General features: G+C 37.2%; 1 pseudogene; it reads right to left on the bottom strand.

The window, feature by feature from the left end:
• Positions 1-31,374: 31,374 nt before the first annotated feature.
• LOC103349131 (pre-mRNA 3'-end-processing factor FIP1 pseudogene) lies at positions 31,375-116,752 on the bottom strand (annotated as a pseudogene).
• Between the last annotated feature and the right edge of the window lie 27,427 nt (positions 116,753-144,179).

Below are 144,179 nucleotides of genomic sequence, written 5' to 3' on the forward strand. Positions count from 1 at the left end.
CAATTCAGTGATTTCATTGTTTAGGGCACCGTAATTCATTTACTATTTTGTAATCACAATGGTCTTTCATGATTCCTGAATAAATATGCCATACTCTTGACTGATTTCACAAGATTTGAATTTATTCACTTTTGGCCAAATGTTCTCCAATGCCCTCTGATATTGGTTGCCCCTAGCATCCTAAATTCTCAGTGGGAGACCATTTTTATTAATTTTTTTATTAGAAAGATTTAGTTTATTTATTTGAAAGGGGAAGTTACACAGAGAGGATGATACAGCAAGAGAGATTTTTCCATCTGCTGGTTCTACCTCCAAATGGCCTCAACACCTGGGGCTGAGCTAGGCCAAAGTCAGAAGCCAAGAGTTTCTTCCAGGTCTCTCATGTGATTCAGGGAACCAAGCACGTGGGACAAATTCCACTGTTTTCCCAGGTGCATTAGTAGGGAGCTGGGTCAGAAGTGGAGCAGCTGGGTCTCAACCTAGTGTCCGTATGTGAAGCTTACATTGCAGCTGGAGGCTTAACCTAGTATGCCACAACCCTGGTACCAGAGAGGCAATTTTTGTTATTCTCTGTCACAGAACCAGAGAATTTTTCTCATATCACTTAAATAATCTATATTTATTTGGTAATTTATTTTATTTTCCATGTTTTTATAGCAAATTGTAATTCCACTATGGTAGATATCTTGTTTGTCTCATTTCATTATTAAAAATATTGAGTGGTGAGTCCAGTATATGCACAATTTTGGAGAAATAAATGAAGAATAAAAGGATGTTAAATATTTTCTTGAACTTTACACTGTATTTATGTTATGAAATATATGTCTTTTTGTATATAAAAGAGAGATGAATCATTAGGAAAACAATTTTAAATATTAGAAAGCAATTTTAAAATATTGTGGATCTGGGGCAAAGCTCCAGAGGTAGAGAAACAAAATTAGACAAAGCTAAAGAGCAAATAAACATATTTCTCTTTTCCTATTTGGTTACAATAAATCTATTCTATTGGCAAATATGTGCTAGCACTGGTAGAAAATGATAATGTATTTTTGCAATATCATAAGCTTTAATAAAACTCTTTTAACTAGCATATTTGTGAAGAGGTTAGAAATGAATTAAATTACAAAGGTCCCTAGAAGATTTATTACTATTAAGTAAGTCTTAAGCACATTCTTTCTTGTGCTTTCGCCTTAGCTGTTCATATAGCTTCATAGTGCTTTGAATATTACTTGTCAATTGAAGAATATTAGCAACAAACAGTGAATTTATTACATGCAGTCACTAAACATAAGCCTGATTTCATTATTCCACAACTTAATACTTTCCAGTAAATTGACATTGAGTAATACCCATGCAATTATGATAGAATTGACCATTTTATAATATTTGAATTTATTATTACCAATACACCTGATACTGTTACATTTTCTCTTTTGTTTGCCGCATAAAGACACCTTTCATCTCAACCATTCTCCTCCATTGTGTCTATTCGCAGCTTTCCCGTCATGATTGAAGATTCAGCACATGTTTAACCTACTTTGTACAAACTTCCTGTAAGTCCTCTAGTGAGTTGGGTATTCCTTCTCCTGATCCCTCAATTGCATTTTGAATTCTACCCTATTCCTATCATCCTAGTGCTTTCTTATTTTTATATTTATCTTCCTTGCAATACTTTGAGCCTTTTGAAAAGAAAAAGCAATTTTTTTCTTATCCTTGTGTAATACCTAGAAAACTGTGTTTTGCAGAGTAGGTTTCAGTCTCAAAATATAGAAATGGCTTGAAGTAAAAATTAGCTTTCATGCTGACAGATGAGTTAGTTCAGCTACACAGTGGAAATTAAGAAGGTGGGATTCCCCAAATACACAACAATATTTCCTTAACTTCAAATTCAAATCAGTTTTAAAAAGACCTGGTTGTTTTTGGTATCTCCTGTCTCATGATTTTTAATATGGCTGTTATCTCAAGAAGAGTAACACAACAAACAGGTTTTCTATGGGTCCCCAGCTCACTGGCACTGTTATGGTAACTCTAACCCAGGGTTACAAACTTCTCTTTGTCAGACTAAACCTTCCATCCCTGACCAAAAGCTCCTCATGCTATCTGGAAGGTTCCAAATCCTTCTAGATTCACTATTTGGTTGTTATTTCAAAGGTTTACTGATTTAGTTGAAAATGCAAACTTGCTGATATGTTTTGTGTCATTTCTGCTTGCTTCATCATTTTTAATGTGTATCTTTAGATATAAGTAGTTAACAACTTAAATATGACATATTTACATATGCCAGTTTATACATGTGATATCAATATCACGGTATATTTGTTGCAAATACGAAAATCAATAAACATGAAAAATACTGGTGCAACCATGGAATATTGGAGATAATAATTACAAATTACTTAATGCAAAATCAAAGATTTATTACATGACGTAGATTGAAACTGCTTCTCAAATATTTTAATGTAGGGTCCAGCACTATAGCATAAAAGGTTAACCCTCTGCCTGTAGTGCCAGCATCCAATATGCACACTGGTTCGATTCCTGTCTGCTCTACTTCTGATGCATATCCTTGCCAATGTTCCTGGGAAAGCAATGGAAGATGGCCCAAGTGCTTGGGCTCTTGCACCCGATTGGGAGATCTGTGTATTACCTATCACCTGTGTATTACCTATTCCTAAAACAAATAAGCTTATAAAGTATGTTAGTAATAACATTTTTATTTATTTATCTGAGAGACAGTTACATACACAGAGGGAGAGACAGAGAGAAAAGCCTTCCATCTGCTGGTCCACTCTCCAAATGACCACTACACCTGGAGCTGGGCTGATATGAAGCCAGTATGCAGGAGCTTCTTCCTGGTGTCCCATGTGGGTGCAGGGGTCCAAGCACTTGTACCATCTTCCACTGCTTTCCCAGGCCATAAGCAGAGAGCTGGATTGGAACAGGAACTGGATTGGAACACCAGCTGGTACCCATATGTGATGCCAGTGCCATGGGCATACTTCTCTACTTTTAAAAAGTATTCTTTTTTTTAACTTTTATTTAATGAATATAAATTTCCAAAGTACGGCTTATGGATTACAATGGCTTCCCCCCCATAACGTCTCTCCCACCTGCATCCCTCCCCTTTCCCAATCCCTCTCCCCTTCCATTCACATGAGGATTCATTTTCGATTCTCTTTATATACAGAAAATCAGTTTAGCATACATTAAGTAAAGATTTCAACAGTTGCTCCCACGCAAACATAAAGTGAAAAATAATAGATGATTTTTTAAATGATGATGAAATCAGATCAGACCTATTGTCATGTTTAATCCCAGTGAGAGTCAAGTTGGGAATTGATAATTTCTTCTTCTTTTATTTTTTTTTTTTACAGAAGATCAGTTTAGTATACATAAGTAAAGATTTCAACAGTTTGCACCCCCATAGAAACACAAAGCGAAATATACTGTTTGAGTACTCATTATAGCATTAAGTCTCAATGTACAGCACATTAAGGACAGAGATCCTACATGAGGAGTAAGTGCACAGTGACTCCTGTTGTTGACTTTACAAATTGACACTCCTGTTTATGGCATCAGTAATCTCCCTATGCACCAGTCATGAGTTTCCAAGGCTATGGAAGCCTTTTGAGTTCACCGACTCTTATCTTGTTTAGACAAGGTCGTATACAAAGTGGAGGTTCTCTCCTCCCTTCAGAGAGCGGTACCTCCTTCTTTGAAGACCTGTTCTTTTAAAAAGTATTCTTGGAGGCATTCTATCATAATCTAATAATTTATTTCAGACTTACTCTAGGTGAGTTTTACTTCCAATATGATTAACATTATACACTCAGAAAACTATAAAGTATTTAATATTGTAAAAGCATTTTAAAATGAATGTAAAACAGGGGCTTAATTTTGACATTTAAATATGAATGATCCTAAGAGTAATATGCTAGCAACTCTTTGTGCTTTTCATTTTCCATTACCTATTCTGCATTTTAATGGGATGACTAGAAAATGGCACTAGTTATTTGTCAGGAACATATCTGAATTAAGGGGAAGACTTCTTCCTCTTAATAGAATAAATAAAGCATTTTGATTGTTTATAACATAGGACATATAAAATATCAAAGTAATCCTTTTGGATTCATATCTTGACTAGTTCTCACAACATTTGCTATGGTATGATTCTCTTTTTTTAGAATAATTTATTATTTTTCCAATTTAAAATAATTGATTCTCATATTATCATGATAAAAATGGCCTCCACACTGGTCCACTAAGTATCTTTATCATCAATGAAATTTCTATATAGTTCTCATTTCAAAAAGATTCTATGTATTAAATTTAGTTACATAACAGAGTGCTAATAATTAGATATTGACTTAAAGTCCTAATGTCAAAAATTTTTATCAGAGCAAATATGGTAAGAAATGTGATTATGTAAATTTAAATTTTTTTTTCTTTCTGCTTATACTTCACTGGTTCATAGAACTAATTTTGTATTTAAATAAAAGGTTTTTTTTTCCACTAAATAAAGGATTCAACAAGTGGTAAATAGATCACTCTTTCAGGAGTACAATGGATAGAATCAACAATCAAAACTCAAGATGTCAATCTGATCATATGCATTACAACTTTTGTACTCCATACATTAGTTACAACAAATCAGAAAACATGATATTTGTAATTATAAAATAAATGGAAAGTATGTCATTGCAAAATTAAAAGAAATCTAAGAAATAAAAGGTATTATGACTTTTGTTATGAGGTTTGTAAACTAAATATTATATGTGACAGTAAAAGGAAAAATATGTAGTAGCATATTAAAAGTTACAAAAGCAACTCCAATATTCCATTCATGTCTGAGGCATCCTATTTTTATGGAAGGAGAAGTTGTTACCTCAGACATCTCTGATTCAGACTTGGTTAAAATGAAAACCAAAAGATAACAATAATATTTGCTTAGTCTCTGCAGAAAGGAATCTTATTAAGAAAATCTGTTTATTTTAAAAGTACCACACTAATAACTTTTATAATGTCTTTTTTTTTCTTTCAAACTTTTATTTAATGAATATAAATTTCCAAAGTACAGCTTATGGATCACAATGGCTTCCCCCCCATAACGTCCCTCCAACCCACAACCCTCCCCTTTCCCACTCCCTCTCCCCTTCCATTCACATCAAGATTCATTTTCAATTCTCTTTATATACAGAAGATCAGTTTAGCATACATTAAGGAAAGATTTCAACAGTTTGCTCCCACACAGAAACATAAAGTGAAAAATACTGTTTGAGTACTAGTTATAGCATTAAATCTCAATGTACAGCACACTAAGGCCAAAGATCCTACATGAGGAGTAAGTGCACAGTGACTCCTGTTGTTGACTTAACAAATTGACACTCTTGTTTATTGCATCAGTAATCACCCTAGGCTCTTGTCATGAGCTGCCAAGGCTATGGAAGCCCCCTGAGTTCACAGACTCTGATCATATTTAGACAAGGCCATGGTCAAAGTGGAAGTTCTCTCCTCCCTTCAGAGAAAGGTACCTCCTTCTTTGATGACCCGTTCTTTCCACGGGGATCTCACTCACAGAGATCTTTCATTTAGGGTTTTTTTTTTTTTTTTTTTTTTTTTTTTTTTTTTTTTTCCCCCCAGAGTGTCTTGGCTTTCCATGCCTGATATACTCTCATGGGCTTTTCAGCCAGATCCGAATGCCTTTTGGCTGATTCTGAGGCCAGAGCGCTGTTTAGGACATCTGCCATTCTATGGGTCTGCTGTGTATCTCACTTCCCATGTTGGATCATTCTCTCCCTTTTTGATTCTATCAGCTAGTATTTGCAGACACTATTCTTGTTTATGTGATCCCTTTGGTTCTTAGTCCTATCATTATGATCAGTTGTGAATAGAAATTGATCACTGGGACTAGTGAGATGGCATTGGTACATGTCACCTTGATGGGATTGAATTGGAATCCCCTGGTATGTTTCTAACTCTACCGTTTGAGGTAAGTCAGCTTGAGCATGTCCCAAATTGCACATCTCTTCCCTCTCTTATTCCCACTCTTACATTTAACAGCAGTCACTTTTCAGTTAAGTTCCAGCACTTAAGAATAATTGTGTATTGATTACAGTATTCAACCAAAGGTATTAAGTAGAACAAACAAAGAAAAAATACTAAGAGGGATAATATATCAAGTTGCTCATCAACAGTCAGGGTGAGGGCTGATCAAGTCACCATTTCTCATAGTGTTCATTTCACTTTAACAGGTTTCCTTTTTGGTGCTCAGTTAGTTGTCACCTATCAAGGAGAACAAGTGGTATTTGTCCCTTTGGGACTGGCTTATTTCACTCAGCATAATGTTTTCCAAATTCCTAACAGGGATCACTTTTCAGTTAAAATTTAAACACCTAAGAATAATTGTGTGTTAATTATAGAGTTCAACCAATGGTACTAGAACAAAAAAGAAATACTAAAATGGATAAAGTATTACGTTGTACATCAACTGTCAGGACAAGAGCTGATCAAGTCACTGTTTCTCATAGTGTCCATTTCATTTCAACAAGTTTCCCTCTTGGTGCTCAGTTAGTAGTCGCCGATCAGGGAGAACATATGATATTTGTCCCTTTGGGACTGGCTCAATTCACTCAGCATGATGTTTTCCAAATTCCTCCATCCTGTTGCAAATGACCGGATTTCATTGTTTTTGACTGCTGTATAGTATTCTATAGAGTACATGTCCCATAATTTCTTTATCCAGTCTGCTGTTGATGGGCATTTGGGTTGGTTCCAGTTCTTAGCTATTGTGAATTGAGCTGCAATAAACATTAATGTGCAGACAGCTTGTTTGTTTGCCAATTTCATTTCCAGGGAAAGAATTAATGTTATTCTTTTCATTTCTCATGATTTACAGTATCAAGTTTTGCAAAAACATATACAAGAGAGCACTCCACTGACTGCTAATGGAAAATTTTCATATACAAAATAATAAAAATGATGGTACATGACCCAAGATTTTGGGGCCCTGCATTCATGTGGGAGGCCTGGAAAAAGCTCTTGGCTCCTGGTTTCAGCTTTGCCCCATTCCAGCTGTTAAGACCAACCGGGTTAGTGAACCAGGGGATGGAAGATATGTCTCTGTCTCTGTTTCTGTCTCTCTCTCTCACTCTGCCTTTCAAATAAATAAATAAATCCTTTTAAAAAAGAAAAATATCGCTGAGCATTTTTAAAACATAGAACCTGATATAATAGAGGGGGATATTACACTATGTAAATTTTATAAATCAAACAAGATATTGTGGCATTCTCATTGAAAGGGGCTAAAGTTAAGGGACCTAAGTTAATTGACCTAAAAAGGAATGTTTTACCTATAAGGCAAAAAAGAAAGCACCAATATATAAAACCTATCTTTTAATTTGTTAGATTATTACTTGTAAAGTTAGATCCTTATCAATTCTAAAGCTATTTTACATGTAAACTAGAATTGAATGTATCGATAAACTGTGGAGATCCAGGATTTTCATTGTAAGAGAAAAAAAAGCTACAAATAATCCTCTGGGATTAAGAGTCAGTGGTATCAGTGTGACCTTATGTTTACTTTAAGAGAGACCCAAATAGAAAAAAGTAGATATAATTACAGATGCATGTGTATACACAGGATAAAATACACATATATCCCTTGCTTGATCTACTGAGATGGACAGTGAGTTCCAAAGCAAAAAGCAGAGTTAGAACTCATGTTAATTTCTGAAACAGTTCTCCAATTAATTTGAGATTCAGTGAAGAAATGCCAAGTAATGAAGGTGTGACTCAGAAACTAAGAATCAGTAGCATGCTGTAATGCCAGAAAAATAAGAATGCATTCACCAATTTAGAGGATATGGCCATATCAAAGGGACACCGGAACCAACCTGAAAGCTCCAAATCGCTAAATCTGGAAAAATTTAAGCAATCATAAAAGCAACAAAAGTATTAGATTATAACACAAATATTAAATACCTATCTGATATAAATAATTTATTAGAAAACAAGTAGTCTATTATATAAACATTTGAGAAAGAAGCAAGTCTTCCTTAGAAAAGAATTCGAAGTAATAAATTTTAAAGATAGGAGGGCAAAGAAAACTCACCATTAGAAGCAACTAGGACTAATTCTTACCTATAACATCTGCAGGTGCATGCTAATGTTAGTGATTAAAACTTTAAGTGGGATTTTGCATAGCCTCAAATTATTACTCCCCAAATAATTATTATTAAATACTATAGTGATTTTAAAATTCCAGAAATTTTTGAACATTCTCCATGTAGTATGTGGAACTGAATTTCATCTCCTTTGAGCATGGATAAGGTTTAGTGATAGTCTAATAACAATATGTGCAGAAAAAGTGAGTGGGGGAAGGATAAAGTTGGGATCAAGAGACGGCCCTGTGCTTATCTATATAATCAACTATCACAAGCAATGCCCATCTAATACTAGGACTTATTTCTCATATGATTCAATCAGATTGGCACTTCATATCTCTGATATTCTTCCCCCAAATCCATAATCCAAATGTAACCATGACAAATTATCAGACCAACCCAAATTGAGGAACAGTTTTAGAAGATGTCTCACCAGTCATGAATATCAAGCAAAGACTAAGAAATAAATTGTCACACACTGGAGGATTCTGAGAGAAACAGTGAAATAATGTCCTGAATTAGACACCTGACCAAACAATAATAAAGGGGGAAAGTGGGGAATGCTGATAGTCACTTAATTAATACTACTGTAATAATGTGTATTTCTCAGTTTTGTTGAATTTTACATGGTTATGAAAGTGAGGTTTTATTAGAATAAACTGGATGAAGTGTACATGAGAACTCTGAAACATCTATAACTTATCAGTACATCATTTACTATAAATAAACAAAATAATGATGGTAATAAAAACAATTTCATTACCATTACAATGTGTCCTGCACAAAGCCTACCACAGTTCCAAATAACACTCACAATGACTTTCAAACTTTATCTTAATCTTTCGGTGGCAGAACTATCTCTTGCTTTCTGTCTTCCTTACCCAAAAGCAGTTGCAAGAACCTTCTTGCTCTTTGTTCCTGACTGAAAGTTTCTAAAATTCTTATTCTTGGAGCATAAATTATCTGCTGAACACCTTGCCTTCTGGTAATATCTAAATATATCCTGCAGCCATTTCAACTTTTTTTTAAATGACAAAATTACAAAATAAATCAACTGAATTTTCAAAATCATTTGGATCCTTCATTGCGTTGCTATTATCTTTTCTAACTTCATTTATACAATAAAGTTTAGAATATTATCAATTTAATAAAGTATTATTTTCAGTTTGTAGGTATGCCTCAACTTATTTTGTTTTAATAAAACCATTGTAAGTTGAAAATATCATAAATCAAAAATGTATTTCATACAGCTATGTCACCAAACATCATAACTTCAGATTATTTGTTGTTCATGTTCCTGATCACTTGGCTGGCTGGGAGCTGCTTGCTGCATGCTGCCACTGCTAGGGAAACACACTGTAACATTACCCTGGGAAAATGGCAAAATTCAGTTTGAAGTATGGCTTCTACTGAATGAATATGGCTTTTTAACCCTGGTGAACAAAAACAACAGCAATGAAAATGCTATGTCAAATTGTTGTTAATGTTAAAATACACATAATGTTAAAAATAGTGTTTAGGGCTATATAACAAAACAAAATAGTTCAAAACACCCTATATGTATGGGGCTTAATATCTCTTAATAATATTTTAACTAGATAATTTAAATAGATACATTTTATGGATGAAAGTTGGCTCAATCTATCATGGCCTTCATTTTTGTAGATGAACAGAGGCTAAGAGAGAGTTTGTGGCAAGTATGTATAACACAAGCAACTTGGGGAATCCCAGGATTTATATTTAGCTTCTTCAAGTGTCACGTTACTTTGCTTTTCATATTCTCTCAATGTCATAGAAATATTGTTTACCTTATAAAGAAAGCATTTGATATGCACATTTCATGTTTTGAGGCTAGGAAACTGATCAGAAAGAAAAAGTCAAAGCATACTTAAATTATATGAACTAACTTATGCTAGCCACAACTTTATTGAGATAAATTGGTATAAATACTTCTCTTCTTAAATAGAGAATTTTTACTAAAATAAAATGTCCTTCCATGAAGAATATGTAAGAGTATATTCCTGAGTACTAGAAATGGAAGAGCTAATAACTAAGTATAGAGCAGAAACTTTGTAATTCGTATTGATTGAACACAGAAGCAATGGCTGCTTCTTTCAAACATTAATAACTTCTTAAATTGAGCATTAAAATCCTATCAAATAAATTTATTATTTAAAACTCCAGTAAATTTAATTTTATCTGTAAAGCAACTATTATAGAGACTTAATGGATTTCTTAATAGGATATCATATGAATGGGTATAGAGCACTAATTAAAATGGAGGGTTTGAGAAGCAGCCAAAGTGTGAAGAAATTATTCATGATTTGATTTTTAAAAGAGAAAGGGAGCTTTATTCAAAACACTGAATAGTACAAATTATATACTTTATTCCATCAATACAATCTTTTCCATGCATATTAGAATGTACTGTTCTCTTCTAAATATATATTGTGTTTTATTTTAATACCTTGAATGTTACCTAGTTCATTCTGTTGTATAATTGTATTGTATTAATTTTAAAGGGAAATGAAGCTGCATTTCTAACACATTGGCCAAATTCATTAGTATCTCTGGAATATATATATCATAACTTTACTTATTTGAATATATATTTTCATTATAAATACATCAATGCTATAAGATTTTATCTGAAAATTTTTATTTAGAAAATATTCTCATTTTTAAAGTGTTATTATTATTATTATTTAAGTAATGGTTTTGAAAATGATAGTACTAGCATAATATTGGACATCAAAAAATATAATTCTACTTAATGAAAACCTGTCCACGGATGTTTCTATTCCATTGTTATCCATGTTAATATATACTCATTATTCATAAGATTCCTTACTGGATAATAATTTCAAATTCCTTACTATTTCCTAGGTGCTTTGTTCTTTGAAACTGCAAATCACTGGAACATAAAAATAAGTTGAGCCTAGAGCAATAAGTGTATCTTACAGAACTGAAGACCAGGAACTTGTATAGGACTCCTTTCATTGTGAACAGAGAACATATAAAAAAGTTGGAGACCTTCTCTATCTGACTTGCTTTGGTTATATCTTAAGTAGATTAACATGTCTGCTTTTCTATATGGGTCTACTCTATTCCCATATTTCTGTGAACTAATTTTTACTTTTTCAATATTTCTGTGAAATCATGTCCACTTTACCATTTCAGATTTCCATCCCTTGATTCCAGTAACAGAAAATTGCAAACATGAATTATTTTCCTAATTGAAAATTCTTGCAAAAAAGAATCTTTTGCCTAAGCCTGTGTCAATGTTCACTCACAATCATAGTGTGGGTTTGGATTACATTATATAAATGCATGAGTCAGTGCCGAGTTCTGCAACAGAAAAAAGGATGTTAAAAAAAAATCAATAAGGTGAGAATCACATAAGGAAACATTCCTTAGATGGTGTAAAACACACAGATGATGCATTAACTATCTTTTATAAGTCAAAATGCTAATAATATACTTATGTTTATAATAACAACTTATTTATTTGCCAATGTTAATTACCATTATTGATTTAAAGAGTATAAAGAAAAAAGAATTTTGGTGATATAATGAATTAAAACATCAATTATATATTAATAATTCAATATTGGATTTCTTTAAATGGAGGCTAGAATTGTCTTAGATAGCCTATAATAAACTCTACAAATGTATTCTCATAATGGATGGAGTGTATGCTAATTCTTAAAAGAGTTACCAGTTTATATCTTATTTCTAAATATATATAATTATCATCTTGTGACATCCAATAGAATAAATTATTATTAAACCTTTTGTCCATTGACAATATACTTCATTTTATTTATTATTTTTATATATTTGCATACATTTCATGAATAAAACTTTAGAAACATAGTAATTCATTCCACCAAACCCACCTTCTCACCCACATTCTTACCCCTTTTCCTCTTCCCTCTCCTGTTCCCAGTCTTGTTTTTACTATGGCCTATTTTCATTTAAGTTTATACACAGAAGATTGACTCTATTCTAGGTAGTAAATTCAACACTTTGTAAGAGGAATAAAAAGAAAAACAGAGAAAAAAAAAAAAAAACGGAAAACCACAAAAAAAAAAAAAAAAAACTGTCCCAAAAGTCCAGGTAAGGGCTGTTCAAAGTCATTGCATCTTGAAGGCAATTTCGCTTTTATTTATTTATTTATTTATTTATTTTTAGAAACTTAGCTATCTTTAAAGAAGAACCCAAGAATGATACATCTTTTGCAAGCACTTGCACATAACTATAACTTATGAGACACAAGAATATATTCCACTTAATACACTAAAACAAAGTAATTCTTTGAGAACAAGTTTTACTATTAACTCTCATAATAGAACTCTTTAAGGACAGAGGTCCCGCATGGGACGTTAGCATAGAGTTGTTTATTGAACAACTAACACTCTTATGCATGACCTCAGTGATCACCTGAGGCTCTTGACATGAGTTGCCCCAGCTATAGAAGCCTTTTGGATTCACAAACTCCTTTAGTATTTCGACAAGACCCTTCGCAAAGTGGCAGCTCTCTCCTCCCTTCAGAGGAGAGAACATCCTACTTTTGTGGCTGCTTCTTTCCACTGGCTTCTCATCCACAGAGGTACTTCATGTAGAACATTTTTTTTCCACAATGTCTTGGCTTTCCATGCCTGAAACTCTCGCCTGGGCTTTTCAACCAGATCAGAACACCTTAAGGACAATATATTTTAAAGTCATCTTTAGTTAAACAGCTTTTGAATAGTGTCCACATGCTATGAAGACAATTCTAAGCTATATTTCTAAAATACAGATAGATTCATAGATAGATAAATTACAGAGAGATACATAAATAGATCCAATGCCCTTAGAATTTCAGTTAAAGTTGAAACAATAATGTAATCTCTGGATGATTTATTTAAATTCATATAAAAATATGAGGTTTTCATGATATATATTCTCTACTAGAATATCCTCCTTCACATTAAAAAACCAAGATAAAACAGCCCTGTAATGTTCTATTAAATATCAAACTATATTTTGGCATCCTGATGTTATAAATAGCTTATGTCTTGTCTCTCACCGGAATATTTAGAGTGATATACTATAAGAACTTTCACAATGAATAAATTGTCTGAATACCCCTACAGAAGCCTACCCATCTATATTTTCAAAGGATATTTCTGGCACACAGAAATTACTCAATAAATTTCATTGAATAAGTGTTTGAGTAAACGGATAGAGGAAGATAAGCTAAATTTTCACCAGAAAAGGGATTAAATAATTCATTAAAATAGACACTTAAGCCTCCATTTCATTAACAGGAATAATCACCTTTATAGAGCTGATCTGTGAGTAGAATCAAATCATAATTTGAACACTACATTTCTTCTTGGCCCAAGTTGGTTCAGGTACATTTCTACATTTACTGCCTAAGTCCAGGAATTAATCTTCTCTCTACAGAACAATAATTCATAATGGTGGAGAATGGAATTTACAAGACAGATATAATTGCTAGGTATACAATTATCAAAGTTGAATGCTTAGGGGAAAAAATCTATTAGCTTATAATGGAGTTCCCATAGAAAATTACACAGAATGAACTATACATGTTGGTAATTTTATTAATTTTTTAAAAAAGATTCTATTTATTTATTTGAAAGTCAGAGTTATAGAGAGACTGGGAAATACAGAAAGAGGTCTTTTATGAGTTGCTTCACTCCCCAAGTGGACACAATAGAAAGGACTAAGCCAGGCTGAAGTCAGGAGCTAGGAGACTGATCAGGTCTCCCACATGGGTGGCCCGGGTCCAAGCACTTGGTCAATTTGTTTTTTCCGTTGCTTTTTCCAGACCTTAAGCAGGCTGCTGGGTCAAAACAGGAGAAGCCAAGGCATGAACCAGCACCTATATTGAATGCCAATGTAAAGGTGACAGTTTTATCTGCTATAGTTCAAAGCTGGCCCCAATCAATTTTTATTTTTAATATATAATTGCATGCAATCTGTAATATTCCATTTGGACTCCCCTGTCTCATATCAAATTGAGTTTGAATTCCCACTCTGCTTCTGACCCAGCTTTCTAATAATGAGCCGCCTGTTGAGGTATTAGCATGTGGGAAACTCAGATGGCATTCCAGGTTCCTGGCTTCAGCCTGGCCTCCAGCCTTGACTGCTATGAGCATTTGGTGAGTGAACCAGATCTCTCTGTCTCTCTCTCTCTCTCGCTCTCTCTCTCCCTCTTTTCCAATTTGCTTATCAAACAAATAAATAAAGCAATATACAACTCATTTTGTATCTAGAATGTAGTAATTAAGTCTTCACAGTAAGTGGATGCAACAGCTGTTTGAAACCATCAAGGCACAATTAAGTCAACCATGGCTTGGTGGGGACAGTCTTCCAGAGAAAAAAGAAAGAGAAAGACATTGAGGCAGTTCTGCTTTTGATGTTTTCACTTTGACTCAGACACAGATCCTCAGCATTAGGCATACAGAGCAAGCAAAAAGCATGAACTCAGAAATGGTAACCATCACAACAACTTTTCTAGATGGCCATGACATGCAAGACTTGAGAAGCCGAGAGTCAACAGCAAAAGAAGCAAAGTTATGTGTGTGGAATTTCACATGCCACTTTCCCTTAGGAATGTTGCCAGTTGTCGAATTGAGATGAACAAAGTAAGAGGTATAGAAGTGTAAAACAAAACAAAACAAAACTTAAATAAATAAATAAATAATAAATAAAAGCAGCAGCTAAAATGATAAAAGGTGAAGTAGAAATTTTCAGAGGGGCGAGCATTGTGGTGTAGCAGTAGCTGCCTGTGACATTGGCATCCCATATTTGTGCTGATTCCTGCCCTTGCTGCTCCACTTTCCAGCCCCCCGCTGATGACCTGGGAAAAGCAATGGAGACAGCCCAAGTCCTTGGGCGCCTGCCACCCACATGTGAGACCCAGAAGAAGTTCCTGGCTCCTAGATTCTACTTGGTCCAGCCCTGGCTGTTGAGGCCATTTTGGGAGTGTAACAGCAGATGGAAGACCTCTCTCTCCTCTCTCTTTCTCTCTTCTCCTCATTTTGTAATTCTGATTTTTAAATAAATAACAACATATTTTTTAAAAAAAGAAATTTGCAGAAACTTCACAGTTTGACCAAACCAAAGAAAAGTTATACTAAACTGATTCATTTTCAGGAAGCTTGAATTCTAGCCTTAAAAAACAAAAATTAAAATGATAGTGTTACAGAATCATTGATGTTTAGATATCTTCTAATTTCCAGCCATGAAAAAAAAATCAAAATTTCGTTAGATGTCAAAAATGCCAGTAATTTATATTTCTGCATAAATAATATATTGTTCCAATTAGCAATTACCAGATATACAAGGATCCAGACATGATTCATATAATGGGATAATCAGACAAAATAGATGATTAGAAACACAAATAATGTCAAATAAACTCTTCCAGAGAATACCTTCTCTACTTTTAAAATTATCTCAACAAAACTTTGGATAATGGAACAAAATTTGTCTTACAAATTCTTTGTGACACACAAAGTTTTGATCAATCTTATCTGTAATCCTATTTGCTTTCTAGTTCATCTCTGACTAATCCTCTTCCAATCTAGCTCTCTCCTTCTGGCCTGGGAAAGCAGTGGAAGATGGTCCAAGTGCTTGGGCCCCTGCACCCATGTTGGAGACCTGGAAGAAGCTCCTGGCTCTTGGCATTGGATAGGCTCCGCTCTGGCCATTGCTGTCATTTGGGGAATAAACCAGATGATGGAAAACCTCTCTCTCTCTCTGTCTCTCCTTCTCTCTGTAACTCTGTCCCTGATATAAATAAATAAACATTAAAAAATAAATCCCTCAAGTTTAGTAGTAATCCCACATGAATTTGTCTTAACTGGTGTATCCTATACACGCTGATTATCGCTTTTTTCTGGTGAGCTTTTTACTTTTATTCTTACCGTGTTCCTTGGAATCATTGCCTCAAAATAGGCTTATGCTACCCCTGTGGGAGACTTGGAATAGGTTTTGGCTTCTCTATGAATTATGCATTGTGCTGATTTTGTTGTCTTAAAATGTTATTCCAAAATAAACTAATCTTTTAATTGCATTTATCCATGAACTTCATTTTTTAAGATTTATTTACATTTTTGAAAGAGCCACAGAAAGAGAGAAAGAGAGAATTCTATCTGTTGGTTTACTCTCCAGATGGCTACAATGATTGGGACTGTGCCTAGCAGAAGCCAGGGAGTCAGAAACTTCATTGAGGTCTCCCAAGTAGGTGGCAGGTGTCCAAACACTTGGGTGTCTTACACTGTTTTTCCCAGCAGGGAGTTGGATTTGAGGTGGAATAGATGGGACATGAACCAGCACCCATATGGGATGCCTGTGTAATAGGCAATGGCTTAACCTGCTATGTGAACTTCTTGTATTACACATATAATTAACATTTCTTGAATACATTTTCACACTTTAATAATTAGATAATTAAGTATAACTTTCATTATTAAATAAACTTTTAATATACTTTTCATATGACAAATTAATAATGAATATCTCCATTGCTCTTTGAGCAGTGTGAAACCAGTGGCTTTTGAGAGAGGAAATGAAATCAAACTTAAGGATTTATTTAATTTGAATTAACAGCATTGAGATGTACTGATTACCTGTATATTTTCAAAGATTGTGTGTAGAATTTGCCCATGGATTAAACATGAGGTAGGAAGAGGAGAACAGCAATGAATTACCTGCAGCATTTGTCCTAAGCAAAATGCATATGTAATAGAATATTGTAATCCTTTGAAATTGTTGTTAGTAAGTAATTTTAATAACATGAAGTCACAAACCCAACTTAATTTTAAAACAAAATATTTTACATAAAATTTATATAAAATATCACCACGTACATTAGTTTGTAACAAAATCCAAATGTAAATTAAAAATTATAAATCAGATTTATCTCTGGAGTATAAAATTGTAAAAAATGTTTTATTTATTTTTCATTTATCAAGTGCTACTCTGTAAGTGAAGGATATGAAAACTATATATGTGAATATATGCTTCCTCATACCTATATGTCAAGACAATTTGTGTGGGGAGTTGCGCTGTGGGCCATGAATTTGTTAATTTTTAATCCTGATTCTTTTTCCCTATTGCATACATAAAAAATATTAAGAGGAGACTGGTATTGTATGCAGATGAAAACACAGTTTATTTGGCAGTGGGAGAATAAACACACATTTACACACAAGTGTGTGTTGCACTACACAGAGAAAATACACAACATGAGTGGTCCAAAGAGTAGCCCATAAACTCGGGAGAAAAGAAAAGCCAAAAATGTACCTGTCTGTCCAAGAATAGGAGAGTAGGAGAAGAGAAAATCTCCATTAAAAAGACTGGTGCAATGCTTCCAGGCTAGGTCCAAGGCAGAAAAGCATGCTCTCACACCTTCCACCTCCCTACCTCTCCTTTGTGCTCAGGTCCCAGAAGCAACAGATGCATCATGGGAAGGAGAATGCTTTGATTGACAAGTGAGTAGATGAGGCTGCAGGGGGTGGGGAGGATGCAGGTAGGATGTGACTTCTAGCTCTGCAGTCCCAAGTACCTGCCTGCCTATTTATCCCACATCAGGTTGCATTTGGCCCAGCAGTTGACACCACTTAAGATTCCTACATCCTGTATTAGAGTGCCTGAGTTACAATTCTGGTCTCAGCTGTTGATTCCAGCTTCTGTTTAATGTACAACCTAGGAGGCAGCTGGTGGTGGCCCAAGTGAATAGGCTTCTGCCACCCCTGTGGGAGACTTGGAATAGGTTTTGGCTTCATTAGTCTGCCAACATCCTAGTCATCTAAGTTATGTTGGGGACTGAACCAGCTGGTGAGAATGCTCTCTGATTCTCTCTCTCAAATACATAGATAAAAAAAAAAAAAGTTTTTGAAAAGATCAAGATAAAGATGCCTTGCTGCTACCACATTCATTTAAATAATTTCCATATTTGTTTGATTGCTCAAGATGGTCTTAACATTCCCCTCAGCTACCACAGTTTCAGAAAGACTATTCCAGATTCTAGACCCTGAACTCCCTATTCTTAGAGCACTTACTTTAGACAATTTGGAATTGTAAATTCTCCACCTAACCCTCTAAAATGTAAATCTTCTCCAGCTCCTTGTCAGTAGTATGCTCAAGACCATGTCTCTCAAGTTTCTGGGAGTGACCTGCTTGAAATGTAATCACCAAGGAGGATCCTCTCACCCAGTCTCTGTAACACCTGTTAGCAAACAGATTCGGCTTAATTATAGCAACCATTCTAATATCCTGCAGTATTTTCCCACAAGTTCATTCCAGAACTAAATATTTGCCAGTCCATATATATGGTTGAGTTTAGCTCAGTCTCACTGCTACTGCAAAAGGTGGGACCATATTACAAATAGTCTTTTTTAAAAAATATTTATTGATTTATTTGAAAGTCAGAGTTATACACAGAGAGAAGGAGAGGCGGGGGGAGGGTGCCATCCACTGTTTCACTCCACAGTTGGCTGCAATGGCCAGAGTGGCACTGATCTGAAGCCAGGAACCAAGAACTTCTTCTGGGTCTCTCACGTGGGTGCAGGGGCTGAAGGACATGGGAGATCTACTGCTGCTTTCCCAGGCCATAACAGAGAGCTGATGGGAAGTGGAGCAGCCAAAACTCAAACCGGTGCCCATATGAGATGCTGGCACTTAGGCGACGGCTATACCTGCTATGCCACAGTGCTGACCCCGCAAATAGTCTTAAAGAGAGATTTCTTTGCCTATTTAACCCTGTCAGATGAAATTGTTCATTGACATAAATATGTTATAATTTGGTCAATCACTCATTTGTTATTAGATAATTTGTCAAAATTTTATTTTTATTATTATTTTTATTTAATTTTGTATAATTATGTCTTTGCAAAAACTGAAAAGAAGGGAGAGAGGAGACTGATTGGGGGAAGGGAGAACAGGGAAGTATGGTTGTCTTCTTGGAACTGTACCTATGAAATTTGTTCCCTTTATATTAATAACATTTTTAAAATATTATGAGAGTTCAAAATAAATAGTAACATAAAAATTTTGTGTGATATAAAACTGGAGATACAGATTAAAGTAGTACGTGCTTTCAGCCATCACCGAGGCTCACTAGGCTAATCCTCCGCCTAGCGGCGCCGGCACACCGGGTTCTAGTCCCGGTCGGGGCGCCAGATTCTGTCCTGGTTGCCCCTCTTCCAGGCCAGCTCTCTGCTGTGGCCCGGGGGTGCAGTGGAGGATGGCCCAAGTGCTTGGGCCCTGCACCCCATGGGAGACCAGGAGAAGCACCTGGCTCCTGCCTTCGGATCAGTGCGGTGCGCCGGCCGCGGTGGCCATTGGAGGGTGAACCAACGGCAAAAAAAGGAAGACCTTTCTCTCTGTCTTTCTCTCTCACTGTCCACTCTGCCTGTCAAAAAAAAAAAAAAAAAAAGTATGTGCTTTCTTTGTTTTTAAGATTTATTTATTCATTTATTTGAAAGGCAGAGTTACAGAGAGAGAGAGGGAGGGAGGGAGGGAAGCCTTCCATCCACTTGTTCACTCTTCAGTGGCCTGAATGGCCAGGGCTGGGCCAGATCAAAGGCAGGAGCCAGGAGCTTCTTTGTGGTCTCCCACCTGGGTGCAGCAGTCCAAAGACTTGGCCCATCTTCTGCTGCTTTTCCAGGCACATTGTCAGGGCGCTGGATCTGAAGTGGAGCAGCTGGGACTCCAACTGTTGCCCACATGGAGTGCTTGTGCCACAGGCCATGTCTTTAATCTACTGTTCCACAGCACCAGCCACAGAGTATGTGCATTCATATCAAAATAAATTATAAACAATAGCAATATGGTGGCTATTATGTTCGCAGAAAATATACATTCATTAATTTACAAACTACATACAAAATATATTCACTAATTATACTCTATACTATCCAATATATTAAATAGAAATGTCTATTTATGCACATTTTTATTGCAAAAATCATGTTTCTTTCCTTGTATTTCATCAATATATTATCAGAAGTATATTTTGATGCCATCAAATAACAAGAAAATATTTCAGTATTTTTGAAAGAAAGCCTTTTTGAATAGCACTGACAATAAATGTAGCCTCTGGGAAAAAAGAAAAATACAACAAAACTTTCTTTCCTTAACTACAAGGAAGATGACAAGTACAGCTTAAACTGCCTTGTGGCTATAAACCTTGAATTCATGTCTATTGAACTTGACAGAATCAGACTTTCTTTTATATTTTAAAACAAAATGCTAAGGTCTGGGAAACTGCATTCTGAACAAAGTATGTCACAACAAAATAAACCCAGAATTTCTAAATTAATTATGTACCTGTTCACCTGTGGCATTCACGTAGATGAAACAAATTTAGAGCATTACTGTTTTCTGCAATAATACACTGTTAAAGCATGATATTATTTCATAGTAGCATTACTTGTTCACAAAATCAGAAGCCCTGGTAAAAGAAATGCTAAGAGTGCAAAGCAAATTTTCTGGGCCAAGTACCACAAAGGGGCAAAATTTCAGGCAGTAGGAATTTCAACACAAGTAGCATCGATTAGATTATGGATTATCCGTATTAAGTGCTTAACATATGGTATTCTTTGTGAAGATTTCCCTTATGCAAGGGATACTTAATTGCTAAAACAAACTTGAGGAATTGGTACTAAGCATATATACTTTTTCAATGTTGATTTTTATTATGTCTTCATTATAGTTATGTTTACAAAATATTTTTGAAATAGCATAGAACAGTTTAGAATGGAGCAGTATAGGCAGTAAAAAAAAGGATCTATGGGTTTGAGATCAAAATTCTTGATGACAATTTCTTTTATAAAATGCTTGAAAGTAAATGTTAAAGGCCATGGAGGATATTAAAATTCTTGTTCAAGTTAATCCTAGTGCTTTAGAATTTTCCTGTTCCACCTCTTTCCCATGATGCCAATCTGCTCAATTAATGTTACTTTTTTAGAATGGAAGATGTGGCTTTCCAAATTATGTTCTGGCTAATAGTAAGATATGTTAACTGATATACATGTGTTAGCAGTGCAAACACATTTGGTTTTTACTTAAAATTATTTATTTGAGAGGGAGAGGGAAAAAAAAAGGAAAGAGAGAAGTCTCTCATCTGCTAGTTTACTCCCCAGATGCTGGCAATGGCCAAGGCGGGGCAGATGCTGACACTTGGAGCCAGGATCTAAAGTCAGGTTCCCCAGAGAATTGGCAGAAACCCAATTTCTTGAGTCATCGCCGCCACATCCCATGATTTATCTTAGCAGGAAGCCTGATTCAAGAGCCAGGCCTAAGGTGTTAAAGTAGGCATACTCCAACGTGGAATGTAGGCTATGATGTACACGATACACTATCAAAAAACATGCTATGAAAATAGTGTTTCAATGTATTAACATAAATTAAAAATTAGAGATGTTAAGACTACCAAATTTTTTTCTACTTAAAGTTGTTTTTCTTGTGTTTTTGTGCTTAAAATGTACGGCTATAGAAGCATGAGCCTATCCAACATTTGATCATATCTATATTGCTCAAGAGTAATGTTCTGTCTTTTCTTATCACCACCATTAGCAGTGTGCAACTTCTTATTAGCTTTATCACCCACCCATTGTTATGATAAACGAAGCACAGAGCCATTCAACCAAAAAGCTGTCTTTAGAGGGTAATAGCTTCTTTATCTACCTTCCGCAACACTCCTGACTTTGGCTAGTTAAAGACTGAAAGTTTATTCTAACCACTAATAGGGTACAGGATTGCAAAGCTGTTCCTAAGTTGTTTTGTTTAAACTTCCAAAATCTGTTAGAAAAACCTAGATTGTAGAAAGAAATATCAAAATTTACAAATATTTAATCCTTTGGGTGCAAAACCTGTTCAAAATACTGACAGTGCCTAGACATTGTGCTCTTCATTTTATGTATTAGTATGAGTGATTTTTCAAGTCTTTTATTGATGTTAATTGATGAATGAATATTTTTAGTAAGTTATTAACCTGGAAGTCATTTATTGAATATATAACTGGATATGCTTAGTTTAACATATTTATTCATACCTGAATTTTTCCTAATTTTAAAAGATTGATTTAATTACTTGAAAATCAGAGTGACAGAGAGAGGGAGAGTCAGAAAGAGATCTTCCATCCACTGATTTACTCCCCAAATGACCATAACTAAGGCTGTGCCAAGCCCAAATCTGAAGCCTGGAACTCCATCTGGGTCTCCCTCATGGGTGGAAGGGTTCCAAGCAACTTGACCATCCTGCACTGCCTTCCCAGGCACACTAGTAAACAGCTAGATCAGAAGCAGAGCGGGGGCCAGCACAGCGCGGGCATCCCATATGGGCGCCAGTTCTAGTCCCGGCCTCTCCTCTTCCAGTCCAGCTCTCTGCTATGGCCTGGGAAAGCAGTAGCGAATGGCCCAAGTCCTTGGGCCCCTGCACCCACGTGGAGAAGAAGCACCTGGCTCCTGGCTTCAGATCAGCGCAGCTCCAGCCGTTGTGGATATCTGGCTAGTGAATCAACAGAAGGAAGACCCTTCTCTCTGTCTCTCCCTCTCACTGTTTGTAACTCTACCTCTCAAATAAATAAATAAAATCTAATAATATCTAATATTTTAAACTGACATATCTTCGATATACAAGGTTCAATTTTAAGACCACAGAATGGAGAACATATATATATATATATATATATGTATATATGTACATATATGTATATATATGCATATACACACATACACATATATATATAATATGAAGACAATACTAAAATAAGGAAACTCTTTTTCTCACATATGAAAATTATAGTGCTATAATTAGGAAGCACAACATTAAGGTGCAAACTATTTGGATATCTGTTTTGGCTATTCTAATCTTATATCAGATGATTTTCTTTTAAATTAATATGAAATTCAGTGGGTAGAAGAAAAGTATGTAATAAGCTAAAAGAAGTAAATAACTTACAAAGCACACTATTGTATCAATGCTAATTCACATTCCTAAGTATCAGCATATTATTTTCTGCCTATGTAATATTTAAAATGTCAGAGTAGGAAAAAATGACAAAATGCAATTGCAAAACCAGAAATCGATCCATTATTTGCAAACAAGTAAAGTTTGGAATAGAGTCTATATTTATACAGAAATAAAAATTCTTTATATGTTTTATTTAGAGATAAAAATAAAAACAGTTGGTTCATAGAGCCAAAAGTTATGTTCTCAGTTGTTAATGATGGGAACTGGCTAAAAGTGGTTTAGTCAATTAAAAAAAAAAAAGATATACCTCCCATTTGTAAAAGTTTTCAGTAATATTTTTGAGAACATATTTTAAAAATTATGACTATTACTTGCTCTAGATTTGAAATGAAACATTGCTCTTTCCTTTTCCCTCAGTGTTCTGGAAATGATAGTTATAAAGTACAAGCTATTTTTGAATAAAATGTACTGCAATTAAACAGCTGAAAGTTCTTCACATTTGTCTGATAAAAATATGTATTCATTAAACTTGCTAGTGCTCAAATAATTGCAAAACTACCAGTAATGAGATGACATTGGGATCTTTGTCTTATTTATTTATTTATTCACTTACTTACTTACTTATTATTCAAAATCGTAGGTGTGGGCTTTGTGGTGAGAGTAAGTTGAGCTGTTGCTTGCAATGTGTGCATCTCATATCAGAGAACAGGTTCAAGTCTTGGTCCCTCTGTCTGATCTGCTTCTAGCTAATGTACCTGAGTAATGCAGCAGCAGAGCTTCAGGCTGGTCTGAGTCAGATTCAGACAGGCTCAACAATAACTGCGGAGCCACTCATAGATTCATACGTCTTTAGTCTCACAGCTGTCGGCAACAACACATAGAGGATCTATGCTCAATTATGCCTCCCATGGTGCCTTATATATGCTTACAGACAATAGTGGCAAAAGGCCAAGTATTTACACAGCAGAATTGCATTAACTTCTGGGCTTTGCAGTAGTGATGATAGTGAGGGAGCCTGACTGATTTCTTTTTCCCATCACTCCAACCATTTCAGGGTTCCTAGTCTCACAATCTATGTATCAATTATCGTCTGGGACTATCCTTGTGTGAGGAGAGTAGGACAATGCATACAAATTCCACAATATAAGATAGAGCAAAGGAACTATGTGTGAACATGCAGTACCAAATACAGTGAGCAAAGCTCTCTGTTCTCTATCTATCAGGGATACCCTCCAGCCTTGGAGAGGATCCCTAGCCAGCTGTCTGATGTGCAACATTTCTTGTTTTAAAGCAGCAAATGCTTAGCTTGTACTGTGATGGGCATTTGGTATATATACACAACATTTAGTCTTTAATGACTATACAACACCTTGGGCTTCTATATGGATATCTAATGCCTTATTACTTCTGTTGATGGCCCAGGCTGTATGCAAAGCTGTCACAAACTTTAGTTTGAGTGACTACGGTAGCCTCATTTGGAGAGAACAAGGTGACTGGATAATGTAACCATGCTGTATGTTTTACATGGTACTAAGACTTTAGGAGACTCAAAGGCTTCCCAGTTGGAAGGCAACTGTGAAAGCATGGAGGTACATCATCTGGGTAGTTAGGGCCATCCTCATAGACAACATCCCACTCAGCCATAGGATAAATAAGTCTCCAAAGGTCTATAAGGCACCCAGATGTATGGGGTGGGCACCCACTGTAAGGAAGAGATTCTTTCTCTACATCCCCCATCCCCTGGCATTATTATTCATGTTTCATATAGTCATACATAAAGACACAAGGGCCCATCAGACCTGAGACCCATTCCCTGCTGTTCTACATATTTTGGCACATGTAGCCACAACTCTATTGCATCTGAGAAAGCCAATGCAGACTGTCCCACACAAAATATCCCACCTGGGATCCTATTATAATGTTCGTGGACTAGGGTATTCACATGGGTCAAGGTGTAGTTCCATAATGGGTCAGAAAAATTCTATCCTTTCAACCTAGTCCAGTGTTTGTGAGTGGTTGCAGTAATTTTCCATGGTTGTGCAGTTGCAGAGCTGATTGTTGGGTTATTTGGTGCACAACTATCAAGTTAATTGATTGGTTGCCATTGCAAAGGTGTGTACCCTCCTCACCAATATATTCACAGCCTCCAAACTAACTGTGATAAGACAAAGTAACTGGCATTAACAATGGTAAGTCCTACAGCGAGCAAAAGGGGTTGCCCCAACCTGTTATATTAGACTTTGTATGGCATAGCTTTATCAGTACTCTTCTACAGGTAGGATCAATGGAGAGTCTATCATTAGCCATAAAGCTAAGAGAAACATACCTTTGAACAAGGTAGTGGCCCCTTCCTTGTACCTTGACTTCAGGGGGCCAAGTAGCCATTACTCATGGTGACATCTCCAGGTCATGTTCTATTCCTGCTGCCCACAGTGACAGCAAGAAAAGCCATGTATTCCCAGCTTTTCATATTCCCCATGGCCACTTCAAGGTGGCAGGTTTCTTCAGCTCAAGTGTCATGGGAACAGGTAACAGCATATTTTCTTGTCTTCCAGAACCTGATCTCAACAGGATGTTAATGGTTTCACATTATTGGATGGGCATGGCTAAGTAATACAGAAAAACCTCTAGGGCAGCTAGTACTCCTGCTGGGAAAATTCGTTCAACAACTATAACACAGTCCACAGTCACTTGGTCCATCCCACCAGGGAACCAGAGTCAGTCTCTCACTGAGGCTTTGTTGTGTTAGGCTCAAGGCTTCCTCTCCTTGAGAATGCTATGGTGCATGTAGTTTCAGTCAATGCCTAGAAATTTATTCCAGTTTTCTACTCCCAAGCCTATAAAAATGGCCCCATGGTCACTGTCAAGAACCTGTGGTCTTCCATACATAGCACATAATCTTTCCAAGACATTCAGGCCTACCTATTGGTCAGGCTGCCTAACAGGAATGGCAAAACACAGTCTTGCATCAGTGTCTACACGGGTAACTCATATGTTCACCCACTTGACTGCTGCAAAGATCCAATAAAATCTATTTGCAACCTTTCAGAGGGCACTTGATGCAGCAACAACATTCCAGTGGCCAATGGCACTTGACAGGGATACTCATGGGCAATATTTGCTGTCATATAGAATCTCCTGGTAGGTATATAGTAAGTTCCAGGCTTTTACTGTAGCCTACATCATCATTCGTTTGCACGTAGCAGCCACCAATGTAAACAATATCAATTTCGGCAGCCTTTTCCAAACAATCTACTAAAGCTAGGGTATCAGTCTTATTATTTTCCTGGTAGGCAAGGGGCATGTGACCGGTCAGATGGTATATGGTGATTTTCATCCTACCCAACCAGACAGCTCCCAAAAATTTGACAGTGTTCTTGTCCCTGCATTTTGGGTTCATTGACTGTCCAGCCACATGATTTTAAATGGCTCAGTAATGTAGGTATAGCTACTTCCCAATCTGGAAGAGAGTCACAGGTTAACATCCCATCATCTATAGGATGGAATGTATGTACTGCCACAAATATTGGCCAGCACACCAAATTTACTACTACTAAACCATGACAAAATGTGGGGCTATGTAAACAACCCTGAAGAAGGATCCATTGCCAGCTGTCCCAAGTGAAGGCAAATTGGCCTTGACTCTCAGGAGGTATATCAATAGAGAAGAAAGTATTGGAAAATTCTAAAACATAATGAAAGATCTGGAGTTCCTGACTTAAGGGGTCCATAATGTTGTTCCCCAATAGAACTGCCACATGCAAGGGAGGGGTAACTTTGTTAAGCTCTCAGTTATCTACTTTCCTCAACTATGTCCCATTTGACTTTCTTATAAGTCACATTGGTGAATTAAACAGGCTACGTGCATGCCTGATGATGTCTACCTTCTTGAATTCCTGGGTCATTATAATTTCTGCATGACTCCCCAGCAATTTGTTCTGCTTCATGTTTGTCACCCATCTAGATGTGTATAGCTATGATAGTGGGTGGATAGCATGCCCCCTTAGTACAGCTTCAACTATATGTACTCTCAGTGGAACTCTCCCACTGTAGATTGTAGCCATAAGCTCTATCGAACATCAATACCAAAATGTACCCAAGTTTAGGGGATACATAAAGTATGTTCGTGAAGTGGTAGACGCCCTATTCCCAGCAAGTGTATTGCTTTTACTCAGATAAAACATCCCCCAGAGCCATCTGTGTGCCCCAATAATATGGGAAACCTCTCGGGGTTTCAGAAGGTGATGTACATCTGGTCCCTGTGTAAACTCACTGAATATTAGAAGGGAACTAATGGATAGCAATTTATATGTAAGGCCACTGATCACTACCCATAACTGCCAAGCAGGTACCTTGGCCACTCACACAATCAATTTTAAATCTTTAATTATAGGTGATTGCTTCAGCTGGCTCAGGGTCACTTAAAAAATCCTATAACTGTGTTGCTTGGACCCTTGTTTCCCACTTAGGTGCTTTTCTTGGACTTTTCCAATGGTTGGAACCATTGTTTCAATTTTCGTGGTTGCCATAATTCTAGAAATATCATCTTAATCTGCCCAAGTAGCTTTTCCCTATCTGCTCCTGCTGCCAGGAGGCCAACAAACAACTGGGTTTCTTGGACCTTAAGTGGTCCTTTGTTTTCCTTCTTTTCCCAAGTCATGAACCACACTCCTGAGTACACACTGTCTTGGCCTCTCTCAAATCAGTAAAAGTATGGGTAACCAGAGTGATACGTAGTCCCATATACAGGGGTGGTATCACCACCCAATGGTGAAATAGGGCAGTGGGAGTAGTCTACAGCACAAAATCTTGCATCCCTGTGTAAAAATTACCTCTTCTGGCCATTGGGTCCCAGCACTGTATTTAGCATTTCATATGCCCAACTTTAACAGCATTTGCTGTAGGTCAGCATACATCTACCATCTGTTGATGGCCCTGGGCATGTCTCAGACATTAGGCTATAACATATGAACTCCTGTCTAATCCATTCTAGAAGGGAAGGATTTATTGCCATATGATGGGTGGTCTGAAGCCAGTGCTTCATAGCTGGGTACATAGTCAGGAATGCCAAGTTTTTTCATTTTAATTTCCAGTCCAAAGAGAAAGATTCTATCCTCTTCTACATCATGTAACTTGAGCAGCCAAGCTTTAACAGATTCGCAGGCCTTTTGCTTAAATTCAGACCCCAAGTCTACTGTTCTGCATAAGTATACAGATAGAACACTGAATGTTCTAGTATGGTGGGTGCGGGCTTCAGCTTCCCAAGAAAAGCCCTCTGTTGCTGAGTCATAATCTTTTGGTTGACTACTGGACAAAACTTGAATAGCACCAGAGGCTCAGTATCATCTTCATCATCGGAGGGCTCTACCACCAGGACTGCAATCACCAGGTGATGCAATCACTGGGGGTGGTCCAGAGAGTGGTAGACTCCCAAGGCAGGAATGGTGTCTTCCTTCACTTTCCAATACTGTCTCCTTTATGGCACACTGCAAAGCCAATTCTTGGGTCTCAGCCTGCAACCTAGCATTGGTTTCTTCCCAAAAGGCAGTTAGAAATGCCCAGCCCATGGCTCATGCCGCTGTCTGGGAGCCCTTGCTCTCTAGTGTCTCTTTGAGTGGATCGTCGACTTCTCTATACTATTTTGTAAATCATTCACTTTGGCATCTAGGTAGACAAAGCCATAGCTACTCAGTACCACATACTTAAGACTGACTATCCCTTAATCTTTCCCCTTGGTGGTTCAGAATGCTGGCTCTACTGCCCTGAAGAAAGTCCTGCTGGCTATGCCAAGTGTAATGCAGGAGCTCAGCTCCAGGCAGTACCAGGCCAGATTCATACAGACCAAAGAACCACTGCAGGAGTGATTGCAGATTCATAACACTTTATTCGTGTAGATGTGTGTGAGGGCACGGAGGAAGTCTGCACTAAGACCCATCACAGCAAGAAACTACAATGGAGGAACCACAGTTATTGTTGGGGTGACAGGTGAGAACACACAGAGGATCCATGCAAAGCTATGCCCCCAGTGTCTTTTACATGCTTGCAGACAGTTGTGCCAACCATATCGTTACACAGCAGAATTGTATCAGCTTCTAGGATTGGTGGTAGTGACAACAGCAAAGGAGTCTGAATAATTTAATTTTCCAACAATCAGGGAAGGCAGAAGATGATGGCCCAATTACTTGGGTCCTTGCTGCTTACTTAGGAGTCCAGATAATTTCCGGCTCCTGTATTTGATTAAACCCAACCCTGGTTTCTTGTAGTCATTTAGGGAGTGAACTAGTGGATGGAAGATTCTCTCTCTCTTTCCTCCTCTCCCTCTCTTTATCTCTCCTTCTCTCTGTCACTTCACCTGTCAAGGAAAGAAATATCTTAAAAACTTGTATGTATATTGTAAATGTAATAAACTAAAAATCATGGTAAACCCATTGTTAATGATGTTGAAGGCCTTTTTCCTAAATATATAATGTGATATTTAGATTTGGAATTTTTAAAAAATACTGGTGTAGTGTCTGTGTTTTGAAAAATACATTACTCATATAACTTATAGCTTTTAAGTAGCAGTAGGTTACTTTCATGAAAATAAAGTGTATTTACTTATGTAAACTTGAAAAAAATATGGTTAAAGCATTGCTATACCATAATAATCATTAATTCAGTAGCATACATACAATTACTTTGCATTTTCAAAAGTCATAATAACACACTAAAATTACAGCAAATGATCAACATTAGGAGTCAAGCATTGGATTAAATTTTAAATTTCAATTATGTGAGTGATACAATTTGTTAATAAGTTAATATAGAACATAAGTGCAATAGGAAATATAGATATTAGATAAGTCATTATTTGGAATTAAAGATGGCTTACTAAGGCTAGCATTGTGGTCTAGCAGGAAATGCTGCTGTCTGTGGTACTGGCAACCCATATACATACTTTTTTAATCCCAACTGCTCCACTTTCAATCCATCTCCCTGCTAATGTGCCTGGGAAAGCACAGGAGGATTCCCCAATTGCTTGGGCCCCTGCCACCCACGTGAGGGACTCAGAAGAAGCCTCTGTCTCTTGGCTTCAGCCTGGCCCAGACTTTTTTTTTTTTTTTTTTTTTTTTTTTTTTTTTTTTTTTTTTTTTAACGTAACATGTTGCAGCCATCTGGGGAATGAACCAGCAGAGGGAAGACTTCTGTCTCTCTCTCTCCCTCTTTCTATCTCTAACTCTGCCTTTCAAATAACTATAATAAAAAGATGACTTGCTCATGCTAAACCATGTTCAGTGTTTCCACAGAATTGTAAATTCACCTTTCTCCTGGCTTTCACCATACACTGGAGATCATGCTATTATGCTTGATGACTTACATTTTCAGGAAACTGTTACTTTAACTTTTCCTAAAATAGCACACACAACTATGCACTTAAACCCCAGCTATTACCTTAGGCATTTATATGTGACAGATATTTGTTGTAGCACTGAAGTAATTTAAATTTTCTTGAATTATGATAGCTATTCAAAATCCTCCAAATGCCTTCGAGCAAAGCAAAACCTTGCATAGCATATCCCAAGGCATCAGTTCACATATCTGAAAAGGGAAATCCGTCCTGATTTTTCATATTCCAAGTTATAAAAGTATTAGAGGACAGTGATCAACCTCTGAGAGTTGTATGTGTACCACACACATTTAGAGTTTGGTACATTAATTCAGCTTCACCTTCCTTATGTCAGTTTTATCACTTTAGGTTCCTACCCTATTAAAAATTCAGAATATTTGTCATAAACTGTAGTTGCTGTTTTCTTAACTTTACCTGTATACAATTGAATAGTTGAAGAAATCCCTCCTTCTTAATAGTAGCTTTGACTTTTCAACTCTTTCAGCTTTAATCTTATACCTAAATGAAGCATTATAAGAATCTTCACCTCAGGAATCAGTAGAGAAGGGAATGGTACTTTTTTGGTGTTAACTCCAAGGATGCCTGTAAATAGAAGTAAGGATAATCAAATTACTGTTGTAAGGATTAGAACTTATAACAGGGACAACCAAGACCTAGCTTTCTTTTTTTATAACTTAACATGAAAAAATGACTTTTTTGGGAAAAAATTAACTTTTCATAGTAACAGAACAAGATTAAAGGTAAATTTCTTAAACATTATCCAGAGAAATAACAAGATTTACAGCATCTAGTTCTGGTACTGCTATACACAAAAGGCCCCAACCATGCTTATTCTGCAGGTGCCGCTTCGGCGCTCTCCTGCTCAGGGGAAGGTTCACTGCTAGCCTCCTTTCCTTTGCTTCTTTTAGATTTTTGTGCTTGTGCATTCTGTGACTGCTTCTGTCTTCACTTTCATGGCAACGTCTACTGCTACTTCCAGATGACTTGTGTCTGGTCTCCTCCTTCTCCTTGTGCCGTCCTTCCTTCTCCCTACTTGCTCTGCGACGCTCATACCCTCTCTCTGCGTATTCTCTGTATCTGTAGTGCTCTTCGTCACTGTTGCAGACACTCGGTGTGGGACTGTGGTCATGCTCCCTCTCTCTCTCTCCCGTCTCGGTCATGCTCTCTGTCTCTGTCTCTTTCTCTATCTCGGTCTTTCTCTCTTCTCACATAACAATCCCACTGCTTGCTGGTGTCCAAAAGATTAGGCCATGAAGGAGCAGAACCAGAAAGACTGGGAAAAGCAACATTGCCATATGGGAATGCCCGTGCAGAACGACTGTCATAACCAGAGGAATGCCCACTTTCTATCGTGGTGGAGGAAAACCTGGTGGTGGAATCAGAGGTGAAGTGGTGCTGACAGCTGGAGGAGGGGAAAGAAAAGGAGGTGGTGGAAGATGGGCAGGAGCACCTCCTAGAGGGAAACACGGAGACGGATTGCTAGAATTGTCCACTTCAGCAGCGGATCTTTCAGAAAGGACCTGTATGTTGCTGTTTTCATTTGTCCAGCGCCGGCCTTCTGCTTGGCTAATAGTTACAGTTTGACCAATAACATCAATTGCCCCAGGTAGAATGCATTGGAAGAATCTAATCTTAAAAACGTACTGTTGTCTCAGTTTGTACAAAATTCTACTATTGCTTTGTCAAAATGGTATTAATATGAAGCTAACATCCCGTTTAGAGAACTGCAGTGAGACACTTCTGCATCCAAGTCATGTCGACTTGGATGTGAGGTCAGATCCATCACATTCTAGCCTAGGACTGGGCTCACTGGGTCTAAATTTCCCATGTCCACAAATGCGAAAGAATTAATCTCACCTCATGATTACTTTTAGAATAAAACATATTTTTGTTATATTATATACTGAGGACTGACTTAAAAGCAGAAAACAATGCTGTGCATGAAAGTGCCACCTTTGCTCCTTCCCCAACATGAAAATAACAGCAGCCTCAGGTGAATCCCATGAACATATCCAGAAGTAGAACTCATGCAGTGAGTGTACCAAAATTCTTTTTGAAAAAGGTGATTTCTTTGTTTTTAATCACTTCCCTGAACAGAGAGAAGCACATACACACATTAGTGAGCAGAAGTTCTCATGTAACCAAAATAAATCAGAATTTTCAAAAAATCACTTGGAGAGAAGTATTGCTTGGTACAGTAAATTCAGAAAGATATATATGCAGGACAGATGCTGCATGGGTATACTGACTTAATAAAGTAGAATTATATCCATGATCTATTTTCAACAACAATTATAACATTACTGGGCCTTCTCCACCTCCAAAACTAAGATATACATCTGTTGCTGAAAGCTGCTTGTTGTGTGGCTGTGGATTAAATCACAACCTTCAATCCTGCCACTAGTTCTAAGTCCTGGCTGCTATACTGCAATTCAGCTCCCTACTAATGTACCTGGAAAGGCAACAGAAGATAGTCCAAGTAGTTAGGCCCCTGTCATCCACGTAGGAGAAGGGGCTGCTCTGGGTTGCTATTAGTCAAAGCAGGGGGTGGGGGTGGGGGGTGGGGGTGGTCTCCGTTTGGTTTGGGTTCAGGGAGTTACCTCATTTGGTAATCTCTACTGAGCTGCCCTTGGTCTGCTGTGCTGTCCTTGGTAAACTTTGATACCTCCGGAATGCCTGAATGCCTGCTTTTACAAGGACTCGGGTGTGCTATGGGAAACGGAGGCTGCTTTTTCTTTTTATTTTTTTAAATGGAGTCACTTTGGCTCTTCAGTCTTGATGACAGTATCTGTGAAACTGCAGATTCCAGCCTTTATCTTCATTGGCTCCATCAATATACATAGCAGCATATGTTGAAGAGAAGCAATGTACTTTTAGGAAGCTTGCTCCATGTTATACAAGAATTTCCTGACAAATATAAACATTTACAAGAAACTAAGAGTTAAAGGCATTATTTGGCCAATCTTTAGTTTATTGCAATCATATTTTAATAATGCCTAGAAAGATAATCTGCCACCTTTGATTACAAAAAGCACAAAATGTTAGGGGTATTTACATTCAAATGGCCATAATATATGTATGAACTAAGTGATCCCCCCAGTAGGATAAATCTTCATTTAAGATTAAATACATAAATGCTCCCTTTCTTAATTACAGTTTATCTGCTTAATTTTTTCCAACTAACTACAAGCTTTTGTTTAATCTCCCAGGTATGTAACCTTTATCAGCAAGGATGGCAACAGCAGAACTGACAAAATATATTTGTTCAGGGCTTTTATATTAGATGAGTCAAATGAAATTTCCAATATCCCACAGGTTTTGAATAAATAAATAATTTTACATGTTTAAATAGACTGTTTTGGCTTTCTTCATTTAGTTCTAGAAGATGTTTGTTTAAAGAAGGCAAACTTTCCCAAACTTTCACTCTTAATGCGTATTTACTGTAATGTTCATCAGGCAAAAAATCAGAAAGCAGAAGTATGGATATCATCTTAGAATTGTATCAATGCATTATATGAATTTGTTCTCATATTAGTAAAAGTTAAAATAAAAAATGTAAAATTCACCAGATCAGAATTTAAATTTTATTTTGTTTTTCTGAAGACAAGAACTAAGAAGAAAATGTGATAAAATGTCTCATTCTCATTGTTTTATAAATAAAAATGTGTTGGTGTCTTCTTTGTATTTTTGTGTGATATGTTTCATTTTTCTGTACAGACAAAATCTTCTTGGCATTGAATTATAAAAATGTAGCACATGGATCATTTTATAAAAGTCATAAAGTAACATAATAAACATTATCCTCAATTTTATTTCTTCAGTGCATGCATAAAACAAATATGTTTCATAATGAATTCTATCTATTCAAATGCATATTATATGGCAGTGTAGCCATGCCAACAGATTACTACTGGAATCTGGAGAGTATTAAACCAAATACACAGTTTGGGGAGATTCAAGTTGATAGAGACATGAAGTATTAACAGATAAATAATATCTGAAAATGTATTATATTATCTCATGTCCTGTAGATTGATTTTAAGTGTGTTCTAAAATTTTCAGAATGCAATTTTAATCCTACCTTGTGAACTTTCATAGGATAATTTTGTTTAACATTTCACAACAGTAGGGAATATTAAACTAAATAATTATTATGTTTTGGCTCATTTTGTTAACCCAATACATAGGCTTCTATATTTTTATAATCCAGACATTATTTATCACTTTTATAGTGAAAGTGGTTGTTGTGAGTGTTTACATGATTTGTTACTATTATTAAATCACTACTTGATTTTTATAATTTTACTTGAAAGGCAATGGCAGGAGAGAGAAAAAGTAAGAGAGAGAGAGAGAGATCATAGTGTTAGAAAAATCCATTTGGTTTTTATCAAAATATAGCATCAAAATAATGCATATTTAACATTTTGAACATTTATTTTAAAACTATGCCCATTAGGTATGAAATAGACACACAGTGACAGCAGTATAAAAATGAATATTTTCACAGTAATAAGAATAATCACTGTTATAATTTTTATTTATATTCTTTATTAGAAATAGAAGTATTTCAATTAATATTTAGGTCTTAATTCCAGTTATTTCTGTGGGTGTACTTCATCAAACATATGTCTTCTTTTTATAACTGAACACATTGCATCCAGTTCTTTCTCTAAATTGAATATATCCTAGAAGATTCATATGGAAAAAGAAATAAACTTTCATAATCCTAATGAATAAAACTCTGTAAAATGAAAATGATTGTAATAAAAAGTGCACTGTATGAATAGAAGAATTCCTTCTCAATATTCAGTGATATTTATAAGTATAATTGGCTTTTTGTGTAATGGCAAATACTGCTATGAAAGACACTTAAATTTTGGAAAATGGTCTCCTACTGATTCTTCAGAATAGGATGGCAGTGTAAATTATGTATCTTTTCTTATTTCACAGGAATCATCACACAAATTAATCACCTGGGGATTAACATTATGCATAGAAAACTTAGTGAATGAAAGTCTTTGTGCTTAAGGTTCTTATTATCAAGACTCCAAGTGAGGATGGGCACACTGATTCTTCTGGTTTCATTGCACTGTGTCAAAGTATATTCTCATGTCTACAGCTATTGTCCTGGAGAATTTCAGATTGGTAGTCTAAGACTTTGGCCTGGAATGTGGCACTGTTGATGGTAACTAAGGGGAACAATTTATAGTCACTCTATGTAGGTTATCCTGTTTAAAAGGACTCCTTGCATTGGACATTATTCCCAACTTTGATTTCCATTTGGCTGTATCCTTTCCTGCTACTCAAAGAGATTGAAAGCTGGAGTGCTGTTTTCTTCCTGCTCTTTACCACAAGCTGGCGACCCAGGATTGTAGAATGCATTGCCTAAATGTTGATGAACTTGCTTCAAAGACCTCCTGATGACTATTTTCTACTCTTTTTTCCAAAATTCAGAACCTACTGCTTGTGATTTTCACCTGTCAATTCAAAACACAGCCAAAAGTCAGTCATTTTGATTTGTGCTGAGCTATACTTTGATGTTTACACTGGAATATCAACGCATATGCACATGAACTCACTCACTGTTGATGCAGCTTGAGATGTAACAGTCGGAAATGGCCCTTCATTTGTATGTTGCCCTGGTAGTCTCAATATAGTACATATATTGAGACTATTTTGAAAATAAGTAGTGGTACATATATTGATCCTATTTTGAAAATAAACTTCACTATCTAATTTTCTTAACTATATAATTATTGCTTTTAAAATATGACTTCATGGTTTTCTTTTCAATTACCCTGAACTGTAAGCAAAGGCTATTCTTCAATTGAGTTTAGACATCAACAGCTGTGGTTTACTGAAGCATAGCAAGTGAATACAAATCAAGGGTGAGCCTCTGGAGATAGAAGAAAAGAGGGGAAATTGCTGGATCCATGTGCTTGTCCATCACTTTAGCCTATGACATCTGTATTAATTTTGAATTAAAAAAAGGAACAGAAAAGTAAAAATTTTGAAAATAGATTTTCTAATTTAAGATGATATATATTCATTATGTTACTATTCAGAACATTTGTAAATTGACTGATCCTCACCCACTCATTCAATTGTAAAAATAATAAATATGAGAATAGTGTGCTTTTGGTTTTCTTGACCCCTAGACTAGAAAAGAACTTATTTAAACAGCTTAAATGAATCAATGAAGTATCTTCATAAGAATTAAGACAAGAGAAAACTGTACCCCACTGAATGTAAATGCTCCTATTATTATTTAATTGAATATTTACTTTCAGTGAATAATATCTTGATACAGTGATAGCTTGTGTTTCAAAAAAAATGATAAGTACATGTTTATAATAACTGACCTGAGGAGAAAAAAATAGACAAAGATAAAACTCACAATTTTGAGCCTAATATCCTAAATTGATTATTATTATTATTATTTTGCCAGGCAGAGTTAGACAGTGAAAGAGAGAGAGAGACAGAGAGAAAGGTCTTCCTTCCGTTGGTTCACTCCCCTAATGGCCGATCCAGAGCCAGGAGCCAGCTGCTTCCTCCCGGTCTCCCATGTGGGTGCAGGACCAAAGCACTCGGGCCATCCTCCACTGCTCGGAGCCACAGAAGAGCTGGATTGGAAGAGGGGCAACCGGGACAGAATCCGGCGCCCCAACCGAGACTAGAATCCGTGGTGCCAGTGCCACAGGTGAAGGATTAGTCATGTGAGCCACAGTGCCGGCCCTGATTAAAGTTATCTTAGTGATTTTAGGACACCACTGAGGTTGTCATTTTTATATCATCCTGTGACATGATACATTGTCAGAGTCTATGTAGCCTTGTGAATAAATTCTTTTGCTATGTTTTCTCAGCTTCTTAGCTTTGTGTTTTGAAGGTGTTATGTTTTAGTATCTCTCTGCTATCAGTCTGTCAGCAGTTATTTTTCATGGCTGCCAATGTGATATCCCATCATAAACTTCCATATTCACATTTAATCAACATGTTGTTGAAAAGTGGATAGCTAGGTTTCTAAAAGTTATTATGTTTTTATATTTTGTGTGGATTTGTATGCAATTTGTATATTCGTTAAATCCTAAAGTTAAAGTATTCTTTAATTTAGACTTCATATGTTATTTAGAAAATATTCTGTGAAGCATAATGTAGAGGATAATGCTAAGGCAGTTCTTAAAAAAAATTAGGATTTGAGATGTTATTAGCAAGTGAAACAAATAGAAAACAATTAAATGAAAATATCTGGTGTGCAAATTGTGGCACAACTTGTTAAGCTGCCCCTGGAGATGCCTGCATCTCATATTTGAGTGTGCCCCCAAGATCAAGTCCTGAAGCCACTTTTGATGCAGTTTCCTGCTAATGAGCACCTTGGGAGAAAGCAGATGCCAGCTCAAGTACCTGGGCTCCTGCCTCTCATGTAAGAAATCCAAATAGAGCTCCTAGCTCACAGCATCAGCCTGTTCCGGACCCAGCTGTTGCAGGCATTTGGAAAGTGAACAGCCAGACAGATGATCTCTCTTTCTCTCATACTCTCTCTCTCCCATTTCAGCCTAGAATGTGTGTGTGTTTGTGTGTGTGTATATATATATATATATATAGTTATAGAATTTACTTATGCATATATGGATATAGACTACACATATGTATGATTATAGAATATATACATATATGGTTATAGAATATAGAAAAGAAAGGAGTATTTCATCAGCAAAGCACTTTCATGAAGGACGACATACTCACTTTCAGTTAGACATGGGAATACATTTACAAAATATTTAATTGCAGACAAGATTAAAGAGACAAAGCTAACAATGTTGAAGTAAAATGGCCAAGATGTTGATGACACACAGAATAAACAAAAAACTACATGGTTAGACACATCACCAAGGGATTTCAGGAAGAACACATATTTGGACTTATTTAAAAGAAAAAGAGATAGTACAATAATTACAAATATTTAAGAACTAGGGGGTAGTGTTAAACATTTAAAGTGATAAAATCTATGGTTCAGCAGATTAAAGGTAGATGAGGCCTCTGAGAACATAGCAGAAGCAAGCATTTTGTTAGTTTAGACTTTCAGCTGGCACAGTTAACAAGACTAGGATAGCTAAATGTGGCATGTAGGAAAGTCATAAGCAATTATGGAGATACATGGAGCTTCCTATAGAAGACACAATATATATTAGCTGTAGTCACCGAGATGCTTGTTAGATCCCCAGAATTTATTCAAAACAAAAAGAAGATACAATATAAGCTGAACACTCTTGGGTCTTGCCTTTCTATAATTCTTCAACTTGGTGCACCCAAAATAAGCAAACTCCTGCTAATAGGTTTTAGGAAAAGGTGATAGATTCTGCAGACATATATATGAACTGACATCAGTTGTTCTGGAGTTAATCAAAAGAAAAATTATTCTTGGTGGCCCTGAATTATTCAAAACAAGGCCTTTAAACATGGACAAGGCTTAAAAAAACCCCTTCTCTCTCCTTGTGATACTAAAGAACCAAACCACCTCAAGTTCTACAGATTAAAATAAATGCATTTTGCCAGTAGTCAACAGGAGCTTGGAAACATATATTGACTCAGTTGAATCTCTGCTAAAACCTGCAGTCCAGCTGATACTTTGATTGCAGCCCTCTGAGATACTGAGCAGAAGACAAGCATACGTGCTAATCATTGACTCATGGAACCTGGAACATAACAAATGATTATTGCTTTTAATCAATTTGTTGTAGTTTGTTACATAAAAGTTGAAAAATAAAATAGTGACAGTTTTCCTTTATTTCTGAGCATTTCCATTTTATATTTTCCTTTTAATTATAGAATAGTTAATAATACAGAAAAATATAAAAAATAGTTCAATGCATATCCATAGTATTATTTTTAAAAGCAGGAATGATAAATTAATATCACATCATGTGAAACTCATGACAAAGATCATGAAATTAAAGCAAAGTATATACTTTTGGAGGGGTGCAATTCAGTAAAAACATTATCTGTAAATATCTATAAACCAAATGATATGGCATCTACACTCTATTTAGTCCATATTTGTGCACATATTTGCACGTATCAGATAATAAAATTTGTGGTATTTGTCTTGCTTTATCTGTCTTATTTCATTTAACATAATGATCTCCAACCCAAACTATTTTTTTGCATCGTTTTTTTATGGCTGAATGATATTTCTTTATTTTCTGCATCTCTTTGCTATTATGAATGAATAGTGCTGCAATAAACATCAGATTGCAGATATGTTTTTCATAAACTAACTTCATATCCTTTGGATACTACTAGAGGAAAACATTTATATGTTTTAGCTCCATTTTCTTCTACTGACATCTCTCATCTGTTCCTCTAAATTTTTAATCTTAACCGCTGGTAGCTTTAACTCAGTATGCATGCTAGTTTTATATTTTCTGTTTGATAGTTCATATATATAGATTCTGTTATTCTTTTTTTCCTTGAAAATGTTATTTCTGTTGTTTTATAATTAACAGTGGTCGATTAATTACTCAACATTTTGTCCAGCAATAGAACAGTAAATAATTTTTATTCTTGGAAATAAGATACTAATTCTCTCAGCCCTTGCAGTCTTTTGGGGAGTAAACTAGCGGTTGGAAGATCTCTCTCTCTTTTTGTCTTTGCTTCTCTGTAGCTCTGCCTCCAAATAAATAAATAAATAAAACTTAAAAAAAGAAAACTTAGGTACTGAGCAGAGAATTTTTCTGTCATTTTCTCCATAAAATCAGTAAAAAATGGCTTATGAATCATTTTCAATGCATTAAATCTTATGAGCAATTTAACAGTAATTTAAACTACGTAAACAAATGTGTGTAGGTTATATGTAAATAAGATACCATTCCATAAAGGGACTTTGACATCTCTGGGTGGATGTTAAATTGAAGGAATGATTACTCTAGAATCCATGTCTTTTAGGTACTGAAGAATAACTACACTACTAGAGTTCATGGCCATCTAAAAGGTGAAACAACACAGATATTGTGAGGATGTTTTCATTCTTTCAAAAGTGAATAGAAAAAATAATATAGCAGGCATAGATAATGAGTATTATTTTAAAATGTAAAGGAAAATTTGTTGATTCATGTAAGTATGTAGTAAAATTATCACATTGATTAAGTACTAGAAGCCAATTTTACAGAGTTACATATTATGTGATTCCATTTCTTTGACATCCTGGAAAAGACAAAACTATAGGGAAAGAAAACAGATAATTGATTTTAAGGTGTTGGGCATTTGGGAAGGAGTTGACACTAAAAGTCAATAGGGAAATTGACTTTTAGTATCAATCTTCTACATCTCGATTGATTAGTAATTCGTGGAATGTATGTCTTTTTCACAGTTAATACACTGTCTGAAAAGTAAATTGAGCTTAGTAAATCTTCTGAAAATAAGGTTAAAATATTTCATTCAATGTTTAGATGAAGAACAAAAAAGCATATAAAGATGCAAATGTGAAATAAGGTAGACAAATATAAACTAATTCATTGAAGTACTATATATGCACAGAGAGATAATCACATGTAATTATTAACTATGGTCTCCATGCTTTGGAACTGATCACCAGGATCTGTTATTCCTTTGGAACTAAACTTTATATCCTATGACCAATGTCTTCCCTTCTCCATCAACCCCCACCCCAAGCTTCTGGTAACCACATTGTACTTTTTTCCTATGTGAGTATAAGTTATTTAAATTCCATGTCTATCTAAATGCCCTACCATATGAGCTATCCTGGGATATTGTCCACGTCCAGTTGAGTAGAATTTGTATACTGCAGCTTTGGAATGGAAAGTTCTGTGGATGTCTCACAAGTCCAGTTCATCTAGGGTACACCTTAATTTGGTTGCTTTTTTTGTTGATTTTCTGTCTAGTTGACCTGTCTATATTTGAAAGTAACATGTTAAGGTACCCTACTGCTATTATATCAGAATTTATTTTTCTCTTCAAGTCTATTAATTTTTATGTATTCTGGTGCTTCAATATTGGGGGCATATACATTTACAAGTGTTCTTTATTTTCTCTTTGTGAATTGCACCATTTATCATTATATAATGAATTGCCTGTCTCTTCTACTACTTTTGATTTTAAATGTAATTTACCTATACAAATATGGCTGCTCTGGCTTTAATCTGTGTTGTGTTTTCATGGACAATCTTGTCCCATTCTTTCAATTTTAGTCTATGTGTGTCCTTAGAGATGAAGTGAGTCTTTTGTAAGTAGAATATATTGAATGCATTTTTTTATTTTAAATTTTTTTTTAATTTATTTATTTGAAAGTCAGAGTTACACACAGAGAGAAGGAAAGGCAGAGAGAGAGAGGTCTTCCATCCACTCGTTCACTCCCAAATTGGCTGCGAATTCTGGAGCTGCGCCAATACAAAGCCAAGAGCCAGGAGCATCTTCTAGGTCTCTAATTCAGGTGCAGGGGACCTAGGACTTGGACCATCTTCCACTGCATTCCCAGGCCATAGCATAGAGCTGGATCAGAAGTAGAGCAACCGGGACTTGAACTGGTACCCATATGGGTTGCCAGCACTGCAGGCAGCAGCTTTACCCACTATGTCACAATGCCAGCCCCATGCTACATTTTTTAAAAAATGTATTTAATCACCAAATGTCTTTTGAATACAAAATTTAATCCAATGACATATAAGATAATTATTGACAGATAGGGTCTCACTACTGCAGTTTTGATACTTGCTTTGCATTTTTATTATGGTTCTTTTCTTTCTCCCTCTCTTATAATCATGTATGGTTAAGTGATTTTCTCTAGTGGTGTAATTTGAATATTTACTTATCATTTTTGATATGCTTATTATAGGATTTTGCTTTGTGGTTTCCATGAGACTTACAAAAACTTTCCACTTCTTTTGGCTATATAACAAACTATATTGAAATTATATCATCATTGATTATAAAAATAAAGGAAAGGAACAAATAAGCCTCAAAGACAGAAAAAATGCCAATAAAGATCTCTACATTCATTCTCCATTCTTTTCCACATTTTGGGCTTCTGATATTACATTTGACTTCTTTCTATATCGACTGTCTCAATATTCTTAATATTCAATGTATCCATTATAATTATTTTAGTCTTCACAGTGAATTCTGTCAACTTTTGCTTGTCTTGGAATGTCTTTATCTCGCCCTCAAATCTGAAGGAAAGTTTTTCTGGGTAAAGTATTTTGAGTTAGAGAATTTTTTTCTTTTAGTGCTACAGAAGTCTAATTCTACTCCCTACTGGCTTGTAAGGTTTGTGTTAAGACGTCTGCCTTCAGGTGAATTTGGATCCCTTTAGGCGTTAACTTCCCTCTTTTCTTTGGAAGCTTTGAGAATTCTCTATAACTTGAGATTTTTACTATAATGTCATGGTGTAGACTTGGTTGGATTGAATCTGAGTGGTGACCACTGACCTCCCTGTAATTGGATAATTATATCTTTCTCTAGGTTTGGGAAGTTTTCCATAATGATGTTTTTTAATATACTTTCTGTCCCCTTGACACTCACAAATCCATCTCGAATCCATTACTCAAATATTTGTTCTTTTCCTGGTTTCCCAAATTTCCCACAAGCTTTATTCATTCCTCTTGATCACTTTGCTTTTCTCCCCACAGCTGTGTATTTTCAAAGAGCCTACCTTTGAGCTCTCTGAGTCTTTCTTCTGTTTGACCTGTTCTGCCACTGATGCCTTCTGATGCACTTACAGTTTCACTGAGTGTACTTCCCAGATAAAGCAATTCTCCTTAAGTAACTACTTCCATCTCTAGAAAATCTACTAGAATATTGCATTGTTTCCCTACATTATCTTGAATTTTATTGAGTTTCCTAAAAATGGTTAATCTGAAATCTTCATCAAAACAATTGGAAATGCAATTGGTTTCTCACAACATATTTTGTTATTTTTGTGAATCCCGGTTCCTTTGAAATTCTTGATGCTTGTTTCTATAAGTTATCTTCTGTGCATTGAAGGACAACTTTTAATAAACTGACTTCATCTGTGGCTCTCCTTCCAGGAATTTGAAGCAGTCTGTTTATTTCCTTTCAGACTATTGATACTTTTGCTTTGTCAGAACTAGAGAGTACCCTTTGTTGAGGGTTGCCCCACCTCTTCTGTTGTTAAGTTTTTACTGATTCAGTCCTATAATACTTCCCAAAGTAAATTTCCCCAAATCAGTAATTGATGTGTTATCTGTTACGAACTGATGAAATGCATTTAAGGGTGATCCATCCCTAGAAGTCCCTACCTGGGCCAGCAGTAGTCTCAGACTCTTTGTCCTGTGTCCAGTTACAATGCTGGATCAGATATGGGTCCCATGGCACACACAACCAGTGTTGTCTGGTGCTAGGACCCAATCCTCTCTGCTGTGTTATATATGCTGCTAAGATGAGCTCACTTCCCAGTGCTGTATCAGCTACTGCTTAAGCTGGATAGGATAGCTTAGCCAAGACCATCAAGCTCTGTGGGTCACTGAAGTATATGCAGAGGCTCTGTCAGCAGGCATTGGCCTGGGAACAAGGACAATTAGCATCTGTTCAATGCTGACTTATATTCGCTTGAGGCTGAGTCTCAGAACAGTCCTGTGATTCTTTGCTATCGACCCAAGGTTGTAGAAGTGAAAGAGGCAGCCCCACAGGCAGAGACTAGATGAGTCACACCTGGATTTTACACCCTTCAGGCCTGTGCAATCTTGGGGATTGTTATCAGGCCCACGGGACATTGATGGTGATGCAGGCCAAAACTACTGTGTCTCACCAGGGCTCAGTCTCTGCCAGATACTGCAGTAACTTCAAAGACGGTCTACCGGCACTCACCTAGGGATAGGCAGGCCAGTCTACAGGTTCAGTCTGTAAGCACTGATGCAAGGTGAGGATTGGGGGGTGGGTAGTGGCCTTCCACTTTATCTATTGCTGGGGCTTGCACAATAGACCAGGCTTTAAGATCCAAGCCACAGTTCTGACCGCCCTCTTCTGGCCACTATGCACAGCTGGAGTTTTTTTTTTTTTTTTTCTCCCCCTCCCCTGCACAGCTGGAGTTTTGCTTTCTGCTGTCAGTTGAGGGAGTTGTGGCAGTCTGCCTGCCTGTTGAAGCTCCAAATACTTACTCCATAGTTCTGGGACTGGGAGACTCAGTCTGACCGATTTTTTTCACAGTGGGCTTGGTTCTGGGATTCAGTTTGCTCTCCCTCCTCCAAACAGAAGGCATCTCTAGAGACTGTGCTCCTTGGAGCTGGAGGAGGAGTGATGCATGTACCTACTTCCTTCTTGTTCTTTGTTGTGACTTTTCACATGATTTTAATAGTATCCAGCACTGCGGTCAGATCCAGCACTGTAGTCTCACCTGGTTTCCGTAGCTACCAGGAAGGTGACTTGTGCATGTACAGCTGTTCATATGGGTGTCTCTGCAGTAAGGAAGATGCCCCAGCTCCTTACTCAGCCACAGTGTTGGTTCTGCCCTGTTTCCCTTTTCTTTGAAATAAAAACCAACTTTTTTATTTAACTATGTAGATAATTGAGGTGCTCCCAGAGAAAATTTCTCTTGATGTCTTGTTTAAAATGCAATATCCAAAAAACACTGTTGCTGTAATATACAAATATATTAAAACACAAGAAATAGACAATATTTATAAAAATGAATCTTACAGAGTCTGTGTACTTCATGGAGAAAAATCTCTGCCTATATCTTGCCTGTATCCTTTGATTCATTATAAAATTACTGTTGGTATGATGTATATACTAGTATTCTACTGTTGCCATTACAATTTACCATTCATTTAGCAGATTAAACAATACATGTTATACTACCCTTTTATTTTTCCCTCTGTATACTGTCTTATAGTTTGTAGGTAAGGTATCTTTGTTTTTAATATTTATTTATTTATTTGAAAGTCACAGTTACAGAAACAGGCTGAGACAGAGAGAGATCTTCAATCCACTAGTTCCCTCCCAAGTGGCTACAATGCCCAGGGCTGAGCCTGGTTGAAGCCAAGAGCCAGGAACTTCATTCGGGTCTTCCACATTAGTGGCAAGGAAACAAACACTTGGGTCATCTTCCTCTGCTTTTTATAAGCCATTAGCCAGGAGCTGGATTGGAAGTGGAGCAGGTGGGACGTGAACTGGCACCCATAGGGGATGCCAGCATTGCAGGAGGTGGCTTTATCTGCTATGCCACACCCTGGCCCCAGGTAAGGAGTATTCTATAAGTCCTACTGGGCTAAAACAATGTTAGTTTGTTCTTTTATGCCAATTTTAGGGGAGAATTCATTTTATTCCTTATTCAGGTTGCTGGTTAAATTCATTTCTTTGCATTTGTAGGAACATGGTTTGCATTTTTCTTCTGTTAGCTGAGGGCTATTCCTAGTATCTAGAGAGATATCACTTTCGCTAGTTTGTGTCCACTTCTTGGATTTTCAAAACTGGCATTGATGGCTGGAGTCCCAGATTCCTTGAATTTTCTCTGTTCTCTCATTTCTCTGCCCTTTTTTTTTTTTTGTATTTTTAGGGGTCTGATCCAGTTAATTCAGGATAACGTCCAATTTTTTATGATCAACAATCTAATTCCATCTGCAAAATTATTTTTTATGTAATGTAACATGCTCAAAGATTACAGGAATTAGGGCATGAACATGCTCAGGGACTATTATTCCGTCAGTCATAATTTGTTATCCAATGGGTGCAGCCATGACAATTCAATTCATTGTGCTAACACAGCAGGGTATTTTTTATTATATAGCTGCATTTACTATAGCCTTCAAGATCTTACATAATTTGTTCTCCTATGAGTCCTCTGACCTCATCTCCGATATTTTTCCCTCATCTCTTAGTCTAAAACAGCAAAGGTGTTTGTACCTCAGGTTTTCACACTTGCTCTTTCTTGACCTCTAACATTTCCTCCATCTTTACACAAAGAATATTTCCATCTCTGCATGACACAGCTGTTAATGTAAATCGTATTTCTGGTATTTCCCATCCACATCTAAATTGAGCACTTTTCCCATTTTCTATCCATCAGATAACTTCAATTTATTGTCTTCACACTTTCTATTTTCTAAAATTATCTAGTAAAATGACAATCTAGCAAATAAGATGATTTCAAGGAAGAAAACAGCACCAACTACAATTCATGCAACTCAAATTGGACCAGCAAGAAACTAATTTTGTATTCTTACAGGAGATTGGAATAAAAGAGGATTTTGTAGGAAAACCAATCTCTATGAGAAAACAAAATCCAATATAAAATGTTTTATATTGGCAATATATTGAAATCAATGCATAATAAAATGGCATTCCTAAAAGAGCCATATTAGAAGAGACAGGTGACCAACCAGAAATCTTTTAAATATGTAGGTGAAATAACAAACCCATATTCTTCCCCATCTAGTGTTGCTATATCTGTAGAGCAAGCATAAACTTCCCATTGACATCCTTATTTTCAACGACTTTATATTTTACTGTTACTTAAATAAATTAGGCACATAGAATTCAGCCTTTGAAACAGTAATTCCAATAAAAATACTTTCATTTGTGTCTCTTAGCTGCAAAAAAAGCAGGTACACTGTGAATAAATGGTCCTATTCCTCTGGCTAGAGGTAAACTTTCTGGGGATCCGTGGCTCCCACAAATACTTTGTTTCTCACACTAAGCCATATGGAGTACTGAACGATGTGTTAAATTTTCTATATCTAGATATTGAGAAATATGTCATCCTAGTTCTGTAAAAGGGTATATTCTAGCTATATAATACATTGGAGGTGTTATTATTTAATAGAATTATAGGTAGCTTATAAAATAAGCAAATACAGTAAATTTTATTTAATAAACATTCTTAAATGCAATTTCCATAAATCATAGTCTCCTAATTTAAGATAGACAAATAAAATATGATGAAAATTTTGCGTTACACTTTAAGTTTAAACTCAAATCTCCATTAATTAATTTTGAATGCTTGATGCATATTTTAAATGAATCAACCATACCTATTATTTTTTCTGAGAAAAAAATAGAAATGTATTAGTTGAATATTGTATTATGATTTATTGCAACCTACATTTTTATAGTTATTTTCGTTTTATTTGAAAGGCACAGAGACAAAGAGAGAGACTCAGATAAAGGGAGAGCGATTTTCTGTCTGCCAGCTCATTCCCAAGATGCCTGGAAATGCCAGAGCTAGGAGCCCAGAACTCAGTCCAGGTCTCCCACATGTGTTGCAAAGACCCAAGTATTGAGCCATGATCTGCCTCCTCAAAGAGAGCATGTTAGTAGAGAGATGTGTCAGAAGCAGGGTTGTCTGGACTCAAACTGGGCATTCTGATTTGGGGTGCCAGTGTCTCAAATGGTGACTCAGCATCTGTACCATATGCCCATCAGATAAGCTGTATTTTAGAAAATGATTCACTGATGGCTTTATCGGAATTCATATGAATGCATTCCATTTCACAACGTATAAAACATATTTATTTTATTTTATTGCATCCATGTTACAGATGGAAAGAGAGAGAGAGAGTGCACTTCTATCCACTGGTTCACTTCTCAGATGCCCACAATGGCTGAGACTCGGTCAGTCAGGAGATGGAACTCAGTCCAGGCTTGCCATGTTGGGGGCCAGAATCCAATTACGTGACCTTCACTAAAGCATCCCCAGGTTGCGCTTTAGCAGGGATCTGGAGTCAGGAACTGACCCAGCTACTGTGATGTCTGTCATAGCTGACTTAAATAGTAGGCAAAATAACCACTCGCTGCAGAATACATCTGCTATATACGTAAGTGTTATATATACCTAAAAGTTGTATGTACCCAGAGTATAGTTGCTGTATTTTTGTCTTCAATGAAACACTTGTTAGAGTACAGCATAAAGAACTATGAAGCTTGCAAAAACTCCTTTTGAAGGGACCATAAGATGTGAAACATTTTCAAAATAATGCTCACAAGCTATTGTTATTTCCACTATTGCCATTTTCTTAGACTTGTTCAGTTAAATTTTCCATATACCAGTGATATGATGATATCATCATTTCAACATACAGAATGTGCAATTGTCTATTCGTATGTTTTAAAATTTTCCAATTATGAGGAGGGCTTTGTGAAGCGGTCTGTTAAGCCACTGTTTCAGACATCTGCATTCCATTTGGATTACCTGGTTCAAGTACCAGCTAAACCACTTCTGACCTACCTTCCTGCTGATATGCAAATGAGGCAGCAGATAATGTCTCAAGTACTTGAGTCCTGGCCATCCATATAGGAAACAGACATGGAATTCCTGGCTCCTGGCTTTGGTTTATCCTTGTCCTATCTTTTGCAGACATTTGGGGAGTAAACCAGCAAATGAAAGATTCTCCCTCTCTTTCTCTCCTCTCTCTCTCTCTCTCTTTCTGTCTCTCTCTCCCCCATCTCTCTGTCAGTCTACTCTCCAAGTAAATAAATCTTAAAACATTCTAGTTTCAATTAACATGACACATGCATATTGACATATTTAGATAATACATATATGAAAATCATTTGAGGCTAGCAGTATTTGCGTGTTTCTCGGTGCATCTAAAAGGATTCTAAGACCTTGAAGCTTGAGAACAAATTCTTTTACTGCATGTTTTGTTTGTTAGTCTTACACAATTTAGAAGTTGTGTTTTATTCTCTACATCAGCTTAGGTGTCAGGAATGATTTATGTAGTAATTTGCAGAGTAGTAGACCAAACACTGATGAGCTGATGGGCGTGAGATATGTGCTACCTTTTCAAAGTATACTGTATCGCATCTGATTAAGTTCACATTTCTGCTTTAGGAGGATATGTCTGTAAATACAGGAATGAAAAAAAATGATGTAATAAGAACCTTAAATCTGTGTATCCAGAGGGTGTCATTACAGAAATGGAGTGAAATTGGTTTTAGAAAGTAATTCAGAAAAATCTGAGCCTGTAATCAACAGTGTCATAGTTATAAACTTTTACGTTGGGATATGTTAATCAGAACATAGCAAAAATATTTTGCATGCTCTAAATCACAACCACTCATCTCTTATTTACCATGAGAATTTAGACTAAAGCAAGATGTGAGTGATACCCAAAGTAACTTCAATTTATGATGAAAGCTGCCCCCCCACCCCGATGCTTCAAGCTGATACCAGCCTAGCTCAGATATTGTCTCCCTTTCAGGTAGACACGAGGAATAAAGTACTTGTTAGAGTGAATGAATTTTTTTTTCAGGTTCTAACCACTTCACTCTCAATATATACAATGCTAATTTTGCTAACTTTTTTATGCCTTGCACACAAGATCAGAATTTTGATCTTCTCGCTGATTTCCCATATAAGTTTCACTAAAAAGCCCCAGATATCCCTGCCCAAATATAATTTTGTTTATTTTGCTCAATTATTCTCATTATGTTTTATTTTCTAAAGATTTACTTGTGTATTTGAAAGTTATAATGACAGGGGCGGGGAGAGAGAGAGAGAGAGAGAGAGAGAGAGAGAGAGAAAGCTATCTTTCATATGCTTTTTGCTTCTCGAATGCCCACAAACATATAGGGCTGGTCCAGGACAAAGCCAAGAGACAGGAACTCCACAGAAGTCTCCCACATGGGTGCCAGGAACCCAGGTACTTGTGCCATCATCCCTGCTTCCCATGTGTTTAACAAGAAGCTCAGTCAGAAGCCTAGAATAGTTGGAACTTCAACCAGACATTCAAATATGGGATTTGGGTGTCCTAAGCAGCAGGCTTTTTTGTTTGTTTGTTTGTTTGTTTTTTGGCAGGTTGAGTTATAGACAGTTAGAGAGAGAGAGAGAGAGAGAGAGAGAGAAAGGTCTTCCTTCTGTTGGTTCACTCCCCAAATGGCCGCTACGGCTGGTGCTGCGCCAATCCGAAGCCAGGAGCCAGGTGCTTCTTCCTGCTCTCCCATGCGGGTGCAGGGCCCAAGCACTTGAGCCATCCTCCACTGCCCTCCCCAGGGCCACAGCAGAGAGCTGGACTAGAAGAGGAGCAACTGGGACTAGAACCTGGCACCCATATGGGATGCCGGCGCTGGAGGTAGAAGATTAACCAAATGAGCCATGGCACTGGTCCCTAAGTAGTAGTTTAACACACTGCACAATTCTGCATCTCTCTTTTTATATTAAATAGTATAATAAACATTGAGGTTGTCATTTTGTTTAATTTTCTGTAACTGCATGTATAATATTCCTGATAACTGATATTTTGGCTATCAAACCTCAAATCTTTACTATTTAGTCCTTTAAAGAAAAGTAAGCTCTCTCTAGATTGTAACAACTGTGAAAGCAGGAAGCTCTGCTTTATTCTTCATCACAGTGTAAGAACAAACAATAGATGGCAGTGTGCACTAAAGGAGCATTACTAAGGGCATAAATGGTAGGAGGTTTTGTCTTCCAGTACTTGGCTTTAACTGCCTAATCACCAACTTACTCTCGTTCTTATTCTTTACTTATCACCTGTTTAAGTTTCAAGCAATGTACCTTCCATTAATAGACATAATTTTGTCGAGTGTTAACTACATATTTTGTTTTTATAACTCAAGTGCTATTTCTAGAATTATGAATTATTACACTACCTATTCTTGTTTGCGGGCAATTAGATATTATAGCCCATAAGAACCAAGGTTCTCTGCAATGAGTTCCATGTCCTATAGCACCTGGTGAATTATTTTTTTAAAAAAAGATTTATTTTTTTCTTTGAAAGGCAGAGTTAGAGAGGCAGGAGTAAAGAGAGAGAGAGGGAGGGAGGGAGAGAGGGAGTGAGGGAGAGAGTTAGAAAGAGAGAGAGAAAAAGAGAGAGAAAGAGATTTTGATCCTCGATCCACTGGTTCATTCATCGAATGGCCAGAGCAGCCAGAGATAGACCAATCCTAAGCCAGGAGCCAGGAACCTATTCCAGATCTTGTAGTGGGTGCAGAAGCCCAAGGACTTGGGCCATCTGCTACTGCTCTCTCAGTTCTATTAGAAATGGAGCAGCCAGGACTTGAACTAGGCACCCATATGGGATGCCAGCACTGCAGGTGGCAGCTTTACCTGCTATGCCACAGACTTATTATTCTTGAGGTGAATGTTCACAACATATTTGTGGAATTCTGTTAATGAATGAAGGAAGGATTTGTTTTCACAAATGGAAAACTAAACTTCAGTAAAACAAAACATCATCATCAAATGTGTATTGTAATTGATCTGGAGTTTAGTGACCTTCAAAAAAGTCAAGAATACACTGTATTAATAATTTTAATTTTATTTACTTTATTTTTAAAGTTTATTTAAAGCATACAAACTTCATGCATTTCATATATTCAAATTTTGGAACATATTCTTTCTATCCTACCCTGCCTCCTGTCTATATTCCCACCCTTCTTCCTCCTCCCTCTCCTAGTCCCATTTTTATTTTTTACATAGATCTATTTTTAGTTAACTCTATACTCATAAGGATAACCCCACACTAAATAAATATTTCAACAAAAAGTATGAATAAAAACACTGTTCTTCAACAGCTGACACAAGGGATGTTCAAAATTATCACATCTTAAAGTGTCAGCTTCATTCCTATATATTACCTTTTATGTACTCCATTAGTTACCACAAAGCACAGAGTACAAATGATATTTGTTTTTTGAGGGACTGACTTATTTCACTCTGAATAATGTTTTCAAGTTGCATCCATTTTGTTGCGAAAGAAAGGATTTGACTTTTTTTCTCTGTGTAGTATTCCATAGTGTACATATACCATACTTTCTCAATCTGATCTTTAGCTGATGGACATCTGGGTTGATTCCATATCTTAGCTACTGTGAATTGTGCTACAATAAACATGGTGTCTAGATCACTCTTTCATATGATGATTTCTCTTCTTTTGGGTAAGTTCTCAGGAGTGGGATGCTTGGGTCATATGATTGGTCTATATTCAGATTTCTGAGGTGTCTCCATACTGTCTTCCACAGGGGCTGCAACAGTTCACATTCCAATGGATTTTTCACATTCCAGTGGATTTTTATACCTTTTTCCCCACTTTCTCACCAACATTTGTTGTCTGTTGATTCAATTACTAGCATTTGTTATAACAAAAATTCTTTAAAGATAAATATATCACATTCAACAATTTGGAATATCATTTTTATTTATTAATGATAATAATTAAATAGAAAATAGAGGATATTATAATTTTATGAATAGAAAATATAAAGATATGCAGAATTCCTTAGAAATACTGAATTATTACACATTTTATTACAGTTTGATATTATGTGGTGACAGATTTAAGCATCTGAAAAAGTTTCAAGAGATGTTACTAATGTACTAGCATAATTTATGTAAAATAATTATATGAAATTATGAAAATATTCTTTGAGCTTCACAGAGGTCTACAGTAAATGTGAGAATTATGTGCAAAAGAACAGATTGTTCTTAATACAAAAATACATAATAGCCAAAAACTTCTTTTACAAAATGATGCTTTAAATATGCACTGTGACTTACTTATTATTTCACCACAAAAGGAGAAATTAAAAAAAAATTATCCCTTTTTCATATATATTTTGTCTGAGACACACTGATTTCCCACCACAAATTTATGAGGCAAAAATCAGTGACTACTTTTACACTTATAATTATTTAGATTTATTTTATTTTAGAAACAGAGAGAGAGAGAGAAAGAGAGAGAAAGAAAGCAACATCCTTCTTTCACAGGTTTATTCTCCAAATGTCTGCAAAAGCTGGGGCTGGACTAGGCCAAAGCCAGAAGCCAAGATCTTTGTCCAGGACTCTTATTTGGGTTGCAGGGACCCAAGTATTTAAGTCATCATCTGCATCCATAGTTGGTATAAAACATCTTATGTAATCCTGTCTTTTACACATAAATATACCATTACAATTTAAGTAAATAAGCAGAAATCTTTTACAGATGAAAATATGAGAGTGAGTATGTAGGCAGAGGCAGAATCAACTCATATTTTAACAAGAATCTAAACCTAAGACCAGAAGCCATCGAATTACTGAGAAAAACAGGAGAAACATTGACAGACATTGGTTTAGGCAGACTTCTTAGATAAGACCCCAGAAGAATAGGCAAGGAAAGAAAAAAATAGACAAATGGGATTGCATCAAGCTAAGAAGCTTCTGCACTGCAAAGGGAATACTGAGCATCATAAAGAGGAAACTGAGAGAATGAGAGAAAATATTTGCAAACTATTCATCTGGTAAAGGATTAATGTCCATATTATCAAAGGAGCTCTACAAACTCAACAATAGAACAAACAACCCAGTTAAGAAATAGGCTGAGTACATGAACAGGGATTTTGCAAAAGATGAAGTGCAAGTGACCAAGAGACACATGAAAAGATGTTTAGGATCACCAGCCATCAGGGAAATACAAATAAAAACCACAGTGAGGTTTCACCTCACTCCAGTTAAATTGGTTCTAACACAGAAATCAAAAAATAACAAATGTTGCTGGGAATGTGGGAAAAAGTATCCAGTATATTGTTAGTGGGAATGTAAACTGGTACAACCATTAGGGAAGACAGTATGTAAAGTCCTCAGAAATCTGAAAATAGTTCTACCATGTGATCCTGCCATTCCACTCCTGGGGATTTACTCTAAGGAGATGAAATAAGCATATGAAGGAGCTATTTGTACCTCCATGTTATAGCAGGTCAACCCACATTGGATAAGATAATCATTGCAAATATACAAGAACTGATGACTAGATAAAGAAATATCATATGTATATACATTATGGAATACTACTCAATCTAAAAAAAAAAGAATGAAATACTAAGTTTCACAACAAAATACACACAGTTAGAGACTTTTATGCTTAGTGAAATAAGCCAGTCCCCAGATGATAGGTATCAGGTTTTCTCTGATTTGTGGCAACCAATATAAAGAGGACAAAAAAAGTATATGAGCAGAGTTGACATTTTGAGATTGATTGTTGTTTATAGCCCTTGTATATACTCATGAGAAACAGTGTTTTTCTACTTGCTTCTTATTGAATCCTCTGTTTAGTGGAAGCTTAAGCTTGTGATTATAAAGTAAATTGAAAGTGTGTCATTGTAAAAATTAAAAAAGAAATATGAAAGGGAGGAGGAGGGATGCTGGGTATGAGGGAGAGACAGAGGATAGTGTGGGAAGTATCATCAGGCTATTAAAACTATATATATATATATGTATTACTTGAAATTTCTTCCCTTTAGACAAGTGAAAAATTAAAACAGCATGCACACACACAAAGAATAAGAACAGATGAAAAACAGAATCAAACCAAATTAACCAGGGAAAAGTGAAATAGGACCTTATTTTATTGAAAGACTCAATTTAAATATATGTACAAGTCAACTTCAAATTATCTTTTTTACAAAGTTTATTTGTTTTCCTCTGTGTGGAAAGCAGAACAACAGAAGGGCAGCAAATGGAGATGAAAATAAAGAGAGGGAGGGAGGGAGAAAGGGAGAAAGGGAAATGTGGTTCACTCTTAGTTTGCTTAAAAGAAGAAACAGGAATGGGCCAGGACAAAACCAAGAGGCCAAAATTCCCATGATTATCTCCACATTTCCCACATGGTTTGCAGGGACCCAGACACTTCGACCATCACCTGTTGCCTCCCATGGTGCATTAACAAGAACCTGGATAGAAAACAGAGTTTCCTTGAACTCCTACTGGCACTCTGATATGGGATGTTTCAAGTGGTAGCTTAAACTCCTGAACCACAATGCCTACCCACAAATTATCTTTTAAAGGCTCTGGCGTTGTGGTTCAGCAGGTTAGGGTGCAACTCGCATTGATGGCATCCTATATCAGCAAGCTAGTTCAAATCCTAGCCCCTCCCCTTCCAATATAACTTCCTGCTAATATGATTGGGAAGGCAGCAAAAGATGGTGAAAGTACTTGTAGGAGGGCCAGCACAGTGGCTCACTAGGGAAATCCTCCGCCTGGGCACCAGCATCACATATGGGCGCCGGGTTCTAATCCTGGTTGCTCCTCTTCCAGTCCAGCTTCCTGCTGTGGCCCGGGAGAGCAGTGGAGGATTGTGGGGAGCAACTGAGACTAGACTAAGTTACTGGAATTAAGACTTATTCTATGCATCTGCTCTCCCACAATATGGCACTGAGAGAGAGACCAAACAACTTCTACACAGCTGCCTCCAGTTCGACCAGTAAACTGCAGGAGCTGATCCTGCTCCTGATTGGAGGAGAGCAGCGTGCTTGGCGTGTGGGTAGCAGAGTTGGGATTGGTGGAAGAGGACTATAAAGGAGGAGAGAAACAACATGCACCAGAAACATCTGAAGGAACATCCGGATAACATCTGAGCAGCCCCCGAGAGAGCCGGCCGGCGGTGTGCTGCTCCTCCGCGGAAGCTCCTCCGCGGAAGTGGGGAAAGCGGCGGGGGGTGCCGCCCCCTCCACGGAGGTGGAGGGGCCGGCAGCTAACCCGGGATGGTGTCGTTCCTCCGCAAGTGAGGGACCGGCAGCAAACCCAGGAAGGGCTGAGCAGACAAAAGAACAGTGCAGGGTCCAGTGTCGTTCCTCCGTGAATGGGGGAGCCACAGAGGATGGCCCAAGTGCTTGGGCCCCTGCACTCACATGGGAGACTGGGAGGAAGCGCCTGGCTCCTGGCTTCAGATTGGCGCAGCACAAGCCATAGTGGCCATTTGGGGTGGGTGGGTGAACCAACGGAAGGAAGATCTTTCTCTCTGTCTCTCTCTCTCAGTCTCTGTAACTCTGTCAAATAAATAAATAAATCCTCATGTAGGATCTTTGTCCTTAGTGTGCTGTACATTGAGATTTAAAGCTATAACTAGTACTCAAACAGTATTTTTCACTTTATGTTTCTGTGTGGGAGCAAACTGTTGAAATCTTTACTTAATGTATGCTAAACTGATCTTCTGTATGTAAAGAGAATCGAAAATGAATCTTGATGTGAATGGAAGGGGAGAGGGAGTGGGAAAGGGGAGGATTGTGGGTGGGAGGGACCTTATAGGGGGGAAGCCATTGTAATCCATAAGCTGTACTTTGGAAATTTATATTCGTTAATTAAAAGTTAAAAAAAATAAATATATAAAAAATAAATAAAAGAAAGTACTTGTAGGAGACCATGATGGAGTCTTCAGCCTAAGACCTGGCACTCACAAGTGTGTGTGCATATATTACATATGTGTAATAAGGAAAGAGAGACTGACTGGTTTGAATCACTCTGGGCAAGGCTCCAAGTACCATTCTTAGCAGTATTTCTAATCCTCACTCACAGTATTGGGTTTATTGCTCATCTGTAGTTTCTCCATCTCAGTCACCATCCTGACTGCATGCAATGTTAGACTGTCTGATGTTTCATCAACAAGAAATTATGTTGCTTCTACGTTATTTCAGTAGGTCCTCAGCACTTTTTCTTTAAGTTCCTTGCTTGTGTCAATCTCACTTTCGTATTTCTGAGATTGTGTACTCTTATCTGTTTTTTTTTTTTCTTTTCTTGTTTTTTTTTCGCTCACCTGCCAGTCAACCCAGCCAGTTCGAGGGTGCCTATGATGAGAGTGAATCATTGCAACAGAAAGGAACCTAAAGGTAGTCCTTCATGCTCATTCATTAATAAGGAAATTAGAAATATGAGTCTTTATAGTTGGGATTTAGATATGTATTATGAAGTGAATATAGTGAAAGCAGGATGAAATTGCTTTCCCATTTTATTCCTGAGCATTTTAAATTCTGTCTTTTTTATTTTCTGTTTTTGTTTGCACTTGGATTCTTCCTAAAGCATTTTTGAGAGGTGGTAATAGAATAGGAAAAGAATTAAATCATTATCTCCTTAGAGCTGTCAGATACAAGACTTTTGTTTAACCTTGTTTCAATTTCTTGTCCCATATTTTTTTCGGCTTAGCTGGCCTTGATTCTTGGCCAGCCTGCCCATTGAGTGTGCTGTATGTATGTGAGTGATAAAAACGCACAACTCTACAGTGCATATTCTTTACCAAATGCAATTTTTAAGAGACCAGGTACCCTGTTGTCAATAGCCTTTATTGGTAGTAATTTATTAACTATGTGATCTTGGAAAAGTTTTATTATTCTTTTTTTCCCTTTGTTTGAGATAAGGTAGTTTCTTTATAATAGTCTATTGAGTCTCCTTGAGACCTATTTCCACCATTTCTCATTGCTTTGAGATCTGCGATTCATGAGAATGTTTAATGTATACTAAAATATTACATAACTTTGATAAATTATGCCTACAGAAACCTAGGGACCATATAAAGGATAAGGTGGAAGGATTATAAATTTCCAACAGGCCAAATTTATACATGTGGATACTTAAGCCAAGATTCTGTATAAAAATGTTAGCATTTTACTGGAAACTAATCGTCTGTACTGGAAATGGCTCTAAAATTTGCTAGACTAAAACTTGAATCCAAATGAAATCTAATGAAATTCTTATGCAGAAGCCTCCTTTGAATTCTGTAAAGGAAGATCTCCAATAGCCTAGGGAGACTATATAATTAGAAGGGATTTATAGTGTAAGACCTCTGCATTGTGCCTCTCAGGAAGGTTAAGATAAGACTCCTTCTCCAAGGGTTTGAGAAATGTATTTAAAATGGGACCCTGAGAATCTTTTCAAAGCCTTATGGTTGCTCCACTCTGTAGGCCAGGATGGCATTGGGAACTGCTACCTCCGACCCGGATTTCAAATCTAGTGTGTCAGGACAGGCTGAGTGACAACTGAGTGGCAGTAAACACAAAATATTCATCATTGTTTTAATGAACTTCACTGTCAAAGCAGTAATCAGAATAAGCTGGTGCCAGTGATCTTTGATTCAATCTAGTTAATAGCAATATCCTTGAGACACAAACAGATAAATATTTGTGTGAGAATCTTACTTGATATGGATTAAAGAAAAAATTCTCGATCCAGTGATCACAAGTAGGTGTCAAATCATCTTATTCGATAATCATGGTCCTTCAGTCAATCCTTGAACCTGAGCTAGTTCACAGATCCAAAGCTCCTTAAGTAAGGAGTCTGTGTCTCCTCGTGGAAGGAGCATGCAATACTGTATAATGTTTGTATCGCTCATATTCTTCCCAGGCATTTGCAGGAAACTTGAAGCCATTTGCTAACAATGAATTGGAGAAGGGGAAATAACCTGGTTTTTGGGTCATAATTGGGAACTGACTACGGACCATCCATAATTCCTGAAGAAGCAAAACGTCTTCATCATATGCAAGTCAGAGGAGAATCGAAAATGATCACTGGAGTTTTTACTCAGCTGTGTCTCCTAAAATAATCTTATGCTATTTACACTGCAATGAATAATTGATTATGTTAAGGTAAACACATCCAAACAGATGCACTTAGATATATGTATTCACACACTGGCAGTGTTTCCATATTGTTTCCTTGAACCAGAAAATGTGGGCTTCGTGTCCACCAAACCCATCAAAGTCACCTAAACTACTGATTCTTCAGTGAATCAAAAACTATTATCTGTCCCTAGGGTGATTAGAGATTTAGCCTCAACATCAAGGAGTTGAAAGATATTGATGTGATGATTTCATACATATGTTCAAGTCACCTATTTAACCTGTACAGAAGATATATCATGGGCACGTGTAATACATCATCTTAAAACTTTTATTTATTGATTTGAAAGGGAGAGGTTGGGGGAGAGAGAGAGAGAGAGAGAGAGAGAGAGAGAGAGAGGTAATTCCATTTGATTTGCCTGGAAGGAGGTAAGTAAAGACTATTGAATATGCATTAACATATGAAGTCTGACAAATAGTTTGACTTGTCAGAGACTTGGAAAATTGGTAACAAAATTTAGGAACAGTATGTAGATAAAACTCTCAGATAAGTGTACAGTGTAAAGAAATTTGTTCAGATGCATAACAGGCACCGTAATCACCTGAAAAACATTACTTTCTATCCGTGAAATTTTGAGCTCTGATGGTATACAATTATTTCCGACTCGCAAATAATTCAAGGATGGTTCAAAACAATGATTCCATTTACACATAAGTTGAGGTTATCACATTGACACTTCAAGTATTCATGCCAACAAATCAACAGTTAAAGAAAGGAGTTACTGTTTTGTTTCTGATCTTTAATTGAGGCAGAATTGGAATTACTACCATGAACGGGGATAAAAAGTTGTATGTCTTTAATACAGGACATCTCCTAGGATGCTCTGTAATACTCCCATATCCTTTTCTTGATGTCTGTGGAAAACTTCATTTTATCCATTTCCATTTAATATAGCTCTTGCTCTAGGGATCAAACCTTGGGTCATCTCAACAGGCAGGGAACCAAATAAACTGGGATACATTCTGAGAAACTTACTGTAAGATAATTCTGTTATTCTGTGAACATGGTAAAGTGTATTTACTGAAACTGTAAGTTGACTACTACATCACTTAGTGATATAAACTTATGAGACCATTACTATATAAGTGATCCATTGTTGACCAAAATGTTCTTATGTAGCTCAAGACTATGTATGTAATGGATAATTAATATAAAATTATTAGTATTATAATAAAAAAGATAATTATTAATACCAAATATGAGTACAGTTTGGAATAATTATGACTATTCCTTTCTTACATTGATATGAATATATTTGCTTGTGGATGTATAAATATAAAAGAATTTCCCCTTGACCTTTCTTTACCAACTACAATAAAGCACAATCATAGCAATTAACTTTACATTTCAGGGACTGGCACTGTGGCATAGCAGGTGAAGCCACCGCCTGCAGTGCCAACATTCCATATGAGCACCAGTTCAAGTCCTGGCTTCTCCACTTCCCATCCAGCTTTCTGCTATGGCCTGGGAAAGCAGCGGAGGATGGCCCCAGTGCTTGGGTCCCTGTACCTGTGTGGAAGGCCTGGAAGAAGCTCCAGGCTCCTGGTTTCTGATAATCACAGCTCTAGAAGTTTTGACCATTTTGGGAATGAACCAGGGGATGGAGGATTCTCTCTCTCTCCTCTCTCTCTCTCTCTCTCTCTCTCTCTCTCTGTCTTTCTCCCTGCCTCTGCCTTTCTGTAATCCTACTTTTCAAATAAATAAATAAATCTTTAAAAAAACTTTATATTTCAGTGTAAAAGACACAAATAATGTGATTCACCTAGAAAAATAACCAAGGACAACTAAATGAAGAAAAAGAGTCTTGTCTTAGGGAAAATGTAAGTTTGTTTTCAGGCCATGTGGAATAGTTGGTTCCCTTTCTGTCTGTATTTGAAAATCACATAAGGTTTTAACAGTTTTGTTTGGGACTAAAATTTTGAGTGTTCTACTGTAGTGGTTTTATTATACATTCACTTGGCTCCAATAAATTATGTTTCCTCAAATTTCCTGCCACATATCTTTCTGTTTAAGGTAAGCCATAAGGGGAATTTTGTGTGAGATTTAGACGGTAAAAGTGAAGCAGTACCTGCATTTCCTTTAGAATCAGAAAGCTGGTGATGAAATGCCAGGAGCTATTTCTGCTCACTCTTGTTGATACACACTTGCTGGCATGTATAGCAGCTTTCCAGAGATGTCCCACCTTTCCCAGCAACTGAGTTAGATGCATACTTAGGTCCATGATGAAGAATGACAACTTTTCCTGCAGGATAGCATCATCAAAGTTGCTGGTGGTGAGAGATTGACACAATTTCCAATTTGCTCGCAGCTTATTGCAATCTGGCCTTGTTTCTCTTGCACTGTATGTCGATCTTTTCTTCAGCGCCTGCCCTTCATACTTCAAGGGTCAGCAGCAAATGAAAAAACAAAAGACTTGCAGAGGCTTTTCACCCATCTGCCACAGTTATAGGCAGTCAAATCTCTGCAAAATTGCATGTAAACATTATGCCTCTCTAATTGAATAATAGCTGATGCACAGTTCTAACAGATTTTGAGCCTTATTACAACACCTCTATATTTTAAAAGTAGTTTTTGGGAATATGAAGGACCATTGCAGCATTGTAGAAAACTTAGATATGGAAAGATTTCATATAGAAATTGCTGATAGGATTAAAATCATGTCTCAAATTAGTGGAGGAATGAGCTAGAAATGTATGATATTAAGATAAATAGACAGGTATTTGAAAAAGAATATAAAATTAGATCCATATATACTGGAGTATAAAAAGGAATCTAACTCTTTAAAGGGGGGCATTGGCATTGTGGGATAGCAGGTAAAACCACTGCCTGTAACACTGGAGTCCAATATGGGTGCTAGTTTGAGTCTTGGCTGCTTCACTTCTGATGCAGCTCCCAGCTGATGGCCTGGGAGCAGCAGCAGAGGATGACCCTAGTCCTTGGGTCCCCTCCATCCACGTGGGAGATCCAGACTCCTGGATTCAGCCTGCCCAGTCTGGGATTTTGTGGCCATCTGGGGAGTGAACCAGCTCACGGAGGATCTCTCTCTGCCTCTCCCTCTCCATCTGTAATTTTGACTTTCAAATAAATAAATGTTTAAAAATGAATTTTAAAAAGAGGATTGTATAAATATTGAAAATGAAAGAATACAAATACTAAGTAATTGATTTCTATGCTAACATATTAATGATAGGAAAAAAGCTTCCTAACTCTATGCTAATAAAATCTTTGAAAGATTGAATAATTAAAATCATTACCTATTATAAAACACATACCAGCTATGTGAATGTAGACAATTACAAACAATCCCATAGTGAAAAATGTGATAAATAAAAGCCTTGTTCAGATAATATGTTACAGATATGAAAGAGGATAGTGCATGTCAAGTGTATATGGGTATAGAGCAAAGCCAGAGAAAGAAAAAAGAAACATGTACTACTATTAATATTACTCAATATCATTGATGGCAATAATTGCAGTGGCATCGCACGTAGGTTTACAAGTCTCACTATTATCTTTATCATGCACATTTTTAGTATTCATTGTTTGAAATGATTGTAGCCAGAAGTGTTTTAGATTTCAGAATGTTTTTTCAATTATCTTGAAGATAGGAGCCAAGTGTAAACATAAAATTCAATTTTGCTTTATATTTACTATATACTTAAGTCTAAAGATAATTTATATGATTTTTAGTGCTTCCGCATCTTGACAATGACTCATTACATTGAGGTCAGGTGTGAATCTTTTTACTTCTGGCGACAATTTGGTACTCAGAAAGTTTTGGGTTTGGTTGCATTAGGGATCTTGGATTTTTTTATTATTGTAGTTCAAGGTGTATTGATGGTTTCAGATAATTTCATTGTAAGAAAATTGGCGACTGAGACCATCAATGTGTAAGAGAAACAAAATATGGCTTGGAAACTATAACTGAAATATGTGAACACTTGTTTATTAAAAAGAACTATCATGTAATTACTCTGGATAGCCTTCAAGCAAAACTTTAATGATATAAAATAATCTATTATGACGTTTTGAAAGATATACAGAGGCCGGCTCCATGGCTCAATAGGCTAATCCTCCACCTGCGGCGCCGGCACACTAGGTTCTAGTCCTGGTGGAGGCACCGGATTCTGTCCTGGTTGCTCCTCCTGCAGTCCAGCTCTCTGCTGTGACCCAGGAGTGCAGTGGAGGATGGCCCAAGTTCTTGGGCCCTGCACCCGCATGAGAGACCAGGAGAAGCACCTGGCTCCTGGCTTCGGATCAGCGTGGTGCGCCGGCCGCAGCGACCCTTGGGGAGTGAACCAATGGAAAAGGAAGACATTCCTCTCTGTGTCTCTCTCTCACTGTCTACTCTGCCTGTCAAAAAAATAAAATAAAAAAAAGAAAGATATGCAGAGTAGTTTTTTTAATGAATAGCAGTTAAAATCACTCTTAATGAAGGATCCAAAATTAAATATATGTATATATATACATACATAATATATGTTATCTGCTAGTGTCACAAAATTAAACCATAATAGTAATAAAAATCATTTTGTGTTTAACACTCTCTACTGTTTAAAGGAAATCAAGTATAATTCTCTTCATTATTACAGAAATTTCCTATCCCAATCAACAAAACCAGTTACTGTGCCTTAATTGTTTTCCTAGCTCAATGACATCATATAAATTTTAAATTACTATAGTTTCCTCAACAACCTTTAATGAAGATATATTGCTGCTAATCTCACATGAAGCTCTCGTCTGTATCTTAAGATTGTGATAAAAGCTAAATCATGAAGCTCTGTGATTAAAGATGCTCGTACAGCTGCAGTTTATTTTTCCAAAACAATCTATTATTAAAGAAGAAAAATCAATGTCTCATATAGTAAAATAACTTATAAAGAGGTACAATTATTTGTGGAATTAAATAATATGTAAACAATGGTGCTTTATGTTCAAATTGAAGTCTGGGTAATGAAGGCCTTTATGAACTAAAATAAAGCACAGATATAGGACTGTGGTTATGATTATTTTAATTTACTCAAATTATTCTACTTTGCAGACTTATCCTGCGAGGCCCACACTGCCAGGATGATGGAGCAATGGCGTTCTTCGACAAGAAGCATCAGAGATAAGTTTCGGTGAACATGATCATTTATCAATGATCAATCACACCTCTTTAAAGGCAGGTAGAGGGGATGTAGCTAATTCAGGGCAAACTCCAGGGGATGCAAGTGTCTTCAGGGTGCTTCTTAACCACTGAACCAAATACCCACCATTGTTCGTGTGTGTGTGTGTGTGTGTTTAATTATGCATGTAATTTTCTATTCTTAACATTAATTCTTTTAGACATAAGTTTTTAGCATATATCATACATTTCTATTACAAATATGTTGCATTAAATAATGAGTATGGCTACCTTACTTACTTAAGATATCAGTTTCATCCAGGTCTTCTATGTGGGTGACAGGGGCCCAAGAATCAAAACCTTGGGCCATTTTCTTTTGCTTTCCCAGGTTTATTAGTAGGGAGATGGATCAGAAGTGGAGCAGCTAGGAATGGAACTGGTGCCCAAACATGATATCAATATTGGCAGGCAATAGCTTAACCCACTGCACGAGCCCCGATGGTCATCTCTTTCATGTGATACATTCCGTTTTACTGGTCAAGTGCTATAATTCCTTTGCTGCTGAGATCCCTGTGTGCAAGGAGAAGTAGGCATTTTCCAAACAGCAGGGAAGCAAGTGTGAAGTTCGTCTAGTGTATGTGGCAGCATATGTGGTGGGGACGCACATCCTAATAAAAAACTTTTTACTATAAATCTACACAATGAAGAATCACTTAATTATATACCAACCACAGTAGATAGGGTAGTTTTACCCTCTTATATTGGTTTGCACACATTTTAGAAAGCTTTGGTTAACTTTAATCTCCAAGGTGTTTTAACTTAACTCATAATAAATATCTAAGTCTTCTCTCATAAGTTGTAAGATTATTCACTTATAAGTAAAATAGAGTCTGAGTTTAATAAAAGGACAGGAATCAAGAAAAAATATAAATGCAATTGTGATAATCTTGAAGTGAATAACTGGTTAAGGGTAAAATAGTTACTACTGATTCTAGAATATGAAAACATGCCTATTGTGGCATAATTTCATGTACACTTAACTTTTTAGTGTACATTTATACATGCATTTAAATTTTTAATTAATCTGTTCCTCTTTTATGAGTGACAGGATCCACTAAGCTTTTATGAGCAAGTAAGTCACTAGCTGTGAGTTTGCCTCCCATATCTGAGTGCCTTGTTTAGAGTCTCAGCTCCACTCCCAATCCCAGCAGGAAAAGAAGACAGTTATGAATTTAAATGTATGATGTGAAATAAATTCTCTAGTGAATAATATTCTTCATTTACTTGTCTTTTCTCACTAACATGTACAGGTGAGGTGTGTGATATGTAGGTCACAAAAATAAAAATAGGTTCAGGAGATTATTTCAATCTGAGAAGCATCTGCCCAGTATAGGAAATAGGCAACAGAGTAAGAAACAACATGGAATGGGAGATAATATTTGAAAATTATTGATCTAAAAATAAATATTAAATACATAAGAAACTAAATAAACTAGGCAACAAAAATACTAATAGCAGTATGCATTTAGCCTGGCAGTTAAGACACCTGTTAACATACCCACATTTCCCATCAGAATGCCTGGGTTCAACTCCCAGCCCTGGTTCCTGACTCCAGTTTCCAACTACCTTGGGAGGCAATGGCAATTGATTAACTGATTACTTCCTGTTATTCATGTGGGAGACTTAGATTGAGTTCTTGGTTCCTGGGGCATTTGGTGATTGAACAAAAAAATATGAATGCTCTCTATCTCTCTCCCCACCCCCTCCTCCTCCTTCTCCTCCTCTCCCTCCCTCATTGCCTCGCGTCCTCTTTTTCCCTTTTCCTCTAAATAAAAACATAAAATAATATAGACATAAGATAATTAATAAATAAATTCATAAAAAGTCAATAAAAGGAAAGTACTTAAATAGATATTTCTCAGGGGAACAAATACAACTGGGCAATGAATTCACTGAAAAATTTCTCAATCCCTCTAGCTATCAAGGAAATGTAAATCAAAACCACAGTGAGGTATCACATTACACCAGTAGAGTAACTATTGTTTAAAAAAAAAAGTAACAAATGGCTGTGAAGATGTGGAGAAATGAAAAACATAAAATAGTGTGGTGGTTATGCAAATTAGCACATCTATTGTCAAGAACATGATTAAGGTTCTTCAAAGACCTAAAATTAGATCTACAATATGACACAGCTATCCCACTTCTGGGCATAAATCCAAAGAAAATGAAATCATCATATGAAAGATATACCTATACTTCCATGTTCATTAACTGTTCAATATACTCAAGATATGTAATCAATCTAGGTGCCTATTGATGCACAGAGAATTTATATATATATATATACACATATGTATATACACAATGTACTATTATTCATTTATAAAAATAATTAAAATTTGATATTTGCAGCAAAATATATGGAAGATGACATCATTGTGTTAAGTAAAATAAACCAAACCCAGCAACACAAATATTGTGTATTCTCTCTCATATATTGATATAGATAGTTAAATTATATATATATATATATATATATACACACACACACACACATACTGAATTTAAAATGGTGATTACTAGAAGAGGAAGATTGGGGTGAATAATTAAATAATGAGTAATAAAATTCAGTTGGATGAAAGTAATAGGTTCTTAAGTGTCAGAGAATGGGGGAGTGGGAGCTGGCACTGTGGCACAGCAGGTTAAAGCCCCAGCCTGCAGCAGTGGCATCCCATATGGGTGCTGGTTTAAGTCTCTTCTTCAGTTTGGCTGCTTCTCTTCTGATCCAGCTCTATGCAGGTTTTTGGGAAGTTTACTGTGGACCGGTAGATGGGTGCTTGTTCTCTCCCCTCACCCTTCTCTGCCCTTCTCTCTCCCTTTCTCTCCCCCTCTCAAATAAATACATAACAATTAAACATGACAATAGGTCTGATCTGATTTCATCATCATTTAAAAAATCATCTATTATTTTTCACTTTATGTTTCTGTGTGGGAGCAAACTGTTGAAATCTTTACTTAGTGTATGCTAAACTGATCTGCTGTATATAAAGAGAATTGAAAATGAATCCTCATGTGAATGGAAGGGGAGAGGGATTGGGAAAGGGGAGGGTTGCAGGTGGGAGGGACATTATGGAGGGGAAGCCATTGTAATCCATAAGCCGTACTTTGGAAATTTATATTCATTAAATAAAAGTTAAAAAAATAGACTAGTATTAACCTTTAAGAAATCTGTTATATAGAAAGATAAATAGCTTATTACAGTTCTGTATAATATTTATTTTCATAAAGCAAGATGCCAATTTTTTGAAAGATGAACTTAGAAAGGTATCTGAACTTGAACACTGTTCTTGTTACTTAACAGCTGTGTAGGCACCAAGAAGTCTATATCAAAAAGTTTTTAAAGGATTACTTAGAGAAAAAACATATGAAGAATTGATGTTGGTATGGGTATTTGGCCTTGTGATTAACACGTTAAGAAACTCACTTCCCACATCAGAGTTCCTGGATTTGATCCCAAGCTCTGGCTCCTGACTCCATCTTCCTATCAAATAGAAGAACAGGTATAAATTTGATAAAAGAGGAGAGAAAAAGGGGTGAAGATTATAATGGTTGCAAAAGGGTAGCAAATACAAAGGCGCGCACACACACACACACACACACACATAAATGATAGTTTGGAGACTGCTAGCAGATCTGTGTGACTGTGGAAGAGGTTGGAGACCATACCATATGAGAAATTTGTATCCATAGTAACTATTGGTGCTGCCTTGGTTAGGCCTAAGTTACACCTGCTGTCCCAAGTAATCAGAAGTAGTGCACAAATTACCACTCTTAAATTTCAATGACAAATCACAGGGTTACCCACTTACATTTCAGGTTGAAAATTTTGATCTAAGATGAAAGACATGAAGAATTCTGAATTAGAGTCCCTAAGGAACATTAACCTAAGGAATGACATGCCCATTCTTGATCTTAAAGGCACTATTTAGAGAATGATGTCAGCAATGGAGGAGGATAGGTTAGTACAGGCAAACTGAAGGCAGGTGGAATATGGAAGAAAGGGCAGTACAGGGTTGTACTTTCACTGACACGATCAATTACAATCATAGCATTTCACCTGCTTCTCACTCTGTAGTAAATACTGTTCTCAATAAAAATAAAAAAAATAAATAAATACAGTTCAAAACATTGACATTTTGTCTCATGGATAAGAATTAAAATAAAATAAAATAGAAGTCAAGTCAAGTCCAAGTAGAAATCGATTAGTTACTCTTAAACAATGGAGTGAGTCTTTGAACTGATAATATTGAAAAAGCATAGAAAAATGCATGGTTCCTCCTCAGAAAGTAGTATAGGAATGAAACATTCTCATTAACAATGACTTCAAGGAAAACATCAGTAGCGATTGGCTAAACCTAAATACATGTAGGACATAGTTAATCAAATCATAAGACTACTGTTGAGGGTGAAGCAAACATTCTCAAAAATAATTATGTACTCTTTTAAACCCATTTTAACATGATACCATTGTGTGAGGAGTGATGACATTTCCTCTGACAAAAATTTAACAACTTCATACGGGAGCCTAGGAAAAAAGAACAAATAAAATGCCAGTTTGTTTGCTTGGCTGTCACTGTTTTCTTTCCTTAACGTGGCCACTGACAGCCAAAATTGAAATCGTGCTGAGTTTTCTCAACAACTGATGTTCAGTAGATACAGCGTGTCAGTGGCAGAGATCCTGTGACAGGTTAGAAGATCATGGTGAGGGAACTAGGAAAGGATAAAAACATCAGAAGTCAAAGCCACTTGTCTAATGCCAGGAAACTTGAGAACAGGATGAGAACAGAGATTGAGGATCTCTGCTCGGTTCTGTAGTTCAATAAGAATCATTCCAAATGGCAACTTTATCTTACAGGACGAGAGCATCCCTAAAGCGTGGATATATTTAAATTTCTCCCATGCTAAGGAAATGCAAAGTACTACTTCATTGAACATTGCCTGCAACAAAGAAAACAAAATAACCCTAGAGAATGCTCTTTAAGACATGAGTGATTCTAGGTATACTATGACGTGTATGAGATACATAATCTTTTCATTAGTATTTCACTTGGACAGCAAACTACATTCATTCCCATATTATATAATTTATTTGAAAAACATATTACAAATTTGTGTTTTTTTCTGACAAATTCTTTCTGGACTGTTGATTAAAGACAGATAATATAATAAGGGGTAAGAAGGATAGAGTCTAGCCATGTGTTTGTACACTGGGGAGATGGAGAATGTTGACAGGAAAGGCAGTAGGAAAGCTCGTTCTCTATCCTGCTCTCTCAGGTCTTGCCTGACACAGGTAAGCCATAACTTCAAAGTCATAGACACAAAATAGAAAGAGGCAGAATTGGAATGACTATAACAGAAGCTTGCATAAAATGTATACCACCAAACCTCTGTCCCTGCTTTTAATTAAGACAGAAGATGCAATTTATTACTTTTTCTTTTTGGTCACAGAAAACAAGATCATGTAAGATCAGTGCTGATTATAAATTGAAGATACTGTTCAGCTCCCAATATGTCCTTTCTAGTTTTTTAGTATTTCCATTGATGTTTTATATGTACATAGATATATTTACATGCATATTGTACAATAAACATTTTAAGTCAGTTTGAATTTTTATTATTATTAAAAATCCTTTGTACCTATTTATGTAATAAGAGGACACGTCTAATACCTAACCTCCAACCATGTACATAGTTTGAATTTACTAGGCTCTAATTTTTAATTTTTTACTTTTATATTATCATTTTATTTTAAAAGAATAAAGACAGAGGCAAAGAAAGACCGATCTTCCACCTTATGGTTCATTCCCAAAATGTATGCCACATGCAAGACTGGCTAGGCTATACCCAGAATCTTGGAACTCCATCTGAGTCTCCCATAAGGGAGGCAGGGTCCCAAGTACTACAGCTGCCTTCCCGGGTCTATACTAGCGGGAATTTAGATCAAAAGATGAGTAACTTAGTCTGGAATCAGGTTATTCTGATAGTGATGCAGGCATTCCAAAGGAAAACTTAGCCACTGAGTCAAATATCATTCCCATCACTAGGGTGTATTTTAATGTATGTTCTCTTAAATTTCTGTCCAGTCCTTATACTCATTGGTCAGCCAAATAAACTTAATGCATCTTTTTATGTGTATTTATTTGTCTGCCTAAGGCCATGAATTAATTTTTAAAAATATTTATTCATGTATTTTGAAAGTCAGAGAGAGGGAAAGACACAGAGAAAGAGAGATCTTCCATCCACTAATACACTTCCCAGATCCCCACAACAGCCAGTGCTGGGCCAGGCTGAAGTTAGGAGCCAGGAGCTTCATCTGGATTCCCATGTGGATATCCGGAGTCCAAACACTTGGGCCAGTTTTCACTGCTTTTCCCAGGTAATTAGCAGGGAGCTAGATCCTAAGTGCAACAGCTGGGACACGAAGTGGCTCCTATATGAGATCCCAGCATCACAGCCATTGGCTTTACTCACTATGCAAAAAAGCTGGACCCACTTTAATGCATCTTACCTGTAGAATAATTTGTGTATTAGCAGTTAACCAATAGAATGATTTATAATTCAGTTTAGATATGAGACATATGAAAGCCAAATAGTGGTTACAATTTTTACAGATACTATAGATAGATAAAGTGGACAGTAAAATTGAATCTTGCCTTTTGAAGGTATATTTTTATATGTCCTTAGTGAACCAGACCAAACAGAAAGTATAATCAAAAAAGAAAGTGTTTCAGTTAGATTAATACTCTAGGCTATTGTCTCACTCACTAACCCTTTCTTCTATCACCTACAATTTCCTACTGAATTCATTCACAGAGTGTTATTATTATGATGATAATTATTATGTGATTATTGATAGAAATCACACATTACCAAAGGAGAGGTCAGAATGCAACATAGAAAGTGTTGGCAGAAGGTGTCAAATGCATGAAAACATGGGAAAAGTCTTATTTCAAGCACTGGAAGTTCAAACCTTCTGCAGGAGAGAACCTTTTCCTAATTTATTAGGAGAGTGTTAGAAGATAATATTGGGATGTATGGATATTTAATGACAGGTAGACATATAGTTTTCCAATAGCCATATTTTATTTCCTCTGTGAATAATGTAATTTCCTGAGGAAGAGCAAAGGAGGAAGTAGATTATCTGATGATAACAAAAAGATATGGGTTAGAGCATAGAGATAAATGATGAAGAAAAAAGGTAAGATACTCAGACATGGGGAGGGCATTGTGGTGCAGCAAGTGCCAGCATCCCATATATGCACTGATTCGAATCACAAACGATGCTCCACTTCTCATCCAGCTCCTTTATAATGCACCTAAGCAAGCAGCAGAGATGGTCCAAGTACTTTAGGCCCTGTATCCGTTTGGGAGACCGATATGAAGCTCCAGGCTCCCGACTTTGGCCAGGCCCAGTTCCGGCCTTTGTGGGCATTTGCAGAGTGAACCAGCAGATGGAAGATATTTCTTTCTCTCCCTCCATTTTTCTCTCTCTCTCCCTATTGTAACTCTGCCTTTCAAATAAATAAGATAAGTCATAGAAAAAAATATTCATATAAGTTCAAGGTCCACTTCACCTTAAACTTCTGAAAAAAAAAGTATTAACTGTGAATTATCAGTCTTGTACTAACTTTTTTTTTTAATTTAAAAAGTATATGCATAGCTTTCTTGTGTAAGGAATATTGGCTACTGGCTATGTAATGAAAGATCAGAAAATAGTAAATGAGTTTTGGAATTCAGTTAATTAATTTGAAAGCCTGATGAGGAGAGAGAGAAGTAGAGGGAGAGGAAGAGGGAGACAATGAATCTTCTGTCCTCTGGTTTACTTCCTAAATGATTGCAACAGTCAGGGCCAGGCTGCAGCCAGAAGCCAGGAACTCCATCTGGGTCTTCCATATGGGTGGTAGGAATTCCAGTACTCGATTCATCATCTGTTGATTCTGAGTCATATTAATAGGGAGCTGGATTGAAAATGGAGCAGCCAGGACTCACACCAGCACTCAGATATGTGACGCAGTTGTTCCAAGCGGCAGCTTAAATTGCTGTGAAAAGACATCCGCCCCTACATGAATTTCTTCCCTGTTTTCAGAAAAGTATTCAAATAGTCACTTTCTCGCATCATTGAAACAGAAACAAGTAAGTAGAAAAATATCTGAATGTAGGTTTTTAAAAATTACTAGCTGAATTGAAATATTGTGATATCTGGTTCAAGGTTCAGAAACAGTATCCATTGAAAACAATACAAAATGCTACCTTGAACTATGACTCATTTTTATTGACTCTCTAATGTTAGTTTATAAATATTTATGCACATAAAAATGTATTATTATAAAAATTCTCATTACTAGAGAAGTAGTAATGTGTACTAAAGTGAAAAAAACCTGCTTTCAATATAGAAAGTTTGTTTTTATAAGACCTTGCTTGACCACCTGCAGCATGTGTTTATAAATCCCTGTATGCAACTTTGTTTTTCTGGAGACTTTCTATTCCAATAAGAACAGCTGGTGAAATTAAGGTTACCGTCCTAAATTTCAATTAGAAGCCATTGGTGTAAAGCTATTTTCAGGATCATTTAGTTGGCTATGGAATAAACTCCTTTTAGTAGTTAGAAAGGCAATCTCATTTTACCATTGTTCAAATCATGGAAGGATATTACCACCAGCTCTTAAAAGTGTGTATATCCGAGGTGAATAAAATGTAGATATTTGTTTTTAAAATTAATTTTATCTATGTAATTCTCAATATCACAAATTATGATGGGGTGATAGACATTTTAGCCTAAAAGTTAAAATATACACATCATATATTGGAGTGTCTGAATTCAATTGCTGGCTCAGTTCCATACTCAAGCTTCCCACCACTCTGCTACAAACCCTGGGAAGCAGTAGGAGATGGCTCAAGAAGTTGACTTGCTGCCATCAAAGTGAGGGACTTGGAATGCATTCTCAGCTCTGCTGTTCATTACTAGCATTTGGGAAGTGAATTGGAGGATGGGCTCACACACACACTCTTTCTCTCCCCTAAAGTAATAAATTATAAAATGTTAAAAGTAGGGGCAGATGTTATGGAGTAGCAGGCTAGTGACTGCATCCCTAATCTGAATGGCTGATTTGAGTACCATAACCTGTGTTTCTGATTTAGCTTCCTGCTAGTGTATCCTGGGAGACAATATATGATGATTCAAGTTCTTCATGCTATTTTTAATATCTCTCTCTTTATTTTCCCTATTCAATGAATCACAAAATTCCACTAAAAGCATACGCTACACAATTCCTTTTCACAAGTCATCTAAAACAAGTCATTGTTTTAGAAGCTGAAAGGGGAAAAGACATGCTGATTTTGATGAGGGGAGGATAGCAGAAGAAAAGCTGGGGAAACACATTCCCAGAGGAGAACTGGAGAGACATTTACGGTGGAAAAACCACAGAAAAAGAGGAACGGTGTGGAACAGAGGATACAAAACAGAAAGTGGGGACACCACCCATGACTCCCACAGCCAAGGGCTGCAGGGGACACTAGCTTCTGAGAGCTAGTACGTGCCTCTGGGTATTTATGGAAAGAGCAGACACTTCACTAAGCCACAGGTAAGATCAAAGATGAAACCTAAGAGTGTGGAAACCAAGTGTTTCACAAATGCTTAAAATAATTGCAGAAATACAAGAAACAAGAACAAGGAAGACAACATGACTCTCCCAAAAAAACACAAAAACACTTCAGTATTAGAATATGAAGATGAAGACACTGATGAAATGCCTGAAAAAGAATTCAAAAGAATTGCCATAGTTTTACTCAGAAGCAGTGAGAAGGAAATTCATGAGTTAAATAAATCTTAAACAACATGAATAAAAAAAAAATTCCCCTGAGATAGAGATTTTGAAAAGACATAAAGCTGAAATACTATAAATAGAAAATTCCATTTAATATGTCAAATAAAAAATACAGAGGAAATCTTAACAATAGATTTGATGAGGCAGAGGAAAAAATATCTCAGCCAGAAGACAAATCTTTGTAAATATCTCAGTTAGATCTTCCCATGAAAAATTAGAAAAATTAAAAACAGTGTTTGAGATTCATGGCACGCTATCAAATGACCCAACATGCAAGTTTTAGGAGTTCCTGAAGGTACAGAGAGAATGGATTAGAAATTCTATTCATTGAGATAATGATGGAAAACTTCCTTAATTTGGAGAAATAAAGGGCCATCTATGTACAAGAAACACAAAGGACTCCCAACAGAAAGGACCAGAAAATTTTTAACCTGACACATGGGCGTCAAAATTTCAACAATAAAACATAAAGAAAAGATTCTAAAATGTGCACAAGAGAAACTCCAGATTACTTTCACAGGATCTCCAATTAGACTAATAGCTGATTTCTCACCAGAAATTCTACCGACTAGGAGAGATTGGAGAGACATATTCCAAGTCTTAAAACAACTGTCAACCCAGAATACTGTACACTGCAAAGTTCTCATTTATGAACAAAGGTGAAATAAATACCTTCAAGAGCAAACAGAAATTAAAAGAATCTCTGATCCAATATTACAAATAATGCTTAAGGAAGTGGTACACACAGAAAAGCAGATAGTTATCATAATGAAAGAATTTGAAGGCAGAATACCTCCCAGTAAAAGTACAAAGTAAATTGAAAACAAGCAGAAATATTTATGGAAAAATCACAGATCCAAGTCATTACTTATCATTAGTAACCTTGAATGTAAATGGCCTAAATTATCCAATAAAAATAGACCAACAGAATGGATTAAAAAAGAAGATGAATCCATTTGTTGCCTACTAGGAACACAACTCATCAATAAAAGTACATTCTGACTGAAAGTGAAAGAATAGAAAAAGGTATTCCATGCTAATAGAAAGTGAAAATGAGCATGTATAGCCATCTCAATATTAAGCAAAATAGACTTTAATACAGAAATTGCTTAAGTAGTCAAAGGAGGGCATTATGTAATGAGAAAAAGATCCATTCAACAAGATGATGTGACTATAATAAATGTGTATGCTCCCAATGCCAGGGTACCTGGCTATTTGAAACAAATGTTAATGGATAAAGGGAGACATAGACTCCAACACAATAGTGATGGGAAACTTCGAAACCCAAATTTCATCAATGGACAACAAAGAGGGGCTGTTGCTGTGACATAGTAAGTCAAGCCTATAGCATAGGTGCCAACATCCCATTTGAACATGGAGTTCACACCTCAGCTGCTGGATTTCTCATCCACTTCTCTTTGAATGACCCATGAAAGCAGTGGAACAAGCTCAAAGGATTGGAACCCTGTACCATATGGGAGATCCTGAAGAAGTTCCTGCCCCGTGGCTCTGGGTTGACCCAGCTCCAGTCATTGCAGCCATTTGGAAGTGAATCAGCAGATAGAAGACCTTCCTTTCTTTCTCTCCTTCTTTCTGCCTGTAACTCAGCCTTTCATATAAATAAATAAATCTTTTTTTTTGAAAAATGAAATCAACAAAGAAACAACAGAGCTAATCTGCACAATGGACCAAATGGACCTAACTGATATCTGCAGAACCATTCATCATACATTGTTTTCATTCACATCGTTTTCATTCAGTGCATGGGATATTCTCAAGGATAGAGCATAAGCTAGGCCACAAAGCAAATCTCAGTAAATTCAAAAAAATTAAATCATACCATGTATTTTTCCTGTCCATATCGAACAAAACTGGAAATTACCAACACTGGAATCTCTAGAAAATGTGCAAACACAAGGACACTGAGAAACATGCTCCTGAATGAACAGTGGGTCATAAAAGTAATCAAAAGGAAAATCAAAAGATTTCTGGAAAAGAATGAACATAGCAATACAACTTATCAAAACTTATGGGGGGGCAGTGCTGTGGCATAGTGTACTAGACCACTGTTTGACATCCCATATGGGTGCTGGTTCTAATGGTTGCCCCTCTTCAATCCAGCTCTCTGCTATGGCCTGAGAAAGCAGTGGAGGATGGCCAAGCTGCTTGGGCCCCTACACACGTGTTGGGGACCCAGAGGAGCCTCCTGGGTCCTGGTTTCAGATTGACCCAGCTTTGTCCATTGCCACCATTTGAGGACTGAACCAGCAGGTGGAGGACCTTTCTCTCTGTCTCTCCCTCTCTCTCTCTGTAACTCCACCTCTCCTAAAATAAATAAAACCTTAAAAAGAGAGAGAGGAGACTCAAATAAATAAAATCAGAGATGAAAAAAGAAATGAAACAATGGATACCACTGAAATAAAAACAATCATCAGCAATCACTACAAGCTTTATGTCAACAAACTGTAAAATATAAAAGAAATGGATGGATTGCTGGACACATACTATCTACCCAAAATGAGTCATGAAGATAGAAAACCTAAACAGACTAAAAACTAAGATGGAAATGTAATCAGTAATAAAATCCCTCCCAAGAAGAAAAAAATCCCAGGACAAGATGGATCCACTACTGAATTCTATCAGACTTTTAAAGAACTAATTTTATTTGTTCTCAAGCTATTGAAAACAATGGAAAGGGAGGGAATCCTCCCAAACTTTATCTATGAGCGCAGGAGCACCTTAATTCATAAACCAGAAACCTTCCTTCCCTCCTTTCGTCCTTCCCTCCTTCCTCCCTTCCTCTCTTCCCTCCTTCCCTTCCTCCTTCCTCCTCTGCTTCCTTCCATCCTTTCTTTCTTCCCTACCTCCTTCCTTCCCTCCCTTCCTTCCTCCCCTCTTTTCTCCCTCCCCTCCCCCTTCCTCCTTCCTTCCTTTGTTCCTTCCTTCCTTCCTTCCCTCCTTCCTTCCTTCCTTCCTCTCTGCCTGCCTCCCTTCTTCCCCCCCATCCTCTTTCCTCTATTCTTTCCTTCCTGGTTTTCTTCCTTTATTTTAATAACTGCTTATGATAGGCTTCTCACACTTTGTTTTAATATCAATTCATATATACCTAACTACATATTGTAAAATTCCACTACTGGATCTTAAATTTCTGCCTTATCAAGATTCAGTGTGCACTGCATCAATTAGGATTTATTTAAGCTGCTAATGTGAGACAAAGTAAAGCATACAATTATTTTTCTTTCACATGGAATGGCAGAGGTAAGTTCTTCCACCTCATGTAACCTTTATACCCAGAGCCTTTAACCTATATTCCAAACTACAGGAGAAAGTAGAGGAGAAACTCACATACTTTCGTTTATGGGCAACTCCTGAAAGTTGCATTCCTTACTTTTATTCATGCCCCATTGAGCAGTGTACACTAAGCTTCAATAATGTCTACAGAGTGGGCTAAATATTTCCCATTGCAAGGTTCCCTCCATCTCAGCACAGACTCTTTAAATTCTCTAGAAAAATATAAGATGGATTTGATTGACTGATCTTACCTATGCCACAAAATCAAAATGATAAATAGATACCTATAAATGAGATCATATCTAGAGTTTTAATTAACACTAATCCTAAGGCTACAACAGCCAAGAATTTGTTTTGTACTATTAGCTACAAGGTATTTTCTAGATGTGTGATTAATTACAGCACAAGACAAAAACAGCTATGTTTTAAAAATTATCAGCTAATTAATTAAACTGGAATATTATATCTGCAATCTCAATGTTTCTATTTAGAATTGTATACTTCAATATTAAATTTTCTGAAGACCATAAATGTTATTACATTTTACATTTACACAATTTCCAAATAGTGTAAATATTTAATCTTTAAAGTGAGTCTTCAACAACTTAATCTCCTGAGAAGATTGTTACACTGTGATTTAAACAACTTAAAATGAAAACATAAATCAATAGAATTACTACCCAGATGGACTAATGGAAATAATGTAGTGATTCATCACATTTCCCCAACACACTCTCTGCCTTATCTGTAGTTACTCTTGAATTTACTATGCATTAGGAGTCAAAATGACTAATGTAAACAGATGTGACAAATGGCAGCTTAATGCACATGCATGGGAATTTAGTCACAGTGCCCAGCACACTCACTTAGTAGGAGGATTAGCTTCAAAATAAAAATGATCTTGTTGCTTTAGATTAGCGGATTATTTACGAATAATATCATTTTCTTTTTCTGAGTACATTTTCAATAGTTCATTAAAATAGTAGCTTATTTTGATCACATCATTTCCAACGTAAAAAAGTATTAGAAAAGCAGGAGAAACAACATCTTAGATTATATCTTTAGTACATTTAAAAAAGCATGAGTCTAATATCTTTATAATATTAATTGTGTAATATACTATATATAAATATTGATGATTACTCATAAAACATTGTTGATTCTTATCCCTCGAGTACTAAGCTATATTAGGTTTTCATTACTGGGATGCTTTATGTCCAGTCCAGTATGGTATAATTTCTGTGCTAATCTTGTCTGTGGCAGGTTTTTCCATTGTAACCTTCATTACTGCAGATTCAAGTACCAGGCAATGTATTCCTGCTATAACTTGTATTAAGTCCCTTATGCCTAATGATTAGCAGCTTCACTGTGTGCATATTGAATATAATTCACATGCTTTACTTTTCATCTTGGTACACACAGTATTATCTATAGTTATGTTTGACCAGGCTACCAAATAACATGGGTTGTATGAAGCTTATATATTTTTTTCTTTGTAAACATGTCTTTACGTATTTTGAAAGTCAGAGTTAAACAGAGAGACAGAGACAGAGAGAATGGTCTTTCATCTACTGGTTCATTCCCCTGGTGGCTGCAAAAGCCAGGACTGGGCCAGAATGAAGCCAGGAACCAGGAGTTTCTTTTAAGTATCCCATTTGGCTAAAAGGAGCCCAAACACTTGAACTACCTTCCACTGCTTCCCCCAGGTCATTAGAAGAGTTGGATCAGAAGTGAAACAACTGTGATAAGAATTCCTGCCATATGGGATGCCACCTGCAGCCTTAAGCTTAACACACTATCCCACAGTGCCATCCCCAGGTCCATGCTTAAGAAGCCACATCTCCTCCAAATTGATTGCAGAAACTACCGGCCCAGAATACCCCACACAGAGAAGCTCTCATTCATAAACGAAGGCGAAATAAAGACCTTCCAAGAGCATCAAATGTTGAAAGAATTTGTTACCACCCTGCAGTCTTACAAATGACACATAAGGATGTTCTACCCACAGACACAGAGAAACATAATATAATGAAAGAATGTGAAGTAGAAAACATCCCAAGAATACTACAAAGGAGATCCAAAAATAAAAAAAGAAATAAGTGGATTTTTTACAGAAAAATGACAGGACTATGTCATTACTTACCAATAATAACCTTGAATGTACATGTACTAAATTCTCCAATTGAATAATGCAGTTCAGTCTTGTGGCACAGAGGGGGCAACACCGGCATCCCATATGCGTACTAATATGAGTCCCTGCTGCTCCACTTCTGATCCAGCTCCCTGCTAATGAGCCTGGGAAAACAGCAGAAAATGGCCCAAGTACTTGGGCCTTTGCCTGCATATGGAGATCCAGATGGAGTTCTGGGCACCTGGCTTAGGTATGATCCAGCTGTAGCTATGTGTCCATTTGGGAAGTGAACAAGTAGATGAAAGTGTTCTCTCTCACCCTTGCTCTCTACACCTCTGTATTTTGCCTTTCATATGAATAAAATAAATTTTAAAATATACAGACTCATTGAATGGGTTAATAAAAACTTATCTACAAACTGCCTCTAAGAAATACACTTCAGGTCGGCGCCGCAGCTCACTAGGCTAATCCTCCGGCTGTGGCACTGGCGGCACTCCAGATTCTAGTCCCGGTTGGGGCACCGGTTCTGTCCTGGTTGCTCCTCGTCCAATCCAGCTCTATGTTGTGGCCCGGGAAAGCAGTGGAGGATGGCCCAAGTGCTTGGGCCCTGCACCAGCATGGGAGACCAGGAGGAAGCACCTGGCTCCTGGCTTTGGATCAGTGCAATGCTCTGGCCACAGCGCGCTGGCCATAGTGGCCATTTGCGGGGTGAACCAACGGAAGGAAGACCTTTCCTCTGTCTCTCTCTCTCTCTCACTAATTCTACCTGTAAAAAAAAAAAAGAAAAGAAAAGAAAAGAAAAGGAAAGGAAAGGAAAGGAAAGGAAAGGAAAGGAAAGGAAAGGAAAGGAAAGGAAAGAAAAGAAAAGAAAAGAAAAGAAAAGAAAAGAAAAGAAAAGAAAAGAAAAGAAAAATACACTTCATCACTAAGATACACACAGGGGCCGGCACTGTGGCCTTGTAGGCTGAGACTCTGCCTTTGGTCCAGCATCCCATCTGGGTGCCAATTCATGTCCTGGCTGCTCCTCTTCTGATCCAGCTCTCTGCTTATGGTCTTTTCATGGTCATAGAACATAAGTACACAGGTCAACCTATAATTCAACAGAGCCAGTAGAATTTCTTCCTTGAGTGAAAAACTAAATATTAGAGCCAGGAAGAGTATAAAATTGAACCCTTAATGTTAAAAATGAAAACAAAATCATTCTCCCATGAAAAAAAAATCTGTAAATTTAGAGGAAAAGTGATGCAGAATGACAGACAGATCTGGTGCATGACAAGTCAATGACACAATTACTCCTGGTGCCACTGGCAACATCACACTTTTGGTAAATGTTATGTGTAAGCCTTGTATGATATAAGGCATTTCTTTTTATTTTAAGGTAGTTTTCCCTAAGTTTCTGGAAATTTAAACAATTTAAGACATAATGAAGTGAAACAATGTGTGTTAAATGCCAGATTCAAAGATAGACACACACACACACACACACACACACACATACATATAGTACTAGAACTCAGATCAACTTAATACCAGTTTCCTCTAAAAAAGCACAGCTGGGGTCACAAAATCAGGGAGGAGGCTGTCCCAGTCTTCCCTGTTGGTATGAATACTGTATTTATCTGGGATTGTTGAGATAAGGGTGGAGAAAAATTTACAGATCTCAGATTGTTAAGACATGATTTTTATAGGATATATTTCTATTGGCTAAAGGTCGGGGTTATGTATAACAAGGCGTCAAAGACCACATTAGGTGGATATCTGAAGACAACGTGTGTCACATCCTGAGATATGACCACCAAAGAAATATATTCAGGAAGGGTAGCAAGAAGAGTAGTTCAACTGTAAACACAATGTAAATGTTCATATAATTGTAATATAAAATTTAAGTGAAAGTTGAAAAGCAGAAATATACCAATTATTAACAGATCACAATGGAAAGTTAATTATTTTCCCCTAAGATTCATTAAATATATCTATAAAGTAGAAACAGCCAAGCAATGTCTGTTTCACTTAATACACCCATAGATTCATAGATAACAAAAGTATATGCATGTATGTGCATAAAACAACTAATACAGGTTTGAATATTTTTCTATCTCCAGGTGCTAAAGTAACCTAGAGGTGGTAGAATTCCAGTAGTAATGAATATATTGTGCCCAGACCTTAGTCTCAAATACATTTTCTAATGAAAAGATATTAATTTACTTAGAATAATAGTTAGCATCAGAGATGGGGCAAGAAAAATATAGCATGGGCCTGGAATACATTTTATGGCCAGAAATCAAAGGAATAGTCAAAACACAAAAGAACAGGACATGACAATTGTACAGCTTTTTAAAATATTTATTTATTATTTATTTGAAAGGGAGAGACAGAGAAAGGTCTCCCATCTGTTGGTTCACTCCTGATGGCTTCAAAAGCTGGAGCTGGACTAATTTCCAAGCCAAGAGCCTAGAGTTTCTTCTGGGTCTCCCACACAGGTGCAGGGGCCCAAGCATCTGGGCCATCTTACCCTGCTTTCCCAGGCCATAACCAGAGAGCTGGATCAGAAGAAGAGCATCTGGGACTCTAACCAGGGCCCATATGGGATGCTGCTGCTTAAGGCAGAGGCTTAACCAGTTATACCACAGCACCAGTGCCAGGCAATGGTGCATTTTGAAATTGCTCCAAATAGTCAAATTTGAAATAATTTGAGCAATAAAATAAATAGCATAGTATTACGTTATGACTAAAGTGTAAAATAAGACATAAGCATCCATAATAATATAACATAATAATATAAATGAGAAACAACTAATTGAGTGGTCTAGCACATATCTTCTCTCCAGAAAAAGAAATCCAAACAATATAAATCAATCTTCACTCCAGAAAATGCGTCTTTTTTTTTTTTTTTTTTTTGACAGGCAGAGTGGACAGTGAGAGAGAGAGACAGAGAGAAAGGTCTTCCTTTGCCATTGGTTCACCCTCCAATGGCTGCCGCGGCCGGCGCACCGCACTGATCCGATGGCAGGAGCCAGGAGCCAGGTGCTTTTCCTGGTCTCCCATGGGGTGCAGGGCCCAAGCACCTGGGCCATCCTCCACTGCACTCCCTGGCCACAGCAGAGAGCTGGCCTGGAAGAGGGGCAACTGGGACAGAATCCGGCGACCCAACCGGGACTAGAACCCGGTGTGCCGGCGCCGCAAGGCGGAGGATTAGCCTAGTGAGCTGCGGCGCCGGCCGAAAATGAGTCTTAATTGTTTCTTCTCAGTTGAATGCTTGACATAGTGACTCATATATATATATATATAAACTACAGCCTAGAAAAAAAAAAAAAAAAACGGTATCATTACAAGTGAAGAAATTTGACAAACAATGACTTAAATGAAAGGTGCAGGATTACATCAGCAGGGACATCATGTAGACATCATGTATTCTCTGATATGACAAAACTAAACATTTTACCTCTATTTTACACTTCTCAAAAACCCACTACCCTAACTCTAACAATGAAGAAAAAGCTGAGAGTCATTCTAAAAAGTTCCAGAACTATATCTCCTAATAACTCTCAAGACTACATGAGGCAAATAACACTGAGGAAATCACAGAAATCACCAGGAGACCAAGGACACATCCAGCGTGGTATCCAGGAACAAAAAAGAATCCTCTTTTTAGAAAGGGCTGAAATCTGAATGAAGTCTGGGGATTGTCGCACAGTAATGCTTATTTTCCCCTCAATTTTGGGAAATATAAACTTTTCAGATAAGATGATACGTAAATGGAATGAGTGTGTGGTTTTGAAGGGAATTATCTGTATACTTTTATAACATATTCTTAAAATTATTTCAGATTTTATTTTTTAACTTTTATTTAATAAATATAAATTTCCAAAGTTTAACTTTTGGATTATAGTGGCTTCCCCCCCCAATAACTTCCCTCCCACCTACAACCCTCCCATCTCCCGCTCCCTCTCCCATTCCATTCACATCAAGATTCATTTTCAATTATCATTATATACAGAAGATCAATTTAGTATATACTAAGTAATGATTTCTTTTTTTATTTTTGACAGGCAGAGTGGACAGTGAGAGAGAGAGAGAGAAAGGTCTTCCTTTACCGTTGATTCACCCTACAATGGCTGCTGCGGCCAGCACATTGCGCTGATCCGAAGCCAGAAGCCAGGTGCTTCTCCTGGTCTCCCATGCGGGTGCAGGGCCCAAGGACTTGGGCCATCCTCAACTGCACTCCCGGGCCACAGCAGAGAGCTGGACTGGAAGAGGGGCAACTGGGACAGAATCCGGCGCCCCAATTGGGACTAGAACCCTGGAGTGCCGGCACTGCAGGTGGAGGATTAGCCTATTGAGCTGCAGCACCAGCCAGTAATGATTTCAACAGTTTGCACCCATGCAGAAACACAAAATGTTAAGTACTGTTTGAATACTAGTTATTGCATTAAGTTACATTGTACAACACATTAAGGACAGAGATCCTAGAAGGGGAGTAAGTGCACAGTGACTCCTGTTGCTGATTTAACAATTAACACTTGTTTACAGCGTCAGAAATCACCCTAGGCTCTTCTCATGGGTTGCCAAGGCTATGGAAGCCTTTTGAGTCTGCTGACTCCAATCCTATTTAGACAAGGTCATAGTCAAAGTGGAAGTTCTCTCCTCCCTTCAGAGAAAGGTACCTCCTTCTTTGATGGCTGCGTTCTTTCCACTGGAATCTCACTCACAGAGATCTTTCATTTAGGTGTTTTTTTTTTTTTGTTTTTTTTGTTTTTTTTTTTTTTTTTTTTTTTTTTTGCCACAGTGTCTTGGCTTTTCACGCCTAAAATACTCTCATGGGCTCTTCAGCCAGATCCGTATGTCTTAGGGGCTGATTCTGAGGCCAGAGTGCTGTTTAGGACATCTGCCATTCTATGAGTCTGCTGTGTATCCTGCTTCCCATGCTGGATCATTCCCTCCTTTGTAATTCTTTCAGTTAGTATTACCAGACACTAGTCTTGTTTATGTGATCCCTTTGACTCTTAATCCTTTCATTATTTTCAATTGTGAACTGAAACTGATCACTTTGACTAGTGAGATGGCATTGGTACATGCCACCTTGATGGGATTGATTTGGAATACCCTGGCACATTTCTACCTCTACCGTTTGGGGCAAGTCAGATTGAGCATGTCCCAAACTGTACATCTCCTCCCTCAAATTTTAAAATTACTAAATAATGCCTACTCCATAGAGCTCTCTAGAATCAGAAAAAAAGTATTTTATGATTTTTAGATTACCAATAATCCAAGAAAACACTACTTTTTTTAAACTTAAAAATGTTTTCTGAACGATTTATTTATTTATTTGAAAGAGTTGTAGAGAGAGAAGGAGATAGAGAGAGATCTTCTATCTGCTGGTTTATTTCCCAATTGCCAAAAATGGCCATCACTGAACCAGGTGCAACACAGGAGCCAAGAGTTTCATCTGGGTCTCCCACATGATTGGCAGTGGCCCAAACCTTTGAGCCATTTGTTGCTTTTCCCAGGCCATTAGCAAGGAGCTGAATTGGAACTGGAGCAGCTGAGGCACAAACCGATGCACAACACTGGCCTGTAAACTCAAAAATATAATTAAGAATACTAAGCAAACTCATTTTGACACACAATTGTCAATGAAAATTGGAGTACTCCAAACCTTACATCTCCCTAGCCTGAGTTTAGGGATTATAAAGATATCTTTAATAATCCCATTCCTGACTGCTCTTTGATCATATCCTTCTTAGTTACCAACTATTTTACTCAAATCTTGCCAGTTTCCAATCTGTACCTGGAAATGTGTTATGATGTATCTTTCATAAATTATGTTCTCCAACCCTTCAGCGGCTACCTCTCTCTTCTAGAAACTATAAAAGTTCACTACACCTATGATACCTCTTCACCTTCCCTAGAAGCAATGCTAGCTGTGGGTATAGCACGTAGGGTGGCTATTTTAAGATCCAAATTCAGAGGAAAAATAATGCTGTAATATTGTGAACAACCAATGCTCTGTCATTTAGAAATAAATTTTACTATGTTAGTTGCAGAGATAAAGATTAAAGGTAGTCAGAAGTTAGTTTCATAACCTAGCAGTGGACTCAGGGTCTTGATCACCTAATGAACTGGATAAAGTTCTAAATAGATTCACCTGTTTCAGTTTCCAAGTATTTCAAAATCTCCATCGTTTCCTACTCCCATAATTCTAATAACATTTGTTGTTTTGTAACTCAGGTTACCAATTAGAATCTGGAATCTTTGAGAAAAGGAATTTTAACATATTCATCTTTGTAAGTGAGCTCAATATGTAGAATATAGATGCCCTGATAAGTGCTGAAAAATTAAATAATAGTTTTTTTTTTGTTTGTTTGTTTGTTTTTTTTTTTTTTAACAGACAGGGTTAGACAGTGAGAGAGAGACAGAGAGAAAGGTCTTCCTTCGGTTGGTTTACCACCCAAATGGCCACTACAGCCGGAGCTATGCCAATCCGAAGGCAGGAGCCAGGTACTTCCTTCCTGTCTCCCATGTGGGCACAGGGGTCCAAGCACTTGGGCCATTCTCCGCTGTCTTCCTGGGCCACAGCAGACAGCTGGAGTGAAAGAGGAGCAACCGGGACTAGAACCCGGTGCCCATATTGGATGTCAGCACCACAGGTGGAAGATTAACCAAGTGAGCCATGGCGCCGGCCCTGAAAAATTAAATAATAGTTTTTAAGGAGATAAGTATGCTATGGATTCAGATCAAAGATATCAGATGTATATCAACCAGTAGATACTAGTAAAATAAGGTAGTTAATAGTTGAACAGCACCAGAATGAGCGTTAATATTACGGCAAATATGCCGTTGAAAATTTTCCTTAAGTAAATGTTACATTAAGTATTGGTGTTTATTATACTCTGCAAACTATAATTATGTTACTTTATAATATTACAGAAATTATGCAGGGACTGTTAAGGAGAAGATTCATGATGCTCAAATAGGGCATATTCTGTGAATCTGAGCTAAGAAAAAGTCGTTTCTAAGTACATACACTTTTATAATATCTGGAAATAGTCTTTTCCGTTTAGTTTAATAATAAGCTTATGGATAGAATTTATCCTAAAATGTGGTTGTCTTCCTAAATGTCAAATTGTCTTTCCTAAATAATTTTAAATAACATCTTTTTAAGATTTATTTTCATTTATTTCATTTATTTTCAAGACAGATTTAGAGAGATGGAGACAGAAAGCAGTCGGTCTTCCTTCTGCTGGCTCACTACCCAAATGATGAACAAAGGCTGGAGCTGAGCTTATCCAAAGCCAGGAACCAGGAGCTTCTTCCAGGTCTCCCACATGGGTGAAAGGTCCCAAGGACTTGGGCCATCTTCCACTGCTTTCCCAGGTACATCAGCAGGGGGCTGTATTGGAAGTGGAGCAGCCAAGACTCAAACCAGCACCCATGTTGGATGCCAGCACTGCAGGCAGTGGCTTGGATCCACTGAGTCACAGCACTAGCTCCATTAATATGTCTTTTACTTTTCAAGTATAGAAAATGAGGTCAAGAAACTGAGACGTTCCCCAACCTGCATGTTAAATATTTACTTAAGATTTAAAACAGTGGTGACTAACAATAAATTGGTTGAGTTTTCTCTAGAATAGATTACATTATTTTTGTCCCTTTAATATGGCAAATATAACCATGTATAAATCACCCATATAAGTACATAAAGCTAAATCATATCTATTAATGTATACTTATTGAGCAATTGCCAAGTAATAGCACACTTGATTTGTTTTTTTGGAAATTTTGTATATATATGTATATATATATATATATGTATATATGTAGTGTGTGCCTATATATGTATATGTGTGTAAACCTTGATATATATATATATATATATATGCAATTTAAATACTTGTTCTTTTTTAAATTGCTTTTATTTTCTTTAATTCACTAGCACTTGGATCTTCATAAAACCTAAACATTGTATTAAACACAGGGTCCAATTTCTAAATCCAAAGTTTCATTTATTAGAAAAGAGCATGCGTGAGGGATTTACTTTATTTCTGGTACGGGTCAGGGAGCCGCGCATGAAAGATGACTCTGTTTTCCCAGGAGATGCGAGGCTTACACATCACTTTTATTGTTGGCCTTTCAGTCAGCAGGAACTCTGAACAAATGGTGACAAGGGTTATCAGTAGTGATCATCACAAGAAGGCAATTAAGCAGTATAGATCCAAATGGGAGTCTAGACATCATGTTTTCCTGTGCAGTACTTATACATGTCCTCTGGCTAAATATCTCAGCCTTGTGTGTCATTTTCATGGTGTGATAACTCTTCCTTCTTCTAAAGGAAGGGATCATTGTGGCACCTGCTTTGCAGAAACATCTTACTTATGCAAAAGTTTGTGCTACTTCAGATTCAGGTTTTTCAAATAAGAGAAAGGAAAAGCTCCCAGGAGTCAGAATGTTATATTCCTGCTGAGGCAAGTAGTTTCTCAGCTGGTGTTTTTGGTCTTGAGAGCATAGGTAAAAGAACTGAGAGTGTATAAAATTGCTGCAGAATTTCCTTACTTCACATGTACATTCATTGATGAGTGATCATAGCTGTGTGTAAAACAAATTGAATTGTATGTAAAATAGGTATAAGCATTAATATAATACCAATTTTTGAAAGAAGATAGAATAAAAAACACCAAATGTCCTAAAGCTTAGGAATATCCACTCTTATTTCATATTGATTTTCCTTCCATGTAGTACATTGGTTTCTGTCCTATCTGTGTGGCGTGATATTAAAATGTTTCTGTTTTTATGTAAACTTTGTAGTATAATTTTGCTAAAGATTTATTTTATTTGTTTGAAAGGTAGAGTTAGTGAGAGAAAGTGAGAGACACAGAAAGATTTTTCTTTTTTTTTAACTTTTATTTAATGAATATAAATTTCCAAAGTACAGCTTATGGAGTACAATGGCTTCCCCCCCATAACGTCCCTCCCACCCCCAACCCTCCCCTTTCCCGCTCCCACTCTCCTTCCATTCACATCAAGATTCATTTTCAATTCTGTATATATACAGCAGATCAGTTTAGTATACATTAAGTAAAGATTTCAACAGTTTGCTCCCACACAGAGACACAAAGTGAAAAATACTGTTTGAGTACTAGTTATAGCATTAAATCACAATGTACAGCACACTAAGAACAGAGATCCTACATGAGGAGTAAGTGCACAGTGACTCCTGTTGTGGACTTAACAAATTGACACTATTGTTTATGGCATCAGTAATCACCCTAGGCTATTGTCATGAGCTGCCAAGGCTATGGAAGCCCCCTGAGTTCACTGACTCTGATCATATTTAGACAAGGCCATAGTGAAAGTGGAAGTTCTCTCCTCCCTTCAGAGAAAGGTACCTCCTTCTTTGATGACCCGTTCTTTCCACTGGGATCTCACTCACGGAGATCTTTCATTTAGGTTTTTTTTTTTTTTTTTTTTTTTTTTTTTTTTCCCAGAGTGCCTGAAATACTCTCATGAGCATTTCAGCTGGATCCGCATTCCTTAAGGGCTGATTCTGAGGCCAGAGTGCTGTTTAGGACATTTGCCATTCTATGGGTCTGCTGTGTATCTCACTTCCCATGTTGGATCATTCTCTCCCTTTTTTATTCTATCAGCTAGTATTTGCAGACACTATTCTTGTTTATATGATCCCTTTGGTACTTAGTCCTATCATTATGATCAATTGTGAACAGAAATTGATCACTGGGACTAGTGAGATGGCATTGGTACATGCTACATTGATGGGATTGAATTCGAATCCCCTGGTATCTTTCTAACTCTACCGTTTGAGGTAAGTAGCTTGAGCATGTCCGAATTGCACATCTCTTCCCTCTCTTATTCCCACTCTTATATTTAACAGCGATCACTTTTCAATTAAGTTTCAGTCCTTAAGAATAATTGTGTATTGATTACAGTATTCAACCAAAAGTATTAAGTAGAACAAACAAAAAAATGCTAAGAGGGATAACATATTAAATTGCTCATCAACAGTCAGGGTGAGGGCTGATCAAGTCACCGTTTCTCATAGTGTTCATTTCACTTTAACAGGTTTCCTTTTTGGTGCTCACTTAGTTGTCACCGATCAGGGAGAACATATGGTATTTGTCTCTTTGGGATTGGCTTATTTCACTCAGCATAATGTTTTCCAAATTCCTAACAGGGATCTCTTTTCAGTTAAAATTTAAACACCTAAGAATAACTGTGTGTTAATTACAGAGTTCAACCAATGGTACTAGAACAAAAAAAATACTAAAATGGATGAAGTATTACATTGTACATCAACCGTCAGGACAAGAGCTGATCAAGTCACTGTTTCTCATAGTGTCCATTTCACTTCAACAAGTTTCCCCTTTGGTGCTCAGTTAGTTGTCGCCAATAAGGGAGATCATATGTCACTTGTCCCTTTGGGTCTGGCTTAATTCACTCAGCATGATGTTTTCCAAATTCCTCCATCTTGTTGCAAATGACCAGGTTTCGTTGGTTTTGACTGCTGTATAGTATTCTATAGAGTATATGTGCCATAATTTCTTTATCCAGTCTGCTGTTGATGGGCATTTGGGTTGGTTCCAGGTCTTAGCTATTGTGAATTGAGATGGAATAAACATTAATGTGCAGACAGAATGTTTGTTTGCCAATTTAATTTCCTTTGGGTAAATTCCAAGGAGTGGGATGGCTGGGTTGAATGGCAGGGTTATCTTCAGGTTTCTGAGGAATCTCCAGACTGACTTCCAAAGTGGCTTAACCAATTTGCATTCCAACCAACAGTGGTTTAGTCTCCCTTTTTCCCCACATCCTCGCCAGCATCTGTTGTTGGTAGATTTCTGAATGTGAGCCATTCTAACCAGGGTGAGGTGAAACCTCATTGTGGTTTTGATTTGCATTTCCCTGATGGCTAGTGATCTTGAACATTTTTTCATGTGTCTGTTGGCCATTTGGATTTCCTCTTTTGTAAAATTTTTATTGAAGTCCTTGGCCCATCTCTTAATTGGGTTGTTGGTTTTGTTTTTGTGGAGTTTCTTGATCTCTTTGTAGATTCTGGTTATCAACCCTTTATCTGTTGCATAGTTTGCAAATATATTTTCCCATTCTGTCGGTTGCCTCTTCACTTTCCTGACTGATTTTTGTGCATTGATTTTATACCCTGCTACTTTGCCAAAATCTTCTATGAGTTCCACTGCTTGTTCACTACTCAAATGGCCACAATGACCAGGGCTGAGCCAGACAGAACCCAGGAGCCAGGAACTTTGTCCAGGTCTCCCATAGAGGTTTAGGGGCCCAAGGATTTGAGCCATCCTCCGTTGCTTTTCTGGGTGCATTAGCAGAGAGCTGGATCATAAGTGGAGTCGCCAGGACTGAATCTGGTACCCATAGAGGATACCCACATCACAGGCGGTGGCTTAACCCACTACACCGTAATGCTGGCCCCTATAGTATGCTTTTATGTCAGGCTACTCGACTTCTCAGAAAAATGAAAATATTTTATCAATATAATCGATTACTCAAAATGATATTATATGAGTGTACATCAAAAATGTGAAAATTGAATTACAACATAATTATATTTTTGGTTAAAAATATTTTTGAAATCCATGTATGGTGTTTTCACAGTAAATCACTCAATATTCTTTTACCCTATTGGTTTAAATTTCTAAGTTCCCCATACCTTTCTGTGAAAAGCTTTGAAATGCAATGATGTCTCTGAGCAGTTTCTAACTGGAGGAAATGGAGTTAGTTGGTGTTTATATCACAACATTAGACAATCACTAGGTACAGGGCACCTCAGAGAGACTCTGACCTTGACTGAGACAATTGCCTATAATCAAGAACAAGTCATCTGGAGAGACACATGGTGGATCATCAGCAACTGAGGAATGCATACATCAGTTCAGAGGAATAGATCTGAACCAAACTTGATACTTAATCTCCACTTTGCCTCACATAAACCAATTTGCTTGGTAGCATCTATAAGTAGGATTAGGGCTAGTCTTGTTTCTAAGAAACTTGCAAGATGACATTTCTGAATCAAATGGTAGCACCATTTCAACAGATCTCGAGGTCATAACTAAAATTCATCATCCCATTCTTCCACCATTTATTCTAGTTTTCTCTCAGCCTTGGCTAGTGCTCTCATCTAGGTGGAACACTTCATGAGAGTACTGAGGTACATGACCTGCGCACTCTAAACCACAGGCTACCTCCATTTCTTTATGCATTGACTATTACAGCTGTGTGTGAATTTACAGCTAAAATTGAGCATATGAGCTCCAGGCATGCCTTAGTGGATCACTTGATCACAGCAAACCTCCTTTCTTTCCTGCACTGCCTCACAGTAGCATCCTTGCCTATCTGTGTAATGAGGGTTCCTTCACCAGCTACTATGAGAATTGCAGTCTCTTGGCAAGAGAATAAAATGACTATAAACTTGTAGTTGAGTGTCAATTCAGTATTTCTTCCAGTAAATCCAAATAACCCCTTGGGATATTTAATTGTGATTATATCTTTGTATTTCCACATTGACTTAGGACTCTTAGCAGCACATCAACATTCCGATAGGATTTTCAAGATTCTCTGCACACATATGTATTGTGTGCACACTCTTTCAGTACTTGACTATTTCAGTAAGGAATAAAAGTATCAAGCAGTGGTCATGGATTTAATTTTTATTTTTTAGTTCTATTGAGTATTGCTTTATGTAATTTTAAGCTATAATTTGAGTGCACATAACTTCTGGATTGTTGGTGTGTTCATTAAGGTATTTAACTTTTATCATCATTTAGCTATACTTATCTATGCACTATGGAATGCTTTTACAAGGTTGAGCTGTAGTGCATATGCAGAGGGAAATGAAGCTAGGCAGCCTTTATATTAATTTGAATAGGAAGCTGTAATTTTGGAAGTATAAATGTAAATTTTACATATCTAGGGCAAGCAATTCAAACACTAAGTAGAACACTGAAAAAAATAGCACAGCAAAATGCAATCTCAACAGTTAAATTTCAATGATGTAAAAAAATACCCCACCCTAAAATAGAAGTACACTGTTTTGCTTCCTGCCAGGAGCTAAGCTTCTTAAATTGTTATCAGTTTAAAAAAATGTAGAAAAGGCATTGAAAAATTTCCTAAACATTAAGCAAGGCAAAAACAATTCTGCATCTCAATTTAGAAACTATTTAAACATCTTTATCTATGTTTTAGCAATGTGTACATACTGGTGCAAAGTAGGTAATTTTGTATTCTGTGAGTAATCAGTGAGGGAAAATACAGAATGGAAATGTTTGTTCGGTGTTCAAATTAGAATGGAGGGGATGAAGCTATGGTTTTCATCAGTGTTCAGTTGAATTAACATCATCAGTACAACACTACAGGATTTAACTGTGTCTTCTTTCTACTACTACGTAGACATGAGAAAATGTTTTCTCCACTGGCATTAATTAGACAAGAATTCCAAATATCTGGTTGTGTACAATCTGTTTCATGGGGATTAAAACCAATTAACTTAATACTGCCTCCTATTTTTATTTCAATGCAACTGATACATCTCAAGTTTACTATTATGTTCCTTAAAGAATAGTAGAAGAAATGTTTTAAGTATTTACCTCTATTTGAAAATAATATCCGCAGTCCAAAAATATTTGAGTATTTCTAAAATGTGCCACAGCAGAGAACAGAGTGTACGCTGCTCAGATCTCTCTTGCAGAGAGAAATGGCTGTGTGGCGTGAAATTAGCAGACCGCCCGCCCCTGATGCTGTGACTTCAGGCTCCATTGCAAGACTCAATTCAAGGTCATGATGTCTCAGGGCTGCTATAGGCCAATGACTGGGGATGGTGGAGGTACTAAAACTGACCTCCTTCCTATCCAAGACAAGACTCTTAGAATGGGTAATCTTTGTGCTGGACCTCTCCTTTAGGCTATTTGCAGTCTGAAGTTTTGCATGATCTATCTTTCTTCCTTCCTTCTTTGTGACATGAATCATATTCAGAGACTCTCCCTGGCTACTGTTGCTTCCTCTCAATTTACACTTGACAGGAGCCCCTGAGGAATGGTTTGCACTACCCATTCAGTCTTGGCACCTGTTTCCTGCGTGCCTCAAACTAACTTATGTAAAATTTACACCACAAAGGCACAATAAAATGTTAATTAGAAAAAAACAGCAGTTTATAAATTGGGCAACCTCAAATCTGAAATGTTTAAGGAGCTCTGCCAAGGAAATGCAAGGGGAGGTTTGATAGAACAAACCCAGAAACCAAAAATATTATTGCTTACAATTGTACATTTGCCCAATGTTGTCTATCCTGCTGGAAATTCCCTAAACACAGATCTATTTGTTATTTTTCAGCTTCTGATTGTTTAACCTTACATTTATTTGTTTTTTAAAGGCATTTATAAAATATAATCTGTTAAGTTTTGCTTATGTTTGCAAATCATGAAACGCTTAGGCTACTCATGAAATATAACTATCTTCCTGCTCAGGCATTCCTCAGACATCATCTCCATTTTAGTTTACCTTAACATAGCAAAATTGGAAACATGAAAATATCAGTAGATTCAGACATAAAATAAGTTGACTAATAAATAATCTTAATGTGGAAATTATCAATAAAGAATTCAAATAAGTTACAAACAGGAAAAGGAATCAAAATCATTAACACAATCTTAGGACCAATTTGTTTAAAAAAAAAAAAAAACTGATCTGTAAGTTCATTTCTAATTGCAAATTGCCTGTCTCCTGCTTTTAATTTGTACAGATATTCTAAGATCAGCATGGAAAATAAATAGCACTATTGTCCTGGTTGAAGATGAATTTTCATGTCTGAGAAAGAAATAGGATAAAGTTTTAAGTAAATATTTGACTGTTATAATGATCAAAGAAATATGCCTTCCATAATTATAGCTCCATATATAAGTTAATACAAAGAAAACCCAGCTTTATTTCCCTTGGAATTCCCATTTTAGATCACACTATTTTTTAAAAGATTTATTTATTTATTTGAATGTCAGAGTTACACAGAGAGAGGAGAGGCAGAGAGAGAAAAAGAGGTCTTTCATCTGCTGGTTCACTCCCCAGATGGCCACAATGGCCGGAGCTGCACCAATTCGAAGCCAGGAGCCAGGAGCTTCTTCCAGATCTCTCACGTGGGTTCAGGGGCCCAAGGGCTTGGACCATCTTCTACTGCTATCCCAGGCCACAGCAGAGAGCTGGAACAGCTGGGACTCAAACCGGTGCCCATAGGGGATGCTGGCACTGCAGGCAGCACCTTTACCTGCTAGGCCACAGTGCTAGTCCCAATAAAACTTATTTAAAATATAATTATCTTGCAGAAGAATATTGCTTCTTAGCTAGAAATCAAGAATTACAAAATAATTCAGGAAATCAACAATACCAGAAAAGGAAGCTACACTGAGAAACAGAAGAAAAAAAAAAACTTAAAGTGGAGAAAAAGCATAATAATGAAAAAGCATAATAATGAACATATATGCAAGTAAGTATGTTATAATAAATTATCACTGATATAATCAATTGCCTATGAGTATCATCAGATACATGATAAGCTATTGTATGTATTAGCTCTTGTAATATTCCTTTTGAATAAGCTCTAGTAACTATTACTAAATATAAGGAAAACAAGACCCACTAGATTCAAAAATAAAACTTTTTCATTCTTACTCTTTCCTTGTAGCATTTGATTCACAATTAAGAAGTAGCTTCCGATCACATCCACTTTTTAGTACAAAAACACATACTACAGATAAAAATGAAGCATGTGAATCTACCCCCTTGGCAAAAGCCCACGAATATTTTTTTATTTACTTTATAGTCAAGGGCTTAATGCCCCACTAAGTAAAGAGCTCTACAAGCTAATAGAAAGACTGCTGTTCATCAGGAATATAGCCAAGGGTTATAAACAATAATCAAATCCAAGGATGTGAATTTCATTAAATACATTATTTTTTTTTAATCTCTGTATGTTAACTACCACATGTCAGAACATGTGATATTTGGCTTTTTGAATCTGGCTTATTTCCGTAAGTATAATGATCTCCAGTTCCATCCATTTTGTTGCAAAATTCAGTACTTCATTCTTTTCTATGGTTCAGGAGTATTCCACAGTGTATACATACCACATTTTCTTCATCCAATCAGCAGTTGATGAACATCTAGGTTATTTTTTTTTTTTTTTTTACAGGCAGAGTTAGACAGTGAGAGAGAGAGAGACAGAGAGAAAGGTCTTCCTTTTCCGTTGGTTCACCCCCGAAGTGGCCGTTACGGCCGGTGCATTGCAGTTGGTGCACTGCGCTGATCCAAAGGCAGGAGCCAGGTACTTATCCTGGTCTCCCATGGGGTGCAGGGCCCAAGGCCCTGGGCCATCCTCCACTGCACTCCCGGGCCACAGCAGAGAGCTGGCCTGGAAGAGCAGCAACCGGGACAGAATCCGGCGCCCCAACCGGGACTAGAACCCAGGGTGCCGGCGCCGCAGGCGGAGGATTAGCCTAGTGAGCCACAGCGCCAGCCAAACATCTAGGTTATTTCAATATCCAAAATATTTTGAATTCAGCTACTATAAACATGGGAGTACAGGTAACTCTTTCCAATACTTATTTCATTTCCGTCAGGTATATCCTCAGGAGTGGGATAGCTGGGTCATATGGCAGATTCACTTTTAGTTTTCTGAGGACTCTCCAAACTGTCTTCTACAATGCTTATACTACTTTGTGTTCCAATGTCAGTGGTACTTTTGGTCCGCGTGCTGGTCAACATTTAATTAATTTATTTATTTATTTGGATGACAGCCATTCTAACAAGGGTGAGGTGATACCTCACTGAGCTTCCACTTTAATATTTTTCTTTGTCTTATAGACATTTAAACAGGCAATAGACACATAAAGATTGTAACAGTGTGCTTTATACTCTTCTAATAGTATGTTTTGTATTCTACTAATTCAAAAGTTTCTGAGAAATAAATAATGGAGGAACATCAAAATTTACAGAACACTCATAGATTATTTATGGAAGTTGTGCTTGGGACAAAAAGGGACATGATAGTACGAAATGTAAAGATACGTTTGACCTCCAAAATACCATAGACTGGAAGAACACTGAAAAAAATTACTCAGTTGCTAACTTAGGCAACATTTTATGTTAAAGGAAAACTAAGTCAAAGATTCTAAAATATACAATACAAAACAGCAGGGCCAAATTTCACTCCCAGACATGAAGATTGAGCCCTATTAACACACTACTGACATGTACTCTGATGGATTTCTGAGTTGCTACTGGCCAGTAGCACTTATACTCCCTTTAGAATGGGTGTATCATGGTGATTGCTTTGTATGGATCCCACTGTTGGATGTACAGATCACAATGGCTACCTTAACAGGACAGCCACTAAGATACATGCATGGGAGGAACAGTGTCCAAATATGGCACTCAGTGAGCCTCATCCGTCCCTGAATCTTAAGTAGATGAAAGGATCCTGAAGTAAAAAACTTGAGACTAACGATGTGATAGATGAGGTTTCTGAGGATCTTTTGAGGGAATGAGTGTGGAAAAATGTGGACCACACACACATAAAAAATAATGGAAAGATATTCCTTGGAAGAATTAGTATAATCAAAATTTGTATATTACTTTAAATGATGTACAGATTCAATGTAGTCCCCATCAAAATGATCATTTTACAGATACTTGTAAAATTTGTAAATTTTTTTTAATTTACATTGTTTGCAGTAAACAATAGGGTGCTTACAGAATTAGAAAAAAAAAAACTGCATGGAATATCAAAATACCCAGAATAGTTAAAGGGATACAGAAGGGGCCGACGCTATAGCGCAGTGGGTTAAAACCCTGGCCTGAAGCATCGCATCCCATAAGGATGTCAGTTCTAATCCTGACTGCACCTCTTCTGATCCAGCTCTCTGCTATGGCCTGGGAAAGCAGTAGAAGATGGTCCAAGTCTTTGGGCCCCTGGCTCCCATGTGGGAGACTTCAAAGTTGCTCCTGGTTCCTGACTTTGGATCCACTTAGCTCCGGCCATTGCGGCCACTTAGGGAGTAAACCAGCAGATGGAGGACCTCTCTCTGTGTGTGTGTGTCTCTATCTCTCTCTGTAACTCTGTCTTTTAAATAAATAAATAAAAATAAACCATTTTGTTTGATTTTTTAAAAGGGGGGACATGGAGAAAAACATTAAGCTGGAAGCATACAATACCTGATTTAAAAATATACTTCAAATCTATAGTAATTAAAACAGCAAGGTAGTGGCATAAAAACAGGAAGATAAATCAGTGAAACAGAATAGAGAGACCAGTAATTAACTCACCATCACACATTCAAGTGCTTTTTGGCAAAGATGCCCAAAACATACATTAGATAGAAGAGAGCCTTTTCCATAATTGTTGCTGGCAAAGAGGACAAATATATGTAGAAGAACAGAATTAGATCCCTAGAGCTCACATACTGTAGGTGTTGATTTTTTGGATAGGATCCCAAAACCACAGGCAAATAAACCAAAATCTGACAAACAGGAATCTGTCAAACTCAGAAGATTCTGTACAGCAAATGAAATATTCAAATGGTGAAGACAAACAACAGAATGGGACACAAACTTGCAAGATGCCTATCCAACAATGGATTAATATGCAGATATATCAGCAACTCAAAAAACTCAAAAACAATAAAAAGAAACGGTCTAGTTAATAAATGGTTGAAATATCTAAACAGACAGTTCTCAAATATAAATAACCAATAAATATTTTTATAAAAATTGCTCAATACCATTGGCCATCAGCAAAATGCAAATCAAGGTGAGATTTCACCTACCCCTGTAAAAATGTGGATTACCTAAGTGACAGAGTAACAAATACCAGTGGACAAAAAGGAAGTCTATTACACTATTGGTGTAAATATAAATTAACATAGCCACTGTGTAAAATGTATGGAAATTTTCCTTAAAAAAAGCTCATATGGAACTTTAATGATTCAGCAATCCCACCAATGGGTATATCCTTAAAAGACATGAAATTATATAAAAAAGACACTTTTTCACCATGGTTATAGCAGTACTCCCCATAAATAGCCAAAATATAGAATCAATCCAGGTGTTCATCATCTGATGAATGGATTTATATATGTGTATGTGTGTGTGTGTGTGTGTTTGTGTGTGTTGTATATACACAATGGAATACTATTCATATATAAAAAAGAATTGATATATATAAAAATGTCGTTTGTAGCAAAGTATATGGAACTGGAGGATACCAAGAAGAGTGAAATAAGACAGTGCATAGAAAAGACAAGTACCGCATATTTTCCCTTATATGAATGGTGAAAAATTTTTAAAAAAAATCACTCAGCACAGGATGTTTATTAGAGGTTAGGAGAGATGGAAGCTTAAAAGAAATTTGGATAAAATAGATAGAGGAAGCTGAGTATGTTCCATCAGTTGTGGCAAGTACATTAACATCAGATGCTAACCAGAGAAATGGGGTGATGGATATACGGGAACATATTTCTATCTCCAATTTTGTTTTTCAAGTTTAAAATTATAAATAAAAAGGAAAGAAAAATGTGGCGAGATGTAAATAATTCACAGACAGCAAGTGAACTCTGTTCAAAAATAGTTGGTAAATCAAATGATACTCTATCTATCATGATGGGAGTCTAATTACCTGTCCTTGAATGTGGGTTGGCCTGAGTGACTCATTAACTAATGGCAGGTGACAGGCTGGCATTGTGTGACTTTTGAGGCGATGTTCTAAAAGTTGAAACATTTGAATTTTTCTAGTACAGTTGTTACTTTTCCCTTTTTGTTTTCATCCGACCATATATTATTCATACAATCATTCTAATTTTATATCACTATAATTTCCATTGTTTCTAACAGTTTAAAATACTATAAATCATGCTCTGAAATTTAATGATTAAAAACAAAGTTTCTTTTGACAAAATAATATATATGTTTGCAATTAATTGATACAATATGAATGTGGTAACATTGATATTAAATCTGAATCCTGATCTAAGAATAGAGACCCAAATGTTTGATGCCTGGTTGGCAATTAGTCAAGGATATTTACTGATTAAATCAATGAATGCATCCATGCTTAGCAGAGATATGAAGACATTTGGGGAGAAATTATCTCATATAAGTAAGAAGTAATCTGGGAATGCCTATGCCATGTGGAACTGGGAAGAAGTTAATATTTATTCTCTGTTATTTTTAAAATAATTTTCTTCTCATTATTGTATTTCTTTTTAACTCTATCAATTAAAAAGTTAAAGCACAAGAAAAGAATCAAAATGTAGTACCAAATTACATGTCAATATCTATTTGAATTTAAGTTAATAAAGAGAATTTGAACATATTATGTAGTTTGGGGTCTAATTAAATAAAATGTAAAAAATAAATGTTATTAACAAACAATAGAAATAAGCAATAGTAGAGTGGAAGAATTATGATTCTTTTACATATTCTTTCATACTACTTTCTCAAAAAAAGATAGTATATCATAATTCTGCAGGGCCAGTAAATTTATATGTTTGCCGGAGTATCTGTCATAAATCTTCATATTTATATCTGGAGACACCAAAAACAAATTACTTTAAATGAAATATTCAACATCTCCACAAAAAATACAATATAATCGTTTATGCCACAAGCATCCAATTCTGACAATGATTCTATTAAAATAAAATGCTTTATCCATCTTTTGAATTATATATAAAATGAAATAAAATGAGCAAAACTGTAGAAATGTCCATTTTATGTATTAATGTTCCTCAATAGCAACTGACTTCTAAAGATTTGATTGTTTCCCTTCATGTGGGTAAAGAATACTCCAGAGAAATGAAAGGATTTCTTGCACAAAGTACACAGCGTGAGTCCATTCAACTGACCACAGGATGCTGCTATCTCTCTGCTGGATTGAAACTTCAAGCCCATTAAACAGGATAGAAGCATTCTTACTTCCTAAGTCAAAAGTTCAACAGCCAGTTTTCAGGATGCTTCCTGCCTCTGATTTTCTCCAATACACAAACACAGTTGTCACATTGGGACTCAGTGGTCTATTACTGCCCTGGTCTCTCTCTATAGCCAGTCTAATAAGAACTTACTTGCTCTGTTAATTAATCAAATAGCCAAAACATTTGAGGAGAAAAAAACATCGCTTTGAATTATAAGTCATACCATTTCATTTTGAAGTCAGGCAAGATTCTGAGGGAGTTGTGTATTATATTACCACTTTACAATCTTTGTCTTTCCTGGCTAGTTATGGAAGACACTGATGGGGAGAAGAAAATCCAGTCACATTTTGAGAGGGACATTTTCTACTCTTGCCAGGAAAACTACAGAAGCACCTAGAGAGATGACTAGAAAATATTTCCAGCTATATATTTAACGAGCAATTTTACAAGTTTAATCATATATTAAGGCATTATAATGATCACTTTATTTATCAATCATTAGACGCATTGGTTTGAAAATCATTTTTATATTTAGTCCCGTAGACTCCCAGCCCTCAATTTTGGTATTTATATTTATGAATTCTCGTGTATTTAAATATGTGTGTGTTTTCTACGTAATTCAATGAAAACACTGCTTGTTAATTGCTAGTAATACAGTGCATTTGTTTTAGATTTCTAATAGTTGTATCATTCTGACAGTTTAATCATGCTTCTCGTCTTAAATAGTTTTATAGAGAGACAGTTGGCATAGACACACAGTTTTTAATGAATACTTTTGGGGGCTAGTGCCATGGCTCACTTGGTTAATCCTGCATCTGTGGCGCCGGCATCCCATATGGGCCCTGAGTTCTAGTCCCGGTTGCTCCTCTTCCAGTCCAGCTCTCTGCTGTGGCCAAGGAGGGCAGTGGAGGATGGCCCAAGTGCTTGGGCCCCTGCACCCACATGGGAGACCAGGAGGAGGCACCTGGCTCCTGGCTTCCGGCCGGCTGTGGTGGGCATTTGGGGGGTGAACCAACAGAAGGAAGACCTTTCTTTCTCTCTCTCTCTCTCTCTCTCTCACTGTCTATAACTCTACCTGTCAAATTAAAAAAAAAAAAACACCTTTATCTCTGAATCTATCTATATAATTGTTATGTAAATTAAAATGTCATAAAAATTACTCAAAAGAAAAGATACCTAATTATTTGTGTTTTTCCTATTATAGCCTTTTTAATTTTTCTCATTCTTTTATCTTTTAAAAACTTTTTAAAAATTTTTGTGTGTCTTTTCTTTTCACCAGAAACTTTTTATTTAAGGAAAACACACTTTAGGTTTTTCATAAATACAACTCTAAGAATACAGTCATTCTTCCCACCATACCTGCCCTCCCACCCACATCCCCACCCCTCTCCCTCCTCCCTCTCCTATTCCCATTCTTATTTTATACCAAGATCTATTTTCAATTAACTTAATACACATATGATTAACTCTATACTAAGTAAAGAGTTCAACTTATTTTGATAAAATACATATAAAACTACACATCTTCTTGATTTCTACTTATATTTTCAAATCAGATGGTATGGCATTCTGCAAAGGTAATTGTCTTGTTTTCTAGTTCTCTGAACAGTAAAAATATTCACTTATAAAAGCAAATTAACATGATGAAGTGATTATATGCAAAAATCTGAAAGCAAAGTATTTGACTCTTGTATCAAAAATAATTTTTTCGATTTTACATCTGAACTAAAGACTTTTTTCTCTTTTTTAAAGATTTATTTATTTATTTGAATGGCAGAGTTAGGGAGAGAGAGGTAGAGGCAGAGAGAGGGAGAGGGAAGTCTTCCATCCCCTGGAACAGTCCCAAAAGGACATAATAGCCAGCGCTGGGCAGGCCAAAGCCGAGAACAAGGAACTTCATCCAGATCTGCCACGTGACTGGCAGGGTCCCTAGCACTTGGACCAGCTTCCTCTGTTTTCCCAGGCGCATTAGCAGTGAGCTAGATCTAAAGTAGAGCAGCCAGTGCTCAAACCCACACCCTATGGGATGCCGGTGCTAAGGGTGGTGGCTTAAACTGCTCTGCCACAGTGCCAGCTAAAGACTTTTTGCAAGTTACATATATAAAAGAATCAAAAATAATTAAAAAATATTAGACAGAAATAAGATTCCCTACATTTCTCCTCCAGTATTTTTTTGCTTGTTTGTTTAATTTTTTTAAGGTGAACAAATTTCATGTATTTCACACATACCAATTCAGGAGCATAGTGATACTACTACCATCCTTCCAGCTCACCTTCTCACTCTCTCTCCTCCTTTCTTTCTTATTCTTTTAATTTTAACAATGATCTGTTTTCAATGTATTTTAATAATTCAACAAATAGAAGAGAAAAACACTGTTCCTCAATAGACAAGAGCTGTAAACAGTAATCAAATCTCAAAAATGTCAGTTTCACTCATATACCTTACTTCTTTTTGTACTTTATTAATAACACAGATCAGGGAGCACATAGTGTTTGTTTTGTTGGGACTGGCTTATTTTCACTAAGTATAATGGTTTCCAGTTACATCCATTTTGTTGTGAAAGACAGGATTTCATTCTTTTTTTAAAAAAAAAAAAAAAAAGATTTATTTATTTATTTGAAAGTCAGAGTTACACAGAGAGAGGATAGGCAGAGAGCAAGAGAGAGGTCTTCTATCCGCTGGTTCACTCCCTAGATGGCCGCAATGGCCAGAGCTTGGCCCATCCAGTCAGGAGCCAGGAGTTTTCATGGGGTCTCCCATGCAGGTGCAGGGACCCAAGGACTTGGGCCTTCTTCAACTGCTTTCCCAGGCCATAGCAGAGAGCTGGATCGGAAGTGGAGCAGCCAGGTCTTGAACCGGCACCCATATGGGATGCCCCGTACTTCATGCCAAGGCGTTAAACCATTGCGCCACAGCGCTGGCCCCATGAATTTCATTCTTTATTTTTCCCAGAAACCTGTTATTTAAGGTGTACAAACTTCATGCATTTCATAAATAGAGCTTTATTTCACTCTTTTTTTTAATGACTAGCTAGTCTTCTCCAGTATCATGAACCATATTTCCCAGATACAAAGAAACTCAATGCCTCTTTATTCGCCAATGCATAACCTTGCAGAACTATTCATTGATTTATCAGTTTTAAGAACTTTTCTTGCCCCTAACTATATTTCTAATGAAAGGTGAATTTTTTTCTGTGAAACCACTAATCTTACATACTTATCATGTTCCACATTATAATTTTTTATAAAGTGAACAGTGAGATCTTACTATATTTAGATTAAGTCAAAGTTGAGAAAAATTAACTGAAAACCTCATGAATAGGCTTTTGTTGTTGCTAGAGTTAGTTACTATTATAATTTAAATATTTTATTGTTCTTATATGTAATTATTACCCACCCTATCCTCCCAAAAAACCCAGGATTTAATCATGTGATAATAAATGTTTCCATATCACATGTGTCAATCCATTATTCATTCTGGAGCCTGCCAGGTTCCCTGTCCTACAGATTATTTCTTCCTTTTTACACAATAGGTATTCAAAAACTTGTCCACTCTTGGGAGGTGTGTTTACTGATTGATATATAGTTACATTACAACAATGGAGAAATAGACAATATTTTAAATAAATAAGTTTATTTATTAATTCATTTATATAAAGAGACCAGATACCATGTCTTTTATATAAACGATTTTAAAAACATAGCGATACTTCCCATCCTCCAGCTCTCACTCCCACCCTTCCCCCTCCTTCTTTTCTTGTCTTTTGCTTAATTTTTGTGATGACATACTTTCAATTTGTTTTATAATCACAAGGTTAATCTTTCACTAAAGAAAGAATTCAGCAAGTAGAAAATAGAAAGGCCACTGTTCCTTTAGGTGTATAGATAAGGGATATATATGACAATATATAATAATCAAATATCAAGATGTGATTTTCACTCATATACATGTTTTGTTCTCTGTATTAGCTACCACAATATGGAGAGAAAACATAATATTTGTCTTTATAGGACTGACTCATTTCATTAAGCATAATGGCCTCTATCTGCATTCATTTTGTTGCAAAAGATAGAATTTGATTCTTTTATAACTGAGTAGTACTCCATCATTACAGATATAATTATATATATATATATATAGTCATCAGTTGATGGATATATATGTTGATTCCATATCTTAGCTATTGTGAATTGAGCTGTTTAAGGAGGTATAGATAACCCTCTCATATGCTGAGTTCTTGTCAGAGAGTCTGTATTGCACAGAACAATGGTAGGCAAGTGCACAGAGGATGCCTTTGGGAGAGGCTGGTGGTCAGCTCTAGGATTAATAACCCCCAGAAGTGGCTCCCAGGAGGCTGCCTGGATCTGGTTGGTGAATGTTTCATGGGAAATGCAGGTAGAAATAGGCATAGCTCCAGTGGCAGCAGCACAGCCCTCTGGCAAGTGTTCCTGGAGGTATCACCGCCATCATCAGTGTTTACAGTGGCAACAATGGCAGGAGCTCCACCTGGGTCCTAATCAGATTTATGATGAGGTGCCATCACTTTCCTTTTGTAGATCTACCACTTCCTTTGGAAGTCAAGGTTAGTGCCACCTAGGTGGACTACTGCTGCAAGGAATTTGAGGACACCCTCCTCCTTCATTTGCAGAACACTGAGACATTGTGATAGCTTCCCTTTAAGTTACTCTGTGAATCAAGAACACAGCCACATGGAACCCTCCCTGAGTAGTGCTGAAAAGAGATGTCCTCTATCCTTATAGATGACTTATCCTTCTTTGGAGTATATTTCATTGTCTCATAAAAGTAAATTTTGGAGAAGTCAAATGATATATTTTAAGGAGGAATGTCAAATAGTCATCTCTTGGGAAAATTTTATTTGCTCATTGTTAATATGATAGAAAACAAAGAAACTTATTGTTAACCTAGGCTATTGGGGTAGCAGTATAATAGAGTAATTATTTGTTCATGTAACTGATTTACACTGGAATTAAATAACTGGTTATAGTAATATAGTCTACTTGTCCAAACCTCTAAATAAATTTAATAGATCTGATAATGTGAAAAATATTTAAACTTTCTCAAATTAAGATTATTTCTCTGTGTTGAAAAATTATTATTGTTTGGAGAGTGAGTAAGCACTTCACAGTTCCCTAACCTGTGAAAGAAATGTTTGTCTGCATGTATATATAAGTGTGTGTGTACTCTCTATATAATATTTTCTGTACAGGCGTAACCCCCTTCCAAGTCTGCTTCAGCATCGCCTCTGTTTCACAGCTCTTGCCGGTCAAGTAAGTGGAGCATGCTGCTTGCACTGGTCTATTCACTCACAGGGAGGGATGGTTTCCAGTTGATGTGTTTGATTGCTTTTCTGTATACGATTTAAACCCTGGAATTTTGTAGCTTTTAAACGGCAACCTAAGGTAGATTATGTCTTCCCCTGTAAGCTTGAAAATTCCAGTCTTTCTGAGAGGATAAGAGATAAGAGATAGGGGTGAGGACCAGGGGAAAACATCAAAGAAATGTAAAGAGAGCCAGGGCAAAGAAAGCAGAGTGAAAAACAGATCACAGGGAAAGTGTTCTTGTTATGCATCAGCCGTTTCTTGAGTGGGTAAGTATGTTTTCAACTTCAAATCCTGTGTTGAATCAAATTCGCTTCCCAGAGCTCTCTTTCCTGCTGATGATAGTCTTGTTCCACACTCCTGTTCCTGCTGAGTGAGTTTTGCATTTTTATAAGGTCTGATTATAAAATGAGTGACCTTAAATCTAGTGCTACCAAGGGATGCCTGCTAATGGGTTTAGTCTGAATTATAGTAGTAGTAAGATAAATAGGTCCACTCAGCTATGTATTTAGACCTTTCTTCAATTTATTTTACATCTTATTGATAAAATTGAACTAAATTTAGACATTCTCAGTAAATTTTCTGACATTCAAAATTCTTTAGTCTTAAATTTCACATCTAGATTTTCAGGAATATACTATTTTTCTGATCAAATGAAAATATGTTTAAAGCACAGGGCACTTCACATTGCTTTTTTTTTTTTTCAATAAAGAACTGACATAAAATAACTTAATGGTTTTCATTATTTATGTGCTCTCTTAAACCTGTCCCTTGTTGCTATCAAAAGTGTCACATACCAGTTGACAAAATGCTAATTGGAAAATAATTCAAAGATGGAAGAAAATTACTTAAATGTAAGTAAGGAAGGAACCTTGGAGGAGCTGGGGTTTAAGTTTAAGTAATGAAAACAAATTGAGTGGTTGCCATACATGCCAATTTCTAAGAAATGGCCAGTGGTAATAAAATTATCATTTCTGTTTTGTTTTTTTTTGTGTGTTTTTTTTTTTCAGTAATATAATGTCTTTCAGAGATAACTACAGTTGGAAGGTAGAGAAGCTCCAGTAAAGTGCTGCTAAATTAATGCCAGACAAATGCTATAAAAAATAGAATATTCTGTACCCCTTATCATATCTGATACTGTACATGGCGAATGGAATGCTCTGAATAACATTTTAAATTATGATCTTAAGAGGAAAAATCATTTTTAACAAGTATTGGTATTTCATGCTCTCAGTACAATATAGTATATATCACTCATGATATTAAGAAACTTCCATGACTTACTACAAAGCCTAATTCCAGAAAATTGCACTACTTCAATTTCTCTATGTGCTGAGCATGGTATAATTTTTTTTTTTACCCTTGTGAGTTTCCCTAAACAATTCTGAAGACTTAATAGTGCCTTCCCATGTAAACAAAGTAAAAAAATAAAAAGGCTGTTATCAATGCAGTATCCTTTTGACAAAAATATTTACCGTAAATTTTTTTCAAACTTATTGTTCTCTATGATTTTCAGGTCTCTTCTTGACTGGTATGTGCTTTGCCTTCTACACTACATCCTATAAATGTTGTAGAAACAACTTCAAATTCTACATATGTTCAGATATTCTTTAGAGTTATATTGACTGTCTTCATCAGTTTGAAGAAAACTGATGCCTTTGCAGTATTCCATTTTTAAATCATTAATACAGAAAATCTACTTTTAACATTTATATTCACTTATTGTATATCAACTAAACCTAAATAAAGCTATTACTTTTAAAATTCAAAAAATATATTATTTCTGTTAATAGATTTATATAGGATTGCTTCATAGATACTGTTTACTACATAGATGCTGCATAGAGACTTCACATTTTTCTGTTCGACATAATATATGGTATCTTTAGTTCTAATGTATTTCTTGCTTTAAAGCCTTTTCTTTCACTGTGATGGCCACATCAACTTTAGTTAGTTGTCGGGTATAACTTTAATCGTTTACCAATGACATTTTCAGCATTATTACATTTAAGCTCTATTTCTCGGTGTAGGCATTATGGTGCCGTGGATTAAGCTGTGGTTTGCAATGCCTGTATTCCCTGAGTTGGCTGAAGTCCTGATCCAGGTATCAATCCACAAGCCAGGAACTCTGTTAAGGTATCTCCTACGGGTGGCAGAGACTCCAGTACTTGATAAGTTACCACTGTCTCCCACAGTATACATTAGCAGGAAGCTCTCGACTTTCATTTCTTTCTTTTTTTTTAATGATTTATTTATTTGAAAGTCAGAGTTATACAGAAGGAGAATGAGAGGCAGAGAGAGAGAGGGAGAGGGAGAGGGAGAGGGAGAGGGAGAGGGAGAGGGAGAGAGCGAGAGAGATCTTCCATCTTCTGTTTCACTCCCCAGATCCAAAATGGCCAGAGTTGCGCCAGTCCGAAGCCAGGAGAGAGGAGCTTCTTCTGGGTCTCCCATGTGGGTGCAGGGGCCCAAGGACTTGGGGCATCTTCTACTGCTTTCCCAGGCTATAGCAGAGAGCTGGATTGGAACTAGAGCAGCCAGGACTGGGACCGGTGCTTATATGAGATGCTGGCATGGCAGGCGATGGCTTCACCTGCTATGCTACAGTGCCTGCCCCTCACCTTTCATTTAAATAGTATAATTGCAAACATATTAGACTTAATAGTAACATTTATTCTTTTATTAGTCTATTTTCTTTTACTATATCAAAATACATGAGACTGAGTTATGTATCAAAAATAAGTTAATTTAGCTCACAGTTTTGGAGGTTCCAAAGCATGGTGCTGGCATCTGCTCAGCTCTGGTGACAATCTCCTGGTGTCAACACATTGTGTGAGAACACATTGATGAGGAGATCCCATAGAGCTTCAGGAATCAGGCTTGTTCATTTATAAAAACCCAGTTTCCTGGGGCCAGCACGTGGCTCACTTGATTAATCCTCTGCCTGCTGCGCCAGCATCCAATAAGGGCACCGGGTTCTAGTCCTGGTTGCTCCTCTTCCGGTCTAGCTCTCTGCTGTAGCCCAGGAGGGCAGTAGAGGATAGCTCAGGTGCTTGGGCCCTGCACCCGCATGGGAAACCAGGAAGAAGCACCTGGCTCCTGGCTTCCAATTGGTGCTAAGCCGACCGTGGCGGCCATTTGGGGAGTGAACCAACAGAAAAGGAAGACCTTTCTCTCCGTGTCTATCTCTCTTTCTCACTGTCTAACTCTGCCTGTCAAAAAAAAAAAAAAAGAAAAAAAAAGAAATAAAGAAAGAAAAACAGTCTCCTGAACCTGTTCTATGAGAATAGCATTAATCTCTTTCAATAATGGAACTCCCACTGACCTAGCCTCTTCCCACTGAATGGGTAGCAGGAACACAAATACGTTAGCATCAGCTGCTAATTGACTTCCAGGAGTGTTAGCAGAGTCCTGGATTGGAAGTGGGGCTGTGGATCCTTTGATGTGGGGTGTGGGCATCCCAAGCAGTGGCTTTACTTGCTACACCAACAATACCCACTCATGAAGTTTAACATTTTTAAATGACCTTTTTAAAACTTACTGTATTATTAACTTAAAGATATTATTATTATTATTATTATTGTTTTAGGTTGAGTATCTCGTGTAATAATATTTTGGAAGTTTCATGCCATGCTTTCCAATCTCAAATGAGGTTTTATATTTATTTATGGCTTCTGGATTGTCCTTCACTGTGAAGAGTTAAGAGTTAACAGAAAAAGGAGACTGTACATTGAATCTGATCTGTCTCTAAAAAGTTTCACCCACACCTATCTAGACAGTGACAGTGTTTCTTTGTTGTCTCTGAGATAGAGGTTGAGCTTTTGTTTGTTTTAGTGATTCTGTGTGTGTGTGTGTGTGAGTGTGAGTTATGTGAAGAAAGTTTATTAAGTGAAAGAGAAAGCCCCTGGCAGCACCAGAAGAGGTTCTGAATGAAGTAACCAAAAAAGAGGTCATGTCTAATGATTTTTGCATGTTCTCAAATGTGAAATATTCTCTGATTGGTGGCTATCCATGCAAGGGGCAGCAGCCAAAATCACATTGTTTACATTGATGTACTTCTGAGACGAGACAATGCTTCCAGAGTGAGGACAGGAATCCCTGGATTTCTCAGGGGTCTGTGTTTCTACTACCATGGGAAAATAGTATGTTGTAATAGAGCTCTGTCCGTATGCCACGAGTTCATAGAATCTGAACTTGAGTTAGGCTTAATAGTTTGTTCTTTGACAGGCTGTTTCCTGATCCATGGCAGCTGTCTAGACTCCACCACCTGTGAAATTAAAACTTAACTGAGAGGATTCTTACATCAGGAGGTTAATTTGTAATCCTCTAAAATGAACTGCTGTCACTTTAATACCAAGAAAACATTTTGAAACCAATCTTTTAGGAGATTAATTATAAGATCAAGATGCAATATCTTGGGAACAGGAACTATTATGTATGTAAACATTTTTGCCTCTTTGAATGTAATGTTTAAGTCCCTTCTGTTTTCAGCACATATTTACCCTTGTCACTTCTATATATTCTGCATTTCTGAATATACACCTTCTCCTTAACATACTGTTCAATATTTAAAACTCTGATTTTTCTTGCTATACATAAAATTTTCTTAATAGCAGAATCATGATTTGAATATTTGTTTATTCTAAGTAGTGCTCAATGTTTCCTTTTAACACAACACCAGATTAAAAGAATAAAAAAAAAGAACCATCTAAGCAGTATTTATATTTGTGAACTGTCACCCTCCTTTTATCTCTGTATTTTTTAACCCTAGCAAGATCTCGAGTTTGCTTAGCTCCAAAGAGCTAGTGCTGGTGCTATGTAAGTTCCTTTATACGGAACCCAATGAGAAACAATTTCTTTTCTGTCCTGTGCACATCTGAGGAACCTCGACTTCACTCAGTTTTTGAAATACTACAAACACTGTACGTATTCCTTTCTGACATCACCTTTCCTGCTTCATGCCGGCATGGCTGTTTCATCTGAATTGATACCCTAGTCACTCAGCCCTGGATGAGAAACATGATGAAGTGGAAGTTTACCAGAAGAACAATTTCAACTCTTCAGTAGTACAAAAGCCTACATGTTACTGCTCTCTCTGGTTTAAGGTGAACCTTGATATCTTCCCCAAAATGTTTCTTTATCTTTAGTACAACTGGCAGGTCCTTATGCCACTTTGCCCATCAATGCTATAATTACATTAGAGAGCTGTGGTGGGGAATGTGACCAATTATGATCATTTTGCAGAAAATTGTCTCATGTACGTAAATACTTTCTTTTAATCCAAAGATGAAAAAATCCTACATGTATGACTGATATAAACCAATTTAAATGCAGATTTGGAATTTTTTGATTAGATGTTTGTAGTTATATCGCCACATGTCATCAGGAAAAATGGAGGCAAATGGATAATTCTTACCAGGTAACAATGCAATTTAAAATGTACAGATCAAAATCTAGACTCCATTTATTTATAGTTTCAAAATATGGAACATAAAGAACTGAGATTTTCAACACAAGGAGCTGATTTTCTATGACAAATAATAAATTTTATGTTCTGAAAACAATGTAATGTTATAAAGATAGCATTTATGTTAAGAAGTCAGTATTGGATAGATATCATGGAAATAAATAAACTTTACCTTTTTATTTTTAATTTCTCTATTTTTATTTTAATTGAGGCTAGAACATAGTTCACATTCACACACAAAGATATTATCTATGTAGAAATAAATAAACAGTGGTTTTAAAATATACTCAGGGGGTCAGTGAGACCTGAACAAAGCTCCTGGTTCCTGGCTTCAGATCGGCTCAGCTCTGGCCATTGCAGCCATCTGGGGAATGAGCCAGTGGATGGAAGACCTTTCTCTCTCTCTCTCTCTCTCTCTCTCTCTCTCTCTCTCTCCCTCTGTAACTTTGTCTTTCAAATAAATAAAATAAATCTTCAATAAAAACATACTCAGTAAGCCTATTTTATGTAAATTTAAGATGTATATCATCTCCTTAGTTCTTATTGTCCATATTTAATTGTAATATTAAGAACATGCAGCTTCTAGGTAGGCATATCACAGTGCTAAAACTCACGTAATATTAGTAATCAAGGCTTTGTAATCAGCTTCCAACAATCCACTGACTTCAAATGATTTTTGGCTGACTGCTGCAAACTGTACCTTATTACCTGCTTGCATAGGTTGAAAACTACTTAGCAAATGTAGGCTTTCACTTGCTGAAAATATTGGTTTAATTTACCCTATAAGGTGTAACCTATTTGGTGGAAGGTGCATCTTTTAATTTTTTTGTATGAAATAACTTGTGAAATCCTATTTACTGGCACTGTGTACATAAATTGTTCCAATGATGCATGCACAATATCATGAGTAGTTGCTTGACTGACTGACCTGAACCTAATACAGCCACCCAAGGGCCACCATCTCTGCTTGACTTCAAGGAAAACACTCCATATTAATAGTATAAGATTCTATGAATCCAGTTTGTATGCTTCATAAGCCCAACTGGTAAGATAAAATCTGAAATAGATAATTTTACCTAAATTAACAATATTCTTGGAATTTTCTGTATGATATTTTCCCTTTAATTCCACTATGCCTTATAAGTTGAAGAGTGTTTTGATTTACTTTTACAGAGGAAGGGAAAGAACTCGCTTACTCTGAGTAAAGCAGTATTTATAATCAAAATCCAAAGTTCATGCCACCAGCCATACCTGTAACAACCTTTGATTTTTCTAGTTACCTATTTCAGTATTTTTGATATCTTGTATGCTTCTAAAATGCATTGAAGAAAAAACATAAATTTGTAGCAGAGACAAATACATCTGTGAGGAGAAAGATAAATTGAAAAAAGATTTCCTAAAACAAAAAGGAGACAAAACTTAAGGTCTTGGAAATCCTATTATTGTAAGAGAAGAAAAAAAGATGCTAAATTGAATTAACAGTTTCAGAGCAAAGATCAAATCCAGAATACTGAATTGAAAATGTGGCTTAGGAATAAAGATGAGTGTAAAAATAAAATGTTATCAAGTCCTTCAGAATCACCAAAAGTGGAATCTTTTGTCTCAGGATCCTTATGAGAATAAGTAATGAGGGGCCGGCACCGTGGTGTAGCGGGTAAAGCTGCTGCTTGCAGTGCTGCCATCTCATATAGGTGCCGGTTCGCCTCCAGGTTCTCTACTTCTGATCCAGCTCTCTGCTATGGCCTGGGAAAGCAGTGGAAGATGGTCCAAGTCCTTGGGCCCCTGCACCCACATGGGAGACCCGGAAGAAACTCCAGGTTCCTGGCTTCAGATCAGTACAGCTCCAGCCCCTGTGGCCAATTGGGGAGTGAACTAGCAAATGGAAAACACCTCTCTCTCTTTCTCTCTCTCTCTCTCTCTTTTTCTCTCTCTCTCTTTCTCCTTCTCTGCCTCTCATTCTGTGTGTGTAACTCTGACTTTCAAATAAATAAATAAATCTTAAAAAAAAGAGTTAAGTAATGAGAAAAGTTTATCTTAAATAGAATTGCAGGAATAGGCATTTGGGCAGTCATTAAGTCACCACCTAGGATACATCATGTATCCTAGTTACACAATTTTAAAAATAAATTTCACAAGAACAGTGAGTGGAAATGTGATTTTCAGAGACTAGAATAAGGGACAGATGGGGTAAGGGGAAATGCTATTCAAGGGTTAAAAAGTTCCAGCTATATTGAAGGATTGAGTCTGGGTGATCTATCACACTGCAAAGTGCCCAAATGGAATAACATTGTTTATTTAAAAAATCCTAAGGGGCCGGTGCCATGGCTCACTTGGTTAATCCTCCGCCTGCAGCACCAGCATCCCATGTGGGCACCAGGTTCTAGTCCTGGTTGCTCCTCTTCCAGTCCAGCTCTCTGCTGTGGCCCCGGAGGGCAGTGGAGGATGGCCCAAGTGCTTGGGACCCTGCACCCGCATGGGAGACCAGGAAGAAGCACCTGGCTCCTGGCTTCAGATCAGCACAGCGCCAGCCGTAACGGCCATTTGCAGGGTGAACCAACAGAAGGAAGACCTTTCTCTCTGTCTCTCTCACTGTCTAACTATCTGTCAAATAAATAAATAAATAAATAAATAAATAAATAAATTCCTAAGAGAATAGCAAATTGTTGTAAGTTAATTAATTAAATAAATTGAGAGGCATAAAGAGAGAAACAGACAAAGGAGAGCTCCCATCACGTTTCACTCCCTAAATGCTTACAAAACCCAATCCAGGTCTCGGTTTTGGAAGTTAAGGACCCAGTTATTTGAGATAATGATGCTGCATCTCAGGGTGCATGTTAACAGGGTGGAGTCAGGAGTTGGGTATGAGCACTGAGTGCATGGACTCTGCTGTGGAATGTGGTTATCTTAAGTGGCATCTTGGGTTGTGCATTGTGTGGCAGAGGTAAAGTCATCTCTTGGGATACCTGCATCCCATATTAGGGTCCCTGAGATAGAGTTCTACCTCAACCTTCTGATCCATCTTCCTACCAATGATTCCAGTGCTACTGTCCTTGCCACCTATGGGGTAGACACAGATGAGTCCCTGACCCTTGGCTTCAGCCCTGCTCATCCCCAGTTTTGCAAGCTTTTGAGAAATTAACCATAGAACAGAATATATATGTTGCTTCATCTCTCCCTCTTTCTTTTTCATTCTGCCTTTTAAATAAAGCAGTTTTTTAAATGCTGTCTTAACTGGTAGGCTAAATTCCCACTAAAAATAGCAAGTTTAAGGGTAGCATTTGTCACAGATGCTGCTTATGAAACACACATCCTAAACCAGAGTGCTTGGACTTGAGTCCCAAGTCCAGTTCAGATTCCAGCTTCCTGTTTTTGTGCACCTTGGCAGATCCAGATGCTGGCTCAAGTAGGTGGGTCTCTGCCTACCATATGGGGACCCAGGTTGAATTCTAGATTCATGGCTTTGGCTTGCCCTAACCTTAGTTGTTGCATGCATTTTGGGATTGAATCAGCAGGTATAAAAATCTGTCTTTCAAACAATAAAATATTTTTTAAAAAAGAATAACAATTTTTCATATTTTCTCTTCATGAAAGTGTTGGGGAAGTGATGGATATGTTAACCTGGTTGAACTATTCTACAGTGTATGCATGAACCAAAATATCACAGTGTAGTCCATAAATATATGGGTTGTTATTTTAAAGAGAAAATTAATGGATTAAAGTAAGAAAAATTATTCCTTCTATTTATTATCCATAGAAGTGACAGTATTTTGGATATATTGGATTAAATAAACATTCTAAAATTAGTTATGCCACTTTATTATTGTCCTTATAAATGTAACCACTATATTTAAGGTTATAAATGTAAGTTGTATAATATTTCCCTTGGAATACATTGCTATAGAATTTAAAAGTGATGACTTGGCTGGAGAATCTTTAATTTTGTTCCTTATGTAATCAGCAAAAAGGATTAAGGCTGTGTGTGGCAAAAGAGTTTGACATAATGGTTCCTGATAATAATCGCCCAGCCATATACAAAACATACAAATTTCTAGTCCCCAAAATAAACCTATAGAATCAGCTTATATAAACTCTTCTTTATAATCAAGTGGTTATATTGAAGAGCAAGTTTTCAAAATTACTAGGAGTTTTCAAATCCAATACTCTGGAAACCAAGTCTCTATTGGGTGCTACAGTGCCAAATTAAAACATATATTGCAAGGATATTAATCTGCTATACCTGTCATAAAAATGCCACAAACTGAGTAGGTAAATAACAAAAATTTTTAAATGTATTTACTTTTATTTTATATTTGAAAGGAAGAGTGACACACACAGGCACACAGAGAGAGAGATAATCTTCCATCAGATGGTTGACTGCCCAAATGATGGTAAAAACCAGGACTGAGCCAATATCTGCCAAGAGAGGGTGACTCCATTTAAGCCTCCCAATAGGTTGACAAGGACCCAAATAATTCAGTCATTAGCTGTTGTCACTCAAAACATATTTAGTGGGAAACTGGATAAAAAGGAGAAGGGACTTGATTCCAGACACTTTAATGTGGATGAGTGTTTGTTTCCACAGACATTATACATGAATATAAAAGAACACAGTTGTAAGGTGACTTATTATCAGAACATGAGGAAACACAGCAAAATGAATATTTGGTGAGTATAAATACGAGATAGAAATAGTCACTGTTCAGTGGCTTCAGGTACATTCAGAGGTCTATCATTTGGATCAAAACAAATATTCAGAACTGAAATAATCACGGTGTTACAGAAGTCTGCAGTTCTTTTTGAAAAAATATTTATTTATTTATTTGAAAGTGAGAATTACAGAGAGACAGAGAGCTCTTCCATCCAGTGGTTCACTCCCCAGATGGCCACAACCACCGTGAGCCAGAAACTTCTTCCAGGTCTCCCACGTGGGTAGCAGCAGCCCAAGTGCTTGGACCATCTTCCACTGCTTCTCCCAGGCCACTAGCAGGGAGCTGTATGGGATGTGGAACAGCCAATACAAGACCAGCGCCCATATAGGATGCTGGCATTGCAGGAGACGATTACTTGCTACACTACAGTGACAGTCCCAAACCTGCAGTTCAAATCACTCCGGTTTGTGTCCCGTGATCATGAAGAATTAGGACAGACAAGGAAAAATGTGTGAATCAGAAAAAAAAAAAGGTTTATAAAGTTGAGAAAAGAGCAGAGAAAGAAAATGTGAAAAAAAAAGAGCTCCTGGCAGTGCTGAAAGATGTCCCTAAAGGAGGTAACCTTTGCTTTACAGGATTAAAAGGGGGAAGTTCTTGTGATTGGCCTGGGAGAGGCAACAAGAAAAGATGGTTTTCATTGATTATTTGGGTGGAAGTTCAGTCTCCAATTGAGACTCAATAAAAATAATAGAAAACTTATGAACCTTCCCTCCAAGATGCATGAAATTCATATTACAACAGCACAGGAAACCCTTGATTAAAAGAGCTAGCACATTAAATCAACATCCTTCAAAGAAGCTGGTTGCTTGACTCTTCTCAAGTCCCCTGAGATTCATCTCCAAATAGTGTGAGGGGACACCCTCGTCCCTGCCTACCTAGTTGAGAGTCTGTCACTGTATCACACCCTCTGTGATTAGGTAACGTTAACTGCCGTAAAGAGAAAGGCATGATGAGCAGTCACTCCGGCTACTTCGAGCTGGATAGGGGCAATGTTGGAGGCAGCAATTCTAGTTCCTCTTCCTCAGAGCTCTTTCCTGGAGTCCCTGATAATAGATCTGCAGCCATGGCTTCCTCTGCAGAACCGTCTGGAGTCTGCGAGCCTCTGGAAGATAAGCTCTACAAGAAGGTTGAGTATAGAGGGCCCATTCATCAGCGGCCACACAAAAATGCAAAGAGGGGCTAGAAAGGGGTAAATGCATGTCTGTATGTTAGAAAGTCCTAGAAAAGACAAGAGGAACTGCAAGTAACGAGGTCTTGAGCCTGCCTGTTATTTTATCTTTTAGATTGATATTGTCTCGAACGGTACATTTTCTTCCACCTGATGGGAGGTATTAATCTAAAAGCAATGTGTTTTATTTAATAACAAAAATGTTCTGCCTCTTTGAGTCATGAGGATGTCTAGGGCTCAGAAGTTTTGCAAGACTGTAGAACCCAATGAGTTAGCAGAGTTTTGTTGAGCCTTGATGGCTCTCATAACGGCTTTCCCTCTCTGATGGACCATCTCTTCAATGTAGACATGCAGATGATCCGAAAGAGTACTCTATAAATGGAATATCACACTTTGCATCTTTCTAAGAGTCCATTTTCATGGGCGTGTCCCCTGATACAATAAGGATGTTGGTAAACACTCACTGTGTTGCATAAATTCAACAGCAGTAAATACATGGACCCATACTATTAGTTAACAGGTTAACAAGTGAACAATAAGAAAGAACTATATTCCAAACATCAAGGCTAATCCCAAAATAACTGCAGCTTAATAATGGGATTGAGGTATGATGGTTTGGGGAGGAGTGTACATAACAGATTTACTTATCTATTAAAGAAGAATTTTTTGAGTTCTTAAGTGGCTTGACAGGAGTATTTACCTTCCTCTCAGGTGTCAAATTCACCCTCCTGGATCAATTCTGAAGTTGACTGGGATGCAAGATTTTCACTAGGTAATGGTTTGTTCAGGAGTCTAGACTACACTTTTACTGCATTGGGACTGGAAATAATCAAGGTACAATGTCTCTCTCAACACTCTTCTAAAGATGGGGAATGAGTTGGGAGGGTCTTGACTAACACCGAGTTTCCTGGCATATACTTAGGGCTTCACAATTCTCTGGGTTGTCATATCAAGAGATCTTGAGAGGCCTATGGAATTTGCAAGTTCTGTAATGGGTCCCATCATGTATGAATTTTCATTATCCATTAGCAAAAAATATGTAAGGAAAGGATGAATGTGCATCATTTCAAAAGGGCTCAAAACTAAATTTGAGGGGGCATTCGTATTTGCACTAAAGTTACAGTCAGGAAACAGGTCCCGGGAAGGTGAGTTTCAACAGATTCTTGAGGTTTCTCTTGAGGATGCCACTAGTCTTTTCTCCCTTCCCTGATGACTGGGGCCCCAGCCACTATGGAGATGATATTGTATTCCTTGTACCTTAGACTGCTGGTTGCCTTGAAGGAGACATTGTTATTTTATAGGCTTTTAGGAAGTTCAAATCAAGGAATTATTTCAGAAATAAGCACCTTTCCTACTTCAGCAGTCTTCTCAGTTCTACAGGGAAAGGCTTCCACCCAATTAGTGATAGTGCCTACTCACACAGAGATACTGAATATTCATTGTTTTAGGTATGTGAGTACAATCTAGTTGCCAGTACTTCCCCAGATAGTTTTTTTTTTCTTTCTACTGCAGGGAGAGAAAGCCTTTGATTTAAGGGATTGCTCCTATGACAAAGCTCACAGGCCCCTACAACCTGTTTTATAAGCCCGAGGAGGTCTTTTACAAGAACCTTGTGGCAACACAATCCAAGTTAATAAAATGAACTGAGTTGAAGGATCCTCAATTTGTCACAAATTCTGGAAGGAACTAAATAGTTTATAGTTACAGACTTAAAGGATATCTTCTCCTTATAAATACCCCGACACCCAGACCCTATTTTTGAAGCTTTCTTGTAATAAGTCTTATTGAGTACTGAACTAAGCCTCTAAGAGAGTCTGTCCTATCAGTTTGGGAGACTGGGAAGTATACTTGACTAATGCCTCCCTTGATCTCTATAAAGGCAGATGGATTCCGCTCTGGACTTTGGTCTATCATGAATAGCCTGGTGTAGTTCAGAGGTTTGGCCCTGTTACTCTTGATCCTTCAGAATATAAGCAATGAAATGTTTTTGTTTCCAGAAAATCCAACATGGTCTGTGTTTATTCTATACCTCTCTAGCCAGCCAATGCTCCCAGCCAGAATGATGCATGCACCTCTGACATGGCTGTTGGATAATTCATTCCTGATGTCAGTATGTTGCCCAAGGTAGAGATTCCTGAAGGGGACATTGCCCACACCTCTATGCAGTTACATCCCACCTCTGGGGTTTCAACACTTAGGGCCAGAATGCAAGAGCAGGTGAGGGTTGTGAGTAATGAGTGAGTGCAGCAGGGGAAGGTAGCCTGCTCTCTGTCACAATGCCAATCCAGATGTGGCCAAACACTGCTCATAAGGGAGACAGAATACATACCTACTGCCCCACCATGACACAACCAACGTAACATTTAGGACAAACTATGTCTGGTATCAAGCCAGATGAATCCATTGACCTGGGACTTTAAAAAGTCAGATCTATATAAAAGCACAACCTAAGTTTAGCATCATTTTATAGCCCATCAATGTATATTGCACAATCTAAATTAACTCAATTATCTTTCCCAGTTGAGAGCCAACTGTTGCCAGAGGCATTCTTTCCTTCCCTTTCTGACATTTGAGACTGAGTGAAGAAGATAAGAAAGAAAGATTGAGGAGTGCAGATGTTAGTAATATTCTGACAGTTTGGATATGATTAAGGGAGCCTTCAGGCATATTCAATTACCCAAACCTGCCTCCATTCTCATGCACTGGATGAATTTCTGTGTAGGGAAACTGAGGCAGACAGACCAACCTTCCCAGCACTAAACAGTGAGGGTAGTTTATTCAGGTCTACCCCAGGAAGCCTGCCATCTGAATCTTTAAGATAGCTCATCACTTTTAACTGGCTGGCAGGCTTGGTGTTTGTAATTGGTAGAGGACTACGGTGGAGTTCAGAATCTTTGGAGGAGAAGGGCAAATGTGGTCCATTTTACTCACGCTTCTGATGAGCCCTAATGAGTCCCTTTCCCCGCATCCCCCTGCCAAGAAATGCTTTCAGGAGCCTCATGTTCTAATTGTTCAGGTTTCTGTTGTGTGAGCAAAAAGAATTGGGAAGACAGACAAGGGAGAGTATGTAAAGCAGAAGTGTTTTCATGGAAAAAAAAGCAAGGAAAGCAAAAGTGAAAGAGAGAGAGCTCCCAGTAGTGATGAGGGGTCCTTGAAAGACAGAACCATTGAAGGCTGATTTTCTAGAGGTTTTTATAGATTGCGAAAGGGAACTTTCTTGTGATTGGCCTCAGAGAAGCACTGAGAAATGAGTTTGGTTGTATATTGGAGTGAAAGTTAATTCTCAAATTAAGAGTCAATAAACACAACTACAATACAGTGAAACTTCCCTTGAGATACATAAAGTTTCATTACCTAAGTCAACTGCAATAACAAAAAAAGTTGATTAAAAAGACTAGCAAATTTCATCAATATTTTCACAAACCAATTGCTTGATTTTTCCTCAGATTTCTCAAGATTCATCTCTAGATGGTCGGGGTGAGGGGTCCTGGTCCCATTCCAGCTAGCTGGGAGTCCATCTCTCTATTGATATGATTATTATGCCTAAAGCATAAATTAATAAATAACCAAACAAAGACAATATTTGCATAAAAGGTGTCATTAGTAAGAGTTTTCAGTTCATAGTTCTGAACACCTGATAAAGATAGATTAGCAATTCCAAACAGCTATATTATGCATTGATATATATTTAGAGTAATCAGAGTGATTATTTAAAGAAGTGTTATGGATTCAAAAATATCACTTTCAGGGCCAGCCTGTGTTGCAGCTGATTAAGCTGTGACTTGTGATGCCAGCAGCCCATATAAGAGTGCAGTTTTGAGTCCTTGCTGCTCCGCTTCCCATTCAGCTTCTGGATACGCACCTGGCAAAATGCTGAAGATTGCCCAAGTGCTTGGGCACCTGCCACCCATACGCGAGGCCCTGATGAAGTTCCTGTCTCTTGACTCTGGCCTGTCACAGACCCAATCATTGGGCTCATTTTTGGGGGTGAACCACCAGATAAAATTTCTATATTTCTGTTTATCCTTCTCTCTCTCTGTCACTCTTTGAAAGAAATGAATGTTTTCTTAATATCACTTTTTTTCCTCGTAAAAACTATCATTTTTTTTTTAGTTTCCAGGATTTTTTTTTGTAATTCTTATAAAACTTTTTACAGTATTGCTGGTTGGAAAAGTGAGACCACTGATGATTTTGGAGATAAATTAGTTGTTTTACATATGTTGAAAGATATTTTAATGAGAAAAAACATAAAAATATAAAAAAGGCCAAAAAGGAAAGCAATTACTCTTCACAAAATTATCAAGTAAAATCTTCCATCCTAACTCAGTGAAAGTTATTTTCATTTGAATTTAAATCCTGATTTATAAAGCAGGTTTTAAGGGTGTGAAGATGTATGAAGCCTTGTGCTTGGGAGAACTATAGTGTGGGTAACCCTCAGAATGAATTTATACTGGAAACTAAACACAGAACATGTTGGATTCTCTGAAAGCCATGATGCAGCTCAGATGAACACTACATGGTACATTTTTTCCCTGAGCCAGGCTATATTGAAATTTCAACAAGCTGTTCTACTGGCCTCTCTACAGAACTTGCCAGGGGTTACAGCTAGCAGTCTGTAGCAGCTGAAGTAATTTCTCTTTGACAAAATCCATAAAGCCAAACACTGTAATAACTTCTCTGATGGAATTTTAGTGGTGAAGTTCTTTGTCTTGTTACCATTGCCATTTGCACTCAAACGAGGCCTTCACCTGTAGGGAATGATTATGATGCTTTGTGGTCTCTTTTCCACCTGTGACCCCTGATCAACTGGAGAGTGGCAATTTTTCCTCAAAATGAGTTTGAAACTGGGAAAAATTTGCTGTCAGAGAAAGTTCTCAATCTCTAAGGACCTCTCCCTGAGTTGCAGCAATGGCCTTCTAGGGTAATGGGAGGCAAACTCATAAGTTACTGGAAGCTCTTTTTTTTTTAGTAACCTTTAACATAGGAAATTGAAATGTACCATAATGTACAGTGGTCACCTACAAATTCAGACTACCATGCTAGAGAAAAAGACAATGTAACACTTAATAATTTGGCACTTTTTGTTTCTTGACTTTAGCTTTATGTATATTCTTCTTGTAATTGAACTAAGGGTAAAGGCAAGCAATGAACAGGGATATTTTATTTGTGAAATTTTGAAATTGTTTGCTAGATAATTCTTGTGACTATTTTTGAATTCAGAAGCATGAGTTATTAAATATTAGCTTATACTGCCTCCTATTTGAATAAGTAATTATCCAAAATGTGAAATCAAATTAGACTATACTATTATGGACCTTCAAAGAAAGTGTTTAGGCTTGCAATGTTGTTTTTAGGCATTCGATAGTGCCTAACATGTCAACAAAGTCAAGTTCAATAAAAGAAGCTCTGTGAATTGGGGCAAGTACACTCAGAAGATAAAAACGAAAGAAGAGGATTATAATTAAAAATGGATTATTTTTGAAGGCTTTCTATTAAATCATTTTGAAATATTATACATTTATTATTTCAAAATATTATATATAATTTATTATATAAACATACCTGTGTTATGTGTGTGAACCTAAATCTTTCTTTGTTATTGGTCACCAGAAAATAAATTTTGTTATAACATTGGCAATTATTATTTTATTCAGGGCAACTCCAATAAGAAACATTTAAATCTGAAAACTTGCGTATAATTGAAAACTTTATGTGCATGTTCAAAAATATAGAATCCAGCTTTGTTTTATTACAGTGGCACTGCAACTATATAGCAAATATTAATTAAAATCTAAGCTATATGCATATGTTTAATAGGTTCTTCAAGATGAGATAAACACTAAAATATAAGAAAGTTGATCAATATGTTAACCTGAATATTGGGCCAGCTATTCTATTTATAAAGGTAAATAGAAAATAATATTGATAATATGTCATAGAAATTCAGAAAAAATTATTATACTCCACATGATTTTAGGAGGAAAACAAGGTTGAAATATCTTGCTACAATGAAGTAATTTAAAAATCTATTAAATGATTCAAAAACAAAGACTTAACTGTTAACACTTCTGAAACATCAGCATTTTAAATGCTAATAACTTCCTTATTTTAGTAAACTGAAAGGAAAGACCAATTTCATATTTTTAAACTAACAGGCAAAAAACATTTTCTAGTCTGAACCCAAAGGTTCACTAGTTTATATTGTACATATTGAATTTGCCTGAGCAAAAGATAGTAGATTTGAAAAGAGAGTTTAATGTGAGCTTGGAATAAACACTGAAGAAACTATACTAAGAATACCACTTTTGTTGTGATACATATTCTATCTGTTGATAGTTAGATATATGAAGGGACTTCAAAAATCTCATGACAAAATGGAATTGAAAGTTTAATTTGGTACACAATAGAATTGAAATCTTAGAGAGGGAGAGAGAGAGAAGTCTTCCATCTGCTGGTTCACTCCCCAAGTGGCTGTAACTGATCAGAAGCCGGGAGCCTGGACCTTCTTCCTGACCTCCCATGTGGGTGCAGAGACTCAAGAACTTGGGCCATCTTCCACTGCTTTCCCAGATAGATTAGCAGGGAGCTGGATTGGAAGCAGAGCAGCTAGGATTCAAACAGGTGCCCACATGGTATGCTGGCACTGAAGGCTGCAGCTTTACCTGCCACATGACAGCACCTGCCCCTAAAATTATTTTACAATTTACTTTGTTGATGCATATTCCTATACATGACTTCTGGGAGATTGCAATGTTATTATATCAAAAATCCTCTCTTTTCTATCCATATTGGAGTTTAACATCTTGAATGTGTGGTTCAAAGATAATAAGTATACTTTTATTTGTTTCTATATATTTTTTCATTTTATGTAGATCACTTATTTCCTGACTCTTCTCTGGTCTCATATATCTTCCTTTAGTTTAATTCTCCATTTCCCAATTGTTTCTCCCAATTTTTACTTTTGACAATTTTCTCCCCAGAACTGTTGCCTCAACAGACTATTTCTTGTGGATCTATTTTTCCTTTAAGTCTCTTGCAGGTAATCAGTGCTCTGATGTAAAAGGACAGTTTTTTATTTTTCACTATTTTTATATGCAGAGTGGATTTTATCTTTAGGGATGATTTTCTCTCAGTTGAGAGCAGTCTGTCATCTCATGTTCACAAGGATGTTTTTGGTTCATTGATTCCAATACAATCCCATCAAGGTTGCATGTACGAATGCCATCTCACTAGTCAAAGTGATCAGTTTCAGTGCAATTGGGGACATGCTCAAGCTGACTTGCCCCAAATGGTAGAGTTAGAAACATACTGTGGGGAGCAACCCGGACTAGACTGAGTTACTGGAATTAAGACTTATTCTATGCATCTGCTCTCCCACAATATGGCGCTGGGAGAGGAGAAAACAGCTTCTACACAGCTGCCTCCAGTTCAGCCAATAAACTGTAGGACCTACTCCTGATTGGAGGAGAGCAGCGTACTCGGCGTGTGGGCAGCCGAGTTAGGATTGGCGGAGGAGGACTATAAAGGAGGAGAGAGACGGCATTCACCAGGAACATCTAAGGGGAACATCTAAGGGGAACACCTGTGCAGCCCCCGAGAAAGCCGGCCGGCGGTGTGCCGCTCCCCTGCGGAAGTGGGGAATGTGGCCAGGGGGAACTGCCCTTCCACGGAGGTGGAAGGGATAGTAGCCAACCCGGGAAGAACCAGCAGCAAACCCGGGGAGGGCCGAGCAGACGAAAGAACAGCGCAGGGTCCTGTGTCGTTCCTCCACGAAGACGGGGAGCGACATAATGGTGCCGTGACTCGGATATGAAGCCTAGGCAAGGTCCTGTGTTGCTCCTCCATGAAGAGGGGGAGCGACACATACCAGGGGATTCCAATTCAATCCCATCAAGGTGGCATGTACCAATGCCATCTCACTAGTCCCAGTGATCAATTTCTGTTCACAATTGATCATAATGATAGGACTAAGAACCAAAAGGATCACATAAACAAGACTAATGTCTGCAAATACTAGTTGATAGAATCAAAAAGGGAGAGAACAATCCAACATGGGAAGTGAGATACACAGCAGACCCACAGAATGACAAATGTCCTAAACAGCACTCTGGCCTCAGAATCAGCCCTTAAGGCATGCGGATCTGGCTGAAAAGCCCATGAGAGTAATATAGGCATGGAAAGCCCAAATACTCCGGCAAAAAAAAAAAAAAAAAAAAAAAAAAAAAACAACCACCAAACCCAAAATGAAAGATCTCTGCGAGTGAGATCCCAATGAAAAGAACAGGTCATCAAAGAAGGAGGTGCCTTTCTCTGAAGGGAGGAGAGAACTTCCACTTTGACTACGACCTTGTCTAAATATGATCAGAGATGGTGAACTCAAAAGGCTTCCATAGCCTTGGCAACTCATGACAAGAGCCTAGGGTGATTACTGAGGCCATAAACAAGAGTGTCAATTTGTTAAGTCAACAACAGGAGTCACTGTGCACTTACTCCTCATGTAGGATCTCTGTCCTTAATGTGCTGTACATTGTGATTTAATGCTATAACTAGTACTCAAACAGCATTTTTCACTTTGTGTTTCTATGTGGGTGCAAACTGTTGAAATCTTTACTTAATGTATGCTAAACTGATCTTCTGTATATAAAGAGAATCAAAAATGAATCTTGATGTGAATGGAAGGGAGGAGGGAGATGGAAAGGGGAGGGTTGCGGGTGGGAGGGCAGTTATGGGGGGGAAGCCATTGTAATCCATAAGCTGTACTTTGGAAAATTATATTCATTAAATAAAAGTTAAAAAATAAAAAAAAAAAATGAAAGGATTAAGAGTCAAAGGGATCACATATACAAGACTAGTGTCTGCTAATAGTAACTGAAAGAATTACAAAGGAGGGAATGATCCAGCATGGGAAGCAGGATACACAGCAGACTCATAGAATGGCAAATGTCCTAAATAGTACTTTGGCCTCAGATTCAGCCCTTAAGGCATTTGGATAGAGCCCATGAGAGTATTTTAGGCATGGAAAGCCAAGACACCCTGGGGGGAAAAAAAAAAAAAAAAAAAAAAGAGGACCTAAATGAAAGATCTCTGTGAGTGAGAAAGAACGGGGCCATCAAAGAAGGAGGTACCTTTCTCTGAAGGGAGGAGAGAACTTCCACTTTGACTATGACCTTGTCTGAACAAGACTGAAGTTGGTGAACTCAAAAGGCTTCCATTGCATTGGCAACTCATGACTAGAGCCTGGGGAGATTACTGATGCCATAGACAAGAGTGTCAAATTGTTAAGTCAACAAGAGGAGTTACTGTGTACTCACTCCTCATGTGGGATCTCTGTCCTTAATGTGTTGTCCAATGTGAATTAAAGCTATAACTAGTACTGAAACAGTATTTTACACTTTATGTTCTGTGTGGGTGCAAACTGATGAAATCTTTACTTAATATATACTAAATCGATCTTCTGTATATAAAAATAATTGAAAATGAATCTTGCTGTGAATGGAAGGGGAGAGGGAGTGGGAGATGGGAGGGTTTCAGGTGGAGGGAAGTTATGGGGGGAAAAAGCCATTGTAATCCATAAACTGTACTTTGGAAATTTATATTTACTAAATAAAAGTTAAAAAAATAAAAAGAAAAGAAAATTTGTTTACTAGAAAACTTGTTCTACATGCAATTTGGAACAAAACTTTAGAAATATGACTGCAGGAAAACTATTTTTTTTTTTACTTAGAGAGTAAAGTTTATTCTATTTTGTGTTTGTACTGATACATGGGTTTTGTGTGGTATAAATTGTACTATTAGTTTTTAGAGATTTTGTTGAGAAATGGGCCTATACACATCTAACATAATCTGGATAATCTGGTTACCTCTTACTTTTTTTTTTTTTTTTTTTGGACAGACAGAGTTAAACAATGAGAGAGAGAGACAGAGAGAAAGGTCTACCTTTTTCTGTTGTTTCACCCCCCAAATGGCTGCTACGGCTGGGGCACTGCGCCAATCCCAAGCCAGGAGCCAGGTGCTTCTCCTGGTCTCCTATGCGGGTGTAGGGCCCAAGGACCTGGGCCATCCTCCACTGCACTTCCAGGAAACAGCAGAGAGCTGGACTGGAAGAGGCGCAACCGGGACAGAATCCGGCGCCCCAACTGAGACTAGAACCGGGAGTGCCGGCACCACATGCGGAGGATTAGCCTAGTGAGCTGCAGCGCCAGCCACTCTCACTGTTTTTGTTGCTGAATTAAAGCAATAGTTATGGTAAAATTACATAAATACATAACAGTCTTGTGAATACTTATTGTAACTATGGGAAACCAGGAAGAAATGATATTTAAAAGAGGCACTAATAATCGCCAACCTAGAGTAAGGAGCAAATGGAATAACAACAGTAAAAGTATAAGAGGTCAATAAATGCATAAAAGCACTGTGATCTGCTTTGTTTTGATATTAATATTAGGTGTTTCCATCAATATAATGTTTTCTAAATGTGTAGGCCCTCTTATTAGAAATATTTAATAAGAATATAGCATATCTCAGGAACATGAGTAGCTTCTGTTAGCTGACACTGCTGAGTGCTGTAACTGCAATGTGCTATCACATTTTTTGTTGTGGGCACGAGTCTTTAACATGATGGAAATTCTGGCTCTAAGTCTTCCTTTCACCTCTAATTTTCAAAACAGAGAAAATGCCTCTTTTTAACTATGAGAATGTACATAGTGCTTGTACTTGTCTCCAAGCTTTTCCATATTTTCAGCTGTTTCTGAGGCATATACTTAGGTTTTAATCACTTACTTCAGGATGGGAGGGACAGGTGCTCCGAAAGTGGTAAAGCATTTAAAATCAAGCTTATGCTGGCCTGTGTGTTAGCATATTTTAACTTTTATGCTTTCCTGAGACAACAATTTTATTCTAATCTCTCACAGCACACAATTGGATACCATGAATTTTTTTTATTCACCCTGCTTGATTTCACATTATGGTCCTAGTCCCTACCAACACAAAATATGCAGGATGGTTGTTGAATACTAAACAAATACTTGCTTGTTGTTTGGCATATGACAGATTGGCCTGCTATAGAGAATAAGTTTTATACAGAGAACAATTTCAGCCTCCCCCTTCTTTCTTAATGTGTTAACCCTAACAATTCTGCAGATCCTTAAAACCTAAGCATCATCAAACCGGAAAATTCGTTAATCACTTACTAAACACATACGTATATATGATGTACTTTTATATGTATTAAATGTATAAACATTTTTCTATTGTACATTTTATTTGATAGAGTTTTTTAAAAGTTTCAATTGACCTTTATTAAAATTAAAATGTCAAATATAATTAATTTTAAGAATGTATTCAATAAATTCTGTTTCTCTCTCTCACTATCCACTCTGCCTGTCAAAAAAAAAAAAAAAAAGAATGTATTTAATAAAGCTCTTTGTCATTAACAGCAACTAATACAAGTTAGAAGTTACAGGTTTTTTTGTTTGTTTGTTTTTGACAGGCAGAGTTAGACAGTGAGAGAGAGAGAGACAGAGAGAAAGGTCTTCCTTTTCCATTGGTTCAACCCCCAAATGGCCTCTGCAGCCGGCGCACTGCAGCCAGCGCACCGTGCTGGTCCAAAGCCAGGAGCCAGGTGCTTCTCCTGGTCTCCCAAGCAGGTGCAGGACCCAAGGACTTGGGCCATCCTCCACTGCATTCCCAGGCCACAGCAGAGAGCTGGACTGGAAGAGGAGCAACCAGGGCAGTATGCAGCGCCCCAATCAGGACTAGAACCCGGGTGCTGGTGCTGTGGGCGGAGGATTAGCCTATTGAGCCACGGCACCAGCCAGAAGTTACAGTTTTAATTATGCTCAGTTCAATGATTGGTCATCCCAATTGGAGAAGTTTTAGTTTTGGTGCTTGGGGTATGTGTTTGTACTGGGAACTATGTACACACTCTAAGAATGGTGGTATCATATCAAATAGCCAAAAGGAATTTCAGAGGGGGCTTTCTGACTGATTTAGGGACAATCTGAATGTAAATAAAGATATAGATAGATTATCTCAAACTGATCTCTGAAAGTCCATACAACCAAAGTGATACAATAATTAGACAAATGGAAAGGAGACACTTTTCTTATAGAATAGAGACAAATCAGCTGGCGCTGTGGCTCACCTGGCTAATCCTCCGCCTGCATCGCCAGCACCCCAGGTTCTAGTCCCTGTTAGGGCACTGGGTACTAGTCCCAGTTGCTCCTCTTCCAGTCCAGCTCTCTGCTGTGGCCCAGGAGGGCAGCGGAGGATGGCCCAAGTCTTTGGGCCCTGCACCCGCATAGGAGACCGGGAGGAAGTATTCTGCTCCTGGCTTTGGATCAGCGCAGTGCCAGCTATAGCGGCCATTAGGGGAATGACCAAAGGAAAGAAGACCTTTCTCTTTGTCTCTTTCTCTATTACTGTCTAACTCTGCCTAGCAAAAATAAAAATAAATAAATAAATAAAAATAAAAAATACTTATATACATATTTGCATGTTCTATTACTATTATTATCACAGAGAGAGAAGTAGAATGAAACGAACGATACAGCAAATGGGGTGAAATGTTAGTAACTGAAAATCTGAGTAAGCATATTCAAGGGTTCCTGATCACAACCATTCCACGTACATAAAAATAATATGTACAGGGATTAGCCCACATCCCACCGGAGTCTCTATTTGAGTCCCAGCTTACACTCTGGAATCCAGCTTTCTACTACTGCAGATACTGGGAGACAGTGTGTGATAGCTCAAGTGATTCAGTCCCTGCCACCCGTGAGGGAGACCTGGATTATCGTCTCAGTTCCAGGCTTCAGGATAGCCAAGGCCCAGATGTTGTGGTCTGTTGTGTAGTTTATCGATGAGTGGAAGCTTAGTTCTGTGTCAACTATTTTAATTCAAATTTTCAATGTAAAGACCTTTTTTTTTTAAATTTTTTTTGACAGGCAGAGTGGACAGTGAGAGAGAGAGAGAGAGAGAAAGGTCTTCCTTTGCCGTTGGTTCACCCTCCAATGGCCGCCGCGGCCAGCATGCTGCGGCCAGCGCACTGCACTGATCCGATGGCAGGAGCCAGGTGCTTCCTCCTGGTCTCCCATGGGGTGCAGGACCCAAGCACTTGGGCCATCCTCCACTGCCCTCCCGGGCCACAGCAGAGAACTGGCCTGGAAGAGCAGCAACTGGGACAGAATCTGGTGCCCCGACCGGGACTACAACCTGGTGTGCCAGCGCTGCAAGGTGGAGGATTAGCCTAGTGAGCCGTGGTGCTGGCCCAATGTAAAGATCTTAATTGAGAAATTGCATAACTTAGGCCGGGGCCGGGGCTAACTTGGCTAATCCTCCACCTGCGGTGGCGGCATCCCAGGTTCTAGTCCCAGTTGGAGCGCCAGATTCTGTCCCGGTTGCTGCTCTTCCAGTCCAGTTCTCTGCTGTGGCCCGGGAGGGCAGTGGAGGATGGCCCAAGTGCTTGGGTATCTGAACCCCCATGGGAGACCAGGAGGAAGCACCTGGCTCCTGGCTTCGGATCAGCGCAGCGCGCAGGACGTAGTGGCCATTTAGGGGGTGAACCCATGGAAGGAAGACCTTTCTTTCTCTGTCTCTCTCTGTCACTGTCTAACTCTGCCTGTCCAAAAAAAAAAAAAAGAAAAATCATAACCTGTTTTTGTTCTCAACCTAGCACATGGATACATGGAGAGCTTATAGATAAATTTGTAAAGGAAATTATGATCCAAAAGAAATTATTAGCAACATCTAATGTGTATGTTCATTTTTGTTTGGATATAGCTTCGGCATTAGAGGTTTAAAGATTCCATTTCCTGGAAGAAGGATGAAAGTGCAGGTACGAGGGAAGGTTGAATAGGATGAATCACTATGTCCATATATTGGTATATATCAGATGCATGAAATTTATATACCTTAAATAAGGTTCTAGGTTAAAAAAAAAAAAAAGAAACATGGAAATAATAGGACAGCCTAAAGAAAAGATTACATTTCCCAAAACATGTGGGAAACACCTCTAGTTAGGCTTTCCTTAACCATTACTTAGTGTTACTTTTTTTCCTGCTTGTACTTTTACCAGCAGCTTTGCATCCCTGCTTAAATGTAACAAATTATTTGGTTTATAGAGGGGAGCAGGAGAGTGAGGGAAGTGTGGTTGTCTTCTTAGAACTATAGAATGCTTAAGATATGTTCTCTTTATATTCATAACAATTTAAGAATTATATCATATCAAATTATATACGTGTACCAAAATGTTTATTGTTATTTCATGGTTAGTCATCAAATTTTTTCTCTTCCCAATATTGACTTGTTACATTCTTGAAATTATAAAAGGCAGACATGGGAATGAGAGTTTGGCACAGCAGATACGCCAGTTGGGATAATCACATCCCGTATAGGCGTACTTGGTTTGTGTCCTGGCTCTGTTTCCAGTCCAGCTTCATGCTAGGAGGCAGCAGAAAGTGACTCAAGTATTTGGTACCTTGCCACCCAACTGGGAGACATAGATTGAGCTCCCATTTCCTGGATTCAGCCTGCCCCAGCCCAGCTGTTGTAGCCATTTAGGAGTGAACAAACAGATGAAAAATTCTCTGTCTCTGTCTCCACCTCTCTTTCTCTGCCTTTCAAATGAAGTTAAAATAATGTTTTAAAAAGGGGGATGAGGAATTCAATATCTTTCTCAAGTGTGCACTTTTTCTGGTAGTCACGGTTAAATATATTTTCTATATGCTAAGTTATCCTTATGAAAATAAGGATAATTTTACACTATTATGATCATATAAAATGTATTTTATAAAATATTTATTGATTTTCATCATTTGAGTCTGCTGCTACTTAAATTTTAAATGGTACCCATTAAAGAACGCTTTTTATATTCACTTTCTAAAGTGCCCCAATTATTGATAAAAGATACAAGGAATTAACAGTGTACCAAGTATAAATGTAATATTGGCAAAACGATAATATTTTATACTTTACAATATCTTCACTGAAACTGAGATTGTTAACCTTATTTGAACTATTGCAATGTTCAATATAAGGTTTTAACCTTATTCGAGCTACAGTTCAAATTAGTCTGATGACTATTTTTTGCTATTCATGGTAAAAGCATCCTATTTTATAAATGTGAATTTTGACACTAATTTTTATCATTTAAGTGAATAAATCCAAAGATTTTAAATAAATTATCCATGCTCAAAAATATTTTTATATACATTTTTCAAATATAAGATCCATATGTTGAATTATACTGGACTGGACAATGGTATGGGTTAGGGGTGCTGAATATTCTATTAGAAGGACTTGGATTTCAGAAGAGCCCTGAGTATTGGCGCTTGGGATGGTGCACCTGCGCTAGGTGGGAAAGCCAGCCAGGACCTAGGGAGGAGGGAGAAAAGGGATGCGAGTGTAATGTTTCCTATTGAAAATAGTCTCTGTGAAGGAAAACTGGGCAACGATACTGTCACATTCTTGAGAAACCAGTGCATTCTTCAGTTGTGTATTTCTCTGCTAGTGCCGAGTTTCAGTATAAGTGATTGGTTACTCTCATGGTTTCTTTTGTCAAATTTTAAGGCAGGACTGGAGATCCAATAGGCCAGAGTACAGACTTTTCAAAACTGCAAAGAGGAAATGAAAATAAATTGTAAAAGGAGAAATGAGCATTTGAAAAACTTGGAGAGGCTAATAGAGTATGAAAAAATACATAGATTAGACAAAGCTTATCAAGCCCTGAACGTTGTGTGTGTAGGTAACTTGAAAACTTGCAAAATTAGGAGAGGGCATCTAACTGTGTGTGTCACAGAACCAGAAGTTATTTTATATGTGTGTAGTTACACTAGGATCCATGCTCAAAAGGGACCTAGATTTATTTTAAAGCTGTTATGACATTGTCTTAGAATTCTCACTAGGTTTGGACAAGGAGAGCCATGTTCTCATTTTGTACTGGGCACTACACATTTTGAGATGGGATGTGCTTCCTGAGAAGGTAGTCAAAAAAGAAGAAATAATGATTTCCTGCACTATGTTGATTTAATTTTATAAATGAATATGAAAATTTGTGATACAAGAAAATAAGTAATATATGAGTAAAAGAATTGTTGGCCGGCGCCGTGGCTCAATAGGCTAATCCTCCGCCTAGCGGTGCCGGCACACCAAGTTCTAGTCCCGGTCGGGTTGCCGGATTCTGTCCCAGTTGCCCCTCTTCCAGGCCAGCTCTCTGCTGTGGCCAGGGAGTGCAGTGGAGGATGGCCCAGGTGCTTGGGCCCTGCACCCCATAGGAGACCAGGAGAAGCACCTGGCTCCTGCCATCGGATCAGCGCGGTGCGCTGGCTGCAGCACACCGGCCGTGGCGGCCATTGGAGAGTAAACCAATGGCAAAAGGAAGATCTTTCTCTCTGTCTCTCTCTCTCACTGTCCACTCTGCCTGTAAAAAAAAAATTGTAAATAAAATGTACTTTATATAAAAATAGATTTCAAAATCAAATTATGTTTTATGAATAGACTCCTTTTCTCTATTAATGTATGTATCTAAAACTCTTTTATTTTTACATTTGACTTTTATTTTTCATTTTAATTGGAAGGTAGACAGATTTCCAAATGCCCACAACAGCCAGAGCTGATTCAGGCCAAAGAAAGAAACTTAAAACTTACTCTGAGTGTCCCCACCCCAAGTGACAGGGACACAATAACTTGGTCAATTATTTGCCAAGTACCAGGGTGTACATTGGGAGAAATTAGGATCAGATTAGGAGATGAGACTCATTCTCAAGTATTCTGAATGTCATGCATGACTCCCAAGCAATGACTTAACTTCTACCGAATGTCTACCCTTAAAACTCTATTTGTTTGAATTTATTTATTTGAATGAAAATTTATTTGGCACAGTTTACTTAAATATTGTAACAAAATTGAGTATTTTATCATTGAATATGCCAATAACTTTTTTGAAAGAAGCCCATCAATGAAATTATTTTACATACATTTACATACATTCTTATAATGTAAAATATTCAGTTATTTGTAAACAACTAAAGAAAAAAGCTTAAATTAATCAATTTTTTCATTCGACAAGATTATCCTTGACAAACAATTATTTTCTTGTCCCTGGGGTTAACAATAAATCCTAATAAATAATTTTTTCTTTGTTATAAGATGCTATAAGGTAGGAAGAACACCTAAGTACCAAACAATCTACTTCAATATAAAGGAAGAAATGTTACACAAAAATAATTTTCAATTTAAAATGGAGAAATAGTTATATTTTGCATTGTCCTACATAATGAACTTTTAGTAGATTGAGACATTTTGAAAAGTGTTTATTAATATGAATATTAATATCCTGAGTGAACCTAGGCCTCAAAAGCTTTATTCTTTAACTAGTACATTATGTTACAGTTTTAGTGTTTTGTGAGATTTGGTGAATGTTACAGCTCTTGTCTCTACTGTTAAGGAGCAGGGTTTTTTTCTTCTTACTGTGGGTTGAATTCTTTTCTTAGTGGAGGGTTAGGCTTATGATTCTAAAATAAAATTCTAGCATGTCATTATAAAAATTAAAAGAAGAATAAGGAAGGAGGAAGAAGGGTGAGAGTGTGGGTGGGAGGGATGGTAGCATGGGAAGTATCACTATGCTCCTAAGTCTGTATATATAAAATACACAAAATTTGTTCACTTTATATAAATAAAAAATTGAGAAAATAGCAATTTAAGAAAATTTTTATAATTTTAATTTTTAATCATTAGCATATGTACCTTTTGAAAGTTGTATGCTATCTAGAATGCCTTCCCACTGGCACATTAAATTAAAGTTAGAGGCTATGCTCTTTTTTTTTTTTTTAAGATTTTATTGAGAGGTAGAGTTACAGGCAGCGAGAGGGAGAGACAGAGAGAAAGGTCTTCCTTCTGTTGGTTCACTCCCCAAATGGCTGCAAAGGCCGGAGCTATGCCGATCCGAAGACAGGAGCCAGGAGCTTCTTCTGGGTCTTGCATGTGGGTGCAGGGGCCCAAGGACTTGGGCTATCTTCTACTGCTTTCTGAGGCCACAGCAAAGAGCTGGATTGGAAGAGGGGCAGCGGGGACTGGAACCAGAGCCCGTGTGGGATGCCAGCGCCACAGGCCAAGGATTAACCTACTGCGCCACGCAGACGGCCCCTCTTTTTTTTTTTTTAAAGAAGAACAAGACATGAGCTATTTCTTTGCCAGACCAATATGCAAGAAAACTGAAGAAAAACAGACTCAATATAAATGAAGAAATACAAAATGCAGTTTTATATTTGTACTTAATACTCATTTTGAAAAAAAAAATTTCTTCAGACTTGTTACGAAAATGGATTCAGTATATGAACTGAGATAATTCTCATTAGCATAGCATTAATTTTTACCAACACAGGCATAAAGATATTTTCCCCCAAGGGATTATGTGTTATCATGCTGAGATATCTAATTTCACTTGGTTTTTAGTGTTTAAGTATGAAATTGAGTTTTGTTTGCTGTTGCTTGCATATCCTTGTTCATTTTGTTTTGCTGATGTTTGTTGGGAGACCTATGCAAATCAGCACCCAGAATTGCTTTCCTTCATAACTCATGCACTGTTAAAAGAATAATTCATTTTCTCATCACTCAAATCAGATTTTATAGTCATTTTATCAAATGTACATGTCTACAGACCTTCTTTCTCCCCAGGCATGATTTTATAACAGGCAGAGATCATTTCCAAAAAAAAACTTAATAGGCCTTAGCCATGAAAAGAAAGAGGCTTCTTTAAATAGCTGAAAATAGCAGTTTGGATTTATAATTTGTTATCACCTCTGGTTTCCTAAATGACACTGTGCCATTTTATTTCCATAATTTCTTTATGGATTTATCTAGAGCTCTGAGCACCAATCGCCTGACTCATTCTTTAGGAGCTTAGTGCCACTGATTTCCTTAATTATATTCCTTCCAGAGGATATTTTATTTTACAGATTATTTATATTGTTTAACTCTCAAATGTTCTTCTAAAATGATCTTTTTTATCTACTACACTGCTTGATTTCAATCCCAATTGACTGATGTCCTCTAATAACTATGAATATTGTATTATTTTATCTAATGAACTGATTTCTATTATATTGCAATGAAAGCAGGAAAAAATGAAAAAAAAGGGTTTTTATTCAATAATACCACAGGCTATCACAAGACTAAAGAATCCTGAAGTTTTAATATCTGTCATCATATTTAGTTTATATTAGTCTATAATAGATGAAAAATATCAGCATTTCAGAGACTGGAATTTTGGTGTAGTGGATTTAGCCTCTGCCTGAGAAGCTGGCCTCCCATAGGGGTGCTTGATCCAGTCCCATCTGCTCCACTTTTGATCCACCTGGGAAAGCGGTGAAAGATGGTCCAAGGACTTGGGCCCCAGTACCCATGTAGGAGACCAAGATGAAGCTTTGCCCTGGTCCCATCTTGGCCATTCTAGCCATTTGGGGAGTAAACCAGGAGGTGGAAGCCTCTCTCTTTCTCTCTCTCTCTGTCTACCTTTCAAATAGATATGTTTATTTAAAAAATTACATTTCACATATCAGATGTCACTTGTGATTTATGTACCTCTCCCTCCATGCCTTACATTTTTATTTACAAAGTAGAAAGTCAAAGAGAGAGAAATACAGAGGCAGACAGATGGGACTCTCCTGCTTGTCCACTCCCCAAATACCCACCAAAGCCAGGGCTGTTCCTGGGCCTCCCATGTACTTTCCAGGGACCCTACTACTCAAGCCATTGCCAGCCGCCTCCTGGGGTGTGCATCAGCAGGAAGTTGAAATGGGGAACTGCCCAGTACTGAATCTGTACACTCCCATATGGAATGGAGGCCTCCCAAGCGGCATGTGAATCACTGCGCCGAATTTCTATTCCTTCATTTACTTTTTTTTCCTAGTGTTTATTTTGACATTCTGCTCAAGCATAGCCCTTCTTAGGATGTTTGTTTAAGTGTGGTAAGACTGTACTTCTACACTATTTCTTTTGATATCTGCATGTCACACGATGGGGTTCTGAATGAACAGTAGATACAACCTCTAAATTACCTTCTCCCATTCACAATTGTCTGAAAAAATAAGCATGCAAGACAGATACAGGGAGATAGAAGATTTATCACTGATTAAATAAATTGGAAACACACTTTGGATATGGGGCCAATATACTTCCACACATTCTTGTAAATGGGCACAATATATTGCACATCTCTACATATACAATGGCTCTCAGAGGTAGAGTCACCACAATAAATTTTATACAAAAGGCAAGCTAACATATTCTACCCCATCTGTAGGCAAGCACAACTAAAAGAGAAAAGCCCTGTGGAGGGGCCGAGTGTATTCTTTTCCTCTGCCAAACTGAACAATCGGGTAAATCAAAGGTGAGAAATAAAAGAAGAAACATAAAGACTCCAATGGAAATTAGCAAATGTGAGGGACAGAACTAACATGCACATTTTTGATAATATGAAGTAGTTAGCGAATTTAAAGAGAGTGATAGAATTACGATCAACCTTCCCCAAATTTTCTTCAACTGCAGCACTCTTAGTCACTCAGAGGACAGAGTAGGATTTGCAATAAGATATGACTAAATTCTGTCCAGCACATGCAAGACAAACATTCCCAATCTGTAATTTCTATTCCTACTTAACAGTGCCTTTAGACATCTGGACAGGATCTAAGGCCTGGCTCACCACAGATTCTCTATGTTCATTTAGTACATAAGCCACAATACAACACATGTGCATACTTACAACTTCCTTGCTTGGTCTCTCTGTCTCCCTTCTCTCTCTCTCTCTCTCTCTCTCTCTCTCCACACACACACACACACACACACACACAAAGACACTCACAGACACAAGCACACATGCAAACACCATCCATATACCCTGTTTATTCCACAGTGAACTTCCCTTACTATAGGATTTCCAAAACCCCATGGAACTGAAGATGCTATGGTACTATTCTTCGATGCCTTGGCATTGGAGAGAGGTGAGGCTAGGGGAGGGTGAGAGAAGTGAGGAGAGAAATCAGAGTGTCCTGAGTAGCATATGTGTATATCTGGAATTATTTCACCAAAACTATTTTTTGTTGAAGTCCATCTTACTTCAATAAAAGTAAATATGTCAAGTCTAGATTAATAACCTGTTTTGTTGGAGGAAATAAGGACTGTGTATATGACACTGATTCAGCGTGCATTCCACATTCAGATGTTCTGGAATCCAAAATATGAAATCTCAAATGCTACATAATATAGTTGATAATACTCATCACTTGCATTATGAATATTTTCAAGTAATTTGTATTGTTAAACTTTTAGATAAGTATGAATATGTTATAGAGGAGCATTTCCCATTCTGAAGAATTTGAAGGTAGAAAATACTTAAATATATATTTTATATACTTTATATATATTAAGTATATTTTATATATATTTTATATATATAATGGAAGTTATTTTATATATAATAAGTATATTTTATATACTTAAATATATATTTTATTTATAAGATTAAAGTTTGGCATGTTGTTTTGGCAACAATTTCTCCAAAGAGAGGGAAATATTAGTTTTCTTTTTTTTGGAATAAGTGTGTCAACAGTAGTCTTTTGAATACTGTGCATTCTACAGGAACTGTGTTGGTCATGATTTATTATAATGAACAAAGTCTTTGTCAATATGGATTTACAACCAACAAAGGGTAACCAGTATAGAAAAAAATCTACCAATTTTTTAAATGCATGAAGAAATACAAAATTACTTCAAAAATCTCATGAAGAAAATAAGATTAAAGATAACTGTGTTTGTGTGGGAAAAATGCTGAAATGTAAGTAGATTTCTTTAAAAATAGGCATCTTCAATAATTTTTTTGACTTAGAGGTGATATTGAGAAAATATTTAAAGAGAGTAATTGGGATTAGAACTCAGAGGAGACCACCTTATGCTAAGATACGAGATGTGATTTGAGGTCAACCCATCTATAGCAGAGTGTCATCACTCCAAAACAACTCTCTTCGGGAGATATGAGATATGACATAGAATTCAAGGACGCAAATATTAAAGATTTTTCAACATATTTCAGTGGATGTCTTTAAATAAATAATAATAATAAAATTCCAAAAAATACTGGCCACATATTGCTCCAAATATCTATGAAAACAAAGGGAAAAGAACAGAGAGTAGACAACCAGATACTTTGTGACCCAAAGCAAGAAAGTAAAAAAGAAAAGTTAGATACTTAACACTATTCTTGAGTGTCTCTTTAAGAAAGTGAAAGCCATTACCCAAATAAGAAGTAATGGAGAGACATGATGTGCATGCACACACTTAAAAATATATGATGTAAACATATTGATAGTTTTAAATGCCTCTGGATACGACATCTACTGAATATTTTTGTAGAATCAATGGAAGTTAGGTCAAAATTTTCCAATTTTTAGTTTTATACTTGAGGCAGATTCTTCCCTCTTAAAAGTGCTTCAAAGAACATTAATATGAGATAGGGGTGATTATACTTAGATACTATTGCAAAAAATGATAAATTGATATTTCAGTCATTAAAACAAATGCAACAGTAGTAGAAAATATAGTGAGACTCCTGGGGAAGACAGTATTCCTAAAATAATTGATCTTATTTTTTAATTTTTGTGAGGTAAATGTACTGATTAATCATATATGCTTTAGCAGTTTTTCAATGTAAAGTACGAGAAAGAGAAATCAAATGAAAATAACACAAATGAAATAAACAGAAAAGTGCATTGGTTTGAAATTATTCTATTTAAAAGAGCATAATTTGGAAAACAGCATTGACAATCAGGTAACATGTCTGTTGACATTTTACATTTATTCTCTCTATGCAACCCTATAAATAAATATTATTTATGATGACATATCAAACTTGTTTCAAAGTTCATAAGAAAATCATTCATCTTCCTTTTTTTTTTTTTATCTTTTAGAGGCCATAAACTTACAAAACAAAACTCATTCTGCGTACCCAGAAGTTCAGAAGAAAGAAACTCACTATACCATAAGTCATTACTCTGGTCAGAAATAGAAAACCATAGACAGTACAAGAGTCTTGGGTATTTTAAGGAAGACAAATCTTTTCTTATTCTTGAAAGTCTTGAAATGAGGGAAAGAAAACTTTTGGTGCACAAAATGACATAGAAGTCAGAACCACCTTGATCGTTGCTGGCTCAAATTATTTTGCTACCCTAAATTCTTACCTCTAAGTTTCAACACAGTGTAAAAATGAATTAATATGCACTCCATTGTCTGTTTTCAGGAATGGAATTGAACAGAAACAACAGAATCTGTTGCATTTCTGAGTGAAAATTAGAGTTAAGTTTTCTAGGAAATGTTCATGTTCAGATAATTACCCTAAATAGAGAATCATAAAATCATGAAATTATTCAAAAATCTGTGTAAAATACAGATATGCATATTGTATGATATTATGTGTACAGTGCCCTTATTATACATAGATTGTTAGTGAATTTTCCTATTCCTTAAAATTTGTTTATAACTCTAAATCCAATATTTTCAGCTTTTTAAAAAGCAAGATTGACTGCACCTTTATTTATATTCTATACCCTGGTTCCTGCCACCATTATTGAAAGCCAAGTGGCCACATGGCCCAAACTACCTGTGCCAAGCTCCACCCCCAACCTAATGGGATTCGCTGCTCCTGCTTCCCTGCCCACCCTCCAGCAAAGTTTTAAAAGGGCCTGTTCCTGAACATGTGTTCTCTTGGCTCTCTCTCTCTTAGCTCTCTCTGTTGGCTCTCTTCTCTCTCCTCTCTGTCTCTCTCTCTTACAGTCTCCTTCTCTCTTTTTCCCTCTTTGCCCCTTCCCTCTGGTCTGCTGAGTTTTCCCCAATAAGCCCTTTCCCTTTAAAAAAAAAAAAAACAATATCGATTTATTTATTTATTTATTTATTTGAAAGCCATAGTGACAGAGAGAGAGAGTTATCTTTTGTCCACTGGTTTACTCAAATAGCTGCAATCTCTGGGGTTGGCCAGGCTGAAGCCAGGAGTAAGACTCTCCCTCTGGATCTTCAACATGGGTGGCAGGATCTCAAGCACTTAAGCCATTATCCACTGCTTCCCAGGCACATTAGCAGGGAGCTAGATCAGAAGCGGGGCACCCAGGATTCTAAACCAGCAATCTATTTGGGACGTGGGCAACCCAAGAAGCTTAACAGGTTGCATCACAACATCTGTCCCACTTGCGGGATTTTCGTGGTCATTTGCACACATGTGCAGAGCAAGAAATGTCTACGTCACCCAAAGCGTTACAATCCTGTATGTTGCTGGAAGAAGAGATTGTTACAACTATGTTGGTGTATTTCTGTACAATATTTACTAAAATGGAATACACTAATTTCCCTGAAACACACTCTTCAAAGATACTCAAGCAGGGGCTAGCACTGTGGCATAGAAGGCTAATCCTCCACTTGTGGTGCCTGCATCCCATATGGGCACTGGTTCAAGTTTCAGCTGCTCCACTTCCAATCTAACTCTCTACTGATGATCTGGGAAAGCAGCAAAAGATGGCACAAGTGGTTGGGTTCCTGCATGCATGTGGTTGACCAGCAGCAAGCCCCTGGCTCCTGAATTCTGATTGGCCTAGCACTGACTGGTGCAGCCAAGTGGTGAGTGAACCAGCAGGTGGAAGATCTCTGTGTGTGTGTGTGTGTGTGTGTGTCTTTCTCTCTGAATTTCTGCCTTCCAAATAAATAAATCTTAAGCAAAAAGATGGTCAGGATAAGTATCTGTTTACATTAAAAAACATATAACAGAAAACATGTATCAGAATATAAAAAGCAGGAATTAGGCTGAGTGGTTAAGATATTGATTGGGATGCCCACCACCCATTATAGAGTACCTGGTTTCAAGTCCTGGCTCTACTCCAAATTTTAACTTTCTGCTAACACATACTCTGGGAGACAATAGGAAATGAATGGTTCAAGTACTTGAGTCACTGATGTCCATGTGGGCAATACACTTAGTTCATGGATCTTTTGGCTTGACCCAAGTGAAGTGTGGCATGTGAACAAGCAGATGAAAGATTCTCTCTCTCTCTCTCTCCCTCTCTCTGCCTTTCAAATAAACAAGAATACTTAAATAATTTTAAAAGAATGTTCATTCCAGTATTAATGATAATATCTCAAATTAGAGAAGGAAAATATCTAGCACTAGAGGAAGGAATACCTACAGCCAAGAATATTAATAAAATTGAAAAAATGTAGCAATGAGAAACAAGAAAACTGCTACTCACAATACTGATGACTCTTACAAATACATTTTAAAGAATCAATTGATGAATCTCAAACACTCTTAATATCCCAAGTTACTAGTGTGATTTTTTTAAAAAAATATGCTTTTGAGGGAAAGAAAAGGGAGGGTAGTGAGAGAGAGAGTTAATGAAATAAAGAATGGCATAGCAGGTGGAGCCACTGCCTGCAGTGCTGGCATCCCATATGGATGCCAGTTCGTGTCCTGGCTGCTCACTTCCAATCCAGCTTTTTGCTATGGCCTGGGAAAGCAGTAGGAGATGGCCCAAGCCCTTGGGCCCCTGCATCCATGTGAGAGAGCTCCTGGCTCCTGCCTTTGGATCAGCGCAGTTCCAGCTGTTGTAGTCATCTGCCTCTGCCTCTCTGTAACTCTGCCTTTCAAATAAATTAATAAATCTTTAAAAAAAGAAAGAAAAAGAAATAGAGAGAAAGAGAGAGAGAGAAATCTCTGACCTTTCTTGAATAACTCAAATGGCTTCAGCAACCAGGGCTGGGCCAGAATGAAGCCAGGAGCCAGAAACTGCATCTGAATCTCCCATGTGTATGGCAGGAACTCGAGTACTAGAGCAATCATCATCTGATTCCCAGGTGAATTAGCAGACAGTTGGATGAAAAGCAGACTAGCCAGGCCTTGAAGGGGTATTCTGTTTCAAAGGCAACTTAACCTGCTGTGCCACAATGCCACCCCAACAAAGACATTTTGATTCTTTATCTACATGGAATTCATTACAAGCTGACAGGAAGCAAATATATTACTTGGAATAGGCTGTTTCTGTTTTAATCATATTTCAAGGTTATAAGATAAATGACTTTCAACTCCATCATATTACATGAACAAAGCAAATAATTGCGCATACTTACCACATCCTCGTTGATACCAACTTTATCAACTTTCCCATTAAAGCCAAACTGGACTTAATACCATCAATGATGGACTGTCTGTATGCCAAGTGTATTCCTTGTATAACTGATTGTGTAATGGCAGAAATTGAGAAATTGGGGCGGAAGTATCGAGTGGCACTAAGGATTGCCAAGGATCCAAGATTTGAGCGATTACCATGCGCACACAAAGGAACCTATACAGATGACTGCCTAGTCCAGAGAGTGACTCAGCACAAGTGCTACATTGTGGCCACAGTTGACCGGGACCTAAAACGAAGAATCCGGAGATTCCTGGAGTTCCTATCATGTATATTTCTAACCACAGATACAACATCGAGCGAATGCCAGATGATTGTGGAGCCCCTCGGTTCTAATCCTTCCAAGACAAAGTTTCCTGGCCTTCCTTCGACCAACTTTATCTGTTGCCAAATGACTAAACATGCTATAGCAGGAATTACTATTCTCTACATACTTTTGCTGTATTATGAACTGAGTTTGATCAAATATACATAATTTTTTATCCTGAAAAAAATATTTGCATTTTTATTTAGTGACTGGTATTGTGCTGTAGGAGCTGGGTTCTGTTTGCCAAATCAGTTATGCACTTTATCATCCTCCTAAATTATATAATGATCCATGTACTCACCATGAAGACATGATATACTTTACTTTTTGTTGTTGTTGTTGTTGTTGTGCAGGCAGAGTGGACAGTGAGAGAGAGAGACAGAGAGAAAGGTCTTCCTTTGCTGTTGGTTCACCCTCCAATGGCCACCGCGGCCGGCGCGCCACGGCTGGCGCACCGTGCTGATCCGAAGGCAGGAGCCAGGTGCTTCTCCTGGTCTCCCATGGGGTGCAGGGCCCAAGCACTTGGGCCATCCTCCACTGCGCTCCCTGGCCACAACAGAAAGCTGGCCTGGAAGAGGGGCAACCGGGACAGAATCCGGCGCCCTGACCGGGACTAGAACCCGGTGTGCCGGCACCGCAAAGCAGAGGATTAGCCTAGTGAGCCACAGCGCCGGCTCGATATAC

The sequence above is a fragment of the Oryctolagus cuniculus genome, chromosome 9, assembly GCF_964237555.1.
Source record: "Oryctolagus cuniculus chromosome 9, mOryCun1.1, whole genome shotgun sequence".
Lineage (NCBI taxonomy): Eukaryota > Metazoa > Chordata > Mammalia > Lagomorpha > Leporidae > Oryctolagus > Oryctolagus cuniculus.